The sequence below is a fragment of the Diadema setosum genome, chromosome 11, assembly GCF_964275005.1.
Source record: "Diadema setosum chromosome 11, eeDiaSeto1, whole genome shotgun sequence".
NCBI lineage: Eukaryota > Metazoa > Echinodermata > Echinoidea > Diadematoida > Diadematidae > Diadema > Diadema setosum.
Window position 1 is genome coordinate 17,293,497 of NC_092695.1, and position 141,231 is coordinate 17,434,727.

At 38.8% G+C, this 141,231-nt stretch overlaps 1 protein-coding gene across 1 annotated transcript; it reads left to right on the top strand.

The window, feature by feature from the left end:
• Positions 1 to 23,541: 23,541 nt before the first annotated feature.
• Positions 23,542 to 97,917, top strand: LOC140235525 (3'-5' exoribonuclease HELZ2-like). Its single transcript, XM_072315548.1, has 35 exons — positions 23,542 to 23,657; positions 26,335 to 26,419; positions 27,095 to 27,143; positions 31,403 to 31,630; positions 39,903 to 39,975; positions 40,655 to 40,800; positions 42,276 to 42,458; positions 44,704 to 44,984; positions 46,801 to 46,972; positions 47,896 to 48,714; positions 49,668 to 49,965; positions 52,491 to 52,785; positions 53,213 to 53,414; positions 55,136 to 55,276; positions 56,779 to 56,980; positions 58,604 to 58,766; positions 61,260 to 61,412; positions 62,122 to 62,464; positions 64,868 to 64,977; positions 66,276 to 66,509; positions 68,800 to 68,981; positions 69,611 to 69,867; positions 71,289 to 71,678; positions 76,550 to 76,625; positions 77,563 to 81,610; positions 82,976 to 83,079; positions 84,182 to 84,331; positions 86,244 to 86,378; positions 87,443 to 87,750; positions 88,212 to 88,408; positions 88,661 to 88,763; positions 90,751 to 90,978; positions 91,802 to 91,961; positions 93,468 to 93,635; positions 97,808 to 97,917. Exons 2-35 carry the CDS (start codon positions 26,358 to 26,360, stop codon positions 97,915 to 97,917), a joined length of 10,770 nt encoding a protein of 3,589 aa, XP_072171649.1. The 5' UTR covers positions 23,542 to 23,657; positions 26,335 to 26,357.
• Positions 97,918 to 141,231: the final 43,314 nt, after the last annotated feature.

Here is a 141,231-nt window from a genome sequence, read left to right on the forward strand (position 1 = left end):
GTCACTTACTTTGTGTACATCAAGATGAAGCTTAAGCTTTTCAGTGCCGATGAGTAAAAAAAAATGTGCACAAATTTCACACACACAGGGTTAATAGGTATGAAGCTATTCATCGGAATGTTTTATATTTCCCTCTTATTCTTTTGATAGTCTCTTTAACTTTGACCCCAACCAACAAAGTAGTAGAAATTGAAAGGGGATGACCAATGAAGAAATTATTACTGATTTAGTAAGATTCTTTGAATGTTTGAAACCGACTGACTTCGGATTGGAATAGAATGATTCATGACTCATTGAATGTTTTTTTTTTTATTTCTGTTTACAATAAGTAAGTCCTCCCTTTAAAATAGCATAACTTTTGAACGAATCGGTTTAGAGCAGAATGATTTTGCCAATGATATTTTGGCACTTATTGCATAACTTCTCTGTGAAAAAGAGAGTGATCCGTTGAGTCATGCATGAGTAGGTACACCTTGAATACAAAATGATAACTTTTCAAACGTCACAAGTCAATTTTTGGGTCCGTGAAACATTTTGTTTCTGGTCAATGTTTAATGTGCTGTTTTTGTGTTATCATCCATCCTTTGACCCCCTTATGCTAAGCTAACATTACATTGTCGCATTAATTGTTCCATCTTTACATTGTGCTCACTAAACTACGACACAACAACTCCCTCTTATGTTGACCCACATGTGCTGTAACATGCCGGTTACAATATCTGATGTCAATTCTCACCATATACTGAATGTATTATGCAGTTATATGAGTGTTGGACATAGCCATATTCCCCTACGATTGAGTTCACCTAACCGAAAAAAAAAAATGTGTGAGGGGATCAGAGGATGGAAAATAAAACAACAGCACTTAAGCATTGCACCTGAAACAGAATGTGCCACAGACCCCCCCCCCCCCAAAAAAAAGAAGATATACTTGTGTAACTTTTGAAAAGTGACCATTCTGTATCTAATATAATTATGCTTAATCATGCATGACTCTACAGCTTATTCTCATTTTCACACAGAGGTTAGTCAATAAATATAGAAATTTACAAAATTATTCTGCTCAAAACCTTTTAGCTAAAAAATTACGCCATTTTGATTACGCCGGAGTTGTTGTTGTGTTGTTGTTGTTGTTGTTGTTGTTGTTGTTGTTGTTGTTGTTGGGTTTTTTTTGTATTATCTTCCAAAATTTTGAAGGATTTCAGTAGAAATTGCCAAATGGCATGAGAGAAAGGAATAAAAAGTGTCATGAAAAAAAACAAAACCCACAGTACACTATAGATAACGGAAGAAGGCACCTGTTTTTCTCACACTTCCCGTCGCCCTTCACTCTTCCCCCTTTAATTGTGGTCTTTGTGCATTTTTTGGAACCATTTCGCTATAATTTCACACTTTACCATCATATTTCCTGGTTGACAGTCAAGATAACACCATATTCCTGGCTGGTTTAACAAAATAAACTGTTTACAATATAACTGGATATTGGAAAACCGCATAATGTCAGCGATCGTTGCATCTAATGACACGTCGCAGTTATGTGGTTAAATTTAGACTGGGGTATAAAGAGATAGCAATCTGGGGACAAGCTCAACAAGTGTACCTCCGAAGCAGTGCCGTAGATACGAAGTAGTGTCCCTGACAGGGACACTAGTACGAGGCTCTGGTACGAAGCAGAGCCTTCACGAAGTCTACAAAAGTGCCCTCCACGACAAAATTGCTAAAATGTTGCACGTAGAGTGGGTATCTCTTTGACCTGTAGATGGCGGTCTGGTGGTGACTCGAGTCTCGCTCCTTAATTTCGGTCGAGTCGCGGAGACTAATTTTGTCCTAAAGGCTGTATCTCACCAACGGAGATGTCTCCGCGACATCTCCAACTTATCAGTCGCAGCAGTCGCGGAGACGTCTTCAACATAAAAATGGCTTGCGGTCTCACCAAGGAGACGTCTCTGAGACGAGTTATGGCAGGTGTCAAAAAATTTCAAATATGATGGAGCCGTTGCAGGATTGCCTGACTTGATCTAGGCAGGATGTCAGCACGCAGATGGGTCATGTGGTTTCTAAAGTAGGTCAAACAGCGTCAAATAGAGTCGCGGAGACGTCTCCGCGACCTCTCACCAGTTTTTCTGGCCTCCAGCTGGTCTCGGCGACGTCTTTGAGACGTCTCTGAGACATCGCGGAGACATCGCGGAGACGTCTCACCAGTCGCGGACATAATTAGTCTCCGCGACGTCTCCGCAACTGATGGAAACGTCTCGGAGACGTCGCGGAGACGTCTCTGCAACTAGCAAATCTGGAGTCGCGAACTAGTCGCGAACTAGTTTCAAGCCCGGTGAGATACCCCCTCAAAAGTCTCAGAGACGTCTCCGCTACACTGCTGAGCCCCATGGCAACCTAACGAGAGAAACTCCCCGGGCTTGAAACTAGTTCGCGACTAGTTCGCGACTCCAGATATTTTACTAGTTGCGGAGACGTCTCCAAGACGTCTCCTGAAAATTACAGAGTCTCCGAGGAGTCTCCGAGAAATTTAAACATGTTTGATTTTTCGCGAAGTCTTCGCGAAGTCTCCGCGACGTCTCCGAGACGTCTCCATCAGTTGCGGAGACGTCGCGGAGACTAATTATGTCCGCGACTGCTGAGACGTCTCCGCGATGTCTCCGAGACATTGCTGAGACGTCTCCGCGATGTCTCCGAGACATCGCTGAGACCTTCTAGAGACCAGAAAAACTGGTGAGAGGTCGCGGAGATGTCTCCGCGACTCTATTTGACGCTGTTTGACCTACTTTAGAAACCACGTGACCCATCAGCATGCTGACATCCTGCCTAGATCAAGTCAGGTGATCCTGCAAAGGCTCTATCATAATCATTTGAAACTTTTTGACACCTGCCATTGCTCGTCTCAGAGACGTCTCCTCGGTGAGACCGCAAGCCATTTTTATGTTGGGGACGTCTCCGCGACTGATAAGCTGGAGACGTCGCGGAGACATCTCCGTTGATGAGATACGGCCTTATGGCTGTATCTCACCAACGGAGACGTCTCCGCGACGTCTCCAAATTATCAGTCGCAGCAGTCGCGGAGACGTCTCCAACATAAAAATGGCTTGCGGTCTCACCAAGGAGACGTCTCTGAGATGAGTTATGGCAGGTGACAAAAAATTTCAAATATGATGGAGCCGTTGCAGGATCACCTGACTTGATCTAGGCAGGATGTCAGCACGCAGATGGGTCATGTGGTTTCTAAAAAGTAGGTCAAACAGCGTCAAATAGAGTCTCCGCGACCTCTCACCAGTTTTTCTGGTCTCCAGCAGGTCTCGTCGACGTCTCGAAGACGTCTCTGAGACATCGCGGAGACGTCTCAGCAGTCGCGGATATAATTAGTCTCCGCGACGTCTCCGCAACTGATGGAGACGTCTCGGAGACTTCGCGAAAAATCAAACATGTTTAAATTTCTTGCGACTCCTCGGAGACTGTAATTTTCAGGAGACGTCTCGGAGACGTCGCGGAAACGTTTCTGCAACTAGCAAAATCTGGAGTCGCGAACTAGTCGCGAACCAGTTGCAAGCCCGATGAGATACACCCTTTAACATCGACAATGTGGAGACGTCGTCGCGGAGACGTCTCTGCGACTAAGAAGACGTCGCTGCAACTTCCAGGGCCACTAAACGTTGACTTAGTTAAAAGAGTTGGAGAAATGGGCACGGGGTATAAATCTGTTTGACGAATGGGGTATTTGTGAATATTTTTATTTTTTGCAAAATATATTTTCTAAAGCTGACGGAAATTTCTTATTATGTAACTAAACATGAATTGGCCAAAGATAATAATGCAAATCGCGGACTTGCAAAATATAATTCTCTAAAAATAACTCGTCAGTTTGAAAATGTTTAGTGGCATTACGTACTCTATAAAATTATACGAAGTGCCTTTTTCTGCAAAGGAAATATTTCATCCAAGTAAGTTAAATGTGTTTAAATGTGTGAATGAATGAATTAGAGAACAAATGAATGTGTGTATTTGCAGAAACTTTTATTACATATCTGCATTATTTTATTCTGATTTGACGCCATTGACATCATGTCATAGATTAAAAAGCCACCAACAGAAACAATTCTTTGCATAAAGCAAGGTGACAACCAACCAATCAGAATCGCGTCATACTGAAAACTTGAGTCTTATCACTTCTGTCACTGTGTGTTTCAACTTTTCCTGTTTGTAGAATCATACATGTGCCAATCTTCGACTTTGATAAAAATATCACATCTTTATCATCATCATCATTGTAATAATTTTTATCTCCTATAACATTTTTCTTATACTACAACGTACAGTTATCATTGTTATTAATACTATTTCATCATGATTGATACTATCATTGTTTTTTCTTTACTATTTTTTTTCATAGTCATCATATTCAGCATTATCAACGACAATCTTATTGATTCAATTGACACCAAGCTTATCATTGCAACAATATACGCCACAGCTATGATCGTCAATATTTATTTATTTATTTATTTATTTATTTATTTATTTATTTATTTATTTATTTATTTATTTATTCCGTTTTCTTTTAGAAGGGTAGCCCTTTCAGCTCACTCGGAACTCCTCTGCCAAGGGACCCTGCATCACATACAAAATACAATTTAAGTAAAAAACACAAACTTACAAACACGGTAACAAAGAGGAAACATAAACACAAGATTATATAAGTCCATATAGAGCGTACACGAGAAAGGGTTGTACACAAGCCAATGAAACAAAAAAAAAAAAAATACAATCAAGTCCGGGAGAGATAAAAAATAATAGTAAAGGAAAAACATCATACACACACACTTTAACCTTTACACCAGGACACCAGCAGCCACCCAAGCCCCGCACACACACGCACACACATACACACACACACACACACACACCTACACACAAACAAACACACCCATGCTTGCAAATGTTGTCTAAAGTCTTTCAATTAAACTACATGTACGCATTTTGCAATGCCGTTTGAATGAGTTAACAGAGGTAGCGTTTAGAATGAAATCAGGTAAGTTGTTCCAAATTTTAGATCCGTAATAATGAAAAGATTTCTTGTAATATTCAGTTCTAGGAAGATTAATATTGAGTGGACAGCTAATTGCATATCTAGTTTGAAAGAAGGGATTTCGTTATGTTATTAAAGAACATCGTAGTTACAATGAGCAATTGTGAAGATATCTATATTTTATAAACGTGAATTCATTCAATTCATCTATTTTCATTCTTCTTTTTTCCAACAAAACATAACACAGAATAAATCAAAAATTATATCATACACATATACATTCGATTTTGCAAAAGGATAAATGACACAGATAAACATATGCACCCATATTGGCAAAAATAATACAAAGTTATTTTTCAGTCGAGGAAAAAAAAGAATTGAGATGCCCGCTAAAAAGCAAGCTTGTATGTTGTGCACCACTCAATAATAATATGGAAAAATTATATAGCGTTTATGACGAAAATGTTTCTAAGTGCTTCACAATTAACGAAAGAAAACAAACATATAAATCGACTAGGAGTACAAATAATCCACTATTACATAATCATCGGTTATGTTCTCGAAATAAATGGGGTTTTAGTTTCTTCTTGAAAATGTCAATGGAGGTAGAAGCCTAAACATATGAGAAGGGAGGTTGTTCCAGAGAGGGGGGACAAACGGAAAAAGCGCGATCACCATAACGGTTGTTCTGACTTATATAGCGACACATATTCTTTCTATGACAGTGTCTAAACTAATATCCATTTCTGTCCACCACTCTTTGCAGTAACTTTTTTATTTCTTGCTTGCTTTCTTTCCAGAGAGGTTGTGTCCCGAGTGTTATGATCCTGACACTCGGTTAATCTTGAATAATTATTGGATGTCCGTCGCGCGACGCATGATGGCGCTCTTCCTCCAGTATAATTGCCTCTGATGGAGTGCTGCATATATTGAACTGTACATTCAAAGACATCAAAATATGAATAGTATTTCATGAAATTGCAAATAGAGTTTAAGCCAGCCCCAATTAATATAACTATTCCCGACCTCATGGGGAAAAATAAATGTCCATCATGAAGCGAGAAGAATACTATTCTCCTTGCTATTTCAAAAACCTACAGAAACTTGCCAGACACGCTGTACTGGGGTCATCCCACGAGACCGACAACCACGAGTCATATACCGTCCACGAGTTCGACATTGAAAACAAGTTCATGAGTCATACAGCCCAAGAGTTCGACATTGAAAACAGGTTCATGAGAGTCATGCAGCCCATGAATTCAACGCTAGGCATATAAAGCCCATGAGTTCGACACTAGGTATAAAAACAGCGCACGAGTTCGACAGATACACGTGGGCCTTTTTCTCTTTAGCGTCGCACTCATGGGCTTTATGACTCGTGGGTGTCGGTCTTGTGACGTGCAACCGCTGTACTGCCCTACTTTGGGAAGACGAAGCAAGGTGACAAAAGTGATATTTCTTGTAAAAGAGCAAAATGTGTCTGTCATTTTTATTGACGCCAATATATCATGATGTTTTGCCCGGCACATCTCTTAATAGGATGAGTGTCTATGCACAAAATTTGACTTTTTTTTTTTTTTTAAACTATAGAATATATGAAAACATCACGAGATTGGATGGTAATGTCACTCACTCTCATACAGTCCGGTATGATCACCTGCTTCCAATTGTCAAATTAGGAAAGTGTATACTATACTGAATAAATAGATTAATTATATTCAAATAAGTTATTTCTGAAATTCAAAAGAAAAATCAGTGGTGTTTAACAAGAGTAATCAGAAAAATCTCCTTCCTGATATCAGTATTGATAACTTTTAATTTGCAGGGAACTGATCATATCAAACCTTTTTATGTTTATATATTGATAATGACCTTTCACAGAAATCCTAAATTAGTCATTTATGTATATTGCTTGCAAGAAGCACTCGAGAGGGCTGGTGAGATCTCGTCTCAATAGCGTAACTTTGCGCCATATCTCTGTAGAGAGCTGAAGGCGCATACAATGTAGGATTACATACTATCATACCCCGATCACGGGATGCATTATCACTTCTTTTTACTTCTTGCCTTCACAGACCGGAGAAGTCACCTTTTAAAAGGCGTGACCCCAGTCCTAACCACATGCAGAAATCCCGGATCTCACCTTCCACGCCTTTCCGCACCCCAAAAGTCTTCCGCCTGGTTCTTCATACGACACAAACATCTTGCAACTTGATTGCAGCCAGGGAGATGATAAAACCCAAGATTACAGGAGCGCACACAGAGCACACCCGACGTGTGCTTCTACTAATCTATATATATAAAAGTCTCGAACTACTGCTGCTGCTGCTGCTGCTGCTGCTGCTGCTGCTGCTGCTCGCACTTGCTCGGTGCACTCAGGCGGAACGCCAAGGGCATTCATAGGTCATTGCATTGAAAAACTGCCTGCCACTAGGCAGGAGGGATGATGCGTGTACACTCGTGCGAATGTGCACTTAGTTGACTCAATACAGCACTAGTTTATGTCAATTTTAATGAAAAGAAATAATAAACTGTGAAGGTATAATGAACAAATATTATGTTTCTGCGTATTTTATTCATAAATCATCTTCATTTCAACCTATCTGTAATCACATTTTACCCACTTGCAAATCGACGTGTCCATAGTGTCCTCGAGCCCACAGAGATAGCGCTGGGACATTCCATTCAATGACGGGGTTTTTATTTTGCAACGTTATCAACTAACTCTCATGTAAGCAAGTTCTTGCTATATGGCTAATCTATTCTATAATGTATCATAATCTATCTATGCTTAGATAGCCTAATTCAATTTTGCAGAGACATAGGAAAAGATTTGTTTTACAATCGTGATACGTTCAACTACTCATTTACCCTGTGCTGCAATCCGCATGTCTGCTCCGCACGTGTTATCGCTATCGCTCAAACTTCGATCGCGATGGCTTGTGTGTAGGGGAAGCATGGGGCTGAAAAAACATGCAGCACGTGGCATGGTACAAACAAATCGGACGTAAGAAGTCGTACATTCAAGAGCTAAAACAGACAAATAGTGAAATCAATGTCCACTGAAAAGGTCTTGACACTGTAATGTATGTTCCAAAATCATGTCTGGCTTAGTTTTGAGAGGATTTTCGAGGTTTTCCTCGCTCGAGATCAGGAATGAGATAACTGAACTAGGTACTCATACAACGTGTACTGTAACATGTGCAATGTGACTGCTGCATGCATCGAGCGCGACAAGAACGCTAGGAATGCACCAGCTACGCGGTGTGCTGCAAATTCTTGGGGCGAAATTAGACTTCATTGTTCAGCCCGTCTAGTATTTACATTTTCATAATAATTCTAATTCTTCATAAAATCACGATTAAAATACTTGATAATTATATTCGTTATATATTTTAGAAGCGTAATATGAAATATTTGGGGGTTTTTTCAGTCCGAGAGAAAAAGACTTTTGAATAAAAAAGTAATAATAAACAAAAATTCTTAACTCAAGTCTAAAATCCATGCGCTTTCTTGCAGTTCCCCGCAGTTGCCCATGGATACGATGCATAAGTAATCAACTGTTTACAGAAGGCGTTTTCACATCAGCCCGATAAAAATCCAAGCTCGAGATATTTTTTTTTTTATTCCCCAAGTCAGAAAATAGCGCGCTATTTCGAAACATCGGGCTGATGTGAAAACGTACCTACCCTTAACTGCTCCTGTTAGATTGTAATTGAGAGCGATTGTGAATTTATCGGTGGTGTTTATAGTTTTATAACCCTAGCCAATAAAAAAAAAAGACAAATTCAAACATCAAATGGTGTGACAGTTTTAGTCAGAATTCCCTATCGATATCACTTGTTGCCACGATAGTTTTCAGATTTCACTTGCTTCATTATCGAAGCTGTTGGACGTTTGAAAGAACTGCTTCACAAGAAATCACCTTTGATTTATCATTTATTTTCACAAATAAGAATTTTTATCACTTACATATTTCTTTTATTAGTTTAATGTCATAATATTTCATGATGGTATGTGTTCTGTCTTTACATGGCAAGATGGGATTTTTTTTTCCATCCAGGGTCAAAGAAGAAAGTGACAGCAAGGAAACAAAAAGGATAGGGAGGAAATGAAGAGGACAGAATGAAATACCTGCTCAGCAGGCTCTTTTTTTTTATTGATTTAACACAATGGTGAACGCAGTACATCAGATTATAAGTACAATTCTAAATAATTTATTAGTCGAAAAATTAGCAAAGAAAACGGGATTTCATCAAGTTCTAAATGAAAACTAAATAAATTAGCATCGTCATTTAGATCTAATATTCACTACAGAATAGACCTAATGCAAGCTTATTGTCAAGCTTTTGGTTGAGTTTCTTTAGAGACACAAATTTTGGTAGCACTAAATCCGAGTGAACAAGCAAAATGAAAAAAAAAAAAAAGATAAAATGCAGGTCTCTAGACCATTCCTGTCTGTGCACGAGCGAGCATCAGCACCGTTTCAGTGTCTCTCTCGTCATCGGCCTAGGCTACTCGTGTCATGTCGTACTCGCCATCAACGTCATGCTCATGGTCACACGAAATAAATTGCATCATAAGGGTTCGTACATCAACATCACCAGAATCATGGACATTATCATCATCATCACTATCATCTCAACCACAGCAAATCCCTGAATATCACTCCCATCATCATCATACTCTTCACTCTCACAAAACACATCAGCAAACGAGACCTAGCTAGACATTAGTTATACACAAAAATGAAACGGAGGTGGAAAACAAGTAATGAATACACGAAGACTATCGACAGTGGTATTTTACCGTAGAAAAAAATACACAGAACATCTTGCACCGGAAAAAAAAATCGAGGTAAAAAACTACGATGAGGAAAACTAGGGTGAAAACCCGATGCCTGGAAGACGAACGATGAAAACACTTTAGGGTAAAAATGCTAACTCGAAAACAAACGAGTGGGTACCATACAAAGAACGATGTTCTCGCACACACGTAGATAATCTACTACATCGTGTTCAATCAAAAAACTCAACAAACACTCGAACAAAAACTCACCTCTAAATTGTTGCAAACGAGATAATCACTTAAAATAATGAACAAAACACTCTCAGAAGTACGATTGTACTCTGAGAATAAAAGATATAGAATGATACGAAAGTAAAAGAGAAAAAAAGAGGGAATGGACTGGAAACCTAGAGAAGTTACGCAACACTCACTAACGTAGATGGAATTCGACACACACAGCTAGGTAATCAGATATCCACGCACTCCTCTCTGAGGAGATCGATCGATATCACGATACCGCGCGTAAGAAATCACTGCAGTTGCTTGGGCAACAAAGATACATGCGCGCTGTAAACATGAATATTGATTACTTTCTCAGCAGGCTCGAACCCCTGGTAGGTGTTTTGGCCAATAAGAGACATTCTAAAATACATTTCTTTGCTTGTAATAATTTTTCTGAGTCCATGAAGGATCTCTGTGATTGGCTAAAGTTATTCTACAGCTCCTTGGCTAAGTCTGAGGCACAGAACTCTTACTGTGTAAGAGTTCTGTGTGTAAGAGTTCTGTGGTCTGAGGTTGTAGGACGCCCTCTTTTGGTCATAAATAATGCACCCCACGCTGGATGTTTCAGATTTTCGCGAAAAACTGTTCAGTTTTCACCACAATTTGCTTGGTTATGGTGGCCCTGCCAAGTTTCCAGCGTACTGAACACATTCCCGGTCATAAATTTTTGTTTAGTGTGATTAAAACAATTTTAAGCGGGGTGACGGTATTCGGGCCCCTGACGAGGTGCGGGCACCTCGCTATACTTGACAAGGGACGCCGAGGCGCGTAGCGCTGAGCCTAGCTGCCGAGGCGCGCGCGCAGCGCGCGCCGAGGCAGCTAGTTATATATATTCGTTGATTTCAACAACATCACGTACTTGGTCGGCTCCGTAGCTTTTCACAGCCTGATTCAAGTTCGTTATGGGGACGAGATACTGCGGGAATTCCCAAGGTCTATACTTCCATCTTCTTTGGCTCTGTTTACTCAGTAATGTGTTTACGTGCGTGTGTACGTGTGTGTGTGTGTGTGTGTGTGTGTGTGTGTGTGTGTGTGTGTGTGTGTGCGTGTGTGTGTGTGTGTGTGTGCTGAGTGCGTTGGTATGTGTGTATATATGTGTGTTTGTGTGTGCGTGTGTGTATATTTGAGTGTGTATCATCTTTTTCTTTGTTAGCATGCTATACAGCAGAAAACAGAGACTTTGGAGAATTAAACAAGTACACAATCTTAGGAAATCGATGTTCGTCGTTTCTTCAAGCTTTTCAATGTCACAAAAGAGGTGAAAGAAAAAATTATAATGAACTGAATTCTTATGCACATGTATATCTCAGCAAGCATGATATGCCTGCAGTCAAACATGTATTGAATGACTAATGGTCTGATTGATAAATGAATGGATAATAAAATAAGCAAAAATGAATACAATAAAATACACAAATTGGGGTGATGGGAAGTAATAATAATGAATGCGATAGAACGCCAATCGACTAATGTTTTATTGATTGTTCAGCTAATAGATTTCCTTCTCTAGTGATCAAACGTGAATGTTCGCCTGCATGGTGGCCTCACGACTAATAAACTAATAGTACACGTATGTGCTTGCACGAACATGAAGTGACATGCAATGTATATTACAGTAGATCAACCTAAAACAGTACATCTTTCAAATGTTATATTTCAGTGGAAAGTGAATAAGCCATCAAAAGCACGACAATGCACGACAATGCCATGAAACGGTATAGCTTTGATCATAGATATTCCATAACAAGCGGGAGCATCTGTTATGCAGAGGGAATAATGCATGGTTGTTGCTTCATAGCATAATCGAATAACCGATTTGCTCGCACATTCATTGTCCCATACACTGCAGACGAACGTGCATTAGGCGATATTTCATGGCCACATACGGTCTCCGTATATCGTTGAAGGCACAGCGTTCCCCACCTGTAAACTAGTCGCCGTAAACACACGTGTTAAACGTAAATCGTGTTTCATTATAAATAAACAACCTTGTTTCACTTAAGACTTGAAATTCACGGGGGGGGGGGGGGAGGTTCAGCTAAACCTACGCTCAGTGATCCTTGTGAAACTACTGATATGGCTTATTTTCTAGCAATTTTTCTGCGACTTATCTCAATACTTTTGGCTCGGGCTCGTCGATAAAGGGAGTTCACGGTTGCGATTTGCGCATGATTGTGCAAAATAAAGGTCAAATGAGAATGTTTGTGTATTTGCCATTGACTTTGAAACGAAAAGAATCCTCAGGCAAATGAGGATTTGGAATGTTAAGTTGTGTGTTTCACCTTGTTAGAACGCACAGGTGAAAGTGATTCATCAATAATGTTTAACAAAAGCTGCACACACATTTCATTGACATTGATTACAAAGGTGGCATATGCTTCAACAAAAAAATGCTCTGTCACAGGTCCTTTTCATGTTGTTTGAAAGTCTGTGGTGTAGGGGTCAAATGAGACATGCGCTAACCATGAACTCCCTTTTTGTATTGAACACTGTGAGCTCCTCCGATACCGTCATGTCAGAACTCTGCAACTCCAACTTTCTTGGCATTCCCTAACCGCACACGTCCAGCGACCCCGCTATGAAAAGCGCCCCGCGCCGGTGTCAGGGATTCCCCAGCATCACTGTCCGATTGCGCAATCAGCGTTTGCTTTGAGTAGTCTAAATTCTAAACTCTTTATTTTTTTCGTTCAAATGCACAACACGCCACATATATATATATATATATATATATATATATATATATATATATATGCCCTTCAAGCAGTGTAAATTCGCAATCTCTAGAATCTCTTCGGATGAACCAATTCTAGAGATTGTACCGCTCAACGTTTGCAGTGCGTGTTCCGCTGTAAAAATATTTGATATTTATATAAAGCAGTCTAGAATTTAGACTAGCATCCGCGTATAAATCGCCCGTGCACCGTTGATGGTACGGAGAAGTGTTGTCAGCGGCGGACAGTCGGAGACAAGCCATCGAAACTCTCGCCTCTCAGATTATTTTCCCGTTCGCGTGATTGCTAACTGTGATCAGCGTTTTCAAAATATCTGGCATATGTGAGTTGCTCACCAACATAGTTACCAATATAGAGGAGATTCCCTGCGAATCATGCCTAGTCGAGTGAGTATCATAATTACTGTATTCTGCCGCACATATAACACTCTCCTGCTTTCTTATGGTTTGATGGTGAGGTGGTTCTATGCATACCCTACACGCCAACATCATCATTGAACTTCTGCATCAGGCAAATTGTCATAATCCAACCGTGCATGCATCAGCTACAAACAGCAACTGCTCGATACATTTGGCCTATACATGTATATAGTTTATGATCTGTCTCTTCGTCTTGTTTGCATGGCGTTTCCTCTTATCATGTAGCAGCTTAAAGGACCTGCACAGTAGAAAATGTATGTTACATCTTTGTTTTACTCGATTATACTCTGATCATCACTTGTATGGTCAGAAGGGTATCTTTATACGTGCCATATCATAATAAATAGTATGTATTTTTCTGCTATTTTTTCAGATTACTTGGATCCACCAAAATAACAAAAAAAGGTATATGCAAGCAAGCAAGCAAACAAACAAACAAACAAAGATTCTGCCAATGACGTAATTTCTGTCAGTCACTGGATGAATCAAAGACATTTCAGTGCACCTTCACCTAAACTTAGAAGAATTCACATGCATGTTTCCGGCAAAATCTTGGATCCGAGTAAACTAAAAAATAATAATAAAATAACAAAAGGGGAAAAAAATAAACACGAGTCAACGTGCATACATTTCACAGGTCCTTTAAGAGCAACCTTGTCTTGAAATCTATCGATCTCACATGAATCTTTTACTGCTTTTCGTGTAGCGGGTACGGCGCAATAATTGTCCAGGGCAATAGATGTATGGCACCGTATTGGTGTGTGTGTGTGTGTGTGTGTGTGTGTACAGATAGATCAAGGCCCTATATCTAGGTAGGTAGATATGCAAGATTGTCCGAATGCGCATGCAGGTTGGGGAACACGGTCATATAGCATAAATTCAATACGACAAAATGTCAATGATAATAATCCGACATTATCATTATTATACACTGTACGCATATACTAGTAATAATGTTTGAATATAATATACATATTATACGTATACTTATGTGCAGTCTGTATGTATATAAAACATTTGACACATACTGTACTTTTGTATACTTTGTAACTTTGTATATGTATTTTGTATTGGTTTTGTGCCGGGCCTCTGTATATCAGGATTTTTTTTTTTTTTTTTTTTTTTTTTTTTTTTTACTTAAAGGGCTACCCTGTGAAAGTAGAAAGGAATAACTAAATAAATAACATTCACAAAGGTAGTTGACGAGAGGTTCATTTTTTGGTATTTTATTCCTCCTCCGAGTTTCACGCACATCATTACCGTGATTACAGGAGGTACTATCATTAAGCAATATTATTGTATGCCTGAATTATATGAAGACAAAAAAACAACAACAGATAAACACCGTGTTCAAATATTTTTAAGTAAGGCCATCATCAAATAGAGAAAAATAAAGTGTTTTCAATGATATAAATGCACTAATTGTATTATAAAAATACCTGAAGATGTCTAAATTGTCATATTGTCATATTTTTTCTCAGCTTTAATCTCAAATATCTTGATTTGATAAAAAGTTAATAGATATATTTGTTTTAGCATTTAAACTCCCAATGATACATATAATATGGCAGTAATTGATGTAGATGTAATTCAGATTTTCTTTATGAACTATAACTTTAAATCATGGATTGATATTTAACTTACATTTTGTATACAAATACCTTTGTGACTTCGGGCCAATCTATGTGCTTATGTGTCTGCGGGTATATGCTAATGTCGCTGCATGCGTGTGTGTGGCATCTGTGTGTTTTGTCCCTTGGACTTCGACTTGCTATGGAATATATAAGATAATCGCATAAACACGAATCTATACTTCCTTGTGACTCTTCTACCATTTATATCTTTCTCACCTCCATGTCATGAAAACCAAATGCGGAAACTTTGTTATATTAATGTATTGACAAGCTAATCATCTTGACATGACTGGTAGATTATGTTCCAGGACCTAAAGAATGTGGTTTCTATAATTTTATAGAGATGAAGAGGAGCGAAGTGATTACATATGAGGGGAGCGTATATCAAGGTCGAAGAGATTATATTTTTCTCACGGAGAACATAAATATCACCACAGCAAATAAACAAAGCGATTAAAGTTAATTGTTGATGACTGGCAGAGTGACAGGGGATGATGTATATATATATATATATATATATATATGTGTGTGTGTGTGTGTGTGTGTGTATATATATATATATCTCATTAAAATGATAAAAAATATACATATATATTATGTATGTATATATATATATATATACATATATATGTATATTTTTTATTATTAATTTTTAATGAGAAGGATTTAAAATGAGATCGTTAATCTCGAGACGAGACTTACTTATATACCCACGTATAGCTGCAGCTGTGTTTAATGCATGTAAAATAAATTATTATGATGCTTTAATTTATTAGAGTCCAAATGAAAACTCTGTGTTTTTGTGCTGTTGCAGGGAAGTGAGACATTTTCTGATAAGTGGTAGCATATAAGAATTAGCCAAATATAAATTTAGTTTTGGTGTTGCTTTTGAATTCGAAAAAAGGGAAATTCAAATTGTCACACTTGCATTAAAAATCCCACGAATAGGTTCGTAATTCCGAAAGTTCGTCAATTCCCATCTTCTCTTTTTTCCCCCTGATTATTAACGATCCCTGGGAATAACGAACCTTATTTCATTTTCGGTTTAACGAAACTTTGAACAGCAAACTTTATTTCATTTTCAGAACTATGAATCGGCATAACGAACTTTGGAAGTAATGCCACAAATGTTTGGGTTAACCAACCCTTTTTCATTTTCGGATTAACCTAGGTATACAGGATTTGTATAGTTTCGGAATAACGAACCTCTGGAATAGCGAACTTTATTTAATTTTCAGATTAAAAAACAACCTGTGGAATAAAGATAACCAATTATAATTACCATTACCAATGGATAGAGACTGACTTGCAATATGATCATTATAATGATGTAATGAGTGAATTAATCATAATCCTATCATCTTGAAAGTAACTTTAAGCTATATAAATAACGTACTTTAATGGTGTACTGTAGTTCCTATGAGAAACATAATGATAATTAGTATCGAAGACTTGGGAAAGTGACATCATCCGTCCATTCAACTTGCCGATATCACAGGTTTGTGGAACTGAATGAAAATCTAAAACCCCGAACTTTCGAATCTTTGTAGGATTTACTGTAAACACACTCTAACTTTATTTGGCTTCTCTTTTCGCTTTTTATGTAAATATCATAGTGTTTCTGATCGTTTAGTCAAGCTTAACTAAATTTGTCACCCTTTTTTACCATTATGTTCGCTTTCACTCATATCTGATCAGTTGCTTGTGTGTCTCTGGGTTCATGCAATATTTATCATGCCTTCCAGCTGCTATACAAACAGCAATCATCATGATAAAATAAAAATAAGGAAAGTCTTGTTTATTTTAGTTTTGAAACTCGAATATCCCCTGTGAGCTAAAGGAAAGACAATCAAACTATTTCACGTTTTATGTGTTTTTTTTTTATTTATCACAGCGCATTTCAGTACATAACTGACTGGAAGATCTTGATTCTCATGCTACACTCCTGGCGAAGACTATTAAAGCAGGATTGTGGCATGTTCATTCGTCTCATGTTTTAGTGATGGAATCTTTTTTTTCCCCCGACATTTTGTGACTATATTTTCTTTTCTTCTGTATGGCTGTTATTGGGCATAATAGCTCAGATGATATTACTGAACTGAAGCTGAACAACAGCCTCATGATTTTCTGATCTTTTGTTTATTCCTGGCTGCAAACAGTGGGAATCCCCACTACAAGGTGGAAACACGTCACGTCAGCTCATTGCTGTCAGCAGTAGCCATCAGATTTTACAGCGTTAAAGAGCCTTGAGTTCAAGGTTCAATTGAATCGCTCAGCTAAGAACGGAGTGGGGAATTTTGTAACATGATAACATAATATGATTGGCCATTGGTTGAATTTGTTTTCGTTCGTGAGTGAACCTATGTGTACAACGACTTGCACGGAAGAGCTGATAATCAATATGACATGTACGATTTTATGCCACATAACTGCAAAAATTAGCGTTTTTATTCATTTGTTTATTTATTTATTTATTCATTTATTTATCTATTTCTAATCTTTTGTCAGGGTAGCCCATTCACCAATAAATAGTGGTTTTCCATGGAGCCCTGAATAATATTGATAAACATAATTATGTACATGAAATAGCAAAACGTATATAAACCACAGAAGATAACATACATACCAGCATACTGTATACATTGCAAGGTAATATAAAAAATACATGCCATAGCAAGAGTTCACCAGAATGCCGAAATAACAATTAAAACGCTATTATTCAGGAATGATAACTTAGCCCAGAATAAATGTGGTGTGTTACTATACAAATAACAGCTTTGCTTAAACAATCTCTTAAATGAATATATGGAAGAAGCTGATCTAATTGAATAATCCACCCTATTCCATTCAAGTAGAGAAGGCCGCACTTGTGACAATCAGAGCGAAATCTTGGCACACGTAGACTTCCACTGTCTATTAGCCTTGTATGATGTTCATGTACATCACTAGGCTTAACTAAGTGCACCTTAAGGTCCGAAGGTTATAAGTAATGGACGCATTTATATATCATCATAACGCGACTGAACTCAAAACGTTTGTCTAGTGTCATCCATTTAAAGGCTTTTGAATAAATCAGCCGACGGTGTGTCAAATGTTTTGTCCAATATTATTCGTGCTGCCCTCCTTTGAATCTTTTCTAGCTTAATTGTATGGGATTGAAATCTGTTTGACCAAACAACAGAACAGTAATCAAATTGTGGTAACACTAGACTATTATAAAGTAATTTTAAGGATTGTTGGGGCAAGAAGGCCCTCGCTCTCTTTATCATGCAGACACTTTTCTGGGTACGTTTACATACATTTTCGATTTGTTTAGACCATTTTGGTAATTCTTCATCTATTAAAACACCTAAACATTTGGTGAACTGAACTCTTTTAATCAGAATATTATACCATCTAATGAAATACTGAATTTTTCAATTTTCCTGAGATTAGCACGGCAACCGATAAGCATGACAGAAGTTTTGTCAGTGTTAAGGACGAGACGATTTTCCTTAATCCACCCCATTACTTTGTTTAGTGCAACAGTTATCTGTTCTTCTAAAACTGCAGTGTCATATTTTAGCACTGACAGTGAGGGTCGTATCGTCAGCGTACATACTATTATCTATAACACCTTCTGTAGTACACTCGGGAGACTGTTGACATGAATTGAAAATAAAAGGGGACCAAGAATTGACCCTTGAGGTACACCTAATTTAATAGTTGAAGGGTGCATGGGACTTGCTTCCTTTGAATTGCGTCACTTGCTGTCTGTCACTTAAATAGGATTTGAACCAATCTACAGTCGTCTTGCTACACCCTATCAGGGGTGTATCCAGGATTTTTTCGGGGGGGGGGGTCGTAATCAAAATTTTGGACCTTTACCTTTGCGAGGGAGCGGAGCGACCGAGCGGGGGGAGGGTGTGGGAGTTTTTGAATTTTATATCTTAAAATGGGGCCATTTGGTGCATATACAAAAGTGACTTTTTCGGCATGGCAGTGCGGCTTAGAAATAAGGTATGGCATATTAAAACGGTTACATCTTGTTATTCCGAAGGTTCGTTATTCCGAAGGCTCTTCAGTCCGAAGATTCGTTATTCTGAAGGTTCGTTTTTCCGAATTTCATTTTCGGATTAACAAATCTTCGGAATAACGAACCTTCGGAATAACGCCACAAATGTTCGGATTAACGAACCCTTTTTCATTTTCGGATTAAGGAACCTCTAGGTATAGGGAATTTGTGTGTTTCGGATTAACGAACCTTCGGAATAACGAACCTTCGGAATATCGAACCTTCGGAATAACGAACAGCACCCATTAAAACTAAGTTACGAAATTTACGAGGTTTTTGAAAATTTGCTGGAACACCACCTGGTCACTTTTTTTCCAATTGTTTATTATAGGGTAAAAAGCCCTCGAAAAACAAAAATGTCTGTTACAAAAAGTGGACCTTTTGAAAATGGAGGGGGCGGTCGTACGACCCTCCCGACCCCCCCCCCCCCCTTGCATACACCCATTCCTATACACTTTAATTTGTAGGCCTACAGTGTCAAATGCCTTCCGAAGATCTATGAAGGCAACTCCAAAAATTTGATTATTATCTATATTCAAAGACCACTGATACACAAGTTTTGCAAGAGCAGTTGATGTGGAATGAAATGGTCTAAAACCAGATTGATTAGGGTGTAGTAAATCATTCGCATTCATGAATTCGCTCAGTTGTTGATGTACGGCCCTTTCGATAATTTTACTCACCTTTGGTAAGATTGAGATGGGGCGGTAGTTATTCAACGAAGAAATATCTCCTACCCGAGCCTTCTTCCATTCACGTGGAACAACTCCCGTAGACAGGGATTTGTTAATAATTTCGCAAAGAGATTCTGCAATAACATTCTTTGTCGTCTGTAAAAGTTTGCAGCTGATGTGATCTTCTCCGATTGCTTTATCTTTGCCAAGAAGTTCGATCTGTCTCAATACAAAATCTCTCGTTATCATACTTAAGTTAAATTGAGAATGAGATGGAACGAAACCTTTGTTCTCATCTAATATCATTTGAGAAGTATTCCTCTGCAGATCTTTTGTAATTTTAGTAGCATTAGATATGAAAAGATTGTTGAATGCTTCAGTAATACTTGCGTTGTCCGATACTTCTGCATCATCAACCTTTATGGTATTGGGAGAAATGGGTGATGATTTAGGCGTAAGTTCTCTCAAGCTCTTCCACATTTTCTTACTGTTGTTACGATTTTGTAAAATTTGGTCAGTGTTATACTGTTTTTTTCTTATTCTCATGAGATGAGTAACTTTGTTTTTTAGATATTTATAGGTATTCCAAAGATCATCACTATTGTTAGCTTTAGCAGCTTTGAGGACTTTATCACGTTCCGTCATGAGCTTAACAACCTCATCGGATATCCATGGACATGCATGTTTTCTTATCCGCTTTTTGCGCGAAGGTATGTGATTGTTGATATAACATTATTGAAAAGCGTCAACCACATATCCCACGCATTATCAACGTCGTCTATATCTTTTATGACCTGCCACGGAGCTCTTCTCAAATCACCATAAAATTCCTCCTCATTAAGATTTTTGAATGAGCGAAATTCTGCACATTCAGACTTTTGATGGATCTTTGCACTGAAGTTCCGAATAGCATATACCAAATAAGGATCACTATTATGCTATATAGTCTCAAATATTCCCCATTCACTGTAAAGTTCTTTGTCTGATACAAATATCAAGTCAATTAAAGTAGAAGCAGTATTTGTAACTCTTGTGGCAGTATCAATTAACTGACTTAGTCCGTACATATTTGTATACAACATAACTTTTTCGGTATTCACATCATAATGGTGTGGCATAAAATTACAATTGAAATCACCTTATAATATAATACAACTCATATGTTCCGAGAGAGCAGAGTCCAAATTCTTGTCTAATTCTTCAAAGAAATCAACGTGAGAATTCGGAGGTCTGTAAAATTCCCCTACAAGGATGGAAGGCTTATTTGGATAATGCAATTCAAACCAAAGACATTCTAAAGTATCGTAGATGGATTCAAGTCGTCTCTGAATCTTTTGGAAATATACAGCCACACCACCACGTGTCTTGTACGGTCTCTACGTAATAGGACATAATCATCGAAATGCAATTCAGAATCATCAATCATGGAATCACAAAATGTCTCATTCAAACCAATGACATCCAAATTAATGATGTATGTCTCAGAAGTAATCTAAGTTCATTTTAGAAATTAAACTACGAATATTCAAATGGGCAAATTTTAGACCCCTCTTTCTGAGCGGAGGAACTGAACCATTAATCAAATCATTAATTTTACTTTTGATTAGTTCAAGTGGTCGCTCCTGAAGAGTACTTTGTGCTTTGCCAGTGTTAACATTATCATTGCAATTCAAATTTTCGGTACCAACTTTCAAAGCACTGTTAGAAATTCGTTTCAGTTTCATAAAGTAAAATACAAAGTTTTCCTTTGTTCCTGGTTCCAATCTTAATGTTCTAAAAAAAAAAAAACCCAACAACAACAGCTTCACCTTCTTATACCGTACACATCTTACTCATACAAAACTTACTATAGCTCCCCGGAGGATCTATTCCAGGGAGGTGGTTCCCGCCTCCCTGATCACACGTGACACATGTTTACACGCATGTGACCAAAGAAAGCACCACTGAATCTAACGAATTTAGTCCCTCTTATAATGATTGCAAGAGTGTCTATAGCCTTCAAAATGATCGTGCAAGATGCACTCTGTAGATGCATGCCACGGATAACAACTATTCTTCCCAATAGGGTTTTTTTATTTATTTACTTATTTTTTTGTTAATTTATCTATATATTCATTCATGATTATCTATATATCTTAAAGACAGCTTGTACGTCCCCGCTTCATTTAGTAGGACTGTATAGGTGTATACGACCCAGTGATAGCGCTCGAGCTGGTCAATTTCATTTACAGATAATTATGAGCTTAAGCTGGGACCAATTCCAACATATGGCTTACATGAATCGTCATGCATACGATTCCGTACTTATTTCACCCCCGGTATCTCTCTCTCTCCCTTCAATGTCACCGGTCATTATCAATTGACAACAAAACCATTCAAATTATTGATGTTTAAGCAGGTCTAAATAGACTGTAAGACTGAAAGATTGGACTGTATTTATATCCCCATCCAGGATATACTCAAATTCCCAAAACGCACAGAAAAAAAAGAAGCTCTGTCCCCAATTCGGCTCTGTGTCAAAACGGTAACACAAAACAAGCCCTGGAAAGCAACATAGTATAATAGCTCCAGGACTACTTCTACAGACTATGGGGAATAAAAAAACATACAAGCGAACAAACAAACAAACAAGCCCCACAAACAAGGACCCAAGGAATGGCGGAAACATCTTTGTAAAGATGGCTCTGTCAAACAAAAATCGAGACTGCATCCGGCGAGTATGATTTCTTATTCAGTAGTGTTATCACGCATCTATGAAATTATGTACCGATAGTCGAATGTTAGATTGGACCAAATCAACTGAACGTTACCACGTCGGGTGATGCCAATGAAATTATACTATTTAAAACCCCCATGTTTGGAATACTGATTTTATCATTAATTTACAATCTTGAGTGAGCTTTATAATGAAAGCGGCTGGGTCGAGAATATCCATATTCTTCTGTTTGTCTGTTTGTCGAGAATATACAATGTATACTTCTGTTTGTGGCGTAAATATTCTAAAGAGAGTGGAAAACGCTTCTAAAACACAAAACAACAACAACAACCTCATAGTTCCTGGGGTTTCGCACTGTTTGTGTGTGTGTGCATACATTTAATGTAGTGCCTATGTGATCAAACAGCGTACTGAAGACCAGCTGCTATTGAATTTGTGACTCCCTGCTCAGACTGGTGATTGTTGTGTGAGTATCACTGAACGAAATTCATGTGAATAAAGAATACGAACGAGAAGAGTGTGTGCGTGGTGGTGTTGGTGGTGTGGGAAAGAAGGGGGGGGGGGGGGGGGAGAGAGAGAGAGAGGGAGAGAGGGAGAGAGAGGCGGAGTGGGGATTCCCCGGATCCCGTTTCCGCTTGATTGTGTTTGTGGGATTCCCCAACCTTGCTGCGAGCTGGTACATGTACTGCATGCGATACTTGTCTGTTCGTTGATCGGTAGCTCTCCATATCAGTGACTCTAGATCATAGGAGAAAACCCGAAGGAAACTCATCCTCCTCCAGCTCCACCATCTGCTTCTAACATGTACAGTAACCATTATCCTTTGCTCATGTTTCTTTCTTCTTTTTTTTCAACTCGGGCGCCTCCGAGCTCCGAGGCCTCATGTCATTCTAATGAGTCGTCTGCTCCGCTCACGGTTATCGTGTGTATGGCGATATGGGCTATCGATACGCATAATTTTATGCCAGTCGTAGTTCACAGCTCCTGGACGTGGACCCTCGTACATAAATCACCCCCGCACCGTCTCGCCGTAAAGGCTGTGACTGTTTACGTGCATGTGAGGCATACGCATGCATGCAGTATTCTGATGCAGTGCGCCTCGCCTTGCTATAGTATAGGGGCTTGTACCTAGAGCGCCGGCGGCCTTTGCACTAAATTGCAGTTTGGTGCAGTGGCAGTCTTCTTCTTCTTCTTCTTCTTCTGGTTCAGTCATGAAATCGTCTTGCAGAAAACAAACTTCCAACGCAATGACTCGTCATTTGAATACATTTCATTTGCATATTATCAAAGAAATCATGCATATCACGTCAGAACCAAGAAATGGTGAGATATTCGTGTAATCGTATATATAGTATTAGGTCTAGAACCACCTAGTAGACCTAGGTTATCAAGACCTGCAACTTGCAAGTGCAAATACAGGTCGCTCACTAACCCTGGGACGCTCCGTGTAAGGTTACTGCGTGTTGGGGCTGGTCGCAGTTAGTCGCTCACTAGCTTGCAGTTAGGAGACTGACTTGCCTGCCACCCGGCACCACCCTCGCCTAACGTTTAATAGGCCCTATTATAGTACATGTATTAACAAAACATACAGTTAGGCAATTTCTACGTAAATGCTAACTAACGTTAGTAAATTTAGTGTTAAGATGCTGCTACACTCGGTTTGATTATAGGATCTAACGTCTGAGTAACGACTAGAACGTTGTAACGACACATTAGAGTCTAACCCATGCTCATGCAGAGTCTAGCTGTTAAGTGTTAACATGTTAGATATCTTTAGATCTATGTAACGTTAGACTTCTGTTTTAGAGATTTGATTTTGGCATGCATGAGTAATATTAGACCATGGCATATGACCAAGCGTTGTGGGACCGGTGGACGCGTACGGTATTGTAAGTGCATCTGTAATGTAACGTTAAGTTTTCACGCGTGAACTTAAGTGTCGGGAAACACAACCCCCTAGAATATATCATAGAAATTAGAATCTAATCATTTTATTTTCTGTGACTGACGAAAAAACAAAACAAAAAAGCATCTGTTTGATTTGATTTAGGCCTAGATCTATTACGGTATCTACGTAACGTTAGACCTAACCGCTAGTTACGATTAAGACATCAATACAGCTAACAGTTAGGGTCAGTGTAGCTGAGACTCGACCATGGACCTATTGTATCTAGTACTAGTCTTACCGTTTAGACATGGACATTCATCACTCGGTAATTAGAAACTAATACGTGCACCCGTTTCTGTCAAAAGTGTCACAAAAGCATTTTGAACATGCTTTCCTGCTCTGATCCAGTGTTGCCCACTGACAGCCAGCCTAGGCCTTTAACGTTAGATACAAGAAGACAGTGCTTTGAGAAATCTAAAAACTACATGCGCAGAAGGGGCATCTCTAACGCTGACTCTCTTAAATCAAGAAAAATGCAATGTGCAGTTGTAGTGTACATCGCAAAATCACTGCTAAAGTAATTTCAAATTTCAAAGAAAGACCTCTGTTCATAGTCTATGTGTAGTAGGTCCATGGTATGATGTATTCATGGAGCTAATGTCTTTTTACATAGTGCCATGGTTTATATTGTGACAGGGCTGCCAACACTGGAAACTAGTAGAGAGTGAGACTCCCATAGGCCAATGCTATAATTTAGGAGTCAAAATGAGTGAGATCAATAGAAATGCATGCAAATGAAATAAAGTTTTAGAGTGAGAAAGGACCAAAATGTGTGAGTCTCACACTCAATGCGTGAGAGTTGGCAGCCCTGTTGTGATTCAGGGTTAGGTAAATTTGCAAGAACATGTAACGTTTGAGATGTATAACTGGTTAGGTCTCTACCAGGCCCTAGTCTAGATAACAAGCTGACCAGAATGGTGTGATGAGTGTATGAGAGAGTCATGGAACCTTGACATTTTTAGAATCAATATTTAACACTTGCAAAATGTAATAGCGTTATCGTGGTGCTTTGCCCAGAATTATGCTTTTACTTACACTCACATGCTTGCTAAAAGCGGTAAGTCAAGTGCTCTTTCATTATGCTAGAAAAATTATTTTTTGTGATATTTCCTCTAGAATATCTATATTGTCTTCATATTGTTTCTACACATGGCATCAGTCATAAAAACCTTTAGTATTCTCCTCATCCAGCGGTTACAACACCAGAACTTTGAAAATTCATAACTTTTGCATTGCTTGTCTGACTTTCCTCAAACTTTCACTGATGTGTCCTACTATTTCTGCTTTCACTCAGTCCACTTTTCTCTTTGGGTTTTTGTTTCCTTTAAAGCGCTTAATCTTACCAAGCCATGCTAACTGTGCAATGAATCTATGGGACAAAATTAAACATGCTCTATTTAGCACATTCTATTCATGAGTAATACTAACTGTCAAAGTGACTATCATCCTTTCAAAAGTTATTAGGGTTAAAAATAAAGTTTGTGTACAGGGTTTTAAAGAAATGAAGAGAGGCCTCTAAAATGTGCCTATCAATCACACTATTCTACCAAAAAATGTTCCAGAAAACTGCTAAAGCTCAATATCTGTTCATTTTATGATACCAAACTTTCGAATTATGTTGAAGAAGAATTTGCTCAAAGGTTTCAGGAAATAGGGAAAACTCAAGATTGAGAGGGTTTTATACCCTTTTCACATAATTTGAGTCCTCACATATAAAAATAGGCCTTGCAACTTTTTGTTGGTTTTTGTGATGCATGGTCACATATTTTTCTGCCAAAAAATTGTTGATGAAAGTTTGTTGTTGAAATTAATTTTGGTAAAACTAATGTAGTTTGCAATTGAAGTAAAATGTAGAACTCTAGTGCTGTTCAACTTGTAAACTAGTAGAAACCATGCTTGTATATTTTATAATGAAAGAACCAATGGAATTTTTGTTGTCACTCATTTTGATAATAATTCCTGTACATGCAATGTGTGTGTCACTTCTCTCTTCCTCTTTTTTTATTTGATTTGTTAACTATGATTTGCTCTCATACTGAATACTGACAATAGGTATAGGCTGAGGGATAGGAGGCATGGAGCAACAGCTACAGAGACATCACATACAACCCCGAATTGCAGAATTATTTGATGAAGTGTAAGTTCAAAGCTTGAATATTTCATGTTATGTGTAAATACCTTTTTCAAGACAATTTACAAGATCATTGCAGTGACAATCATGTTTATGAATGTAGGATGGCCAAACTTGTTTTCACTGCGATATTTTCCATCAGTTTTCAATTAGTGCAAGTAGGCCCTATGTACACGGTCATTGTTCCTCATAATTCCTCTCTGTGAATGTTGTGCCTTTGAGCTATGATCCCTTTTATTATTAAATTACAGAATCGGATGACAAAAGTGACTACTTCTGCATAAATTACATTTTATTTCATTCAGCACTGTCACTTTTTCCATTTTCTAGGAAACAGTATGAATGACTATATTGTATTGGCAGGTTCAGGCATTTTTTGTTTTGTTTTTTCAATTTGCTGTCTGCTATATGTGTGGAATATTAAACAATCAGAGTAGCTTTTGTACATTTTGTGCAATATGATTACCAAAATGAAAGTATGCAGATATTTGGTTATCCAAATGCATTTATGCCACTGATAATGTGTCAATGATCTATGAAATTCAAAGGACTGGACTGATTGTGGAAAACTTGTAACAGTAAATTCCTGTATAATAATAACAGACATTCATCAAATTACTGCATTGGTAACTTATGGATGCCAGTCCTGTGATACTGACATCCTCATATTTATTCTTTCAGTTCTGTGGTTGTCAGCAGGTGGAGGATTTATCATGACTTACAATCAGAGGTAATAGCTATATTTTATGATTTGTATGGCTTTTATGAATATCTTTGTGTTCTAATCAGTTGTGCATTTTAGTAAGGATGAAATAAGTGAAATGAATCTGTACTCACATTGCTTGTGGAGGAAAGAAAACAATCTACATTAGTGGAAACAGTTTGATTTTATAATGTATGTGTGTGTGTTTATATTTATATATACAGTATGTATGTATGTATGTATGTATGTATGTATGTATGTATGCACCTACTATATAGATGTGTATGCATGTGTTTGGGGGTCCTCCCCTGGAATTACAAGGGAGCCCAGAATCCCCAAATCAGATATTCTTTAAAAGTATTTTATTAAACCAAAAATGCTCCGAGTAAATATATTAGTGACTATGCATTCACGTTTGTTCATGGCACATCTATGTGTGGTCCCCTGGAGGCCAGGACCAAAGTGGGGGCCAGTTTTCACATTTTGATCTTCTTTTAGAAAACACATAGATTTCTACAAACTTGGCAGGTATTATTACCAGTGTGATGAAATACAAATAAACACAATTGCCCCCCCCCCCCAAGTTTGCTAAATTCTGATGAAAGGTAATAGTCTGCAAGAATGTGCAGGGTGAATTTGAGATACTCTGATGAACACTAGCCCCACCGTTTGTTTGTTTTTAATTAAGTGAGATCTGTCTGTTTTAATTAAGCACACTACTGTAAAATTATTCATTTCACTTTTTTACAGAATTTTTAATTCATGAAGATTATAGTTGCTGCAAGTTAAATTAAGCTATAAAATTCACAGTTAACCAAAAGCAATGAAATCCACTCCCCATATAGATTTTGTAGAAAGAGCAAACTTCATTCTGAGTGAGGAGGCTCTGTGATTGTGAAATTACATAATGTTTTCATAAAACTGATTTCAGTTGGAACCACATATGCAAATTTCATGAAGCAATGATGTCAGCTTTCATAGGTCTCCCACTATCCTGCACATTAATCTCTAATGAATTTCTTTTCTGCAATGAAATCAGGAAAAGTATCTGGTCACTTTGAACTTTTGTGATGATATGACAATTACTTTTAAGGGAGTAGTGGTTGCAGTTGCCAAATCATTTTTATGCCTCCGCCACGAAGTGGTGCCGGAGGCATTATGTTTTCGGGTTGTCCGTCCGTCCGTACGTACGTCCGTACGCTTTCGTTTACGCGATAACTTGAGTAATATTTACTGGAATTTTACCAAACTTGGTCCAAGTATGAAGTATGATGGGGCAACGATTTGATAAGATTTTGGGTGAAATCGGCTAAAGGTCAAAGGTCAAAGGTCAAGGTCAAATCATGAAATTGTATCCGTTTACGCGATAACTCAAGACTGTATGGAGCAAATTTCACCAAACTTTGTTGGAGGATGATGTATGATGGGACAATTACTTGATTAGTTTTTCAGGGAAATCGGACAGAGGTCAAAGGTCAAAGATCAAGGTCAAATCCTAAAATTTATCTGTTTATGTGATAACTCAAAACTGGATGAAGCAGCTTTCACCAAACTTGGTCCAAGGATGATGTATGATATGACAATTAGTTGAGTAGATTCTAGTGACATTGACAAAAGGTCAAAGGTCAAAAGGTCAAGGTCAAATGCTAAAAATGTTGCTATTTCCCCCATATCTATGCAATGCCCGCAGTTATTTTCTTGAAACTTAGTGTAGACATGTACTACTGCGTAAGGATTCTCCAGAGAGAGTTTCATGTCATAAGGTCAAAGGTCAAAAGGTCAAAGGTTAGGTGAAAATGTTGCAATATCACTTTTCTCGCAAATGGTTCAATGTATCTTCATGGAACATGGTACATATGCATGTGCTGACTGGCAGGGATTATCTAGGGAATTTAAGGGTCATGGGTCAATAGTCAGGGGTTCAAAGGTCAAGGTCAACTCCTCAAAATGTTACTACTGTATTTCCCTCATACATGTATACTAGCATATGCAATGATTGCATTATTAGTTTTAAAAGTGTTTAATATATGTACATGTATTACTTGATGGAGATTCTCTTGGAAATTTCCAGCCAGAAGGTCAAAGGTCAAAGGTTAAGGGTCAAAGGTCAGGTTTAAATGAAAAAAAAATATTTTGTACTGTAATTACACTCTTTCTTCATACCTTGAAAATTATACTCAATGCATAAACTTGTAATAAGGTCGGTCAGAAGTCAAGTAAAAATTTTCAATTCCCCAAATATGTGCACCTGCACTCTTTAATAGACAATTATAGCAAACCCAGTTCGTGGAAAGTGAACATTCAAGATATTTCTGACAAACCTGTTATTTCGATATTTTGCCAGTTATGTAAAACTGTCATCACACATTGTCAAGACATTGTACTATACACCTATTGGGAGAATCATGCATTATGGCGGAGGCATCAGTCGCCGTAGCGACATTTCTAGTTTAAAGATAATTTTGTGTATAAACTGAAGGTGATTGATTTCACTGCGTTATTTGATTGCACATTTGTTATGTGGTTGCAACAAATAAGGCAGTCTTGTGTATTCACCTTTCCACAACTTTCCTACTACTGTAAATGTTGACATTTTTGTGCATTTCACACAAGCAGAAACTAGTCTGAAAACATAAGCAAGCAAATATTTTTGCCTGCCATCTCTTCCAATAGCTAGTTGATGTCTTTAATTGCTCATCTTACCTGGCCACGCTTGAAATATTACTCTTGCGAAAATATCCAGTTTTACAGTACATGCCAGACTTTGATGAAATATTTACCATTCTGTTTGCTTGATTTTTCTCTGCTGCATACACCAATATAATCATTTTGTAACTTGGGTTTTTGTCGAGCCCACCGGAGGAGGTGAGGGGAGACTAAGGGATCGCCTGCGGCGTCTGTCCGTCCGTCGTCCGTCCGTCCGTCGTCTGGCCGTAACGCTACAAAAATTTCAATGACACTTTACTCTGGGCTTCAATTGCAATCAAACTTCGAGGGAAGATGGGTCATACAAAGTTTCACATTTTACCATAAATGAAGGTCACCTCAAGGTCAAAGCTCGCAGGCAGGGGTCAATGAACTTTATGGCCCAATGTTAAGTTTTTGTGGTGCGTTTCTATTATGGGTCATAACTTTTGATCCGTAGGTCCGTTTGTGACCAGACTTAGATGGTAGATGTCCCTTGGGGAGTGGATGATCACAAGCAGGTCAAAGGTCACAAGCAGGGGTCAACGATCTTTAAAAGCCCAATGTTAAGTTTTTATGGTGCGTTTCTATTATGGGTCATAACTTTTGATCCATAACTCCATTTGCGACTAAACTTGGATGGTAGATGTCCCTTGGGGAGTGGATGGTCACCACAAGGTCAATGGTCACAAGCATGGGTCAACAAACTTTTAGAGCCCAATGTTAAGTTTTTATGGCGCATTTCTATTATGGGTCATAACTTTTGATCCATAGGTCCGTTTGTGACCAAACTTGGATGGTAGATGTCCCTTGGGGAGTGGATGGTCACCACAAGGTCAAAGGTCACAGGCAGGGGTCAACAAACTTTGAGGGCCCAATTTTTTATGGCACATTTCCTTTTTGCCATAAATTTTTACCCTTTTATATCTCTTTTTATCTGTTATATCACTTTTTTACCTGTTAAATCCCATTGGCGTACGATTTCTGGTACGCGAATGGGCGAGACACATTATGGCACTTGCCTTGTATTTCACAGATGTTGCTCATCAACTGATGTTTGCAAAGTCAGCAACACAACAGAATAATGCCTTGTGTGACACAAATGCAGTGTATTTTTTTTTTTATACAAGGTTGAAAGCTGTTAATTCTTTTTGAAAAGGAATTTTAATGCTTATCAGGAATGTCTCATTCCATTCCTTTGGTTATAAGATGGCAGCTTTAACTCTTTGCTAAATAGTCTTACAAGTCCTGATTCATCAAATACTATGCTTGCATACTATATGGTAGATACAGTATAAAGTTAAAGACAGCTTCACCAGGGAGTCTCTCTTCCCATGTTGTGATTACTGTATATGAGGTCAGATTCTAATGAAGACTTTTGCTGTTTTCTCTCACAATATCAACATGAACAATTCATGGACTTCTCTCTTCATTTCAAATAGAAAAACTGCCAAAAAATGCATAATTTGTCAATTATGCAGTGTCAGTGTGAGAGAAATATGATGCATTAGCAGGTCTTTCGACGAAAGTCCAGACATAGCTCTTACATGTATTTATACAGTATACAGTACAGTCATTACCTCATCGCCTCTTTTTTTCAGAGATGGATCCTTGACTTCATAGCAACTTTGCAGGCAGAAGCAGAATATTTGCTGAAGGAAGGTGTGAAGCTGCAGGATGTAGCCATATTGCATACTGCAGCCAGGTTACTTGTTGATTGCCTGCAGCTGTATAACATATTACTGGAAGATGACTACTCTGGAGGACAGAGACATGAGAAGGGGCGAGAAAGAGCATATATCAGACATGCACATGCTTGTATACTTTTGGTAAGTTGTCTGTTGCCACAGTATTTATGATTTTTTTTTTTTTAGCTCACCTGAGCCAAAGGCTCAAGTGAGCTATTGCGATCGCCCTTCGTCCGGCGTGCGTCGTGCGTCGTCCGTCGTGCGTCGTGCGTAAACTTCTTACATTTTCATCTTCTTCTTGAAAACCCCAAGACCGATTTTCATCAAACTTGGCAGGTAGCATCCCTAGGGGGTTAGGAACTCAATTTGTTAAAATGGGCACCATGCCCCACCCAGGGGGCCCCCAAGGGGGCCCAAACCCCCCCCCCCCCCCCCGCCAAATTAAGGAATCTGTAAAAATCTTCTTCTCTAGAACCAGAAGTGATAGAGCTAAGTTAATGCTATGATTTAGTACATTGATGACTGTAGTTTCAAGTTTGTTCATGGCAAAATCAGGGGTGCCCCCCTTGGGACCCAGGGGAGGTGGGTGGGGAGGGGTTCTAATGGGGCCTAAATTGTACATTTTCATCTTCTTCTTGAGAACCCCATGACCCATTTTCACCAAACTTGGCAGGTAGCATCCCTAGGGGGTTAGGAACTCAATTTGTTAAAATGGGTACCATGCCCCACCCAGGGGGCCCCCAGGGGGCCCAAACGCCCCAAAATTACGGAATCTGTAAAAATCTTCTTCTCTAGAACCAGAAGTGATAGAGCTAAGTTAATACTATGAGTTTGTACATTGATGACTGTAGTTTCAAGTTTGTTCATGGCAGAATCAGGGGTGCCCCTCTTGGGACCCAGGGGAGGGGGTGAGGAGGGGTCCTAATGGGGCCTAAATTGTACATTTTTATCTTCTTCTTGAGAACCCCATGACCCATTTTCACCAAACTTGGCAGGTAGCATCCCTAGGGGGTTAGGATCCCAATTTCTTAAAATGGGCACCATACCCCACCCAGGGGGCCCCAGGGGGGCCCCAAACCCCAAAATGAAGGAATCTTTAAAAATCTTCTCTAGAATCAGAAGTTATAGAGGTAAGATAATACTATAAGTGAGTACATTAATGACTGTATTTTCAAGTTTGTTCATAGGAGATCAAGGAGTGCCCCTCTTGGGGGCAGGGGGGTTGGTTGGGAAGGTCCAAATGGGGACCTGAATTGTTCATTTTCATCTTCTTCCTGAAAACCTCATGATGTGTTTTCGTCAAACTTGGCAGGTAGCATCCCTAGGGGGTCAGGATCTCAATTTATAAAAATGCGCACCATGCCCCACCCAGAGGGCCCCAGGGGGCCCCAATCCCCCCAAATTAAGGAATCTTAACAAATTTGGGCCCTTATTGTACAGTTTCATCTTCTACTTGAGAATGCCTGGTCAAATTTTGGTAGAGCTGTGAATAATTTAGATTAGTGACTGCATGAAAGGTGAACTTGCGATACTCAGGTGAGCGCTAGACCCGCGGGTCTCTTGTTTCTGTTAGTAGTAGAAATGGGCCTTTTATAAAAAAAAAAAATTAGCCTGTGGCAGGGAAGAGGTTATTTGAAGAGCAACAGTCAGCACTTTGATGGATCCATCTCAACTTCTCTATACTAACCCTCATCTGATCCAACTCCTTTACGTGCCATGTAGAATCAAATGTGTGTGCCCAAGCATTTCCTTGTTAGCTCACCTGAGCCGAAGGCTCAAGTGAGCTATTGCGATCGCTCTTCACCTGGCGCCCACCGGGGGGGGGGGGGGGGGGGGGGGGGGGGGAGGGCGTAAACTCCCCCAAATTAAGGAATCTTTAAAAATCTTTGTCTCTAGAACTAGAAGTGATAGAGCTAAGTTAATATTATGAGTTAGTACATTGATGACTGTAGTTTCAGGTTTGTTCATGACGGAATCAGAGGTGCCCCCCTTGGGACCCAGGGGAGAAGGGTGGGGAGGGGCTGTAATGGGGCCTAAATTGTACATTTTCATCTTCTTCTTGAGAACCCCATGACAGATTTTCACTGGATGTTCTCTTCCTTGTGCTGTGCAGAAAAGCAGCTTTAGATTACGCCAAGACACAACCTATAAAAAATTGTACATTTTCATCTTTTTCTTGAAAACCCAGAAATGAATTTTCACCAAATGTAGCAGGTAGCAGCCCTAGGGGGATATTATTAGGTGATCCGAGTATCCTCTCGGATCACCTATTGTATCTGTACGGATTCTTTCTTCTTCTTCTTCTTCTTTATTTCTTTCTCCTCAAATCTTGTGCAGCGGTTAACTCAAAAAGTCCCCTACCTATCACTTTCAAACTTATACCATATATGTATCATGTCTTAAGGACGACAGATCTAGTGTATCAATGTGATCAGTTAACCGTGACGTCATTATGACGTCATTATCTGAAATCACGTTTACATCAATATCTCATTAATGGAACGGAATTTTTGAATGAAATTAAGATATCATATAGTTCAAGTCAAGGTCTATTGATATATTTCATAAAATTTAGTCACGTTCATAGTAAACGAGCGCGTATGCGCGCGTTGAAATTTAAACATGCTCTAATCAACCTCAAAATTGTTTTGCACACGTTTCAGGTCATTTACAGTTGAGTATTTCAAAAAAAATTGACGTACGCACGCGCGCATATACGCACGCACAGCTCAGTATGCGATAGAAATTTCCCGTTTTATCGCACGGATCGAATGTCTGAAATGTCAAGGAATATTTCTACCAAGTTTCATGTCAATCCGACTCAATATGACGTCATACGGGCCAATCAAAGTTGAAATTCCGCGCGCGCGTCAATGGCGATATACAGTGCAACTATGCCAAAAAAAACGCCAATTTTAAATCCGATTTTACTCGTCAGGATGGACGGTGACCCCCCATTTTCTTTACATATTTTGAAAGTTGATTAGTTGTACATGTCATTTCATGGGGTGGCAATGCTGGCAAAATGATTAAAAGATATCAAATTTCTTAATAAGGTAAAAAAAATAAATTTTCAAAATAACGTCATCAAATTTCAAGTTCACTCGAGCGTATCTCATTTTTCCTTTGTTGATTGTCACCCAGATTTCAGTATGTTGTAGCTTATTTAATGTTCTTTCAAACGTAAACTTACAAAAGTTTGATTGGATGTCGGCATCACCTCGTAAAAATTGATTGAGAGTAATCTTGTCAAATTTGACCAGTTTACGTGTTATCTCTATGGGAGTGCAGTTTTTCTGGAAATGAAAATTGACATGACTGTTCTTTTCGAGCACTAGCTCACTTATGCTTCGGTGAATTTCTCCCAGATTTTAATATGTTGTAGCTGAGAATTTGGGCTATCGTAACTGTGCCCTTTATTTTTTCGTATGTGTCGGGATCACGTCCAAAAACTTGGTTGAAATTAAAGCTTATCTTTGATGTATTTTCATATTCCTTTCTTTTTGCAACTTTCTTTGCAATAACTCAAGAAAAATAAGCCCTATCAGCCCTATATTTTGCACATAGTTCATGTCACGTACATTATTTCATAAAATAATAACTACTTGATCGGACACCATCTTGGGTATGTAAATTAGGGTCAAAGGTCATAAATGTTTTATCCTGTATCTTGGTGAATACATGTCCTATCTTTTCCATATTTTGCACACGTAAAAACTATGTTACAAGGATCATTTCACAAAATAATCACTTTTTGCTCAGATGCCATCTTGTCTGTGCAGATCGGGGTCAAAGGTCATATGTGCTTCTTTCTGTATCTTCGTTATGACGTGTTATCTCTATGGGAGGGAATTTTTCTAGATGTGAAAATTGACATGATTGTCTTTATCGAGCACTAGCTCACTTACCCTTCGATGAATTTCTCCCAGATTTCAATATGTTGTAGCTGAGACTTTGCGCTATTGTTACGTGCCCTTCGTTTTTTCATACGATGTCAGAATTATGTTAAAAATCTTGGTTGAAATTGAATCTTATCTTCGATGTATTCAGATATTTCTTTCTTTCTGCAACTTTCTTTGCAATAACTCAAGAAAAACACGCCCTATCACCCCCATATTTTGCACATGTGGAGTTCATGTCACGTACATTATTTCATGAAATAACTACTTGATTGGACAATATCTTGGGTATGTAAATAAGGGTCAAAGGTCATAAATGTTGCATTTTGTATCTTGGTGAATACCTGTCCTATCTTTGCCATATTTTGCACACGTATATAGACGATGTCGCAAGAATCATTTTACAAAATAACCACTTTTTCCTCAGATGCCATCTTGGGAGTGTAAAGGTGGGTCAAAGGTCATATGTATTCATTGCTGTATCTTCGTTATTCAGTGTATACAGAATTTGGTACCAAACATGGCAGATATGACCCCCTTTTCTAAATGAGAATCCAGACATCACACGGCCAATGTCTCTAAACACAGATGAAACTGGTATTGTCATGCCTATTGCGATCAGGACTTGAATCAATGATAAAAAAAATCGGATCACCTTAATTTGTCAGTGATGACAAATTACAATCTCTAGTTATTATTATTATTATTATTTATTCGGCTTTCATTCACAAATATCATAATACATATTTCAAAATCAAAACATATACACTGGAGTGTATGTTTTGGAGGTTTTTTTTTTTTTTGGGGGGGGGGCAGACTCTCCTTTGTCTCCCTTTATGGAGTAAACCCTTCTTTTGCTAAAAAATGTAAGAAGCTATAGAACCTGGCTAATGGTGAAAATCATTGACAAAACCAGAAATAAATGCAAACAGAAAAACTGACCAGAAATGAATATCATTTAGTAGTGGAAAATTGAGCAAAGAAAATGGGATTCCATCGGAATTCGAACCCGAGACCTCCGGATGCTAGCGCGGTGCTCTACCGACTGAGCTATAGAAAGCCCTAGTTCAGCGTTCGTCCTAGAAACCCTAAATTCTCAATGCTCGAATACTCAGAAGCTATAGCAGTGTGTTATTGTGTGTGACACACATGTACACACTTGAACCTGGCATAAACCCGAAGGATAATTCAACTTGGAGATAAATGCGAGAGATCATCAAAGTGATGCAGCATTTTGAGTATGTAACAAACACAAACAGAAAAACTGACCAAAAAAGTGAATATTATTTATCAGTGGAGAATTGAGCAAAGAAAATGGGATTCCGAGACCTCCACTGATAAAAACCAGAAATAATTACAATTGTGTAAGCAATTGATGTAAGTTTGGATTCAGCCAGGTAATGGTCAATAAAGGTACAAAATTAAATTATTGCATCTGGAATTACTGATCAGATGGGCTGATGAAGCATCCAGGATTGGCATGAAACTGTCCTCAGAATTTACAACAGTATGTCCAGATGCAATGATTTAAATTTGTATAAACAAGTACACTTTATTCAAGAAAGGTGACTGCTTGCTGAAATTACCCTCTTATTTCAGTGCCTTTTATATTTGAATTATAGGCAGTAGTGTCAATGTATCTATGGGTGCAGATGTATGTAGATGTCACACCAGCCTATCAGATGAAAAGGATTTCTTGAGTGCCCTCTTTATAGTTACATGTGCCTATATCTCAGCAATTTCCTGAATTCATGATTCTTGGATATTTCTGTCAGTGGTGAATTGTTAATTAATATTAGTATGATAGTCATATGTTTTGTCAATGTATTTTTCATATAATTTTGAAATGCTTGCAATTCAAATACCAGATAACTCCAGCCCCACCACAATTATTTATACTGTCAAAGCAACAGTTAACTTAGAGAGTGATAGGTTGGTTTAAATACTTATATTTTATATTCAAGTTAAATACGTACAGTTATGTTCGTACATCTATGCAAGTGTTACTTTTGACACTGGAGAGCTTGCCCAAGGACTGCCTGAATTAGGATGCAGATATAATTGACCTTGAGAGTTTCTGGTTAAAACTATGGGGAGAGGGGACTCCATTATAGTGCTGTTAGAGGCACCAGAGCCCTAAGATGGGAAAAAATGAGATGAGAAGTCATGTGGTGGATGTGATGTTGGAGGGATACTACAGTGACCTTTACAAAGCGTGAATGATCATGATGTAACAGTCAAAGATTATAGTGCACCACTGCAGTGCAGCTTGTTTATAATCTTTGGTCACAATTGCTACATCATTTAACAGGGTAGTATCCTACTTGGAAAAAGTGATGTCATATATTCCAAATAGTATGTACCGTAGGAGTATCGAATATGCCAACGTTTTGAAATAGTTGAAAATGCATGTAATCATGTGAAGCTCTTTCATGCAATCATGCATTATAGAATTGGTAGTGAGAATCCTGCAATCTCATTCGTCGAGAGCTATACGTTGATTTTTGTCGAGCCCACCGGAGGTGTGGGGAGGAGACTAAGGGATCGCCTGCGGCGTCTGTCGTCCGTCCGTCCGTCCGTCGTCCGTCCGTCTGTTCTTTGTCCGTCGTCTGTCCGTAACGCTACAAAAACTTGAATAACTCTCTACTGAGGATTTCAATTTCAATCAAACTTGGAGGGAAGAGTGATTATGCAAAGTTACACATTTTATTAAACATGAAGGGTGCCTCAAGGTCAAAGGTCACAGGCAGAGGTCAATGAACTTTATGGCCCCAATGTTAAGTTTTTATGGCGCGTTTTGATTATGGCTCATAACTTTTGATCCCTTTGTCCGTTTGTGAGCAAACTTGGATGGTAGATGTCCCTTGGGGAGTAAAAGGTCCTCACAAGGTCAAAGGTCACAGAAAGGGGTTAAAATTTTTAGGGCTCATTGTTAAGTTTTTATGGCGCGTTTCGATTATGGCTCATAACTTTTGATCCCTTTGTCTGTTTGTGACCAAACTTGGATGGTAGATGTCCCTTGGGGAGGTAAAGGTCATCACAAGGTCAAAGGTCACAGACAGGGGTCAACAAACTTTTAGGGCCCAATGTTAAAGGGCCCTTTGCATGTTCCCTCGCCATGTCTTTTGTTAGTCACAATGATATGACAGAAACATGCAAGTTATGCTGAGTCGAGGGGAAGGTGCATTCCAATGTCTTTTGTTAGACATTTCAGCACTTTAGCAATGATTGACAGATGATGTCATCTCAAGAATATGAATATTGATTGGTTTGGAAGGATTTTTTGTGGGCGTTCCCAAGTAATCTGAAGAAAAATAGAAGAAAAAATCATTAAAAATATATGGAATGTTTCTAGATATTCGTTTCAACGCAAAAGTGATGTTGAGGGTATTATAAATCAACACAGATCAACATGCATTTGGATTTCAGGGCCCCTTTAAGTTTTTAGGGCGCGTTTCGATTGTGGCTCATAACTTTTGATCCCTATGTCCGTTTGTGACCAAACTTGGACGGTAGATGTCCCTTGGGGAATTAAAGGTCATCACATGGTCAAAGGTCACAGAAAGGGGTTAACAAATTTTTAGGGCCCATTAAGTTTTTATGGCACGTTTTGATTATGGCTCATAACTTTTGATCCCTTTGTCCGTGTGTGAGCAAACTTGGATGGTAGATGTCCCTTGGGGAGTTGAAGGTCACCACAAGGTCAAAGGTCATAGGCGGGTCAACAAACTTCTGGGAGTTAGGAAAATATTAATTTCTTGTATGCGACTGGGCGAGACACAGTTTGGCACTTGCCTTGTTTTTTCCTGGCTGCATGCTGGGTCACAGTGGTAAACATGTTATAGCGCACCTTTAGCAAGAGTATGCGCACTTGTACACGTACGTGTAGCAAAGGTTCATGCATCAAGCAAGCGTTCGTGCACTCAGTACAAGTCGCCTTTTGGCTAAGAATCATGCATCTGGTAAATACTGGATACATGGTTTTGAAGTACTGGATGCATGATTTTCGGGCTCTTGTCTGTGGCAAGCCAAGTGGAAATGCATCCAGTAAATCTGCCATCGGGTAACATGATAGAAAAATTGACTTTGGCAAGAAAAATATCCCTAAATAAGGCATTCTATAACACAGATGACGCACTTGTCTTTTCTTGCGTCAGTCGGAATAGTGTGCATGCGGTAACTATGGAATTTAGCCTAAATGCACTCGGCTTCACTTCATGGGTTAAGCATTCCATAGTTACATTATGTGCACAATTCCGACTCAAGCACTTAGACATGTGCGTCATTTGTACACTAGCAGGATGAGTTTGGGATCCAAAGTGTATTGAAGAACTACCGGTAATGCTGCAAACTTGGTTCCAAGTAATGAAATTTTCGATAAGAATATGAGAATCAAACAAAAATTACCACATTTTCCTAAACGATTTAAAGGAAAAAATAAATCTGCTAACTTAATCACCTTAGTAAACCAGCCAATTGAAACTTTTAATCACTAATTTCTTTCACCCCTCTAGGCAAATGGACATACAGAAAGGCCAGATTGTTGCGTGCGTTTCCTTCAGATTGCCAAATGCAGTGTACAAAACGGTGAGTCATCCCTGTTGAAACCTACTACACAAGTGTTGTGCTCTGAGAAAATATGGGTACAAATACCAAATTCAAACATTTTGCATGTGTCATTAACTATCACATGATACAGTACATGTCATATTTACATGTAGGTCCTTGAATCAGTGTTGGGTGTGCATTCTGAGGTATTGTTCATTCAGTGTGGTGGCATACTCAGCTGCTGTTCTGAATGTGTGTTTGCAATCATAGCAGTTAGTCTGGTCAATGTTTTGGTATGATTGTACAAGTCACTCAAGCCAATAACTAGAACAAACCAAGGCTGAGATGCCTTCCAAGGAACTTGCTACAGAATGGAAGATGGTTGTTTTGTAGTGATGTACATCTATGCAGGCAGGTCCTTGTAAAGTGACTGTAGCACCAGTCATGTAAGATTACAGACTTGGGAGGAGGAAGAGAACATTGAGAGAACATGGGGAAGAGGAAGAGAGAGGGAAAAGAGGAAGAGGGTGAAGGAAAGGGAAGAAGAGATGAGGTTATGAAGAAGCAAAGAAGAGGGGCATGAGAAAAGGAAGGATCAGAATGCTATCCTCTAGCTGGAGAGAGATCAGTTTAAAGTGTGGAGTCTTTAGACTGGAAAAGTTAAGTTGTGTCGAGTCACTGTCAACATTTGCTTTGTTTTTGTTTTTTCTCTGTGCAGTGTCATGGGAATGTGACGAACGGCAGACTCTCACGTCTGTCATTGAATTTAAACGTGCACTCCTGAGTAAGCCTCCTTCCGAGAGGGTGGCAGCCAAACTGCGAGAATGTTACCATCAGCTTCTGAGACTGGCTCCAAGACAAATGGTACCATACGACTTCGTCATTGATACGAGAGACACATAGAAGAGTCTACAGTATACGCCATATATTTTACAAGTCAAAATTTTCGCAAATCGGGACTTCCTGACAACTTCGCGAGTGGTTAAATTTGCGATCATGGAGTCCTATACTGAACGGAGAAATGTATACGCGTACGTCACATTCATATCGGCATTTAAGTCAATATTTTCACGTGTTTTTAATTTCGCGAATAGCAGCTGACTAGCGAAATTCGCGAAAATAAAAACCTCACGAAATATTCGGCGTATACAGTATTTGACTCATCTACTCATGACATTTTTTTTTCCTTCTACCTCTTGGTTCAAAGTGGTTGGTTAGAACTGGCATCATACTTGAAGCTTTGTTATTAAGATGTTTTTGTCCCATTATTTAGGGGAATTTAGGATACCTGGGCCCCATTTCATAAAAGATGTTAGGATAGCAACTCTTGCTGGAATGGCAACTTTCAATGGCAACAGCCAATCAGGAAGCTGGATTCTTCTCGTTGCTATGACAGTTTCCATTCCAGCAAGAGTTGCTATCATATCACTTTTTTATGAAATGGGTTCCAGAAGTCAGGAGTTTTCATGTGAAAGTTTGTGGAAGAATGCAGGTAGCAACCATTCAGATGTAATTATGAGAACTAATGAACATTCATTTTGCTGTACTCATTCATTACTGAGAAGTTGTGACTTTATCAAATTCTGCTGGAATGTGACTTGGGCGTATGTGTTGAGTGTATCAAAAGAATGTTACCACAAGAGTGTTTTAACAGAAGGGTTGTCTAGGTAATGTCAGGGGACTGTTGGGTAACTACATGTACCCTGAGGTAGAATTTGGCAAAAGTTATCGCTACAATGTCCAAGCAACATTTTACAGGACTGTTTTAAAAGGCAAGGTAAAAAGAGATTGCCCGGATGTTGTTGCACTAACTCTGGTTTGAAACACTCTGTTAAACAGGGACTAAATTGCAATTTTCATACCTTAACTTGCCTATCTGATTGTTTGAATTGTCTCTGTCATAGAGTGAAAGTGAAGAAGTTCAAATATAATTTCGTTCCAAAAATTCACAGCATCAGCAGTCATTGTCACATTATCTCTGAATTAAACTGGTGTATGCATATCAAGTTTGCAACTGAAGTTGACTTATTATGTACATGTACTGGTAGTTGCTACAAACTCGGTGTAAGCATGTGTAATGACTGTAAGTTAACCATTTGTCTTATGTACAAGTCAATCATCAAGTAAGTTAATGACAAATTTTCATTCTCCCAGATGCATTGACTTTGGCAAGGTTTTTGTATACAACATAAAAGTGATGTACAATGGGCACCCTTTCAATTAAACGAACAGCAAAAGTAGATGGTCTGCAAATTTGTACTTTGTGATGAATGGAACAGGATTGTGTGTATGATGTTTGCTTTGCACTGTATATTGATTTTTGCTGGCCTCCCCTTCAGCAAGTTGTGCTTCAGTATTTCAACGTTTGGAGTGCCAGCCAGCTGAGGCAGGTGTTAGATGAGGAGCTGGAGCAAAATGCATCCATCATCCAATCCACCAGAAATGCCTCCACCAACTCTAATGACATTGACATGGATTGGATCGCCCAGGAACATATGAAGACAGGGACAAAACGGAAGCAGGTATTAGTTAATCTGTGGACTTGTGCTCTCTTCCACCCATCATACATTCTGATTAAAGATAGAAACATTTATCTTGTCCACATTGATGGATCTTTTTCATTTCCGTATGCAAATTTAATTCATTCTAGACTCTTTGCAGTCCAATAACGTACTTTAAGTCAGTTTGGAGCACTGTTGTATTGTGGATAAGTCTCTGGACTTTCAGTCAAGAGATTCCTAGTTCAAATCCTGCCACTTGTTTTTCTATACATTATTGGACAATACATTTAGGTATGATCTCCCTCTTCACTCAGATGTAAAAATGGGAGCCTAACAAGATTACAATTGTAGGGTGATAATGATTACAGGGCCCTCTGGAAGAGCTGCCTAAACACCAAATATGCTACCCTGGATAACTATCACTGTCTCGTCATATCATTCTATTCATGATATAGACACAAAACATGTAGAAGTTGAAGATCAATTGAAGGGAGAAGTGGAAAAGGAGAGAGGGAAAAGTAAAGAAAGCAAAGATATAAGTATTTGGAAGTTTCTGTGGTGTAGATAAAAAGAGTCATGTTAACCCGTTGAGGACGAATCCCGAGTATACTCGAGCAAGTGTCTATGGGAAATGCGTGTTATAGCCAAATCAAACCGTCCTCAACGGGTTAAGAATCATGATAGAGTGTGTGAATGACTCTAGCCTTGGTGAATACTAAGTAGGATATTGAAGTGGCAAGCTGTCATATGTGCACATATATATGCAGACAAGAGGCACGCACACACACACACACACACACACACACACACACACACACACACACACACTTACACTTACACACATGTGCACAGGTACCAGACATGGACAAAATTTGGTGTGCTGTACTGCAGCAACAGGTAATTTCCAGACCCAACTTTTCTTTTTGTTCAGAATTTGAATGATGGTGGTCTATCTATATATTTGCCTCTATTGTTGAACAATTTAAGCTTTATGATAACAAAAAGTTGCGAAGGTCTCTTTAAAAGGACATGAATTTGCTATAATGTATATCAGTAACATGCAATGAAAAAAATATTCCTGTTAAAAATGAATTTTGATATTGTCTGGTCTGTTGAAGCAATGTATGTTTAAAATAGAGCACCTTGCTTCATGTCACCTTCTGTTCTTTGTGTCTTTGTGTACTTTTGTGTATGTGGTAAATACATTTGTTGGTATATACACAGTCAGCTTCTGGTTCTCAAGGGGGAAACATTTGTTTGCATGTGTGTGCCTGCGTGTGTAGGCCTATGCATGCATCATGCATGCAAATGCCTTCAAGTATGTACAGTAGATCAGAGGTGATCAGAGGTGCCTTTGAACAGCCACCAAACTCTGGTGGACCATCTTTTCTTGCCCAGTGACCCAGCAACCCAAGTATGCATATTAACTTGCCCTTAGCGTTACTGTGCAAAGTTCCGTGGTCAGCACATCCGCTGATGTGCTCTCTTTTTGAATGGTCAAAGGTTATTAACCCTTTGAGGATGAGTCCCGAGTATACTCGGGCAAGCGTCTATGGGAAATGCGTGTTGTAGCAAAATCATACCCTCCTCAATAGGTTTAAAAAAAAAAGAAAGACATTATCATGCAGTGACTAGGGATGATGTATTCCTCTCAGTTCTTACTTTAACGTCATAATGTAAGGGATTGTTGCACTGTTTCAGTCTAGTTGGGTTGCTCATTTTGCTTTAAGGCTAAGTTTAATAAGGGATTAATTGTAATGCCTGCAAAGTCACGTGGCAAGTGACAGGCTAGTGTATGATAACAAAGAGTTTTTAAAGTATATATTTGTAGGATGCAGGGTTCCATGTTCTGATAAATACAGTGTATGTCAGCCTTTGTGTTAAATGATGGTTGTAAGAATTTTGTCAGAATATTTCAAATATACATGTAGGTCCTATAAGTCCTGAGGTGTGAATAATTAAGATGAGGAACATGCTGGATTAGTCCCTGTTTCTTATGAAAAGGAAGCTTACGTACATTGTAATTAACCGTGATGCAGATGCTGTAGAACTGTCACATGATGAATGAATGTATTCTATTGCCAATATTTGCATGTGTGTGTGAATGAGTTCATGTTTTTGCAAGTATGTTAATGTATGTAGTATGTTCATTTTCTTTCAAGGAGTTATTGGAGACAGACTGAATATTCAAACAAAGCAGCTTCATAGTGCAACTTTATATTGTCCATGTCTATACATTATGTATATGCATGTTATATCTTGTCAGAAGAAAAGCAAGCCAGGTCGCCGAGGATCATCATTCAGTCAAGCTGGGTCCACAGACACGGGCCAAAATGCCAGTGCGAGGAGAGACAGTGACCCATCCCTGTCTTTGACTTCCTCACCTTGTGATCAGAGGCAGCCAGGCAGTGCAGGACAGTCCTCTCAGGATTTGGGGCAGCCTCTGTCGCGAGTCTCCAGGAAATGGCTGGAGCAGAATCGATTCCGCCTCGCCTGCAAGACCTGCTATACCCTAAAGAGGAACCAAGATGGCGTCAATTGCTACAGGTGAGACGGCAGTTCAGCTCTGATCTCTGGCTCACAAACAGCTGATGAGCACTGGGAATCTGTGGACTGTCTCTTTTTCACAGAGAAACTGTTAGCATATATACGGGATGGAGATTTACTCTGTTTGTATGCCTCCGCCACGAAGTGGTGCCGGAGGCATTATGTTTTTGGGTTGTCCTTCCGTCCGTCCGTAATGAATTTTGTGGACAGCGTAACTAAAAAACCTTTTGAGGTATCCTAATGAAACTTGGCATGTATGTGTATTAGGGGGTGAAGTTGTGCCTATCAACTTTTGGGCGCACATGCTCAAGGTCAAAGGTCAAAAGGTCAAGGTCAAATGCATAAAATTCACTATTTCCACCATATCTATGCAATGCCTGAAGATATTTTCTTGAAACTTAGTGTATACATGTATTACCCAATTAAGATTCTCTGGTGAAAGTTTGGGGTCATGAGGTCAAAGGTCAAATGGTCAAGTAAAAATATTAAAATTTCACTTTTTTCTCTGTACCTTGGAAATTGTTCAAGGTATCCTCATGGAACATAGTGTATATACATGTACTGACTGGCAGTGATTATCTAGAGAATTTAGGGTTCATTGGGTCAAAGGTCAGGGGTCAAAGGTCAAGGGCAACACGTCAAAATGTTACTATTTCGCTCATATTTATTCAATGCCAGCAGGATTAATTTTTTTTTACACTTGGTCTATGCATGTATAACCCAATACAGACTCTCTTGGAAGTTTCTTTTTTTTTTTCTTTTTTTTTGCCTCAAAGGTCAAAAGGTCAAAGATCAAGTAAAAGTGCTGAACTATCTTTTTCCTCCATATCTCGGGAGTGGCTCAGGTTACGTGTATCTTGAAACTTACTACTACATATTTATGCATGTTCTGCCTGACAGTGATTATCTTATGAATTTTAGGGTCAAAGGCCAGATGAAAATGGTAACAATTTTTTACTATTCAATTCAGAAATTGCACTTTTTCTCCATGCCTTGAAAATTACTCAATGCATAAACTTATGAATGGGTCAAAGTCAAGTTAAAGTCCTAAAATTCCAAAATACATGCTCTCCTATTCATCCAATTAGACCTAGGTCAAGGAAGGTGAACATTCAACACATTTGTGACAACCTTGTTATTTTAATTATTTTGCCAATTTTGTGGAAATGTAATCACACATTGTCCACATGTACTATAGACCTATAAAGGGGAATCATGCATTATGGCGGAGGCATACCAGTCGCCATAGCGACATTTCTAGTTCTTTTTATTTCTTTCCAAAGCATCGATTAAGACCTTGTCTAATATTATGAGTGCAATTAGTGTAATCATTGCAGATGGTACATTACATCTGGGTATTTGTAACTGCTGTAAAAGGGGATCTGCTGACAGCAAAGAATAGACTGAAAAAAGCCTCAGAAGTTGCAAATCAATTGCAAAGTGAAAAATGCATTCAGTCATGTATTCAAAAAGGGGCTAGTTCATGGTTCTAAAACGAAACTTCTTTGAAGAGAAATTTGACATTGACGTACACATTGGAAAAGTATGACAGGGTCAAGTCAAGTGGAATATTACACCCGTTGTACATGGCACACTGATAGGTAAATGGTTGGATAAACTGCTCTGTTTTATATGTTAAAATGATAGTCTGTCATTAAGCACATTATTAGTACTGTATAGAAAGAGAAAAACTGAGGAAGAAGAGGAAGAGAATAAAAGGACAAAGAAGAATCCATTAAGGAAGGTGAGTAAGGAGAAGCAGCTACTAGTGCTTGGGATATTGTTTGATGCCATGTATCTTTTCATTGCTCCTCAGCCTGAATCTCAACCCAGCTCATGGACCCAAGTGTGGGAAAGACCTACTGCTCTGTCAGCTGGAGGAAAATGGTCCCTCAGCAGATTCCAGTCCTGTGTATGGACTTGTGCGCCCTCGCCCAAAGCGTGCAGAAGAATTGCTTTGTAACAAGTTCCCGAAGGGCAAATGCCAGGTAGAGCTATTTCACACTGGTCAATTGTTAAGGATGATAGTCGAAAATGATGTTTCTAATGATGTTAACTTTATGAATAGTTTGTGAGACACATTTATAGTACTGGTACTGTAAAAATAGTCTCTTTGCATGCAATTACTTTGTGTGAGAAGAGAGAAAAATAGTGCAGCAAAGATGTAAAATGACCAACAGTATCGAAAGAAGAAATACAGAGTCATTACCAAAGATATGGTTGCTGTCATATATTGGAATTGTGTTGAAAGGCATTGTGATGTGGTGTGACTTTCCGTACATGCTTTGTAACCAAGTGTCTGAAGTTTCATGCGAATATTTGATGAGTAGATTCTCTTGTTTTGAAGCAGAGATTGTTACATTTGATACCTTGTACATTAATATCTTAAGTTTCAGACATGTCATATTAGGAGATTTTCTTATCTTGAAGCAGGAATATAATTATTAGGATGCCTTTATACTTAACTATAGTCACTTAGAAAGAAACAGTTAAAAGTGAATGTTTCTAGTTGTAAAAGGTCTAGGTACAATTAACGCAAGTTGTTCCAGAATATTACTTGTGCAATACCGCCATGCTCTTCACTTTGAAACTATATCTTGTCCATATTCATCCCATTCTCAGTGTGGGAAGGTGATTAAATGCGTGATGTCTTTCAGAAAGTTTTGTTGATATTACTCCAGTTCCTCCCTACTTTTTTGGGTCCTGTCTCAGTTTGTGTGCTTCTGTGCACCTCTTCATGTTTCTGTAACTAATATCCTGTCAGTTATAAAATCAGAGATAACAAGTGAATTTCATGTATTGAGTACATGAGATACGCCTCTTTGAAATTTGTAGATCAGAATTACATGGAATATTTCAGGATGTTTGTGGCATCGTTGTAGCATATTTTTTCCTCTTTCTTACTTTCCAGGTAGAGGATTGCCGCTACAGTCATAGCAGGATTGAGCTAGATGTCTGGCGTGCTGAACACCAAGGAACTTTTGATCGAGCAGAGGTAATGGAATATCTCATGCACCACCCTTCCAGCATGGCGACAGCTTTCTCTTCAGGTGTCCTGTCTGGTACAGCCAAAGCCCAAGGAGGTATCAGACAGAATAAAACAAAAACAGGAGGGCAGCAAAAGCTAGACCCAGCAAAGATGGAGGCAGTCAGGGAGGTGCTAGAGAAAATTGGTGGGGAGATTCTAGTTCTTTGTGCAAAGTGTTACGACGATAGGCCTCGTAGAATCAGCCAGCCGACGGCTTCGAATCCACAAATCTGTGAATATAATAAAGACCACTCCATAGCTGCTGGGCAGTATTTGGTCCATTCCTGTGGTGGAGCGTACCTCAAGGTCAGGGAGTGTCCTTTCCGGCACCAGACCAAAAAAATCCCTCTCTGCTGGCACATTAACGAGACCTTTGGATGTCGGCTGGGTGACAAGTGCTCTTTTGCACACAGTCTGGCTGAGTCTGAGTTGTGGGCACTCCAGCTGTCCCATGGCATCAGAATGGAAGAATTGTGGCCCATCTGTTCTGAACTGAAGAATGGAGCTCATCACAATGAAGGCTCAGCGTTGGGACCTCTCGGCATCCAAGGAGCAAGTGCTAAGCCCCAAGGTTCATTGACAAGTGACAGGAAAAGCAGGAAGCAGCCCCAGATTGCATCTGCAACTCGAGCCACCTTGGCCCCATCCTGTGATGCTACGCAAAGCTTCCGGGAATACCCTCCATTTTCTCATACCATCAAGGTACGAAATATGCGGTAGAATTAGAAATTCAGGTGATCATGATTGGAGCAAAAACTCAATTGATGCAGCCAAGTGCAGTTTTAGTCATCCAAACAGTAGTATTATTTTGTGAAATAATCTGCAAAGCCCACTAACATTCTTAGCAGGTCTGAAATATGCTGTATAAAAAATAGCTTTTATTGTTATTATTCACTGATAATATTTCATCTGGAGTTTTCTTGACTAGTACAACTTCACAGACTGCAGTAGACAAAGTTATGATCTACCCAGGGCCCGAAATAAGATTTTTGAAGGTCAAGACCATTTTAAAAGGGCACTTCAGCTTGAGGCAAAGTGGCATTAGATACCCCAAAATTTCAAGGGGCATCAAGGCCATTTGAGAGGGCAATAAGGCCACTTTTAAAGGGCAGCTAAGTCTGGTCGAAAGGGCACCCAGGCCACTAAAAAAAAGAGAAAAGATGAATAGTAGTGCAATGTAAGGCACTTCGGTACCAGAAACTAGCGATACCGCTAGGTTATAGTTTCTGGTAAGTCTGAATAAATTCATTGGCCTTTAGATATGTGTGACATGATGGAGAAATAATGACCAAGAGAAAAGGGGCATGATGGCTGATAGAAAAAGGGCACACCTTTGACCACAGGGTACGACGGCCAAAAGGGCAGGTAAATTTATGACCTTGAGAATATAATTTTTCATGGGGGCATCACGGCCAACCAAAGAGATATCAACGGCGATGGCCATCAATAGCCGTCAATGAATTCGAGCCCTGGATGTTCCACATTTACTGTAGTATTTGCAATGTATGCATGCACTATCATTAAGCTATCAACGTATTGACAAATAAATATATAAATATTTAGTACCGGTAGCTTTATTTTTTATGCTGATTTGTAGATTCTAGATATTCCTTTGTTTGTGATGATGTTTGTTTCTTTCTCTTTCTGCCTCCAAGGTTGTGTGCGGATCGTGTTTTGATTCCAGTGACATTCAGATGCAAGATCCAAAGAAAAAATCCTACTGCTCAGGAAAAGAGAGACATGCATGGGGTCAGTACACTGTCAGAGTGGTTTGGGCCTCATCCCAGGGAAAATGGCTTCGTATCTTCCCTAGACCACTTCAGCTGAGACCAGAAATCAACCTTAAAATTTGCTGGCAGAACAAATCATGCAAGCGTGTGTTTGGCAAACAGTGTCTTTTCCCTCACTTCTGGGAAGAATTGGAGCTGTGGGATTACCAAAAGAAATACAAAGGTAACAGACTGCCTGTTGATTCCTGCATTTATACTGATGCGTGGTACAATTACTTAATGCTGTGAATATCAAGCTAAAACATAACTATACACAGCCCAGTCGCTGTAGGTAGCGACAGGGCTGTACAGTCGGGACCACCAACCACGAAGAGAGTTCAACGATCGCATGCGATCACTTTGAATTTTGATACTTTAGATCATTTTTTTGTCACCACAAACTCATCTAATAAAATCTTCAATAATGAGACGAAGTTTTTAGGCATTACTATAGATGACAAGTTGAACTGGAATCTGCATATTGCCAATGTTGTGACTTCTGTAGCACGCGGAGTTGGAATATTGTACAAACTCAGACCATACATATCAAGCTCTACGTTGTTCACCATTTATAATTCCCTTATTCTGCCTTATATTTCTTACTGCAATATCGTTTGGGCTTGTCAGAAGACTAAACTCAACTCACTGCTTCTCCTTCAGAAAAAAGCTGCACACCAGAATTGTCAATCTTGTATACCCTTAAATCACTTTGATGTAGAGTTTCCCTGTCCTTATTTCTTCCTCTCTTTTTTTTCTCTTTCTTTCTCTCTCCTCTCATTTCCCTATCTATGAATCAATTGAATGCGCATAATACATTTTTTGTATGATGTTTATGTACATAATATGTGTACGTTATCCATACTGGACGTCCCAGTCAAGCTTTACATAGCTTATGACGATTCACACAAAATGTATAATAACATGTCTCATGTACAAACTATGTACATATTTGTGAATAATGTATGTATATGCATTTTGTGAATAAATCAAATCAAAATCAAAATCTATGCTGTCAATATTTAAATTCACATTATGCAACTTACCGAAATTGATGATTATATCCAGCATGTCCAAACGGTACATCGTCTTTCACGCCAGGCCAATTTGAATACGTGATGTGAATGCCCTTTCAAAAGGTCACGCATAAGATCTCTCCGCAGCAGACGACGTTGGGCAGTACGCCATACGATATAGGTGCTGTAATACGTTCTCAACGCACACGCCGCGCTTGCTTTGGAGCACTTCCGGTCACGCATGCGTATAATTCGCATAGATGAAGGCGCCATTTTTAATTCTGCGACAATGAACCCCGACGGTCGGGAATTGCGCCAGAAATTGTCTTTTTTTTTTGTTCCACGGACTTATAGCGAGGGCTCTCTATGGACCCGGTGTGGCGAACAATGCTTCTGTAATACAAGCATGCATTTAACGTGAATAACGTATACTGTTTTTAGAAGAAACGTATAAATTTTCCTAAATTTTGTAGTTGTGTTGAGGTTCCCCACTTTGAAGCTGCATGCCTCGACTGTCGGACGCTGTATTTGCACAGCGTACTAAAAGCGTCTGGACGGGCTAGCTAAAACAGAAACAGAACAACAACTTGTGGAACTCCAAAACCACTGTACTGATTATATGAATACAAGTCCGTGTTTGTAGTTGTCTCATAGTGCCATACAAAAAGATTGTGTGTTGGAATTAGAGCTCACATTTTGGTATCCTACCTATTCCAGAAAATAAGGGAACCAGGACTGATAAACCGGCAGATGTTCAGCTGCTGCCATTTCAATAAATTTTCAGAGAGCTTTGTTGAGCTTGAATGAGAATAATAACAGGTTTATGCTGAAATGGCACAGTTGACTGTTAGTACTTGTTCACTCATTCGTCCGAAGCAGTTGCCCCATTTAGCAAAGGATTTTGCAAAGCCCACAAATGCATAAGTTGTGTCCAGAAACAGACATCAAAAACTCATTAAGGCATATTGAAGTAGGTGCAGATTATTATATCTCTGTAGTGATTACAGCACTAAATTTTGTAGCTGAGTTTGGAGGGGTTGATATACTCCTGTTGTTTGTCCACAAAAAATTCATTCAAAGGCTTGGTATTTGATATCATTCTTTCAGGATGTATGGCAGTGATTTCTGCAAACTAAGTTTCTATTCGTGTTATTAGGGTTTCAAAAATCAAATATATTTTTGTTGTTCATTTCTTGTAATGTGATGTGCACGGACGATTCTAGCCTATAATCTAGGCAGAGGATGCAACTATTGCCTTTGCTGTAACACTAAACATCTGATGCTGTGAGGCTATGAACAATGACAGCATCCACCACCTATATCCACTCTTCTTGCTTTAGTCATTGCTTTCTTATTATCGACTGTGAATCAACAGTTTTTTGTATGAAAACTGCCACCATTTCAAAATTGACAATTAGAAAACAGCAAGACAAGTGGAAATAGGCGGAGGATGCTTCGCACGCATCCACTGTTCGTAGTCTCGCTGCATCAAATGCATCACTTGGCAAAGACAATAGTCTCGCCACATCAGACCTTTAGCGTAACAACAAAGACGATTATTGATAGCTGCATCCACTTTCTAGATTATAGGCTAGGAAGATTTAAGATCAAATGAAACTTCGTTGATATATGGCAGCTTTGTGCATATTTTTTTCATGCCTTGCTATTACAAACTAAATCCCACTTGCTCCTTCAGTGAAATCAATTGAGCTGGTCATTGCCAAGCAACAACAATCTCGGACTGCATCGCCCCAGGTAGGGAGCATCCCTTCAACATCAACACCAACACCAACTCCAACACCAGACTCTACAGCAGCACCAGCATGCAAGTACCACTGCCCCTACTGCCGGTTCTCTACCTCAAATCAGATGCAGTATGAGGATCACCGCCAATCTCCTGGGCACAAGGCCAGGATTCTTTCAGACTCTGACCGCATCTGGAAATACCGCAGCCCACCCCATGCAGATGGTCGCTACAAGATGTGCAGGGAGTAAGTTGTTGCTATTTCCACTCATACATATATGTCAGAGAGTACTGGCCATTGAACTCCTTAAAAGTCACTTTGAAATTACTTGACCATATTGCTACATGTAATCAACATTAATATGAATATTTGTTAGCTGTTATCAGGGTGATGAAAATATAGCTGGTGTGAGAGTGAAGTACATACCTCTAAGTATTTTTGAGCATGAAGTACACTTCACCATGGACAGTATGTTCATATGTGGCCTTAAACAAATTCAACAGTATCAGAATGGGTATGTGGCGCAAGATATATTTTTGAGTTGTAAGTGAATGGTGACATACATATTGTAACTGTAGGACCAAATGAGGAAACAACTGAAGACAAATGATTATGAGGAAATTAACAGATCAAGACATGAGTACTATGTCATACAAATGCTATATCTTTCTAGAAATGAAATGGGTCAGTGTGAGTTCTCTGGAACAGATGGCGACAACAATGACTGCAAGTTTGCTCACAGTGTAGAGGAACTGGATGAATGGAGGGAACGCCATGACTATCTGATCATGAAACTTGACAAGGCTCGTGAGATGAAGCTCTTTTCTTGGCTGGATGACCTTGCACATGACGTCCAAGTAGATGAAGAGAATGCAGTAAGTCCAGGCACTTTATAATCTCAAAGTAATGAGCCTTTATTCATTTTCAGATAAATGTATCATCGGAATAACTAACCTTCTTTCATTTTCAGATTAACAAACCTTATTTCATTTTCGGACCAACGAACCAAATGAACCTTTGGAATAAGAAACTGTAATAGGAGTCACATGACTATTTAAAGATGGCTTCTTAAAGATGCCCATGAGAAGCCATGTTAGATTGTCAAAAGTCTTACATAACTTCTTTAGGGTAGTAGGTAAATGACTCGCACAACTATTGCTTTTGTTTCGTACAGTTTGATTTACATACAGGGGAAACTCGATATAACAAGATGGTCGGGACCGAGTCGTTTTCCTCGCTATAGCCGATATCTTGTTATATCAGTAGGCATAAAAGAATGCATAAAATAAAGACATTAATTTGCACATGTGAGACTACCCATCATCTTTCAATCAATACTGATAACTTGGTCATGTGTGTGAGGGAATTACTCACCTTTATGGGTGAGAAGATTTTTTTTGCTAATGAAATCCAATATCAAGAATGTTTTTCTTATCAGTAATTGTAGATGTTTGAATTTTTAAATTCATATAGCTTGCGATTGTGTCAAGATCGTCTGTGGATTGGTATATGGTTATGGTATGGGTGTGTGTTGTGTATGGAAAGCTTGAATAATGGTCTGCACAATGCTGTGTGTGTATGTGACACATTCTGTATGTACATTATGACTGCGTGTGTGTGAAGATGGGGAATTCCCTATGTAGAAAGCCAATCACAGCATCAGATTGCCTTACACCTCCTAAACATCATGATGATGTCATGTTAAACATACTGCCGTCCCACCACATTTTCTGCATGTATCAGTGCGCGCGCACACACACATACATGTACAACATGCGGTGCTAGCTGGAGTGCACTGAAGAAAATATGTGTGTACAAGACAGTTTTTGGCGCATCGATCGAGCTGTACAATCTCGGAACATGATAGCACAGGCGAAGTAAAGCTTTGCCCGAGGACATTTTGCTTTACCTCGCTATAACAGGTTTGATTGGCTATGTTTTTCTTTGTTTGGAAATCACAAAATTTATCTTGTTATAGCAGTTATTTCATTATAGCCAATCTCGCTACAAGAGTAGCATTTTACATAGACTTGTGTGGAAGGAAATTTGGAACCGGGAAAATTTCCTCGTAATAACTGATATCTCGTTTTAGCAGTGTTCATTATACAGAGTTCCCCCTGTATCTGCAAACATTCATCAGGGGGATTCATGTTAAACGTTATTGTGAAGTTGTCCACTGTTAATTTTCAAAACTCATATTGAGACTCTGCGAGATATGATGTGAATGATATTGAGGTTATTTTCCATCTTTTAGCACAGCTCCATCAATGGAAATTAAGGAAATTGAGATTGAAGTTAATTTGTGATAGAACAGTTTGTTTCAGTTGTCCGTATCAAGGGGATGTAATCAAGTATTATTTGGAAGAAATAAAAAAAGTGCAAATCATACCCTATGTGTTAGTCATCATCCTGGATTTATGATAAATCATGAGAATATTCTGCATCTGTAGAACTTTGTAAAGCATGACTTGCTTTTCTAAGCGTCGGGAGTTTTAATTTCATTGAGAACTCATACCATTACCAAACATATTTAAGATTGACTTGATTGTACAAACTAATACTCTGTGATACCTTTTAAATGCTCTTTGATAATCAGGTGACTGAGGATATGTATGGCATGGAGTTAGAAGTAAACAATGACTTCAGCCAGACATGTGTCATACCAGAAAAGGAGAACAGTCTGAAGACTCGGCACCAAAAAGAAATACAATGGGATATCATCCTTCATGCTCCTGAGGTGACGACAATGCCTGACTTATAATTTGCCTTTGTCCATTCAAACTTTCTTTTTATGCCTCCGCCAACGAAGTGGCCGGAGGCATTATGTTATCGGGTCGTCCGTCCATCCGTCCGTCCGTCCGTCCGTATGTTACTACGTACGTCCGTCCGTCCCGTTTTGTTTTTGTCGATATCTCAAGAACCGTGTGGTGGTTTTACATCAAACTTGGTATGAGGGTTTATCCTTGGGGGATAATACTTTGTGTGGATTTTAGGGTCACAGGGTCAAAGGTCAGAGGTCACAGGTTATTTTGTGAAAAAAAATTGAAATTTCATGTTTTTCTCCATATCTCGCAAATGGTTCAAGGTATCTTCATGGAACTTAGTATATATGCTTGTACCGATGGGCAGTGATTATCTAGGGAAGTTGGGGGTCAGGGGTCAGAGGTCAGGGGGTCAAAGGTCAAGGTCAACTCCTCAAAATATCACTACTTTCCTTATATTTATGCAATGCCTAAAGGTTTTTTTTTTTTTTTTTAACTTGATGTATACATGTATTACCCAATATATATTCTGTGGGAAGTTTCTTGCCAAAAGGTCAAAGGTCATGTGAAAGTGCTGTATTGCACTTTTTCCTCCATATCTCAAAAGTAACTCAGGTATCATCATGAAACGTACATATTTATGCATGTTCAACCTAACAGTGATTCTCTTTGGAACTTTGAGGTCAAAGGTCAAAGGCCAGGTTTCGATAATGCTATTTTCCCATTTGATACTGAAATTATATTTTTTCTCAATACCTTGAAACTAAATGCATAAACTTATAAAAGGGCCAAAAGTCAAGTAAAAATCATCAGTTCCCCAAATACCTGCACTCTGACATTTTAATCATTCATCCAGTTGAACCTAGTTCTAGGAAAGTGAACATTCAGCACATTTGTGTCAAACCGGTCGTTTTAATATTTTACAAATTGTGTGAAACTGTCATCACACATTCTCAAGACATTGTACTATAGACCTATTAGGAGAACCATGAATTATTGCGGAGGCATATCAGTCGCCATAGCGATATATCTAGTTTTCTCTTTTTTTGTGTGTAGATACAGCTGTAGAGTGGGCATATATCTCTTGGAGTGTCATAAAAATTGCTGTGTTCTTGCAGGTCAGGTGTGATATGATTATGTACTATATAATATGGTACAGTGGTTCGTATTATATGCTCTTTACATTTACTGCCCTTCCCTGTCTTGACAATGATTAACTATGTGAATTTGTCCTGCAGTGGCCTTGACTGATAATGAAAATGACAACCCACAAAATTTGATTCATGTGGCTTGGTGCAGAGAAATTGTGCATTGACCTCTCCTTTTGACAGCAGCTGCTCCTCTTATATCTCAGCCATTTATATATTTCCAACATCATTGTGCAGCATCTGTGTAAGCTATGAAAAAAAAGAATGAGCAAATGCGTGGAATCCTCATGGATGTTTATCTTTCATGATCATTTGATCACATTGAGCAGAAACGGCTGAAACGAGTTGGACTGCTGTACGACCAGCATCGTTCACAGTTCTTCCTCTCAGACCCAGAGTATGAGAACCAGCCACAGAGCTGTCCCGGCCGTCTACTGGAAAGCGAGACAGATTCCCAGGATTACCGACTGAAAGTGATCTTCTCATCATCACGCTGTGGCCTGTTTTGCCAGTGGCTTGTCTTTGACTTTGGTAAGTCTCATTGGTTTCTGCCAAAAATTTTCAATTCATGTTTTTTAATTACTATTCTCCTTTCGATTTAAAAATTCTTTTGTGAAGGGAAACTTTACTCCATGTTTAAGGTAACTAATAGATATGATAATAATTAAAACATTGCAAAGTTTTCAATCAGGAAAAGAATATATGTGACCACCCAGCTCAAAAAACAACAATTTGGCCAAAATAGATTTCAACTTTTCTACATAGTTTAAAAGAGTAAACTGTAGCTTTAATAAAATGATATACTTGTTTAAAGTGGACCATCCCACCCATTGAAAAAGTGTTGAATTAAGAGAGGGTGAAGAGGTGCACTTCATAGAAATGGGGGGGGGGGGGAGGATTCAAAGATAAAAGTAACTCAGACATGCTATATGGAAATATCAGTGAAAACATTTTCTGCATTTTACTGTGAAAGCATGAACATGTAAAAAAAAAAAAGTCCAGAAAAACTGCTCATTTCTTGATTTTGGTTTTATTCATGCTGCCAAATTTTGACAGTATGTAGAGGAAATATTACTCTCCCTGGCAAGACAAATTTAAACATTTGAGTTGGTCAACGTAAATGACTATTTTGGTCCTTTACAGGAAATCTGAATCTCTGACTTTTATGTGGGTTTTTAGCTGGGCAGTCACGTATGAAAGTTATAAATCTTAGTTTACGTTATTACATGCTTTCATAGAAAAGAGAAATTACTGGCAATGACATGTTCAAATTGAATGTGGCAATGATATTCATGGCCTAGAAATTTGCATTGTGTAGTTAATGAAACAAAAAGTTTGTCGGTTATTAATTAAGTCATGTAACCCCTACCCCTCAAAATGTATTAATTGATGAGTCGTTTTTACTGTTGAATAAATTGATGCAACGGATATGGTACTTTGTTCCTTTTAGAATCATACCAACTGAGCAAATTTGATAAGAGTAATGCTCTGGTCAATAGGAAACATTTGAAGCAATCACTTTAATCACATTGTGTAATTTCTGAATTTGCAGTTATTGCAAGTATTGGTATGTGAGGACAGATTTTGAGCTCCCAATTTCCATAATATTTGTCACTTTTTCTCCAGTTAAGTAAGGTAGACACATCAAGACTTGCTGTTTCTATGTGTGATTTAACTCTATTCATGAGAATCAATGAGAATATGAAGAGAAATTCCTTTGAAATTCATTGAAATAAATTATGTGTCTTCAAGAGAGTATAGTTGCAGAGAACTTTCAGTGTACAAAGAGCTAATAAATTATGACGTTCTCTAGGGAGACAAACTTGCACAGGTTTGTCTGTGTCAGATCATTATGTTATTGATGGATGGGGCTTTGTTGCTGACCTTTGAACTTAGCATGTGTTTGCAGACCCTGACAGATATATGTATGAAGTAGACAGAATTCTACTGCAGTGTCAAGGGATTTGATAGAATGGATGTTTACCTCTGAGTAAGAGAAATGCTCATTAAAATGCTGCATTGTAAAACATTAATCATTCCCATTGTAGCACCTCCAATATTGTGGAAGTCACAGTTGTAGGTATTCCATCCACTACCAGATGTAGATGGTGTTGTGCAAAATACTGACAGGCCTCTTTCCATGATTGTATACAGATGAGAGACCCTGCCTTGTTGTCAAGCTTTCTGTGAACATGGGAACTGAAACTGAGCTCAAGCAGCTAGAGTTTATTCACCAAGAAGTGGCAGTTAGTGAACTATGGAGTGAAACCAACTGCAACATCATTAGGAGTGCTCCCCCAGATTCCTGGACCAAGGGGTAAGGATGTATTTGGTTTCCACTCAAAGGGTGCCGGAGGCATTTTTGAGTCGTCTGTCCCAACTATTCATGTGCCCAAGATCCTAGATGTAGTTCTCACAATTTGAAGAAAATTCTGTGGTGTTTTTCTTTGGTTTGTTTGTTACCTCTGCGGGAGGAGGCTATGTTTTCGTTACCATTGGTTTGTTTGTTTGTTTGTTTCTTTGTTAGTTTGTTTATGTGCAAAATAACTCAAAAAGTGGTGAACGGATTCGGATGCAACTAGCAAGAAAGTTTTAGAATGATACAAGTAACAGATGATTAAAGTTTGGTAGTGATCCGAGAATTTTTGGGGAATTTAAAGAGGACTTTTGACATTTTGGCAGGTAGGGTCAATGAACTAGGGAGTTCAAGCTGCACGTATTTGAGGTTTGCATGCACGCACTAAAGTGCGTGCTCTAGTTTTTGCCAAGGTAATGCGCGCCGCACAGCTGAGGGTTTTTGACGTAACAAAAGGTTCCTACTGTATATTTGGAAATTGGGCGACTTTCGGCACACAATGCTATAAGTCCGTATGGGTGAAAATCACTGATATCTCTATGGAAAAACAAGACCAGTGGTGGAAATGAGCTGTATACTTGGCGGAGGTCTGTGCTTTCAGAGTGCTTCTCTAGTTTGTTTTGCTAGTGGGACCAAGTATGAATTGTATGTTACATAAATTGTAGATGCAGTCGAGTAGATTTTGGATACAACTGTCAAAGATGCAAGGTCATTAAACTTGGGCTATCCAGCCATCAACTTAATAACATGATGTGATGTGGTACACATAGGAAGGATAAAAACAGTAGACATTTGTATGCTTTGAGTGGAAGAGGTCAAAGTACAAAGTAAAAGGTTGCTATTTTGACTGAAAATTTCACTTTTACAACGGCATTGGTAACAATTATGTATGCAAATGGGATCAAGCGATTATGTCATCACTCTCCATGTTTCACATTAACATGCACAGAAATCTTCACTAATTTCCTTTCTAATAATGAAATCAATGGGAAAAAATGACACATTGCATCAAATGATTGTAGAGTTGTAACTGTTCAAAGTACTAATGTCTTTTGTGGGGTAAGGTGTTGTACATTCTAAATTATCAACTCCAAAATGCTTTCCATATTTTTCGTTACAAAACTATTTTTAGATTGGTAAGGTGATGACACAATCCCTTTTCTAGGAAGCTCACCAGGGGGGCGTTTCATGAAGGAACTTGTCGGATAAAATATCTGACAAGTCAATTATATCCGACAAGTTTTGAGAAATTCTTTAGTGTGATTGGCTGATTTCTCTGAACTTGTCGGATATAATTGACTTGTCGGACATTTTATCCGACAAGTTCCTTCATGAAACGCCCCCCAGGAGGTCCGTTTTGTTATTAAAAGTTAAAGTCACATAAGAGACATTTTTGCTCATAAGATGCACTTGTGAGGGATGTCATGAAATGGATTTTACTTCCCTTTGAAAGTGTCTCGTAGCTTTGGCCATTCTGAGATTTAAAAGGATGTAGGTTGGTCAAGATGGGGGATTCAGACTTTAACTATTTGTGAGATAATGTTAGATGCCTCTTTTTTAGGAAATATTGCAAAGCATGCAATTCTTACAGGAATTCAAAGTTTATCTAATGATTTTGGTTTTGAAATGACTGAGGTATCAAAACTATACCATACCTTTGAGTAAAGACTTTTATTTGATGTCTTCATGAAATGGGCCCCTGATCCAAATGACTGAAAGGAGCTGTTATGATCACTCACTGTCTGGTGTCTGTTGCATGTCATACGTCATGCGTCATCCCTTGTGTGCTGTGCGTAATCTTTATCATTTTTTGTTTAATACACTGGTCTCTGGCTGTTGACCAAACTTGCCATTTTGTATAAATGTTAGTGGTTCCCCCAGGGGACCCATAATTCAGAGCCCAAATTACAGGTACTGCAAAATAATTGATTTTCTCATTTGTAACAGTTTTAGCTTCCTTTCGAGATCAGAGAGTTGAATATGGGCTAAATTTGGAATGAATCATCTGTGGATTGAAGGGGAGGGAATCATAATTATTTTACACAAGTGATGGCAATGCCCAAGATCAAAGAGGGGGCCCCTAGAGTGAGGCCCAAATGGCCCAGCGAGCTACATGTAGTAAGCATTTTTATATCTTCTTTTTAAAAGCTGTGTCTGGACTTTAGTAAACATCAAAGCAGGAGGAAATTAAACTTGGTATGAATTAATGTTGGTGTCCCCTTTTGGCATGTGCAGGGTACAATTACCCAAAATTGGGATGGTATTGCCAAAGGGTATTGTATTCGATGTCAAAACAGGCAATGAATAGGCATATTTTGCATGTAAATACAATGAAAGATAGGCCAAAAGAGCAGTTTTTAGTCTCATGTACATTTTACAACAGGAATATACAACTCGTACCTAAATATACCCTTAAGCATGTGCATACGCTCACATAAGCTTGTGTTCCGCCAGGTTGATGGAGAAGTATCCCAGCCCAGCAGCATCAGAGCTACAGTCACGAGATGGTGACCTGGATGTGCTTCGCCTAAACAGAGAAAACTACAAGGTTTTCATGCACAGGATGCTAGAGCTAGAAGAAAGAGAATGCATGGATAGTCTCTCAAGGCAAGTATGGAATGCTCACATCTCTCGATGCGGATGATTGTTAAGCCTCTGCCACAAAGTTTCATCAGAGACATGCATGTATGTTTTCTGGCTGTCCATTCGTCCGTAATTGACTTTGTGGTCCACATAACTTAAGAACCATTTGAGGTGTCCAAATGGAACTTGGCATGCATGTGTGTGAGTGGATGAAGCTGTACTTATCACCTTATGGACGCACATGCTTGACCTCAAAGGTCTAGGTTAAGGGTGAAATTTTTGACTTTCACAATATCCTCTATATCTCGGCAATGTTTGAAACCAATTTTTTTTTTCATGAAACTTTGTGCATATTTGTGTTAAACCATATAAAGAATCTGTGTGGAAAGTTTTGGGCACAAGGTCAAAGATCAATTGAAAATGTTAAATTCCTCTTTTTATCTTGTTTCAATTATTTTATTTTCTGACAATGATTCACTGAGAAGTTTTGGGTCTTGAGGTCAAAGGTCAGGGTAAAGTGCTACAGTTACATTTACAATGTACATTACCAGTTGCCATAGAGATATTTCTAGTTACTCATGTTATCAGCTGGCCAATTCCAAAATGTGAAGAGAATGGGGGTGGAGATGAAAGATGTTCTCTGTGTGATAAGTGAGGAAGAAACTAGATCTGCCATTTACCTTATGCTACATATTAAGGTCTTACCTGTCATTGGAAATTGTTCTTGGTACAGATACAAAGCGGTGACAGATATGGAGATTATGCAAACAGTACAGCTTTCCAGGAACACCCTCTTCGCCCAGGGAGGGGAACTCTATGGAACTATTAAAGTCAGCCAGCCTCTGTTCAATGACTCACAGCCCTCACGAATCTTCCAGAGCTATGTTGAAGCCGTCCTTCTGAAGTGCAACAGTCAGGGTGCGTCCAGAGAGGAAGAACTGACCACAGTTTATGAGGCCCCTATCCTATCAAAGGAAGGCTCATCCAACTCAGTCACTGTCAGTCTTAGCCCACGCCTTGTACAGGACTGGAGACTAAAGGCGTTGCTGAAGGGGAAGCCACCAGCGAAAGTGCAGGTATGTGCCTACAATATGCGCAAGGAATGGCGTGAAAAATTTGAGATGCCCAGAGTGGTGTCTGACTATTCGTAAGAATGAGCTGTTGCAGCTTAAAAGTGACAGAGCCAACATGGTAAACAAATAACCACAAGTGATCAGACTGACATGGCATTTACTCAGTGGAATGGATATTTCATTTTTATGAAAACAGAAATGAAAACATCTCAGTGGTTTACTTAGAGCTAGTGTGCACTTGATTAATTTGATATATATGATTCTAAACAACATGCCATCCCGAGACATGGTTAGATGGAACATTTCAAGAGGACTCCAAGCTGCTTGATATTAATTGTAGTATTTTTTATCATTCTCAAAACAAATTATTGCTCACATTTGCTGTAGGATTTGATGATCTGCTGCAGTCATTCTTTGTCCATTATCTGTTGTTGATCATCCATAAACATTTTTGTCCCCGCCGAACGAGTTCGAGCAGGGGACTATGAAACGGGCTCCGTACGTGTGTGTGTCCGTCCGTCCGTGTGTCCGTCCGTCCGTGTGTCCGTCCGTGTGTCCGTCCGTGTGTCCGTGTGTGCATCCGTGTGTGATCAAAATCTTCAATTTGCTACTTCTCTGTCATTTATGAGCCAATTTTGATTCTGTTTGCTTTATATGATAGCACTTCATGGGTCCTTTGTTAAATACAGTATACGGACTGTCCTGACAAAATAAGATTAGTATGCATGTACCGGTAGGCCTATTTGGTGGTTAAGGGATCAAAGTGTATTTGAATGAATATGATTTTGTGAATCAATGTATTATATCCTTAAAACAAATGAAGTTTGTCCAGTGTTTATTGGTTACCGTAATGGTGTATATAGGCAGTTATACAGCATTTGTGCTTTTTATGTGTTGACTTGTCGGTTATTGGGCTAGGATAGAGCCATAATTTTAGGAGAATGCTAGAAATGCTTTGTGTGTATTGTAAAAACTGTTCTATTTGGCAGGTGAATTCTAGCATTAGCACCTTGCAAAATAAGTTGGATTGAGATGAATTAATGTATTTGTGGTAAAATGACATTAAATTGGGGGGAACTTGAAGTAATTCACACTTTGTGAGGAATATAGTGTTAGATTTTGCTGTTAGTTAGAATTTTTATTATGTGTGAGCCAGTGCAGGAAGCTGGGGATTGCAGTTGAAGTGCAGGTATTGTTGTTAGTGTTAATTGAGCTGCACTTTGTTTGGGTTTTATTTTGGTGGTCAATTGAGTTGGGACTATGGAAGGATTACCTGTGGTAGATAACAGGGAAGGGTGTATAGTTCTTGTGCCTTCTCTGTATCCACAGCTAAGGAACTTACTGGGTAATAGCACTATAAAATGTTTTGTTAGGGAATTAAGTTGGCCACCTCAGATGAGTTTTTAATTGAATCTGTGTTTAACTTGGGAAATTGTGTTCCTTTGTCCTTAGTTGTTGAGGTTGGCTTTTTGAGTATGGGAGCTGGAGGGGTTGGATTTTAGATCTCGCCGAGGACAGACCTGTACAGTATGTAGGGGAGAGAACGGTCTGAAAATGATGATGAGCTGCTGCTCATCATCAGTCAGTCCGAGTGTATCGTCTTCAAAGTTTAAAATGTCTTGTGATCTGGTGAATATGTAACTGTGGTTACGTAAATAAAGCTGCTTAGGCCAGCTTGGAACTATACATCAAAAGTTGAAATCTCCCTATGTTTGAGTATATGTGTGGCAATGTTGGTGATGACAGTCATAATGGGACTGTGAGAAGAAAAAGCCCACAGGAGTGCAATTGGGTAATGCCCTCCCCGCGCGTATCGCTACAAAACAAAACAAAAAAACCCTTCAGGATGAGATTTAGCCCTTCTTGAAAGGCTTCACCCTTCCAAGTCGCAGTGTACAAACTTAGAATTTGATAACTTTTACATGTGTCCATTGTTCAAGCCCACAAGCAAGGAGCCAAAGTGATGCACCAAAGATCCACAACAATGGTAAATTGCAAGACAAAAGAAAGAAATCTATTCCAGGTCAAGTAGTCACTGTAGTGATTTTGTGTGCAGAGACTTGTACAGGAAAAATATATGAGATGCTTGTGGCGGTTCAGGGATGGCCCCACTTTATCTTTCTGAGGAAATATCATTCTGTTCATCCTACTTTCCTCACTGTGCAGTCTGACCATATTTAGAAAGAATCTTTAGGGTAAGGGGTAGGGAATTCAGGGACGTTTGATGGTACAGTTCATGGTCAAAAGGGGACTGTGGGGCAGAGCTACTGAGGGTCATAACATTAAAGATGTGATCACCCTCTCTGTTACCAGTATCACAGATACACAGCATTGTGCCTAGATACCCGTGTAGTAGGAATGGCTGCCCAGTCATCTGTCTCTATTCCTTCTGATATCTGCTTACAGGTCACTATACAGTTCTCAGTCAACAGACACTGGTTCTTGACCTGTCATTATGCAGTGGATAACTTGAGATGTGTGGACACAGTCCTACCACCTCCAAACCAACCTGCAAGGTAACCATAAGTCCTGCATTACTCCCAAAATCCTTCGTGCAACATTTTTAGTAGTTGTGCTGTCAAGACCATTTAGCTAGATTATCTTAGCTGGTGATTGTACCTTTAGATTCATTCACTTTTCATCACTGTGGGATACATCCTGGCATTTCTTAGCCATTGTATTCTGTTTAATAGTGAACACATTGAGCCAGATCTGTGTTCAAGAAAGTAGCAAACACAGATTTACAATGTGTTTCTGTTTGAAATCATACTTCGTCTCGAGAATGGGAGAAAAAAAATGTGAGACAGCTTTGTGTTTGACACAGTCACAGAGTTGCTCTACCAAATCCTGTCATTTTGACCATGTTTATGCATGTCTACATTTTTACAATGGTGTAGTACGGGAAAAGAGGATAGAAACATATGTGGTTTGTTGTTCACGTGTGAAATTATGCACTATTGAGGCAGTAACAGTTATGCCAGTATTTCGTGAGTTGAAAAAAATATTTGGTTTTGGTTTTGGCAAGGATGGAAGGAAAGGGGAAATGTTTGAGAGGCATTTGCTCACTGACAGTACTGATGACATGTGGCATTATTATATAAATGATGACTGGCGGGGGAGGGAACATACCGAATGTTCCAACCGAAAGGTTTGAATTGCTATTGAGGGACTTCTAGCCTCCCGAAATAGCATTTCAAACTCTGAGGGTGGAACGTTTGGTACATGTTCCCGACAACAAAAGTCATCATCTGTTATATTATATGGGTTATTCAAATCACACTTTCGTACGCATTACAATAACAGGTCATCCGCTTCGATTGTGTGAAAAATATGATCGTTCAATAGTTTGGTATTGTTTGTCATTTGTTACATGAAAATGTTTCCCCTCGGGAGAACATACCAAAATGTTCTGCCCATGGGCGAACATAGCCAGTGTGCCTCCATCATGTGACTGTGTTTAGCCAATTACCAACTGATATTTGACTAACCCATTTAATATCAATTCATGTTTCTGATTGTTTGCAGTTATGATTCTTATCACAGAAAATGACTTCCCAAAACTACTAGCTGCACAAATATTCATTTAGAAATCCTCATCATGAGCAATGATTACAGAAACAAGTGTGGAGGTGGGTCAGACTGAAAGTTGCTCTTATCTAATTGATGAGGAAAAAGCACAGCGTACTGAAGGTGTTTTCCGCATCACTACTGGAAATCAACTGATCATTGCTCATATTGATTGATAGTGTATTTTATCATGTTTTTGTTTATTTGTTGTTTTTTGTGGGGATACCTTTCCCACTTCATTGAGCAGGTTTGTGGAGCTCGAAGAGGAGATGTGCGAAGAGATGTTGAACGAGAGGCAGAAGAAGGCTGTCCGCTTCATTTGCACAGCGGGAACCGCACAGACCCCAGGGCTCCACCACGGTCCGACCATGATCTTAGGACCATTTGGGACAGGGAAGACCCACACCTTGGCCCTGGCAGTTCAGAGAACTGTGGACCAGTGCCCCCATGCCAGGATCTTGATCTGCACTCGCTCAAACAGGTGAGTCCTTTAATTTCAATAGGTGTATTGTTGGTTGTTGGAGAACTGAAGGCAAACCAACTATCTCCCCTCATCCCCCCCCCCCCAAAAAAAAAAGAGGGGGGGGGGAGATGTAATTTTGCACATCAAGATTTCCCCACATGAGCAAGTACAACAGTAGCACTCTACTGTCACAATGAAATTTCACATTTTGGTTTTGTACAGGGGATATTGTTGTCCCCGCCGAACGAGTTCGAGCAGGGGACTATGAAACGGGCTCCGTACGTGTGTGTGTCCGTCCGTCTGTCTATCTGTCTGTCTGTGCGTCCGTGCGTGATTAAAATGTTCAATTTGCTGCAATGTACTTCTCTGTCTTTTATGAGCCAATTTTGATTCTGTTTGCTTTATATGATAGCACTACATGGGAGCTTTGAAGCTTCTACACAGAATTTCAGTTGTGACCTTTGACCTTAACCTTTGACCTATATGGTACATTTTGCTTCAAAATGCTACTCCTTCGCCATTTCTAACCCGATTTTGATTCCGTTTGCTTTATGTGATGGCACTAGGTGAGGGCTTCAAAACTTCTACACAGAATTTTGACCTTTGACTTCTTTGACATTTGACCTTGATTTTTGACCTATATTGTACATTGGCTACAAAATGCTACTCCTTCGCCATTTTTGACCCGATTTTGATTCCGTTTGCTTTATGTGATGGCACTAGGTGAGGGCTTCAAAACTTCTACACAGAATTTTGACCTTTGACCTTGATTTTTGACCTATATTGTACATTTTGCCACAAAATGCTACTCCTTCGCCATTTCTAACCCGATTTCGATTCTAATTGCTTTATGTGATGGCACTCAGTGAGGGCTTCAAAACTACTACACAGAATTTTGACCTTTGTCTTCTTTGACCTTTGACCTTGATTTTTTACCTGTATTGTACATTTTGCTACAAAATGCTACTCCTTCGCCATTTCTAACCCAATTTCACTTCCATTTGCTTTATGTGATGGCACTTGGTGAGGGCCTCAAAACTTCTACACAGAATTTTGACCTTTGACTTCTTTGACCTTTGACCTTGATTTTTGACCTATATTGTACATTGGCTACAAAATGCTACTCCTTCACCATTTCTAACCCGATTTCGATTCCGTTTTCTTTATGTGATGGCACTAGGTGAGGGCTTCAAAACTTCTACACAGAATTTTGACCTTTGACTTCTTTGACCTTTGACCTTGATTTTTGACCTATATTGTACATTATAGCTACAAAATGCTACTCCTTCGCCATTTCTAACCCGATTTCAATTCCGTTTGCTTTATGTGATGGCACTAGGTGAGGGCTTCAGAACTTCTGCACAGAATTTTGACCTTTGACTTCTTTGACCTTTGACCTTGATTTTTTACCTACATTGTACATTTTGCTACTAAATGCTACTTCCGGCGGGGACATATATTACGCACTGCGTAATTTCTACTTTTCCTTGTTCATGTTTGTAGCTTCATTGAGATAAAATCAATTTGGGTTGTAATTAGTTAGAAAGGGGATCAGATCTGACATCCTGTAATTCCCAAAAGAATGTAAAAGTGACTTTGGAGAGGACAGGTACTTGTTGAAATATTTTTGTTTATTCCTAGAGGATTTGAATCTTGTATCAATTTTCATTTTCTGTTTTTCACTCATTACAGTTTTATTTTGTTGTGATATTCCCAAAATTGTTGATTAATGATACAGAGTTTTTGATCCATGTAGAGTGCACTGAATAGTGTTCTTTTTATGGTTAATTATGCAATATGAGATTAAAACTTGAAAGTACAGAGTAGTTTCATTGGCATTTATCACTCTTTATGTATTTGACTCACAGGAAGCTATTTTTGAAGTTTTAGATATCAGTTTTACATTTGTCAAGCAGTCACACTATTAAAACTACAAGAAACTGTAAGCAAAATGACACCATTGCACCATGAGTTCCTAAAAATGTATATAGGAAAAATAGTTGAATGTTGCTAAGTTTGTTGAGACAAGAGTGACACATTTGTTTATGGCAAAACTATGAATGGATAAACTTACAAGTTACATGATCTTTCATTCTGTAATTCTGTAATTGTTGTATTTCAGTAGAGATATGATGTTCCAATCACTTTGATTACTGCATTAACATTTGACGTGCCATACATATTAAATGCATATCGGCAGAGCTGTTTTATAGCCTCATGAAAGAAGTTTGATTCTTCAAATTCATGAAATTCTTCTGTGTGGTTGTTAGATACATGTTTAACAATGTCATTATTTGCGTGCTCACAGTGCTGCTGACTGGTACATCTCGACCTACCTGGACAGCTTCTGTCAAAAGCGAGGGGATGCTGTACAGATGTTGCGAATCTATGCAGCTGAACGCAGAATTGCCTCTGTACCAGAAGTGGTCAGGAAATACTGCCCTGTGGATGCTGAAGGCTTTCATGTCCCGAAAGAGGAAGAGCTTCTCGGTAGGTTAGGGTGTAGTTATTGATTGATAGATGCACTGTAAATAAGCATGGGTTCATTTTAATAGTGCTTGAAATGATGATGCTCTGTGTTCACATACCCTTCAGTAAATGACTCCACACAAATAGGAAATGGTAAGAAAGGGCCTTTAAAATGAGGCAGTCTTGCAAAATTGTTGTGTTGTTTTTGCAATGCCTACTGTTTGCCTGGGTATTATGGGGAAAGGAATAGAATTGTATTGAAACAGGTATGGAAATATTTTATATTGATATGAATACCTTACAGTCATTGTGCTTATTTCTGTAAAATGTCTGCAATTCAGCCTGCGGGCTGCAATGGATATAAATCAATAAAATGCCCTTTCAATTCAGTTCAATTCAAATACATATTTTGACCTCAAAGAAGAGGAAGCCTTCATCACTGCAAATGCTCAGGTGTTATCTTTTGAACGGTGATCACCTGTCAAGAGGAGTCGTTGCCTTGTAACGTTGCAAAGTTTGGCTACATAGCAAATCTGAGTTCATGATGTACAGCTTGTACGTGATGTTAACATTGAGCCATAGAAAGCATTGTGATCTTTGAAAATTTCTTGTGCAAAGTGCATACATTTTCTACATGTTTATGTCCATAGAATGGATGCATGGCAGCAAAGATGATGCGCAGACAGGACCACCAAACACCAAAAGAAAACCACCAAACATTGTCCTGGCCACACTCACCATGGCAATGCACCTGGCCAAGACACCTACCCTCCTTGGTTACTTCACCCACATTGTGATTGATGAAGCGGGTCAAGTCTTGGAACCTGAAGCAATCATCCCACTTAGCCTGGCAACAGAGACAACGTGTGTGGTCCTCGCTGGTGATCCCAAGCAAACAAATCCAATGGTGAGTACCACAGAACAGCATGACTATTCTCTTTCATTCATAAGTCAAATTTATGCATATTTTTATGCCTTGATCTGCTCCAAAGAGTGCTGGAAGCATTATGTTTTTCAGGTTGCGGGGGGGGGGGGGGGGGGGGGGGCTATTGTACTATTGCCAGCAGCCATTGAAGCCAATTGCTTGTGAGGAGCCTTGCTAGCCATCTGCTTGGTGGAGGCTATGCATGTTTGGTGATGAATTAAAAGTTTATTTAATGCGGAGTTTGGCCGAGAATGAAGCTTCCAGACTGTTATCATAAGCCTTTGAGATGACTACTTTCCCCCTTTCTTCACAGCTACCTTTGCCTTGGCCTTATCTAGGAATTAGGAATGTTTACAATGGTAATTTGGTTTTGTAGAAAGAGTAGAAATGATTGGGCAATACAGCTAGTGCTGAAAGGTCAAAGTCATTATGCTTTGCCATAATCTGCCATTTCCTGTCATTACTACAGCAGTTTGAGTGTCCAGTCATTACAAAAGGTAAGTTGATGGACAGTATAGGGATGAATCTACACTGATTTGCATGAACAAGACAGTAGTGATAGGTGAATGGTTAAGGTCAAAGGTCAATGTACCTGGTTTTAAAATGTCATTCTTGACGAATATGTCAACTTATGATATTATCTGGCAAGAAGGGGAAAGATTAAGTCAACGATTAATTGCTAGGAATAACAAGGGTGAGAGGTCAAGGTAAGTCCTCAGTCAGTGATCATCTATGATTGAGATAAATCAGAAATGTTACACTGACCACACAAACAATAATTTGTCGCCTGGCTGGTAGAAGTGCCCTCACACAAAATTTCATTCCAAAATCAAATTTTGATAAGTCTTGAAAGCTCTGTAATGTTAAAGATACAATCAAAATTTGGTTCTTGTGTGTGTGATTTTTCAGTACACAAACCTTACGGCCTTCTGCCCGGCAGAAGAGTGCATGAGTAAGGTTGAGTACATACATTGTAAACCTTGTACAAGCAAGTCCAACTTGTCAGCGTGCATGAGATCATAATGGACAGTGACAAGTCAGACTTCTATTGCAATGTTGCAGCAATGTGACCCTAGGTGCCATGCAGGGTTCCTGAAGTTCCAGCAAAATATGTCCATGCTTATCAAGACTGTTTGTAGTTCCACTGGATGTTCAAAACTCTTTGAATTGCAGTTATTTGTGTTGGTACATAAGATTATGTAGGTGCCAAGTTAAAGTTTATTTACGAGCCTTTTTGTTTATGAATATTTGGAGTGAGATGTTTCTGAAGTGAAGTTTATGTTTGGTTCCAGTGGTCTGGACGTAGAAAGAAGGGGACTCATAAGTCTTGCTTGTTAGTCTGTCTGTTTATTCAGTAATTTCACTTTTCACAATGATTCTCGTCAATTCTATTTGAATGTAAGGTGCACTCATTCCATGCACTGGATGCCAAGTTTGACATGTCTCTGCTGCAACGCCTCTACAAGTTTGACAAGCAGAACAAATGCCAGGCAAGTTGCCTCCTCCACGACAACTATCGCAGCTGCCAGGCCATCTTGGACTTCCTGAAGGTCCACTATGGTATGACGCTGAAGTCTCGGTGTCAGGAGGGGGAAGAACACCCCAACCTCTACCCACTCAACTTTGTGGCAGTGAAGGGAGTTGACACACTGGTCGAGTCATCCTACATAAACCTGGAGGAAGCGCGAGAGATCGTGGAGAAAGTGGCATCACTCATGCAGTTCTGGCCAGAAGACCAGTGGGGAAAGCCAAAGCAGAGTGAAATAGTGGTCTTGTCCCCGTACTTCCCTCAGGTGAGTTCTACTGGATTTCAGACATCTGGACATCGTGCATTACCTCTCCTGTTAGTGTCAGTAGGTAAACATGAAGTAGAATTAAGATTAAATGTTAAGTTAAGCCAAATTTCTGTGTATTGTACATACACATAGTGACCTGTAATTTGCCTCCCACTCAAGTACATTGGCCATTCACTTTTTGCCAGAAGTATACTTAACGAAAGGAGTTTAAACTCCCCCTTCCCTCAAAGAAAAAAACAGGAGGGGGAGGGCAGTGATGTATGCAAAAAGTGAGTTAGCAGAGATGAAAGAAAACAAGCATCACACTGCATACATTATGGCATTAACATTTATGCCACTGGAAGTTATTGAAATTTGAGTTTCACATGTTTGCATAAAAGAGTGATAGAAATAGTAAATTGGCAGTCAACTGTTCAATAATCTGATGTCAGAAATCATTGTTTTTTTGTCTCTCTCTCTCTTTTAATACGTAGGGAGGTTATTTTTTTTTTCAGTGTTAGTTTGATTGTTTGTTTGTCTGTGTGCAAAATAAGTTTTGAATGGATTTGAATAGAAGTTGAAAATGACACATGGAACAGATTATTAAATTTTGGTAGTAATTCAGAAATTTGTATGAATTTTTGAGTGATTTTTAATCCTTTGGCAAATAGGAACTTAGGAGTTTAAGCTGTGCTTATTTGAGGTTTGCTAATGCGCACTAAATGCACATGCTCTGCTTGAGGCACTGCACAGCATGCAGGAAGCTGATGAGGTACAGTACTCTCCGCGTAATTGGGTACTGGTGGTATCGCTTAAACGGGTACTTCGTTTAATTGGGTAGTAATGTCAGAATCACTTCCAATGAACATTATGATTACCTGATAATCGGGTCGCCTCTCCGCATAAATGGTAGACATTTTTCTTCTAATCTAATTTTTACCAACATTTTATCGCAGACATATCACTTTAAGAAATCATGAATGTCAAATTTTCCATGGCTAATCACATTCTCTGCTTAATTTGCAAAGAAGACCAATCATCTGGGGAGTGATTAAACATGAAAACATCTGTACATGTACCGACTTGCCACATGTAAACGAACATTACACATGTAGCTGGCACTAAAACAATTGCATAGACAGAAAGGAGTTGAACACACTCGCACTCCTCCCTTGCTCCGCAACAAAATTCACCATATGAGAAGTTTGCAATGAAAATCAAGCCAAGCACCATCTCCATAATTTACTTTTCCCCAGTCACTTCTCGAATAGTAACCTGACGTTCTACGTGACTAATGCACACAAAGAGACATGGTCATTTCAGAAAACACATGGGTATTACCCCGGAGTCTATAGTCAAACTACAAAGTTTTCTTAATACATATTTGTCCATGAAAAAGATTGTAAATTATTGCCCGTGACTGAGCAAGTGTAAAGTACGTATAGTGTGCCGTGCAAGCACGCATGTTAAGCATACTGTGTAGGTGTTTGGTACAGTGTACAATGCATGTACATGCACATTGTGTGTCAAATGTGAAAGAGACGTGTTCTTCTGTTAATCGGGTACTCCGCTTAGTCGGGTAAGAAACGCTCTGCCCGAGCCTACCCGATTATGCGGAGAGTACTGTACTAGATAATCACAAGGCTTCTTTATCACTAGTAGCATTCACTGCAACCATAGAAATGTCATGATTTGGATTGCGATCATTATCCCTGCTGCTTTTTATGTGTGAATGCGGCTATAGGGAAAATGGGCAATTTGCAGCCTCTTTTTGTCGAGCCCACAGGAGGTGCGGGGAGACTAAGGGATCGCCTGCGGCGTCTGTCCGTCCGTCGTCCATCTGTTGTCCGTCCGTCCGTCCGGCTGCCGTCCGTCGCCTGTCCGTAACGCTACAAAAACTTCAATAACTCTTTACTCTGGGCTTCAATTGCTATCAAACTTCGAGGGAAGAGTGGTCATACAAAGTTTCACATTTTACCATATTTGAAGGTCACCTCAAGGTCAAAGCTCAAAGGCAGGGGTCAATGAATTTTAGGGCCCAATGTTAAGTTTTTATGGCGCGTTTCTATTATGGGTCATAACTTTTGATCCATAGGTTTGTTTGTTACTAAACTTGGATGGTAGATGTCCCTTGGGGAGTGGATGGTCACCACAAGGTCAAAGGTCACAGGCAGGGGTCAACGAACTTTTAGAGCCCAATGTTAAGTTTTTATGGCGCGTTTCTATTATGGGTCATAACTTTTGATCCATAACTCCATTTGTGACCAAACTTGGATGGTAGATGTCCCTTGGGGAGTGGATGATCACCACAAGGTCAAAGGTCCTAGGCAGGGGTCAACAAACTTTTAGAGCCCAATGTTAAGTTTTTATGGCGCGTTTCTATTATGGGTCATAACTTTTGATCCATAGGTCCGTTTGTTACCAAACTTGGATGGTAGATGACCCATGGGGAGTGGATGATCACCACAAGGTCAAAGGTCACAGGCAGGGGTCAACGAACTTTTAGAGCCTAATGTTAAGTTTTTACGACGCATTTTTATTATGGGTCATAACTTTTGATCCATAACTCCATTTGTGACTAAACGTGGATGGTAGATGTCCCTTGGGGAGTGGATGGTCACCACATGCAAGGTCAATGGTCACAAGCATTGGTCAACGAACTTTTAGAGCCCAATGTAAAGTTTTTATGGCGCGTTTCTATTATGGGTCTCAACTTTTGATCCATAGGTCCGTTTGTTACCAAACTTGGATGGTAGATGTCTCTTTGGGAGTGGATAGTAACAACAAGGTCAAAGGTCACAGGCAGGGGTCAACAAACTTTAAGGGCTCAATGTTTAAGTTTTTTTGGCACGTTTCTTTTTTGCCGTAAATTTTTACTCTTTTATGTCTCTTTTTATCTGTTATATCTCTTTTTATGCCTCCGCCACAAAGTGGTGCCGGAGGCATTATGTTTTCTGGTTGTCCGTCCGTCCGTCCATCCGTCCTTCCGTCTGTCCGTAATGAATTTTGTGGACAGGGTAACTATCAAAACCTTTTGAGGTATCCTAATGAAACTTGGCATGTATGTGTATTAGGGGGTGAAGTTGTGCCTATCAACTTTTGGGTGCACATGCTCAAGGTCAAAGGTCAAAAGGTCAAGGTCAAATACATAAAATTTCACTATTTCCACTATATCTATGCAATGCCTGAAGATATTTTCTTGAAACTTAGTGTATACATGTATTACCCAATTAAGATTCTCTGGTGAAAGTTTGGGTCATGAGGTCAAAGGTCAAAGGTCAAAAGGTCAAGTAAAAGTATTAAAACTTCACCTTTTTTCTCTGTACCTTGGAAATTGTTCAAGTTATCTTCATGGAACATAGTATATATACATGTACTGACTGGCAGTGATTATCTAGAAAATTTGAGGTTCATGGGGTCGAAGGTCAGGGGTCAAAGGTCAAGGGAAACACTTCAAAATTTTACTATTTCTGTCATGTTTATGCAATGCTGGCAGGATTATTTTTTTTTTACACTTGGTGTATGCATGCATAACCTAATAGAGATTCTTTGGAAAAGTTTTTTTTTTCTTTAAATTTATTTTTGCCTCAAAGGTCAAAAGGTCAAAGATCAAGTGAAAGTGCTGAAATAAGCTTTTCCGTCATATCTCGGAAGTGGCTCAAGTTATCTTGAAACGTACTACATATTTATGCATGTTCTGCCTGACAGTGATTGTTTTATGAATTCTAGGGTCAAAGGCCAGATGAAAATGGTAACAATTTACTATTCAATGCAGAAATTGCACTTTTTCTCCGTACTTTGAAAATAACTCAATGCATAAACATATGAATGGGTCAAAGTCAAGTTAAAGTCCTTAACTCCCAAATACATGCTCTCCTATTCATCCAATTAAACCTACTGTAGGTCAAGGAAGGTGAACATTTAACACATTTGTGACAAACTTGTCGTTTTAATATTTTGCCAATTTTGTGAAAATGTAATCACACATTGTCCACATGTACTATCTTGACCTATTAGGAGAATCATGCATTATGGCGGAGGCATACCAGTCGCCATAGCGACATTTCTAGTTTTATGTTATATCCCATTCGCGTACAATTTCTTGTACACGAATGGGTGAGACACATTATGGCACTTGGCTTGTTATGGGTAGAAATAAGCTGCTTGGTGGAGGTCTGCACTCTCAGAGGGCTTTTCTAGTTTTTTTAGCTTACCTGAGATGAATGCCTGAAGTGGGCTATTGCAATGAGACATCTATTATGCCTTATTAAACATTTTTCCAATTTTACCTTGTTGAAACCAGATGGCTGGATTTTTACCAAACTTGGAAGGAAATATCAATTGAGAGGGGGGGGGGGGGGAGAAGAGGGAAATATAGTGCCCCCTAGAATCCACTGGAGTGAGACCCAAATACCTTTAATTATAGCTAATTTTCTTTATATCATTCGAACAAGCAGGTATCATCAGTGGGGGAGAGGATTGCTGTTTGTGCAAATGATGGTTCCCCCATGAAAGGGGCCCCAAATACCCGAGAGCAGAAGGATGCTGCCCAAGAGGCCTGTAGAAATCTCTAAATCTCAAGATTTTTTAATAAGTTTGCTTCACTTAGAGTGCCATGAGGGTAAAACAAGGGAGAGCTGCTAGTTTATTATGTTAATATGCAGGTCCATAGGAGACTTTTTAAAAAGGCGATGAAAATATCGCATCATCTAATTTGACCATGTCATTGTAACCCCTATCAATATTCATGAAAATGTGCGAGACTTTGAAATTCTAAAGCTCGCTTTTTGTGTCTGATTCCAGTAAAACTTCTCTGAGCTTTTAGTTGTGTTAATAGAGGTATTTTAGAGTATTGTGAAAGTTGTTTTGTAACTCCTTTTTACCACTAGGTGCAATTGATAAGATCTGAGATGAAAAAGCGTGGTCTACATGCAGTGACAGTGGAGACAGTGCAGAATGTGCAAGGTATGGTAATGTCATTGGTAGCTCATCTCAAGTCAAAAGAGACTACACTCTAAGAGGAGATTCATGCCCCAAATCAACCGAAAATAACCAAACATGGAGACCCTTTTGAATGTCAATAAATTTTGGCAGTGGTATTCAGTGATTACTTCAACAAATAATGTTCTTAGTATCAAATATAAATGTATCTCAAATGCTTTTCATTAAATTTGTTGCTAATGTGTTTGCTAATTCTCTATCGGTTTGTCAAGTATTGTATGATTATGTACAGTATCTATCCTTGAAGATGGTTGCAGTATATTTGGAGACAATGGATACAATTCCTACATGAAAAGATAGTAGTGAGAGGTTATAAATCACCATCAAAGGTAACATCACTGTATCTGTGAATGCCATTTCCCAGCTATAATTTTAGCACTGAATGACCAGTCATTATGTTATATGCATGTGTACTGGTAAAGATAGGAATTATAAGAATTATTTAACAATTGGGATGAAATGACAGATGTGAAATGTCAGTGACCTAAGATCGGTAAACTTTGGTGACAAATGTCATCCCAGCCATAACTTTGGCCAATTATTTCCAGTAATTATTGTTGGAATGATGAAATGAATGATTTGGGTGAAATGATGGGGTAAAGGTCAAGAGTGAAGGTCAAAAGTTTCTGACCTTGGCTCAAAATGTATTTTTCCCGCCCAAAAAAAGTCGGCTAGGATTGTGCGATGGGAAAGTGACATGGTAAGATGCATAGAAGTAAATAAAAAAAAAATCATATTAAGGAGAGAATATTGATGATGTATGCAGGTGGTTCTGAGTGGAAGAGGGAGTGTAACTTAGATCTGTTGTTTCTGTGTAAGCAGTTTCATGGCCTATGATATGGTGTGGATGCAACTGATCTATTTCTTGGAAATTGTTTATTCCCTCTCTTTTCCCCCATAGGAAAACAGTATCGTGCGGTGTTTATCAGTACGGTTCGCACAAGATCCACTCTGAACAATATTGACATCACTGCCATACGCCAGGGTGGTAGGGGACCTGTGAGAAACAGATACTGGTATGGTTTTCTCTCTGACCGAGGACTCTTGAACACAGCTTTCACACGTGCCAAGTCCCTGATTGTTGTAATTGGAGATCCAGTGGCACTGTGTTCAGTCGGAGAGTGCCAAAAAACATGGACGAGGTACATCAAGACATGTGAGGACAAGGAAGGCCTTTTGCCAAATGACCTCACCTTTGCAGAAATCACAAGGCAGATTGATGCAGCTAAACACTTACTGAATCCAAAGGCACGTCCCTTTAATCCTCGGTCCAAGACTTACAAATCTAGTCAGCATGGTGTTTCACAGAACAAAGGAGCTGCTGCAATATCTGTGACTCGTGCTGTTGCAATTCCTGGTTGTCGCCAAGGAAGTAAGGACACTGGCACACTGCGTGATAAACCGGATGAGGACGCTGAAGAGCTGAGGGGACAGGAATGGCTTCAAGATCTGAGAGAGCAGATGCTAGAAGATGAGAGAGCTGAGCAAAGGAGAAGCAGACCATATGAACTGGAATCCATAGATGATCTTGATGATACTGGCCTCCAAGAGCGTGAGAGAATGCCAGACGTGCCACAGACATCACTGCAGGAACCATGCCCTGCACATGCACAAGAAACCCCAGTGGCAGCTGGTGACCGAGGCAGGGAGTATCATTTGAACAATCTACGTATGGTTGAGAGGCATGGACATGTTGCTCTTCTGCGAAGAAATCAAAGCAGACAAGCTCCCAGGACAAGGTGTGAAGATGCTTACGCATCTGACGATGAGAATGACACTATTCAACATGATGATTTACATGAGGGATCTGTAGAGCAACTTTTAGAATTGACAGTCAAAAACCCTGAGAAATACAAAGTCTGTACCTTCATCCATGAGGTAACTGGGCGTATGATTGCCATTCCACATGACAGACAATCTGGGGATGTCATTTCTATCACCAGTAGGAGGCGACGGGGCCAGGCTTTAAACACAGACAAAGTAGTAGTGGAGGTCATGGAGGATATTGAGGATGAGGAATATGACGATGAAGCCAACGTTGAAGAAGACAAGATGATCTATGGAAAAGTGACAGGTATTGTTGAACGCAACGGGGACCTTAAAGGTCGGAAATTGGTGTGCTACTTGGATCCTCACAATGTCAATATCATGGTGCCAGTTGATCGCTCATGTCCAAAACTGTTCGTAGTTGGGAAACCAAATCCTAGAAATGGACAGTGCAGTGAGGCAAAAGTAACAGTCTACATGGCTGTAACAGAAGATGCAAGAGAAGAAAAGGACTTTACATTTTCACATGAAGTGAGAGTTGCTTACTATGAAAGAGCTCAGAAACTCTTTGTTGTTCAGTACTTGCATTGGGCCAAACGTACCCCGTATCCCTTTGGAATTGTCACTGAGGAGTTGTTACCTGGAGATACACAGCGTAGAGGCCTGCACATCTTGAAACTTGTACATGGAATTAGAGAGGAATATACACAAGTTCACAGAAAATATCCAGAAGACTGGACCATTCCAAAAGAAGAGCTTATGTCTAGACAAGATCTGCGTGCCCAAAAAGTCTTCACCATCGATCCTCCTGACTCTATAGATTTGGATGATGCTATCAGTATAATCCAGCTTCCTGGAAATAGATACCAAGTTGACATACACATTGCTGACGTGACGTACTTCATCACCAAGGATAGTGCCCTTGATAAGGAAGCATACGAGCGTGGCACAACCTTCTACCATCCTTTTCCCGTGAACTGTTTCCACATGCTGCCCACAGAGCTGAGCACAAGGCTCTGCAGCTTGCTCCCAGGTAAAGATAGGTTGGCATTTACAGTCCGACTTGTTCTGGACCAGGATGGGCAAATAGTTGCAGTTCCACTGTTCTTTAGATCTGTGATTAAATCAATCCAGAGACTGACCTATGAAGAGACCGAGACAATCATTCAGGGAAGCAGTCATCAAGGTTGTGAAGTGGAAGCACAGATAAAATGCCTACATAGGCTCGCTCAATGTTGTCGAAGCCACCGTCTTGAGGATGGCTGGAGAATATACCAATGTTACGATGATGGAGGTGGAGCAGTGTGCCATCCTCATGCCTGCAGCTTGGTTGAGGAATTCATGCTGTTGGCAAATGAAAGTGTTGCGAAGAAAATTCTTGAAAACTTTCCTGAGTGTACTCCTCTCAGAAGACAGCTAGCACCATCTCAGGGGCAGGTAGAGGCATGGAAGGGCCGTTTTCATAAAGCAATAGCCAACAGTGTCCTTCTCTCAATGCATGCTGATCGCAGTGAAGTTGACACTGATATTGAATGTCAGGATAATCCAATGGCTGTTGCTGTCGAAGTGTGGAGAGAAGTGCATCGACTTATGCAAGAGACTGAAGGCCCAATGGACATGGAGACCATTATAAATCTGGTACTGCAAGACAGCAACCATCCACACCATGCACTTGCATTGTCTTATTACCACCGCATCATGGAGTCTGCTGAGTACATTGACACAACCAGTCAACAAGGGACTGATAAGAGATCACACTACTCCCTGAAGCGAAAAGCATACTGCCATTTTACATCACCAATTCGACGTTACATGGATATAGTGGTGCACAGAATGCTTGCTGCTGCAATAGAAGGTAGCCAAAGCCCATACTCGCCAAGAGAAATGGCAGACATCACACACCACTGCAATAGTCAGAATGCCAGATCCAAGCGATTCAACAAGGAGACTTTGTCACTTAAGCTGGCTCTGAAGCTCAAAGAAGCTCCTCTGCAGACAAGTTCCTTCATAGAGGGCTTTAATGAGATGTCAATGATGATGTACTTGCCATATCGCAGCTATGTACTGAGCGGACATAGGGCTGTTGCTTTCAGCCATCTGAAACCTGCAGAGAAGCCAGAAGTAGAGTCTGAGGGTGTGAAACTGAAGTGGAAGACAAGGATGTATGATACCACTAGGAGAAGGATTGCAGTATCTCCAGCAAAGATAGAGTATTCTTCTCCTGTCTTCAGTATCCCTGCAGAAATTTGGCAAGCTATCATCCAGGCTATCAAGGAAGGAAATAATGACGGTATTGTTACTGCTATTCAGACTGCAGATGCCAATGGACGACATGATGCCAATCCCTTTAGCAGCAGTACCCAAGAAGATAGATCAGACACACAGGTCCTTGAGATGGTATCTTTTGAGAGGACGTATAAGGCAGGTGATGTTTGTAAGCTCCAGATGAACTCCAAGGTGCTCAAAGGTTTGCTGGTACCTCAGATTCAGCTCTTCCACATAAGCCCAAAGGTTGGTTTCTGTACTGAGCATCGTTCTTCACCTGTTACCTGCTTTGCCAGAATAGCTCGGGAGATTCCAGGCAGGGAGAAGTCCATCACAAGCTATCGAAACAAGTGGCAAGAGATGCTGTCTATGGTGACTGCCAACAGCTCCATTGGCAATGATGACACAGTCATCCTTCAGAATGTACCAATCAAATGGAAAGAAAACCAGGGCAAAATATCTGGCTATTTTGAGTTATCTGAGGACTTCCTTGAGAAGCATAGCATCCGCATTTTCGTCAAACACGGTGTGTTGAATAATGAATATCACTACCTGTGTGTCTGCATTGACCGCAAAGTCAGGATGAAATCCCAGCTTGCAATCAGTCGGTACGACAAGAACAAGGGTAGCATTGGCCCCTTCAACAGAGATGCATGGAGCAAACAAACAATTGTTGCCCACTGCTGCTTGGAGAAGACAGATCCTGCGCGAGTGAATGAGATTTGCAGAATTAAGGAGGTTAAGTTGAGGCGTAACAGGGAACAACATAACATTGCCGAGGAAGAAGATGTTCCATTGAGGCTTCCTGTAGAATTTGTCATCCACCAGTCATCAGCACCTTTTCCTGAGGATCTCCTTGATGACAAAAGACACTTGGCCAGCTCTGTGGAAATGATTCTGAAACCTGAGCCAGACAGGTGAGAAGCTACCCTGAGCTCTGTCCATGTAATACTGTCTGTGCATTTTTCTGGTATTCTCTGCATATTTGAATGGCATTATTGTAGGCTTTTGCATTTGTGGATTGTGATGCAATGGTAGAAAAATCTTATGGTGCACACCTGCAATATCATGTCATTGTTGTGTATCAATTGTGTTCCAAAAATCATACACATGACGACAGTATTTAACTCAACCACTTAGGGACTAAGAGATTAAAGTTGCATTCTTTCATTCATCCCCATCCATCTGCCATCTTTTGATCATAGATGCACGCAAAGAACCTTCATGTAATGTTTGCTTTCTGACATCATATTGTATGGTTAAAGGTCATAAAAGTCATGGATTAAATTTTGGTTGAAAGACTCCTCTGTGACAAGAATGTTCACAACCTTTACTCCCAGACAGAGTCAGAATTTGAGGTCAAGAGTGCACTTTTGCAAACTTCATGGTATGGTGCCTTAGAGTTATATGCTCAGGCAATGCTTAACAGTCACGGACATGTTAAAAGTTACCTTCAAGACTGTTTTATTTGTCTTGGTCATAACTCTCCGCTGCAGCAACCAGTTACAACCTAAGTGAGAGCTGACAAATTGATCAACACAAGGGAAAAACTGTTGTGTGGATCACAATGATAATAATGATAATAAGGTCTTATTCATCCAGGGTAGCCTCTTCAGTGTTGCCAATGCTCTACCAGAGTTCCTGCCATTATTATTACCCTAATGTTGCCAGATACCCATACACCTGGGTGAGAGGGACATGATAGGTAAAAACATCTTTTCCTAGGACGTAAGCATATTGGGTGGGAACCAAACTCTGGTCCTCTGATGTAGAGGTGGGAGTTGTATCCACTATGATCAATACAACAAACAGGCTGGCACACTTTGAATAAAGTTGTATGTCCTTTTAGACATTGCATATTCCTTTGATCTTTCATCAACTACAAAGTCTCAATTCTATATAGCCACTGTACTAAAGATATAACAAGCAAATAGGAAGCATCAGTGTTGAATAATGTACATGTACAAGTCCATGGTGTTATTTACTGTTTGAGAACAATGAGCCATCTAGATCCAGAACAAACTGAGAAAGGAATTGTGCCATGGTGGACCACTTCGCAATGTGGTCTACATTATGCCAGAGCAAACCACACTATGCCACAAAATGGGAATGAAATGAATGCATCTGTGCCAGTGTCGCATGGAGTTCATAAACTATTTACTTTGGTTTAATGGTGTGGCTCTGGCAAGGTATCCTTGGGCACAGTTCACTTTATTATTTTCTATTTTATTACTGTGAGAACCATTCACATATTTTCTATTTTTTCTTTGCTCTTTCCATAGACGTCTGGAACAAGCGATAGTTGCCCTGTCCAAAGCACCACAATTAGTCAAAGACATCGCATTACAGAGACCTCATAAGCCTGCCATACATGGCATCGACAGAAGTGAGTTTTGAGTATTCCTTTTATATGTTGAAAATTCAGTTTGCCTTATCTTAAAAGTATTACAGCATGAATGATCGTGCTACTTTTGAAAGTTCAGAACTTTTCAGAGTGGTAATGGTGGTGAGAGATAGAGATATAGTATCAAAGTCATGTGTGTCATGAAATAAGACTAGTCAGCAAGCTCAGCAGTTTACAATTGATTTTAGAATTATAAAGAAAATAGTTTGCAAGTCTTTCGTCATGATAACCATTATGCTACTATGTACATATACACCATGTTCCCAGGGAATACGGCAGGCCAGTTTGCCTGAAAAGTAGTTCGCCATTGATAGATGAGATGTTCTCTTATTTTTTTTTCTCTCTGTATTCTAGTCTTGTTCATTCCAGTTCTCACTCTGGTGAACATGTGGATGTAGCTATCAAATGTTGTTCTTACAGCGTCTGGTCTGGCTATACTACACAGTATTTTCCATCGCGTCCCAGTACGGACCACCCAAGTTTTATTTAAGCCCTGTGACGTGCTGTCACATTTTGTTAAGTTCACCCCATTTTGGTGCGGCCTATGAAGCTTCTCTTTAGCAGTGGGACTGTGCAGTGGCAAATCTGTTGACAGTTTGAAAATTTGACACAGCATCCCCGGCAATTATGGCCTGTCACGTTTACCCATCCCGTCCCCCTGCATTGTCTCACATCCATCCCGGTTTGTTCACTGTGGTTTGAAACGTGACTGCCTTGACCTCCGGGAACTTGGTGTAAACGCAGCACTAGCCTGTGCATTGGGTTATAAGCACATATACCTGGTTGTATGGCTAGACCCTTGGATAGCAAGGATTGGATGCCTATGTATACATGAGATCTTGGCTGTATTTAGGTGGGTGAACATTAGGGAGTGTGCATGCACAAGTCACACGTGCATGGATCTGATTTTCAGTAACTGATTACGCATTGCAACTGTTTGGGGAAAAAGACATACTGACTTTACAGATTTTTTATTATAATTATTATTATTTTAAGGCAGTGCATTGCACTTCATCAATTCTGATCAGTAAGATAACAGTTTGACATGCTTATCTTGATGCTCTGATCTGTTTTAATCTTAAAGCCACCACAACAGCAAGGCTTCTAGACCTGGCCAAAGGCATACAGAACCTTCGGGTACCAGATACAAGCCTGAAGCCATTGAATCAATCTCAGCAGGAGGCAGTGAAAGAAGCCTTGCGAAGCACCTTCTCTGTCATTCAAGGACCACCAGGTAAGTGGCATAAAGGACTTCTGCAAGTCTGATTGTTCATTGACACTGGAGTGTGCCACAAAACTTTTGCTTAACTCAGCATTTGCCTGGAAAAAAAATGTGACCCGTGACAACGGTTTCAGGCAAAAGTCGGGCATTTTGAAAATTCATTTTTTCACTGAATCACATTGCCCATTTCCTAAGCTTTGCATTGATATAAAACACTTGTATTCTTCGGCACCATAAGTGGGCATAGAAAGCGAAATAAAATGCACTTTTTAAGTTGTTAGCCAGACAAAATTGCGAGAAAACGGGCTTTGAAGATTCACCTCTTACTCAAAGACAATATCCGAGCGGCGATGCGAGGTGAGAATCACCCATCCGTACGATGGTGCCAATCGATGTGAAGCTCCGCCTCTAGCAACCACATCGCCTTCTGATTGGCTCACTGAGAGAGTCAAATTTCCTGGGCACCCTTCCTCGGAGCTCAGCGTATGGAGCCGAAAAACAATGCGGTTCGCTCGGGTTCGTTTTACCAGTACGTCTTTCAAGATGGCAGATACGATAATTGCACGTATGGTGTACATGTGTATGGTGCACGCATTACGCAATGGCATCCACACGCTATGATCTGGTGCATGTAACAGGAGCGGGTGGCGAATCCACACATTTACAAATCGCGTTTTCATTGTTGTTGATTTGACTTTATCATTGGCGACCCTTTTGAAGGCAGAAAAATGCCAGAGCTGGCAAGGGTCACGCTTCCTTTTTGATTTGTTTTTACAAGCCGTGCATATGTTGCCTTGATCGGTGGTGTTGATTATATTAAAACAAACAAACAAACACGTACGACTCGTTAGTTTGGTGCGATCTTGATGTGTAGTATTTCAATATAACAGGTTACATGTGACCTCTCCTTTCCTCTCATCATCCTTCCCTTGAGTCAGTCTGCTGTCATAATTTTTACTACATGTACAAGTAGACTTTTTTTTTTCTTTTTACACGATTATGTCGTGCTACATGATTTTTTGTTTCACTTCCGTTGTCGAACATTGCGGTAGAATAGTTTGGGTAGAAAGCCAAACGAAGAGCACGCACTACAGAACGAGCGTATAAACCACTATAGCAAGAACAATGGAGCATGTACATTGTAATCATGCACGCATGGACAAAGCATTCCCAAAACGCTGCAACTGGTGTCTCCGAAAGCCGAATTATGTAAATGTGTGCGACGCACCAGCCAATCGCATGTGAGACCCTGCGCCGTAGCAACGCTGGGGATATTGGCGCGGCGTTCGAAAGAAGCTCGAAACTGACGAGTGCGATTCAACATGGGGTGCTTAAAATTCCATTTTCGATAGGAAAGACGTAGTTTTATGCTATGAAATTTAGTGTAGATGTAGAAAACATATCAAAGATTCGATTTCTGCAAAAAACCCAAATCGACAAAAATTATGGTAAAAATCTTTGTGCCCCGCCTAGGAGGGACTTTGCTCTTGCGACTTTTGCCTGAAACCGTTGTCGCGGGTCACAAATGCCTTTGTAGCAGTGATAATTATGTATAAATCCTCATAGGAAGATGTTAGATTTGCTCCATGACTGTAGATATTGTATGTTTCACATGTGGCATCTCTGATACGAGCTTTCTTAAAGTGAAGTGGCCAACATATCATACGGCATCATTTTTTTTTTTTTTTGTTTACTTCCAACTGACTGTCATATTACACCAGAACATTAAAACTGTTTTTAATTGTACATAAACTGTCCCTCTACCCCTGTTCTCAGTGATCTGATAGTTTTCCATCACTTGTCTTCAACTGGACATATCTTGCTCATAGGTTGCCCTCAGATTTTAAACCACAAGTCATCCACCCTTTAATTAAAGCACTCATTGTAAATCCTGTCACCGTAAAGTAATGCTGTGTCTTCACAGGGACTGGCAAAACAGTGACTGGGGCCTACCTTGCATACTTCTTCTCCTGCATTAACTCACAGCTGCAGACAGGTGACAAACGACCTCAAGTGCTCTACTGTGGACCCTCAAACAAGTCTGTGGATGTTGTGGCTAGTACGTCCATATTTGTTTTCATCTGTATTTCTGAGTCTGTCAATCTCACTTTATGCAGTTGTTCAGCGATTCGAAGCTGATATATCACTCTGATATGATTTACTCATCATTAGATGTATTGAATGTTTCCAAAGTTCCTGTGTGTGTGGTTTGATATAACATCAAGCAAATGACATTCATTACAATATTTCTGGTACTTTGAATGAAAAAAAAGAAGAAAGACCTTAAAGACCAAATAATTTTTATCCCCCCCCCCCCCATTTGCAGACAGTCACACTTGCGTTGTGGGGTGGGTTGCAAAATGCTTATACCGGTACCTATCTAATATGTGACTAGCTGTTTGACATTACCACTGCAGAATCTGTCCATAGAGGGTATAATGTTTTCAATCTATTACTAAAATGCAAGTGAATGCAAATATGTGATCACCCATCTCAAAACCCACAAAAAGTAAACCAAAACGAATTTCCACTAAATTCTAAGTTCTAAATTGATATTAAATTTGATAATTTGAACACATTCAAAAGGTGATTAGAATAATAGAGGGTTAAGAGATGCAATTTGATAGAAAAGGGAGAAAAGAGGATTTTGTAAAATGAGACTAGAATCACTTGAGCTTACTGTGCAGAGATAGTGTGTCTGTGAAAATCTCAGAGAAAGCGGCGCCTAACGAAAGACAATATTGTTCAGAAAAACTGGTATTATCTTGCTTTTGGTTTTGTTTCAAGCCATCAAATTTTGACAAGAAATAGAGGAGAGATGACTCTCCCAGGTAAGACAAACTATAAAACTCTTAGTCCGTCAAGCCAAATGACATATTGTTTTGAGCTGGGCGGTCACATACAGTGTATGTGTAAAACAAGCATAACCCTCATGATCCAACTTTTACAAAGTCAGCCTGACTTTATTAATATTTGCTAAAATGCTTAGAATTCTATAATTTATTCTTACTCACTTCAAAGATATCTTGGACAGGCTATGTTATGTCTAGTCTACAAATATAATACTTGTAGATTCACCCTGCATCATGACTGACATTGTCCATGTGATAACAATCATAACAGGATACTTGAAGACATTCCAGACTGTCTCAATCGTTCGTGTCTACGGTGAGATCATCGAGCGCAAGGCATTCCCAATTCCTGGGGCACCTGGCTATGTTGCAAAGAGGTCCAAGAATGAGGCCGACATGCCCCCAGATCTGGCAGACATTGCTCTACACTACAAAATTCGAGAGGAAGGAAAGCCCTACGCTGCACAGATCCTCTCATTTGAGCGAAAACTCGCCGACTTGCTGAAGAGCGTCAAAGACACGTCCCAGGTTTACAAAGACACCGTCAAGGGTTACAAAGCCACTCTGTCTGCAGCAATGGTAACACCACAATTCATGTCTCTCTGGTCCATTCTCTTTAGCCCCTAAAGTCATGTGTGTTGGATGATGTTGAACTTAGTATTAATAGAAGCTAATAGGTTAAAAACAATCAAGTGTAGGTATGAAGAAGATATGAGACTGTTACTTCAGGCTGATACATGTACATACATCAAACCAAACTATTGAAGATTAATAAAAATAGTTATGGGCCTGGCATTTGCATGCAAGAAACAACGGGTTCATTGCTATTTGTAACCAAGTGGTAGCTCCTATATTATCAAGATTTGATTAGTGTAGCTCTCCTAACTATAAAGACAGATCTTTGGTATGGGTGTAAGGTTGTTGTTTTTTTAATCTGAACATGAAATATTGCTGACGGGCTGGACAAAGACCTTCTTTTAGACAGGATTTACAAGGTAAGTACCGCCATTCAAGTGTGGAACCTTTTTTTTAATCCCCAGAGGGAAGAGCTTCAGCAGCATGACATTGTGCTATGTACGTGTAATGTGTCTGGGGGGTTCCGCATTCGAACCTTCACCTTGGCCATGCAGGTCATCGTCGATGAAGCAGGGATGTGCAGTGAGCCCGAAACGATGATCCCACTTGTCTTCAACAAGCCGAAACAGGTGGTGCTGATCGGTGATCACAAGCAGCTGAGGTATGAGCCTTGAGGGGCACTTGACTCAAAACCATTCCCAGGCCCAGTCCTTGACACAATTACTTTCCAGTCAGCAAGATTCTTTTCATTTGTCTCTGCGTAGCAACAAATTTGATTACAAGTAATTCACAGAAGTGCATCTGTAATTGTTTCAGTTATTAGTCAAATTTACAAAGGAAATCAATTGTTCCTGAATGGCATTCCTAATTGTATTCCTAATTGGCTGTATGTGACTTTGATGTGTGAATCCAGGTCCATCATCACAGAGCCCAATGCAAAGGCTCTTGGAATGGATGTCTCTCTCTTGGAGAAATACAAGGACAAGGCTAAGATGTTGACCATCCAGTACAGAATGGTATGGCTTTTTTTTTTTTTTTTAATCACATCAGGGTCTTACCCCTTTGATACAGATTATCATCAGTGATGTTGATGATTGTGACGTAATGATAACAAGGATGATGACTATGATGACGATAGAGGTGATGATGATGATGCTGATGGTGCTGATGATGATGGTGATGTTACTGATTGTGAAGTTTCTACTTCTCGTGGCGATAGTTACAGTGATGATCATGGCGATCATGTTAATAATTATTATAAAATGGGTTCAAGAATGTAGCCAATAGGAAGTGCTGAAATGAGACACACCTCCTTCCTTTACTTCAGTACAATTGCACTGCCTGTAATCCTATGGTAGATTGCCGATCGTCTGTGCGCGCGGCAGCTCCTTTGATGAATTGCATGCATACGCGCTGTCAATCCTGTAAACAACTGCTAGTTCGGGCTGCCGGCCGGCCGGCCTGTCTTCCCTTGTGCATAGCATGTGTGGCGTACGTACGTATACTCTAGCGTACACTTTGTACAGTACAGTAGACCAAGCGTTATGGGACCGGACGCGTACATGTAGTCACTTTGAAGAGCAAATCCAACGATTTAGCAGGTTAATTCTCACGCCGTTTTCAGAGTATGTTGTCTAGTAGGCCTATATGAGGAGTCTATATCAAGTCTTTAAGGTAAAGGGTGCATATTCTATGTAAAATAAGTAAGTTTTCATGCGGGAACTTAACCGGAAACCCAACCCCCCATTATACTTATACTGTATGTGCGGGACTTCCGCGAGTGCGACGTGCGTAAATGTTTGGGACGAACATCTTCGGACGTCTTGACCCACAAAGGTACATGAAAAACGCTGAAAAATGATGTTAGTTTTCGAAGTTTCGACCCATTTTATAAAACAAATGATGCACAGGATTATTTTGTGGCGTTAGTGGAGGCGTAGCTCACTCTCGGGTATTTACAATGTAGTGCAACATGCACTCGGCTTCGCCTCGTGCATGTTTCACAATTGTAAATACCCTCGAGTGCACCACGCCTACACTAACACACTCTATCCTGTGCATCATTTGTATATTATTATTATTATTATTATTACTATTATTTATAGTGCGCTTTTCCCACAAGGCCCAAAGCGCTTACAATCAATTCAAAACATATACAACAGTATGTAAAATAATGGATAAATGTTACAGCTACGAACTAGTTGCTACTGAAAAGATGTGTTTTCAAGGCTTTTTTGAACACACTGACTGATGGAGACTGTCTAACGGTAAGTGGTAAATTGTTCCAGTGCTTTGAAGCAGACACAGTAAATGTCCTATCACCGGCTAAGGTGCGAGTAACAGAGTATGTGAGACGAAGCGGATCACTAGATGACCTCAAATTTCTAGTAGGTGTATATAAAGTCAAACAGGCGTCTAATAATACTTATGATGGGTAGTGATGGTGATGATATGATGGATAGTGATGGTGATGATATGATGGGTAGTGATGGTGATGATTATTACAGTGTACTCCCGTTATAACAAACATGGTTATAACCAAATTCTAGTTACAACGAAGTAAAAATTCAGGCCGCAACGTTATTCGCTCTGACTCGGTGCTTTTTTATTGTTTATTTGTTCGGTTGTAACAAAATTTTGAAATAATGAAAGGAAACTGCAGGTCCGAGGACTAGGCTTCGTTAGAGTCCACTGTATTATTGATTACAAGCTCCCTGCAGTTGATGACCACGTCTGGGCAACATTAAGCAGGGACTGTTTTTATGGGGGACGATTCCCTGATGTTTTTGCTGCAACTCTAGTTTGAAAGGCTTCTGTTAAAACAGAGAATTAGACCATTATTTGTAGTATGAATACAACCATTCAGCAAGCTCCAGCTGGCAAGTTGTAGATGAATAACAACATAAAGAAGTGTGCTCATCTGTAATATTCTATTTCTACTTTTGTATCTGAATGCATTACTCTGTGACCCAGTGCCATGTGGTTTATTATGTACATTTTCAGCACCGGATGATCTGTGAATTTCCATCATCGGCATTCTACGACAACAAGCTACAGACGGATAGGTCAGTGACTGAACGTTCCAGAGACCCCCTATGGAGAATTTGGCCAAATAGAGGGGACACACCCCGTGTCTTCTGCCATGTCAGTGGCCGAGAGGAAACCCTATCGGTGAAGTCAGACGAGGGAAGTGAGATGTCCAAAGGCAATCCCATGGAGATTAAACATGTTGTGAGTATTTGAAATGATAAACTGATTGAATGTTTTGTCATAAATGATGAAAAGATTGATACAATAAGTTCAAAAGTTTTTAACGTCAGCAGTTTCAAATCACCCTTTTACATCGTACCTTTCACATGTGTTCAATTCAGAATTTAGAGATATTATTTTACGTACCCTATTACACATATCTTTTCAGGCAAAAGCCTGGGTTCGGCCTCTGATAGTACTTTTGTGGCTCCTTTTTGTAGCTATTATCTCTCTGTGGATAGATTCAGGCCTTCCCATACAATCTTAATGGCATCCCAGCATAAAACCTAACAGGCTCCAAAACACTTCTTGGCAATTCTGCTACCAAAACACAGTACAGGATTTCCTCTAGGTGCAGAATGCGTCGTGTTGTTCAGAGTACATGATTGTGCTCCCCAGCATTAGTAACAAACCCTGTCTTTGTTTTCTACCAAATACATCATTTGTGATCAGCTCTTCTGATCCAGATAAGTGAGTTTGTGAACAATTTTGAATGGAAGCATTCTTTTATATTTTGATGTGTGCTCAAGGATTGGATAAAGTCAAATTCACATTTTGCTGAAATATCCCAACAAACTTCACAAGGTTTAACAGTGTATGTTAAATTCTTTGGTACAATGAAGGCTGTATTCAGTAATGATGATATATGTAATTCACATTTTCTTTACTATTTGGAGGTGAAAGTGGAAGTAAAGCATCATCATATTCTCCTTTACTTAAGTCTCAAATTTGTCTGAAAAAGAAAAAAAAAAGCTGTTTTATTTGTGAATGGAGCAATTTTTATCTATGTGTTCTGAATCTATAGCGGAGGATTGTTCGCGAGATGGTTCGCCGTGGTGCCAAAGCGGAAAATATTGTGGTCCTATCACAGTATCGGCTCCAGTGCGCTCACTTGACGGATGAACTCAAAACCATGGGAGCACCTTTCAGTAACATCAGGGTCAGCACTGTCGTGAAGAGTCAAGGTTAGTTATCTCATCAAATTAAGCAAAGTCTGAAGAAAATGTGTTTTGTATGATACTAAGATTAGAGTTTTATGAGTAGATATATAATTGGTGTTGTATTATATTTGTATTACATAATATAGATAGGGCCTCATCCACACCAAGCTCTGCTTATGACGGTCCCCTGTATTGATTTCTCCTTTGTCCATGAATACAGTATTTCTTAATACGTTGTTTTGATTCATATGTCATAACAAATAGATGTTGTTATGAAATTGTTAAACTCTCCTTCTTTTATTTTTGCATACTTCGCATACTCTGTATCACTTTGTTTTCATTTGTCATTGTATTTGGAGAAAGAAAATGCAGAAATAAACCAAACCAAACCAAACCAAAAAAAAAAAGTTTAGAAACTGAAAGAGGATGTTGTACTTATAGAGCAAAATAAAATGTGCGTAAAGAAAATAAACCACTACTTTTGCCACCACTACTTTTGGAACTAGTAGTTAAGTAGAAATGTGGTCACAGGTTCATGTGTAGATGCAGATTTTGACGCCATAACCAGTGACAGCATGCACTGATTTATTGCAGTTTATACGACCTGATGAGTGTGATGACTGTGTGTCTATCATCAGTGGGGAATCCTTTTCCATTAATGCAACTCACTTTTTAGAAACAAATAATTAAGGTTGTGTTTAATGATCATAAACACCTCCCAGGATGAACTGAGTTCATTGTGTACAGTATGTAAGTGTTATACCTAGGGAGGGGACTGACTGGTTTACAAACATACTGTACCAAAAAGAAAAAAAAAAATAGTGCTTGCCTTTTTCTCAGAGATTGTTCCACACAACTTTACTAACTTGCCTAAAGTTTGCCCAGCATTGCAACAACGAATGTATGCAAAGTAATGTAGATAATGAATATGAAAATGCACTGTATGAGGAGTATGTAAGGAGTACAGAATAGCTTGTTAGGTTCTCAGAAGGAAAAATGTAAATAAATCTATTTGCATTAGTAAACTAAGTCAGCAGAAATATCAATACGCATGTAAGTGTTTATCCAGGTTTCTACCTATTGAGTCTATATAATCCTAATCATAGTTGGCTATGACAAGAAAACTCAAATTTTTTAGACACATGGGCACGAATCCTTAAAAACGACTTGCGTCTGTGGTTGAAAAACATATCCCAGGACTTACGGGAAAGGGGAACCAATGTGTATGTTGTACAGTAGTATTAAACTTAAATAAGTATGAGAAGATATATCCTTATAGGAGTGGAATTATTCTTCCAGTGTAACTTCCAAGCACTGTCACAGAAACTGATGTGTGATATCATGCCTGAACACATTTTGTTTCAAAAGTCCCAGTGAAGCTGAAGAAGAATTTCATCTACCTTTGTACATGAAGATGAAGTTCCAAGTTTTAAACAGTCAACTATTTTGGCACGAGATTGCGAGGAGCTACTGTACCTGCAGTGTTTTGGAAATTTGTATTTGGTGCATTTTTTTTCTTCTGCTGGACAGGGAGCGAATGGGACTATGTGATCCTGTCCACAGTCCGCTCTATGCCACGCATTGAGATTGAGCAGTGGCCCAGCAAGGGATGGCAGCGCAAGCACCTGGGCTTCATCAATGATGAGAACCAGATGAATGTTGCTCTCACTCGAGCTAAAAGAGGCCTCATCATTGTAGGTAAGTTTGCACTGAAGGCAAAATTTTCCCTCTGTTGTCTGTGTGTCTGCTCTCCTTTCGTCTGGCATTTGAAACACAAAGCTTTAGGTCTCTTTCCCCAGAGGGTGCTGGAGTCATTATGCCTTAATGTCTGCTGCGTATGTGTTCATATGTCCCACACTTTGCTAACATGACTTCAGCATCAGCATTGACAGTTTTTCTTGATACTTGGCTCAGGTATGCTGCATGAGTTGTATTAGAATACACTGATTGAATTTTGGATAATATCCCTCAGGGCCACTGAACTTTGGTTTCAAAAACACACAAAAAAAAAACACATGCTTTTGAGAAATTAATTGCGCTAGTTGTGAATAATGGAATATATAATTTGGCAGGAAGGACATACATGTGCATATATATAAATTAAACAATTATTTTTTATGACAAGTCACTGCACTTTGGCCAAAATTGTCATTTTTCCAGCCGTAAAGCCCAGCTCACACCTTTGCGGTTTTAGCTGCGTAAAACTGTGTCAGCCGAATGCAGCCTTAAAGCAGCCTAACGCAGCACTCCGTGGCAAAATATTTTGTAGCAGTCACATTGTTGCGTTGCTTTTCACCTCGCTCCAGCTTGCTTTTGCTCGTAACAGTACAATTCAATACGAAGATTGCTCGCCCCGTTGCGCGTGTACCTCGTTCGCCACTTGTTCGTTGCTTGCTAGCATCTTGCACTAGCTCACTAGCAGCTCGCATTAACTTGTTTCTCCTCGTTTCACTGCTCATCCACACAACTGTTGCTCGTTTCGGCTCGATCCGCTGCGTATCAGTTCGCCCTGCTGCGTATAAGCTCGTAGAGAGTTGCACTGGTATATAAATTTTTGACATTTTACAGTTACGGAGGGAACAAAGGACTTTTTGGTTCAAATTCTTCCAAAAGCACCAAATTTGGTACACATGTTGCCAAAACCATATACACGTATACTATTTCAATTTTTGATGGGTGCCAAGAAGGGTGCCCTCCGGCCATATTGGCCAAATCCAATATGGCCATCATCTAAAATTCAAAAGTCACTTGCATTGTTTAAAAAAGGTAAACATTTCACAATCATTTTCAAAATCTGTATTATAGGTTTTCTGGGTCAATGAAATCGATTCTGATGTTGTTTTCATGGTCTGAAGTAAACTTTTCCCTATAGGGTCACCCTAAATGTCACTTTGGGTCAAGACATTATTTTCATTACAGGTTATTTCAAATTGGCTTGCCTGTGGTCACTATAGCAGGAATGACAAACTTGCTAATTACCTGCAGTTGTTGAGGACTGAACAGAGCATATTACTGTGTTAAAAAAAAAATTACTTTTCAGCGATATACATTGTGTGGTAATACAATTCGAGAAAAAAACAGATTTTCCACAAAACCTACAATAACAGCGGGAAACACAGTTTGAGGTGTTTTTAAAATCTGATATGTTTGGATCTGATGTTGCTGAAAGAACACAATCATTACAAAAACTTCATGACTTCATAAGCAATTTGTGTTTCTTATGTCAACTAAATGAATTTTAATTAAATCTACCGGTAACTAGATTTTGTTTTCGCAAATATATACACAGTCATAACGAGCTAAAGCAAGCAGCATCAAACAGGAACGAGGAGCAACAAGGTAAGGCGAGGATGAACGAGAGAGAGCGAGCTGCGGACGAGCTAGATTCGCATTGTAGCGAGCTACATCGGCAATGGTCCTTGCTAATGCGAGCAGAGTACCAGGAACAGCGTGTGGTAATGCGAACTAAAGCGAGGCTATGCGAGGTGAAGCGAGCAGGTTTTGCAACCGTACGCAGTGAAACGCAATTCGAAGTAAAGCTGCGTTGGCCTCCGTTAATCAGCTCGTTGTCGCTCGTACCTTGCTCGTCCTTGCTCGCATTTGCTGGTTGCCCCTCGTCTTAGCTCGTATGGATTTTGATCTTGCGTTCAGTTGCGGATGTTTGAAAAAATTTCAAACTAGCGAGCTAGAACGCAAAGCCTCTGCGTTAGTCTGCGTATTGACCTCGTATTAGCTCGTTTCATTGCATAGTGCTGTGTTGGGCTGCGTTAGACTGCGTTCTGGCAATACACAGATGAACGCAAGCTCGAAACGCAAAGGTGTGAGCATAGGCTTAAGTTCAGCTAGTAAAGTTCAGTGGTAGTTTATAATGAAATGACTTGGTGAAAGGACAAGGTCAAAGTTTGCCTATCTTTAGCTGATGGGTGTCATTTTCTGTCTCTGTAAATTTTGCTAGGAAAGTCCAATAAGGATGATATATTCATTTTGATAATTTTTTTTTTTCTGTCTAGATAGTTACATCATGAAAACTCTGGTGCACTTGTTCTTCCAAAGTTTGATACAAAGTGGGGGAGAGAAATTTTTCTCATAATTAGCCTTCTTTGTGGAATACTTTCCCTTGAAAAAATTTGAACTGCACTAGCAAAATTATCTGAGAAATGATCTGTTCAATTTTGAATATAGTTTGTTGCTTTTTTGTCCCCGCCGAACGAGTTCGAGCAGGGGACTATGAAACGGGCTCCGTACGTGTGTGTGTCCATGTGTCCGTCCGTCTGTGCGTCCGTCCGTCCGTCCGTCCGTCTGTGCGTCCGTGTGTGATCAAAATGTTCAATTTGCTACTTCTCTGTCATTTATGAGCCAATTTTGATTCTGTTTGCTTTATATGATAGCACTACATGGGAGCTTTGAAACTTCTACACGGAATTTCAGTTGTGACCTTTGACCTTGACCTTTGACCTATATTGTACATTTTGCTTCAAAAAATGCTACTCCTTCGCCATTTCTAACCCTATTTCGATTCCGTTTGCTTTATGTAATGGCACTAAGTGAGGGCTTCAAAACTTCTACACAGAAGTTTGACCTTTGACCTTGATTTTTTTACCTATATAGTACATTGGCTACAAAATGCTACTCCTTCGCCATTTCTAACCCAATTTCGATTCCGTTTGCTTTATGTGATGGCACTAGGTGAGGGCTTCAAAACTTCTACACAGAATTTTGACCTTTGACTTCTTTGACATTTGACCTTGATTTTTGACCTGCATTGTACATTTTGCTACAAAATGCTACTCCTTTGCCATTTCTAACCCAATTTCACTTCCGTTTGCTTTATGTGATGGCACTAGGTGAGGGCTTCAAAACTTCTACACAGAATTTTGACTCTTGACTTCTTTGACCTTTGACCTTGATTTTTGACCTTTATTGTACATTGGCTACAAAATGCTACTCCTTTGCCATTTCTAACCCGATTTCGATTCCGTTTTCTTTATGTGATGGCACTAGGTGAGGGCTTCAAAACTTCTACACAGAATTTTGACCTTTGACTTCTTTGACCTTTGACCTTGATTTTTTTACCTATATTGTACATTGGCTACAAAATGCTACTCCTTCGCCATTTCTAACCCGATTTTGATTCCGTTTGCTTTTTGTGATGGCATTAGGTGAGGGCTTCAAAACTTCTACACAGAATTTTGACCTTTGACTTCTTTGACCTTTGACCTTGATTTTTTACCGATATTGTACATTTTGCTACTAAATGCTACTTCCGGCGGGGACATATTTTACGCACCGCGTAATTTCTACTTTTCCTTGTTCTATCATGCTATCATTCATATTAGTATTATTTTATGGGTTGAAACAGTATGCGAAAGAACAACAACACATATTTGTGAAATTACATGAAAAGGTGGAGACATCCAAGTCAACTGCATGATGCAGTTGATTGTTCTAGTTTCTATGTTAGTCCAAATGCTTAGCAAGTGTCCATGATGTGCAGTAAATATGAAGGTGTAGGTTGTTCAGCCACTAACAGACCCCATGTTGCCTCATGCAGCATCTGAAATTTCACTCTGATCCTTTGATACATTAGATTGCACCAGGCTTCTGTTTTGTTAGTGCTGCTGTTCTGGGTTTTTGGTGTTTTAAGTGTTTTGTTTGTTAGTTTGTTTGTTTTTCACACTTGAATATTTCTGTCCTGAAAATGATAATCTGGCATAGAGTCTTGATCACAGCAGAGTGTTATGTGTTTTGATTAACTCGTAAATTATATGCTTTTGTTTTAGTTCATGAGCTGTTATGAATTATATTTTGTAGTCATAAATTATTATGCTTGTCTTGACATTGGTGCCTCAATGGGATTGTCTCATCACCAGGTAACATGCATCTCCTCCAGACGCACGAACAGTGGAGGAAAATGATCAACAAGTACAGGAATACAGGCTGTTTGAAAGAGGCTCGCGAGTTCTTGCCAGAGCATTCCTAGGTATCACCCCGCAAGGTGGAAAGCCAAGGGCTATAGCAGCTTGCACCCCAAGCTGCCTGACAGCACAGATGAACCACAGGGCAGACTGCCTTTTTCTGCGTTGAGCTCAGACAACCTATAATTCATACCTTTCTTTTTTTCTTTTTTTTTTTAACCTATATCAAGAAAGCAACGTTTTTTCCTGGATTTTGTTCATTCATTTGTCTGTTAGAAATATTACTATAAAGTCAAGAGAAAATCTTTATACAGGTTTCAGGATAGGTCCATTGTGGTATTGTAGGAGCAGGTAATTTAGCTTTTGGTGTTGATTGGGATCATGATCTGGATCCAGGATATTTTTGAGGAATACGTTTACAGTTTTTAGCATGACTTGCTGACCTTTGAATGGGTTTGCACTCTCCTAGTGCTTCTATTTTCTTTGTCAGTGTGTGTGAACATGCTTTGTAATTACAATGGATGATATACCCATATGGTGTCACAGGTGTGATAGTCATTTATGGTTGTATGGATTAGTTTCTTACAGTAAGTTGCATGTGATTTTTGTTTTAATTTTGATTTAAGGATAATTTATAAAGCAGACATTCAATTTTATTGTCTCGCCCACCGGAGGTAAAGGCGAGACTAAGGGATCCAAATGGTGTCCGTCCGTCGTCCGTCCGTCGTCTGTCACCCGTCACAAATGTTAAAGTTTACCTGCAAGACTCTCTTATGATGCATAACTTGGCAACTGTTACAGCAATGGCAGCCACACTTGGGTGATAGAAGCACTAGGGGTATCTTCATGTTATGGTGTTGTCGGAGGTCATGTAATGATGTCAAAGGTCATTTGAGGTCATATATTAAAGAGTATGTGCAAGACTCTCTTTTCTATGTTAAAGTTAACCTGCAAGACTCTCTGTTGACAAATAATTTCACATAAGTTGCTTGGATTACAACCTAACTTGGGTCATAGATGCACGGGGGGTACCTTCATGTTATGGTGCCGTTGGAGGTCATAGGACAAGGTCAAAGGTCATTTGAGGTCATACGTTAAAGTTTACTTGCAAGACTCTCTTATCACACGTAACTCGACACATGTTGCTACAATGGCAATCAAACTTGGGTGATGGATGCACTGGGGGTACCTTCATGTAATGGTGCCGTAAGAGGTCACATGATAAGGTCAAAGGTCATTTGAGGTCGTACGTTTAAGTTTACTTGCAAGACTCTCTTATCACACATAACTCAGCACATGTTGCTACAATGGCAATCAAACTTGGGTGATGGTAGAAGAGAAGGTTACCACAAGGTCAAAGGTCACAGACAGGGGTCAACGAACTTTTAGGGCCCAATGTTAAGTTTTTAGGGCGCATTTCATTTATGGCTCATAACTTTTGATCCCTTTGTCCGTTTGTGACCAAACTTGGATGGAAGATGTCCCTTGGGGAGGTGAAGGTCGTCACAAGGTCAAAGGTCACAGACAGGGGTCAATAAACTTTTAGGGCCCAATGTTATGTTTTTAGGGCGCGTTTTGATTGTGGCTCATAACTTTTGATCCCTATGTCCGTTTGTGACCAAACTTGGACGGTAGATGTCCCTTGGGGAGTTAAAGGTCATCACAAGGTCAAAGGTCATAAGCAGGTCAATTAACTTCTGGGAGTTATAAAAAATATTAATTCCTGGTACGCGAATGGGCGAGACACAATTTGGCACTTGCCTTGTTTCCTTTGTTGCAAAGATGGATATCTTGAAGCACTATTTAAGGGTAATTAGGACTTATAGGAAGAATACGTGAATGAATTGTGTACCGCGTTTTGAACAACAGTGTTTTAGAAAAATCTCAACCCTTGATGTATAATACAGCTATGATTAGAATACTTGAAATCTTATATTGCCAGTGTACTCTTTATACAACATGTGTTTGATATGTTTCCAAATAGACATTAAGAAAAATATGATGTGAAAAGTTCAGATATATGTTGAGCTGCAGGCAGCAAAATAGGACAAATCTCATCTGTGAATATTTGTAGAAAATCTGAAAACACTTGGGGATATTTCATGTTTGCTTATGTAGATTATATTTTGATATTGTCATTGATGAGACCATGATTGCTCTTCTCTTGCTCTGTGAAAAAAAAAATGCTGTATTTATGGATAAAAGCGTTCATGCTGTGAATTTTGTTTCCTAGAGTATGTATATTCAGTAGCTTTGACGAGACGAAAGATTTGTATTACTATTATAAAAAAATGTACTGAAAGAAATTTCCCGGGTACTAGCATAATGTTGTGTACGTAGCACTTTTTACAGTGTGACTTGCCTGTAAATAGCGTACCTTTGTGTGCTGTCTGTGCATAAGATTTAATATATCACTTCAGTCTATGCTTTGTTCAAATAATGATAAAGAAAGCCAGTTATATGAGACTATGTTTTAATTACAATGTATCTTGGAGAAAGGAAAGCTGTATGTTTGACATAATTTTGAGTAAGTTTAAGAGGTCTTTGCACACTGCATGCATAACAGATTATGTAAACCAATTGCACATCTGTCATTAGCAAAATGCTCTTTGATATAACCAGATTTTAATTTTATATACTAAAGTATTTACAGTGGATGTACAAGTGTGTGATAAATGTGAATGTGCAATCACATTCACTGTTTCTAACCAACGAGAGATGCAGGGACATTTGAGCTCAATCAAATGTATGCCTTCTCAGAAATCCAACATTTGAAAAGAATTCTATAACAGTCAAGTACAGAAAGTGCCCATCCAGCTGTGCCTTTCTGAAGAGAGCTGTATGTCAGAATCTTATTACATGTGAAAAATTAGTGTAAACCTCTTCAAACCTCAGCTTTGTCTGTAGAAAGCAGGTTTTTCCGAGAATGACATACCTGTTTGTGTTTGATAACAAATTTCTATTTGGCTTGCCCAAGAAGAGATTGAAATATTTTTCAAACTCCTCTTCCTTATTTGTTCTTCAATTTTGCTGATATCACGTATATTTCCTTGAAGAAGTAGATAAGTTTGAGAGTTTGTGTAGATTTTCCATGCATTCACTCAGCAAATGTACTTTTGAAATAATTGAATTCACAGAGATGACATCTTTTCTTTCTCTCTGTCTTAGGAATTTCGGTACATAAGTGCCCCCCCCCCCCCCTCCAAAAAAAAATGCAACAACAAAAAAATCTTATTATTGCAGTGTAGTTTATATTATGTGACAAGTTATTCAAGAATGTAAATTCTTTGCTTCCTGTATAACCTTCATATACATGTAGTCAGAAATTCATTTGACAAGGTGTATTCTTTGGAAAAGTAAATGCTCATTACAATAATGCAACTTCTAGTACTATCATATTTCTACTTGAGTATGTGAGCTTTAATTCTGATAGATATAAGGTATTGATAATTTATACCTCTGCCCTCCTGGGTGCTGGCATATACAGGATTTATAAGAATGTGGCAGTGTAGCACTTTTATTTTACATCCATTACATAAGTAAGAAAATTGTGTACTAAAATAGTTATATATGTAGTCATAAGTACATGTACAGTATGTAATTAAACTGAAGCACTTTGTCATGATACTGACATCATTCAAGTTGTAGTCCATGGGCCAGGCCAGATATTGGTACCACCAGAGGTGTCAAAACCTTTTTGGTGTCATTTTGTTTGTCGGGCATAGATATGCTGATCAAGCTATGATAGCATTTCCAAATGAGTAGCTTAATCATAATAAATGAATTTTTAACCATTTTAGTCTCGTTGTTAAATCCCTATACTTCTGAATCGAAACTAACCGCAATACAAATAAGAGCACTGTCCTCTGTATGTTCACAGGTGTTCTGTTGTAAACGCTGTGCGCTTAGTCTTTCTTGAAGGCAGCGAAGGGAATATCCAAAGGTTATGATGTCCACAGCGCTTAGTCTTTATTCAAGATGGCGAAGGGAATATCCAAAGCTTATGATACAGTGTATATCCCTTTATCTAAAAACAACCTTAAAAAAAGCAATTCCTCGTGAATTTTACCGTATTTTTCAATTATTTATCATTTTTCGGTGAAAATGCTACGGTGAAAACACTAATACTACGCCAATGTCGCTTTATTTCCATCCAGCAATGAGAGATAATGCAAAAACAATGTACCGGTACACTACAATACATTATGATAAATAATATTGTAAATGAACAGAGTGATTTTTGTTTAAAACTGATGTATTTGTTGAGAGGGTAGTATAAAACAGTATAGATAATCCCTTTTATTAGGAACTTTAGATATGATAGCGGTACATTGTTCTAAATAAAGACTAAGCGCACCGCGTGACAGCTGTGGACATCATAACCCTTTGGATATTTCCTTCGCTGCCTTGAATAAAGACCAAGAGCACCGCGTTTACAACAGAACACCTGTGTACATACAGAAGACAGTGCTCTTCTTTGTATAGCGGTTAGTTTCGATTTAGAAGTATAGGGATATAAAAACGAGGCCAAATTGGTTAAAAATTCATTTATTATGATTAAGCTACTCATTTGGAAATGCTATCATAGCTTGATAAGCATATCTATGCCCGACAAACAAAATGACACCAAAATGGTTTTGCCACCTCAGGTGGTACCAATAACCCATTTTTCAGGTCTTAGCCCATGGACTATTGTAACAGTTACAGTATCCTGTTTTAACACACTTTATATGATAATTAGTACAAGATGCCAGATGTTTCCGTGGCATTCAACATTGTCTGCTTAACATGACAAGAGTATGCATTTAGATTATTTGCATTCACATCAAGTCAGTCAAACAAGTAGAATAATTTTCCTCCCCTGGCAACCAGCAGCATGCATCTGGAATCACCACAATTTTTATATCATGTAATACAATTTTCTGTTTGTATTTTATGTCAGCTTGTATTGTATATTGAATTGCCAAATAAATAATACTAATACTAATACTAATGCTAATAACGATAATAGTAATTACTTGTAATAATCATTTTGAGTTTTACAAAGAGTTTGCAACAAGTTTGATGTGATGTTGTGGTTTGTACACTTGAATGATAGTAGAATTTGTAGAATGTTATTTTGTATAATTAACTCTTTCAACCCCCTCTCGGGTATGAGAGTACAAGCAGACATGGAATATATTAGATAATAGTATAACAGACTTGTGAATACAATTCTTGTACATATAATGACACAAAGTTATCACGAAATATAGTTTTATAACAAGAATAATTAGTACAAGGGTCCAAATTGTGTATGTTATAGTGTGTCATGTACACAAATTTTGATACTTCTGTACATTTACATTGAATGATCATGTACTAGTGTTATAAAATTTCATTCTATTGTGTAACAGTTGTCATAGGATTTATTGCTGGTACATTGGCATCACTGAACAGCTACCTAAGGCTTGGTGATTGACCGGAATACACTGACGCAAGTTTAACTTCCATGATTTGACTACTGCTGTGTCTTTTGAATAACATCATTCAGACGTTAGACAATCTGAACTCCTTGTGTAAGGTAGCCACAGTTGATCTAGTTAAAAACCACTGAAACATTGTATACCAGTCAAGTTCATGAATGAAATACTGTTCATCATTGAGCATTCACCATTGAAATACAATTAAACAATGTTGACTATTGACTGTACCAGTGACACCCCATATGTCTACAATTGGATTTTTTTGTGTGCAAGTGTAACCATAGTAACCAACACTGGCTAACCATTTTGATATCTCCTAGAAACTGCACATCTCCACATGGAATGTGACACAAACACAATCACTGATCAAAACATGTTGTCAAGGGAAACTGACACCAAAACTATTTCCTCATTTCCATATTTTGGATTGGTAAACACACACAAACAGACACATAATGCATGCACAGCGCACAATGGAGCATTTACTTTGATAAAGCCCACATAAGTCATCCAGTGATAGGCCAGAAAGCAAGTATGAAAGGGTGGATCGAACACATTGACGCCAGTGCATACTTGTGGGCCACTTTACACTGCTTTGAAGGCAGAATCTACTTAAGTAGATGTGTTGCTTTTTGAGAGGGTAATATGATAAGAGAAGCAAAGTTCTAAGTGGTATGGCCATTGCAAGTATGTTACATCACAGCAATATTATTTTAAATCATGATAAACAATATTTAATACGACAAAATCCAGCTTTCCAATTCAATTCAAATCAAACTTTATTTTCCCTTTATTTTCAACAGAATGTACAATAAACAACCTTGTGGCGAGCCACAATTAAAAATTCACATGTCAGAGTTATGATTCTTAAAAAAACCCCACAACAACATTGTTTACGATCAGTTAGATAACCCCTAAATCACTCCAAGGCCTTCCCCGCCTATACCGTATAGTGGGACAACATATTAAGTAATGTATCATGGTTTATATAGTGTCAAAGGCCTTGGAGAAGTCCAGGAAGATACCAATAAAAATGAGAGTGATTATCTAAAGCGTGTGCTACTTTATCAACCAAATTTGATAGAGCATGACAGATGCTGTGCTTTTCTTGGAGTCTGTAAGAACACAATACATCTTTAAAAAATTCATCGTTCTTTTGTACAGTGTATATAATTCTTCTCTAAGATTTTTGACAAACAAGATAATAAAGAAATAGCCCTATAATTAGTAACATCTAAATTATCTCCATTCTTAAATACATGTATAGGCATAATTTTAGCTATTTTCATTTGTTCCGGAAACAGACTACTTAACATTGACAAATTGAAAATATGCACCAAAGGGTCCACATAAAAAATATAACACCTTTTAAAGTCATCACTTTATCACTTTATCAAACGAGATACAATACACATGTATCAATAACCTCATACCTAGTGGTACACACTAAGAAAAAAAGGTTCAATAAGGGAGCTAGAAGGGTTCGAATTCGCGAAAATGGGTGCAAACTACACGATTTGAGAAAATGGTGGAACTTTGCTTCTTATATGGTTCATTTTGGGTTCGATCTTGCCACGGTCATTGACGGTGCAATATTACGCCCCAAACTAGTCTCAAAACAAAGGCCAACCTATGGTGTTGCTCGGCACTAAACTGCAATATTACATATCCTTGTGCTGATATTATGAACATATATTTTTTGATATCAGGAAAATTAAGTTTCTTTCATATTCTATAATCATTCATCGAGAGTATATTTTCAAATTAAGTTGAGTTCATGATGAAAGGGGTCTACTAAAAAAACAAACGTAGAATACCTGATTGCTTGTCTGGTATTGACCAATCACATTGTACACATAACCTAGGAGGTTTAACAGATGAAGTTCCAACTGGATGTAATTATTCAAATAGTCGTCAGATTTCTATTGCTGTACAAAACAATTCCACAGGTGCATTTGTACCTTCGCTGATCGGGATTCGATGCCGCCGTCTCGCTGAGCAATCTGAAGATTCATTTTGGACGTTTACATAATTTTGGCTATATTTTTTGCTTCAAATGAAATCCTATACTTTAAGATAAAAACATATAAAACAAAAGTCAATTCTGAACAGAAATATTATTGTGCAAAAGTGTTAATCAGAGCTGTTTCATGTGAAAGTGTTTAAACTGTACCCTGGATAGCCGGTTTATTTTATCACTTTTCCTCATGATTCTGACAAAGCAAACTGATATGAATCTTCAAATAGAATTCTTTATCAATAGAAACATCAGATTACTGCCCAGGCATGCCTGCTAGAATAATGTTCGTTTTATTTCATTTTTTGGGAGCAATTTCTCTTCGTGTATCCCCGTGTCTTTACCATTCACCTAACCTATCTCTTATTGGTTGGGATGTCGAAACGCAATTACCATTACAAAGACATATCTTCCTGTTTGTGGTTCATTCTTGCTAAGGTGCAATATTGATCCCATAGCAAGTCTCAAAGAAAGACCCATATGGTGTTGATCGACACTTGAATACAATATTGCATACCGTCGTGGTGCTACTATGTACATGTTTTTTTTTAAGACATCATAAAACTTGATGTTCTCTTATAATTTCATAATCATTCATCGGAGCATTTTTAAATGAAGTTGAGTCTTTGATGAAAGGGTCTGCGAACAAGCTAACGAAGAATACTTAACTGCTCGTCTGGTATTGACCAATCGAAATGGAATATGTCACAGCATTCCCTGCATGCTTACTGTGCGATGATAGAGTCAAACCCTACTACACGCTAAAGATTTTCGTTGCGACTCGATCTCGGGACAGAACAAAAAAAGTCAATATTTTTTCAAGGCCCTCAAATCTGGAATTCCATCCACTCTGATGTGAAATGTAAGAAAACGGTACAAAGTTTTAAGAAAGTTTTCAAACGTATTTAACTTGAAAGGTTTTCTGGAAGTTACCAATATCATTTTACGAATTTATAAGAGACTAGCAAGATAGGGTGTGTTTGTGAAAATGACATCTTGTGTATTGCTAATATGCGCTGGTCCATGTTTTTGTCTGTGTATGCATGTGTGTGTATGTGTGAGTGTGTGTGTGTGTGTGTGTGTGTGTGTGTGTGTGCCAATGTTTTTCTCTGTATATACAATGTATTTACTTTTCCGGGATTAGTTTTAAATAAGGCCAATTGCCTTCTCACTCACCCCTTCACTTGATATTTTTTGCTGTTTGTTTGCTTTGTTTGTTTGTTTGTCACATTGTTATTTTATTCGTAACATTGTCACATTTTATGTATGCATATTTTACTAAGTGAAAGTAAAGGAAATGATAAACTAAAATCATTTAGAGAGCAAACTCGCGGATATGTAAGGGTGCAAACTACACGATTTATTTGTAAGGGTTGATTTTTCCCCCTTTTTTCATGGATTCATGCACGGTAAAGCCTAAGGGTAAAATGCATGCACATGAAAAATGTAAGCACATGTTTCCGTGTGCTTGCAAACACCACATTTTAGAATGAATAAAGACTAGCTGTGATAGTGGAATTTCTCATGAATAAATAATAAAGCATTCAAACCCTGGCCATTGTTCAACACCATTGTCAGGGTGTTAACCACATACTCCCATACACACCCATTGACCCCTGTGCAAAGTGAAAATTTTGTACAGAGGGTTGGAAATAGAGCAAAATCTGTAACCTAACTGTGAAATTGATCATGGATTTCATGAAACTGATTTGTGTTTTAAACCACCTCCAACGAAATTGTACACTATACAACTATCTCCCATATCAATGATAGTGTTATCTGATATATAGTTACCGAATTATTACGAATATGGATGTTTCCTAGAGTGTCAATTCACGGACCCAGTAGTTTGGTCACCTGGTGTGGGCATGTTCATTCTTTTCTTGAACATGATTTATGAATTCAATGAGTTGTTGAGTCGTGCAAAGTTATGTGCACATACGTTGACTCCCAGATGGCTCATTGTACAGCTCGTTCATGCGTGTTTGAGCTGAGCATCTAGCGCAAATTCCATTTCCACAGCAGATCAGCTCTTCTGAGGCTTTTCGTAGCGGCTTACTGCAACTCCGACTTCAAAATTATTTTGTCCACTTCATAATATCAAGACCCCGCAGATTCCTACTACGTGGAAAATGGTGAGTTAAAACATCATCGTAAAGCATGATTTGAAATATCCACAATGTTCTCGACCAAGGCCCTACTCTCGATATTACCCTTCATCAAATTTCTTGTATCTGTTATGTTTTTGGTTGTATAGCCATGTCATAAGCTTGCAGGCAGTAATATAAAAATGTTCATTTTAGAGTTCTGTTAAAACTGGCTAGTTTTATGCTTGCTGTTTTCTGTTCTATTTTGTTTTGTTTCGTAACCATTCTGTGGAATTAGACCAGCTTTAGCGATAAAATGTCTTGCTAAAGACGTCATGGCATTCCGATTTCAGATTTCAGATTCATTTATTGTTCATTTTAATAGGAAATTCTTTTTGTTGGTACATGGGCGTGCACATAGGAATATCTACATACATGCATAAACTCACATATATTCATGTACATGTACACATTATAAATGATGCAATTTTCACTACATACACAATTATACAAGCATAATTTATACTCACAATACAGTGAACACATACATAATCACAAATTTCAAGTAATTCTTTATATTTACCGATCAACAACAAAACAAAATAGTTAAGAAAACGTGGAATCGGATATTCCTAAGGAAGTGTATCCTTAACATAACCTTTACGCCACCTCCCCCCACCCCCACACACACACATCCCCAAGGATAATACATCGCGTCGTGCCATACCACATTTGATTAATAACGAATAAAAGGAACGGAAGTTGATTAATAATTGTTGATAAACTTATGGATAAATAGACCAGTGTACTAACTAAACTCATAATGGCAAACATTGCACGCTTATCTTTATGCTGGGATAATTTTCCGTAGTCAGGTAGTGTTAGTGGTGGACTTAAGTTCACCCTGTATGCAGAAGGCAGTGCATAAGAATTGAACTATACATTAAGCTGCCATGGAGAGAGTTATGTAGTCACATTTACATAAGTTAGCTCTTCTGCAAAAGTATTATACACGCATGAACAGTGGCCTTGAACTCATGACACTTGATTTTCCTTTTCAGGTATTCAAGCAAGATACAATATGATGAAGTTGCGCGCATTCTCCTGTGCACGTAAACTTATATGCAATTCTGAAGGACAGAGTGATTCCTCAACAGAATATGTAAGTTTCATTAATGGATTAATCCGTAATACATGTATATGTATTTTCAGGTTATTGATTCATCTAGATTTTCAGCATGTGATATCCGTGAAGTATATTATATTAAAGCTTATTATTACACACGAACGCAGTTCTATCAGTTACTATAACGTAGCCACCGTTTAGTGGGTTGCGGAAAATTTGATAAGACTATAGTGCAATTTTTGATACCATCTATAATCGAGAGATATGTTACTCAAGTGGACCACTGCGATCATTCATTATTGCCTTTTCCGTTCTACGTCTTCTCAGTTTTTTTTTTCGGACTTTTTCCTGAAAACTCCATGATGGATTGTAACTCATACAGGCAGCATCTCTACCCCGCAAGAATCTTCATTTTTTTTCTTTTTTTATTGATTTATTGATTTATTTGTTATTTATTTTATTTTATTTTATTTTATTTTATTTATTTATTTATTTATTTATTTATTTATTTATTATTATTATTATTTTTTTTTTTGGGGGGGGTAATCTTCTTTTCTGTAACCAGTATTATCAAAGTAAATCAAATCAATGTTATGAATAAGTAGAGGGGGCTATATTTTCACTTTTTGTGTGTGTGGTAGCAGGATTAGAGGTGTCAACCATAATGGGCATCATTACACCCATTGCCATGGCCAGCACCCGGACCATCATCTGTGGCAAGCTCAGCAACGGCTGAATGGCTGAGGTCTATAAGTCTTACTCCTTTCCTAACTGTGTAAAATATACAGCAAAATGATGTTGAATTGGCATGTAATTTGATGTTGTCTTACTTTGTTATTTTATGTTATGAAGACTTTGAGTTCGTCAGGAAATTGTGGGAATATTTGAATATGCCCTGTGTCATAAATGTATGCAGGCCTACATAAAAGGTGTGTATTTTCATCTCAGTCCAAATTCGCCACATTTTTCTTTTCAACATGACTTTACTCAGGCTATTCCACATCTATTCTTTTTTTTAGCTCTAACTTAATGATGTCGGCATGCTGTCTCCTAATTCCCCGTCTGCCTGGAGAGGACATGCTGTAGCCTATGTCTGTGACAAAGTAAGTGCTGCACTTTTATTTTTTTATGGGAGACGGGAATTCCATCTGCTTTGTGACTAGAAATATAAGAGGAATATTTCTTTGCAACATTTTCATGTTTTACTTATATGACAAAGAGCTGAAATAAATCTATCCGACCGGATTTGTTTAGAAACCAATATCAAAGCTTAAAGGGATGGTATAGTATTGGTGGAGGTGAGGATTTGGGCTTTTAATTTTTTGTGATATACCAAGAACCTACTTATGAAATAATAGAGAGTATGCCATTCTAAGAGGAATTCTAAAGATTATTTGATGAAAATTGGTTTTGAAATGGATGAGCCATCCAAAAACAAAATAAAACGCAGCGATCGTGATAAAAAGTGAGTCCTATATTATATTATTATTGCTCTGTTTTGGATATTGCAGCTATTTCAAAACCATTTCTCATTATTTCAGCAAAAGACGTTAGAAACCTGAAGTAGATCTATGCAATCAATTTAATTTTCCATTTTCTGGTCAATGGTCATAGTTGTAACCTGTTAGTTTATGTAAGCAACACAACTGCGTAGTGTAAACGACCTATTTCCTTCGAAATTTTATTCAGTCATTATCTATTCATGCCAAAATCTCTTTCAGAACCTGACAGGACTAAATCCCACAATCTTCACTGTGAATGCTGCGCACTATAAGTGACATCACTATTTGGCTGGATGGTTGTGAAATCTGCCCGAATTCCTGTATACAATCGTGTCTTCCTTCGCTACAATGTTTCCGGCCTTCTGTGCTCTGTGGCTTTCAGTATCTCAGACAAGGCAGAAACACCCGATGCATACTTCAGCAGTACATTGCAAGCCTTGATCTGAACAGGCAACTATCACGAAGAAAAACCTACGACATTTCATTAACAATATTGTTCAATAATTGTCTTGATATAGTTTACCAGCCTAAAGTTTTCATGGTGTATACTTTTACAAGGAATTGTCACCAGAGAAATGATGTTGTTCAGCTTGTCCCTCCGTTCGTACATCAGTCTGTTATCGATTATGGCAACGTTGTATCACGAAGGGAAATGAAACGAAAAGTACAAGTGGACAAGTTAATGCAGGGAGATTACTTTAGCAGTTGAACACATCGTCACAAATTGAGGAATATCGGAAAATCCGTTGAAGAGCTATATATACACATATATTTAGAGTTTCAGTGCCGCCATTACGAGCTACATCTTTGACGTCAACCATGGAAAATTATATAAAGAAATGTAAAGAAAATAGGCATAGTTTCACGTTTCTAGCATTACAAAAGGAGCACTTGATTTCCTTCATCCAGAAGGGGGGGGGGGGGGTAATATTACCCTTAACATTATGGCAACGACAAATAAGTGGAGGCAATTTGTACTTTTCATTTAGAATCAGATTTTATGGAATTCCCTTGATATTTTCTTCATATACGTTTCCATACATGAAAGTGACACTGAAACTTTAAAAAATGCATAACTTCCACTGGATCATACGATTTTCCATGTTCACTTATGTGTTCTTATGATATTGCTCCAATCCACGGGTACATTTGGGTTTCATTCCCCTTTAAGTACTGTTTGAGGTATCCAAATGAAACTTTGCATATGTATGTACGATTGGACGAAGTTACTTCTACCACCTTGTGGGTGCCAGCGTTCAAGGTCAAATATTGTAGGTCATTGTCACATTCTACAATGTCATTTCGTGCTCTTTCTTTGTATCCCACCTTGTTAGCACTGTCGACATAGTATTGTGGTGTTCTTTTAATAACTTTCCACACTTTTGAGCTATATGACCACCAAATTCACTCTTCATATCATCTAAAGATGGCTGTCAAGTGTTGATATTGGTGAAGTCCGACTCCGTCAACAGTCAAAAAGTCAATGAGCTTACATTTGAAAATCAGTGTAATCACAAATTCGATATGTGGGCAAGACATCACTTCGCTTTTACCTTGTTAGATGGTGAATATTTGTGAAGCTTCCGTTTCTAATTCATACAGCATCAGCATACCTTATGTTTGAGAAAAGAAGATTAGATACTTTGGCAACAGCGTGTAAAATTCGCAAAATTTTATTTTGTGCCTTTTTTGCTGAACAAACGTCGTAGGAGGACTACAACCTGCCAGGCAGTATGGCGGAACAATTGCTCTATTATTAGCGTCATAGAATAAATGACAATGATGTAGTTCTGAAGCATGCTATTCATTAGATACCTTTGCAATGGCTCCATGTATACTTTTAATCGAACTAGGTATATAATCATCAATGTCTTCGTACTTGAATAACGACAGAATGATTTCGGTGAGGAAAGTTTTCTGTCACGTCATTTGGGAATAAGGGAACGTGTCAATATTATGATATTTGTTCCATAGTTATTTCTGAAGTGGTTAAATGTATTTTCCTTTCAAAAAATCATTTTATATATACCTACGTTGCATCCAGATGCCTACTCGTTGAAAAATATGGGCAATGTATTCAAAGGTCAAAGATCATACACTAATGGGCCTAGGGTATACAACATTTCACTAGTTGTTGTTGTTTTGTTTTGTTTTGTTTTGTGGTTTTTTTTTTTTGGGGGGGGGACACGGTTCAAAGTGTCCTGAAACCTTGTATAATGCATGCATTTAGTCATGTATGATGCCAAACTGTTACCGCTCATACAAATGCAGCCGTTTCAAGGAAATAACATAAGATTATTCTTATACTCCATGATTTGGTAATGCTTAAGTGGTTCATAAGAGTCCAGTGAAACTGTGTACAGAACAAAAAGTGGATATGACAATGGTATACGATATCCGCAATTTACTCTTTGACGGGGTCTATCATCCGATTAATATGTATAAGCACGGTAGTCCCCTTTTCGGAAACTACAAGTTAGATAAGCTGCAATCATTTTGCACGCGACCATGGCGTTATAGCCAACGGTGATCTGCAAATCCCTGTGTGCCTACAGAGGATTGGAAAACGTAACAACTTTCTATGTATAGAACAACGAAACAGAAACTGGTGCATGTATTATTCTCAGTCACTTTGTTAGTCATTATGATGATTTGCTCATTGCAGTTCCGGAATCTCAGCTCGAGGGACTCGAATTGATCCCAAATCAGTCGGAATGCGTGTATCACCCAAAACAAAATCTGAATACATAACCATCACTGCGATTCTGCCTAGTCTCCATTGGTAGCCCATAAGGGCTGGTATCAAGTTCGATTTTCATATTATAATTATACCTTGTATTTAGATGTTTTTATCGAAATGCCCGTATACCTGTATATGGTATGCGTATGTCAGTTAAGTATCTAAACCATAATAAATTGTAGTCGTAATCTAAGTGCCAAGAATCTCATGATTTGAATAAGTGTGAACACCAAGACATGTCGTGATAAGGACTTTAAGACAATTGGCATCGTCATTATAAAACAAACTCCTAATTGTAAGACATGTTTTAAATTTTAGATAAATTCATGTCTATGCTGGAAACATATCTTTTTGATGATTCATGATGACGTCACTGTAATACATGAATATTGTACGCATGGAAATATGTAGGCCTATTCTTTTAAATGCATACAAACAACTTGTTAAATCCTCTTACATTTTTTTTTTAAAGATATGGTGCATACTTTAGAAATGTACGTAGCATGCTCTTGTTTTTTGAGGCTTTGTGTACTGGTAAAAAGCATATCTTATTCTTATAGATTATGTGAATAAGTACGTATTCAAATGCGTTTGGAATAAAACGTATCCAGACAAATGTATATCATATTTTTACCTCTTCCTTCATGCAGATGTATGCTCTTGCCTGGAGGGTTTGTTTGATAGATAGTGATAGTGCTCACCTCATTGGAAAGGTAATTGAGTAAATATTTGGTTTTAGTATGTCATTCAAAAACAACTATAAGTTAACTTCTACATTAACATTTCAAAACTCACAAAATTCCACACACACATTTCATGATTCACAGGATCCAAATTACACCAATCTTATTTACTTTGCAGAGTGCAACAACAGCATAAGTTTGATATACTGAGCAAGCAGGCTTGCATTAGTTCGCACTATTCAAGGTTTAAAGTAGTTAAGTAACCAAATTGTACCTTGTTATGTGATGCTAAGTATATTTACCTTATAGGTATAATGTTGCAAATATGTGGTGTTTATGTCATCCATAACTGCTGCAAATTGCTTCTTTAAAGGAGCCAATCAGTGTCACTGCCTGTTCCTCTAGGGACGCAATATTGCCCAGTAATCTCAAGGTGCACTTGAGGTTATACTAGGCAACATTGCGCCTCTAAAGGCGTAGACAGTGACACTGACTGGCTCCTTTAAAGACGCAATTTTGCTGCCGTCATGGATCAAATAAGCACCACATAGGTGCAACATTATACCTATATATATGGCACAAAATCGCACCCTCAAGAGAGGCTACAATCTTGGAACTTAGGGTGCTTCTTTGCACCCTCACGAAAGGTGTAAAGTTGCACCAAAAGTAGAGGCAAGAGAGGGTGCAAAGTTGCGCCGAAAATTAAAGGGAGAAAGATCGCACCCTCAAGAAAGGTGCATCTCAGCACCAATTAGTGTGGGTGGAAAGATGCACCCTCAAGAAAAGGGTGCAACTTAGCACCACTTATTGTGGGTGGAAATATGCACCGAAGGGAACCACTTCGCACCCTCAATAAAGGGTGCAATGTTGCACCTTCTTTGGCGGTGCAAAGGGGCACCCACAGGTTGCAAGGTTATACCCTTGCGCAAGGTACCACTTTTGCACCCATTTCTCGAGGGTGCAAGATAACACCCATAGGGAGCCACCAGTGTGACATCACTTTGCACCCTTAAAAGGTGCAAGAATGAATCATTTTTTCTTAGTGTGTAGGAGTAAAAAACATAAAATGTGTATTACATTGGTTTTAAAAAACAACTGTTTATCAGTACAGTTGTATTGGGAATATCTTGAGCGATGTTTTCTCCACTTGTAAAATATGAATAAAAAATATTTGCAATATCTACAGAATTATCAATAGTCTCATGATATCTTATTTTTGAAATACCAGATATTTCACTACTTGTTTTAATATATTCCACATATTTTTTTTTACATCATATTTGTACCTCTGTAATTGCTTAATAAGTTCTGATAATATTTCGTTCTTTTTCATTATGTAATACTTTAGTGAGAGTATTTTTATACAAATAAGATATTTCATTCGCGCTTGCTCAGTTCTTTTCATGAAGAGCTATTATAGGTTACCTTTCAATTTTTTGTTTCTATTTTTCCGAGTGTGGGCTCAAATACTGGCTCACGCGTTGTTAACCCTAAGTGACTAAATGCCTCCATTGGATTCTCTTGCAAATGGGTTCTGAGGCATATCGTTTTTATATAGTTGGTTCCCTTCCATTTTTTATGCTTCTTGGCACCTTTACGTTGTCTTCAAGAAATGATGCATATAGGTTCCTATATCAGTGCCCGTCAAATGACAATTTGCACAGCTGCCGTCAACTACACTGTACATTCATTGATATTTGATATTTGATATTTTATTATCTCTGTCGACCCCCTTCAGGGGTATGAGAGTACAACACAATATGTTCAAAAGTATAATACAAGGGCTATATACATGTACATAGTTACAATACACAGAATATAATACTGTAATAAAAACTGGCAAGTACAAATAGAATACTGTAGGCTATAAACTACTGAGCGTACAAAATGATGGCTACAGATCTAAAATATTACGTGGTTTGGTTTGTCTACCACTACGAGTAACTACGCTTTTAAAATACACGTTATATACAGGATCAGGACTAAGCCTGTTTGCCTTTGGAATCAATTCAAAATGCTGGGTTATAATTTTTATGAAACGCACAAGATTCTTTAAATGCTCAAAATTGATAGCTGTTAAATATACTTTCCATATGCAATGTACTGGGGTTGCCTTTGGACAATTGACTACCTAAAAGTTTCTGCCTTTCTTCCATAAAAAAAGGGCAAACAAAAATGTAGTGAAATTCATCCCCTCTAACTTTTAAATCACAACATGGGCATTCAATATCACTGTCCTCTACATTTGTTTTAAGCCTCCCATTATTGATTGGTAAACGATGTGATCTACACCTGAAACTACATAGCAAAATTGCATCCCGTCTGCTAAGTGTTAACAAATAATTTTCGAACAATACATTGTATATCTGTCTTGAAAATTCGATAATTATTACAAACACTATTAGACCATATATTTGACATAATATCCTGCTTAGCAATATCAGTTAATCTAAGCTTGAGAGCGTTAATGATCCAGGTATTACTGAGCCCTTCCCATTGTTGCTGCCACACATGTCCTAGACCAGCATTATTTAAAATAGGCTTACTTTCTATGTATGATAGCCATTTTGACAACATGGGTGTGTTGTTGCGATTTTCAATTGACCTTAAAATATTATGTAGTCTGAATGTATTTACAATGACTTCCCTTTACTATCTTTAACCAAAAACCTATCATTCTACACTTAATGTGAACTTCAATATAATTATGTACGGCCTGTCTCACCATAAACCATACAATCAGGTGTACATTTATTTACCTTAAGGATGGATCTTAAGAATTTCCGATGAAAAATTTCAATTTGACTCAAATTTTCAAAGCCCCATACCTCACATCCATACAGAAGTACTTGAAGAACTAAATGGTCAAATAACTCACATTGAATATCTAGCGGTAAACTTAGCCTTTTTGCTTTAAATGATAGCGAGAAAAGGGCTTTCCTAGCTTGGATCACCTGCTTAAAAATTGCCTTGTTGAGACTCCCATTGTAATTAAGCTTCACTCCTAGATATACAAAATCATGGACAACATCAACGGTATCATTTTCATACTTAAAAATGGGGTAATTGCGAACCCTTCCCCTAGAAAATATCATTATCTTTGTTTTACTTGTATTAACACACAATTTCCATTCCTTGCAGTATGATGACAGGGCATGTAAGGCTGACTGAAGTTCTTCTGAACTCTGCCAATATGAGAGTGTCATCTGCATTGCACAATGAGTCATGCTTTCATTTTCTCACTCTACTATTGTTTTCGTCCACTCGCTGACCATATCCACTAGTGGTCACTCTACAACGTAACACAAGCACAATTTTACGACCGCTCTGGCCCTCTGTATTGCGAGCACTCATTATCATCTGTCTGAACATTCCTCGCGAATAACGTAACTTCACCTCCGGTCACCATGGCAACGCGAGATGGACATACTTTCCAACTAATCTCCTTTCTTCGCTCCACTTCTCGAAGAAGTTTCGCACGCATGTTACAACTCGTCATTCACAAAAATCAACTTTTCACGCACACCACACTTCTTGACCAGCTTTCGACGTGAGAGCACGGAAACGTCAAGTTGCAAACTCACCAAACTTCATCATCAAACATCGGACTCGCGAACTTCTCTCTCTCTCTCGCTATCTCTCTCTCTCTTATATCTATCTTCCTTTTCATCTCTGGTTCCGCTGTCTCTTGGAGCATTCGACATTGTGCTATTTCATTGCATGTATCACTGACGAGAAATAATATGACAAAGTATTGTAGTATATTCCATGTAACACATGTATATCTGAAACGTGGGGCAACTTACAGAAAAGCAGATGCGTGTGGCGGTAGGCCCATAGAAATATAATCTGTACACACACACACACACACAAATTATACAAATTTCATTATGACGACATAAATTCCACATTGTCATTATAAAAAATGAAAAAGAAAGAATTTTGTATATATAAAGAAAGGATAATGAAAAGGCAAACACATCAAACAGAAGGGAACAACCCCATGTCCGGTGAACCCGCTCACATTCTCACTCACTCAAATACTCAAATCACAAAATTACAGTGCTGATACTGCCAGGGAAGCATTAGTTACGGGTGTGTAGGAAGGTAAAAAAGAAAACAACCAACAACAAAAACCAAAACACTTACATCCTACAGACTGCCGAACAGAATAATAAGAAAAAATTCAATAAAATTACAATACTACGCTTACATTCCTTACATATTTAACTCCTCCCAATTCAATAAATGTAACCCTATTTTACAAGTTTTAGTCGCTAATTTCTTTTCCTGTAAAATTTCATTCGTTGAAGGAAGCACTCTTTTTGATCTGGAAAAATATATATTTTATAATTAATGGAATTACACATTTTGATTCTATGGGAGTTTCCTTGAATCCCCATAAAAATTAAATTTCAGCCACTGATATCTATTTCCCTCAAATCTAATCTTTTTATGTATTATTTCTTGCCAAGTTCTTTGAACTTGTTCACAAAACAGAAATATATGCGGATACGTCTCGTCTTCTTTTTTACAAATTTACAAATCCAAATCTATAAAGGTGCTCTTTGATGTACAAGGCACCATGTAGTAACTTATATTGAAATTCTTTGTACTTACGACAAATTAGTGTACGTCTTATTCTCAAAAATATTTCCTTAATTTCTTCCCTACCAAAATTATATTGATTACACCCATCTCGTATTTGTAAATTATAATCTTCCTGAAATTGGCTCATAAAATAATCGTATATTTTATTAGAATTTGAATTAGACAATGTGCCTAGTATACTTGATTCCCATTTTTTTTAATCTAATACCAAAATTATGGACATCAACCTGCATATGGTGTCTCCTTTTCCAATCATTCGGAATAACATTAGATATATCATTATTTTTCAATAATCCTTTACTTTCAGTACCTAAATTCCTAAAATAAAAACGTGATTTCATATTTATTCCATCCACTATATCATCTACTTGAGCAACCCCCTTCTTTAATAAATCCTCATCAAATATCATTCTATTTTATTTCTGATACAAATATGTCTATCATTATGGAGGTATGTGCAAAGCAAAACCAATTCAAACCCTTTTTAAGCGTTTTGAAGAAACCAGACGGAGGTATAGCAGTAAACGATGCAGAAAAAGCAGAGACACTGAACAACTTTTTTTGCCTCTGTTTTTACACATGAAGGCTTATCAAATGTTCCAGTTCTGGATCCCAGGATTCATGATGTACAGTTGGATACAGTCATTTTTTACAGATCAACTTGTGAAAGAAGCCATATTGAAACTGGACCAAACAAAATTCCCCGGTCCAGATAATGTGCAGAATCGTATTTTGAAAGAAATGGTAGATTGCGTTTCGAAACCGCTTGCAGATTTATTTGCTATGTCAATGTCAAAAGGTGAACTTCCAAAGGCATGGAAGAATGCTAATGTTTCTCCAATTTACAAGCAAGGAGATAAGAAGAAACCAAATAATTATCGGCCGGTGAGTTTGACTAGTAATATTTGCAAGTTAATGGAAACCACTGTCAGAGACATAATTGTACAACATAATGGACTCAAATCTGTTATTTACAGAGGAGCAATACGGTTTTAGGAAAAGAAGAAGTTGTGGTGCACAGTTATTATCTGTGTCAGAAACATGGACAAAAGTATGAGATAATGGTGGAAATGTTGATTTCTAGATTACAGTAAGGCGTTTGACAGTGTACCTCATGAACGACTGATAGAAGCGTACGGGGTCACTGGAAATCTTTTGAAGTGGATTAAGTCTATTTTAAGTGAAAGATCACAACGAGTGGTGGTCAATGGTGTTTCATATTCACAAACTGCGGTTTCTAGTGGAGTCCCACAAGGTAGCGTTCTGGGCCCGATTCTGTTTCTGTTGAACGTAAACGACCTTCCTGATGTGTTATTAAGTGGCAGATGTGAAGTTAAGCTTTTTGCAGATGATACCAAGTTGTATTCACAGATATACGACAATGATGATGCACTGAATCTGCAAGCTGATCTAACCAGAGTGATGGAATGGTCAAAAAAGTGGCAGCTTCCTTTTAACCAGGAAAAGTATAAAGTTATTCATTATGGAAGGAATAACCCATGTGTCAGTTATACAATAGGTGATACAAACCCGCCCATCCCAGTACTTTTATGTAAAAGATCTTGGAGTAAATTATGACAAGAAGTTAGATTTTACTCATCATGTGGACACAATCTGTACTGCAGCGAATCGTAAGATTGGAATTATTAACCGTACATTTTCTGCTTTCAATAGGCGTTTTCACATCAGCCCGATGTTTCGAAATAGCGCGCCATTTTCTGACTTGGGAAATTTTCCCGATAGCGAAATAGCGCGCTATTTGATAATGTGAACACATATTAACGCGCTAGTTGTATCGCTCTGATCGAGAAAATTTCTCGAGTCCAACTCGGGAAATTTCTGAAATAGCGGGATAGTAGCGCGCTATTTGATAATGTGAAAACGACTCGAGAAATTAGCACGATGAATCTCATCATGCCTAGCGTGTGTGACCCGATCGACCGAGGCAAACTAAACACAAATCATGAGGAATTTTTGAGAGGGCACACACATTACTGATGCTGTTCGCACATACTCAGCTGTTGAATTAGCTATTTCAAAATTTTTAACTATCCGGGCTACCCCCTCTTCGGGCTGATGTGAATAAGAAATAAAATAGCGCTCTAATTCGCAATCGCAGAAAATATTTCGAGCTTGGGTTTTTATCGGGCTGATGTGAAAACGCCTATAGAGAAAGGATTTATTCAACTGTACAAGTCTATTGTTAGACCGACATTAGAATATTGTTCTTCAGTGTGGCATCCACATTGGAAGAAGAATGTTGTAAAAGTAGAGAATGTACGGCGTCGAGCTACCAGACTGATACGTCCACTCAGACTCTGAGTTATGAAGCAAGACTTAAACACTTGAAATTGCCTTCATTGGCATACAGACGGCATAGAGCTGATATGATACAGATTTTTTTTAAGATTGTGAATAGGATTGATGATATGAGATCTTCAGAGTTTTTTTAGTTCTCATCTGGAGGAAGGACGCGTGGTCATAAATTCAAGATATTGAAGAAACATGTAAAATCTAAAGTGAGACAGTGGTCTTTTTCTCAAAGAGTAATTAGCGAGTGGAATAAGTTGCCACCATTAGTTGACTGCCCATCTGTAAACAGTTTCAAGTCTCACCTAGAGAGGTTCTGGAGTCAAGACAAGAACAAATACAAACCCGAAGGGATATATATGTATATTTTTTGTGTGTCCAAGTAATACAATTTCTGCACAGCATTTCTGCAGTTTCATCCCTCCGAACACGCATGCACACACACACGCGCGCGCGCACACACACACGCACACACACACACACACACAGCACAACAAGCATGCGGCGTGCACAAACCATTATTAAACAAAAGAGAAAAATGAAAGGGATAGAAAGGAGAAAGAAAAGAGAACAAATTTTACTGCCGCTGAAGACAGCGAACAAATTTCCTTGAAAACATCGTGCCAGTGATTATAATAATGAATATGAACATTTGCGTTGTTCGCATTTAAAGTCATGTGTTCTTCGTGTACGCAACTGGCCGTAGTTCAGCAGTGGTAAATAGGACATTCGCACGTAGGTATGTCGTGACAAGTATAATACGCACAAACTGCCCAAGAATCATTTTCGCAGGGGTCATCCAAGTTCGACACCATAACGAGTCATACGGTCCATAACTGAGCTAGACATTGAAAAAAAAAAAAAGTTCATAGGTCATACACTCACGAGTCATACAGCCCCAAGTAAACAAACCAATGAGCTAGACACCATGCAAATAAGCAGGCCTATGAGCTCGACACTATAAGGTAAAAAAGGGCCACTAGCTCGTGACGCAACGTACCTAAAGCAAAGTTGTGTAATGTGTGGTTCGAGGACTTTTTTGTTTTGTTTTTTGTTTTGTTTTTTGCCTAGTGTCGAGCTCGCATGGGCTTTATTTGCCTATAATGTGTCTAGCTCATGAACCGTATAGCTCGTGGACCTAATATTATTGTTCACTTTAGTGCCTACATGTAGCTCGCTGCCGAAGATGACTCGTGAACTGTATAGGACCTATAACTCGTGGGCTGTGTGACTGGTGGGCAGTATGTCATGTGGGCTGTATGACTCGTTACATACGACTCGTGGGTGTCGAGCTCGCGACGTGCATCATGTTTGTGCCTCCACTAGCTGTATTCGGAGAAAAACTTCTCAGAATGTTGGACTTTCTTGCTTATGAAGTATCGAGTTCATGGGCCTTATTTGTCTATTAGTGTCGAGGTTAATAATGGGCTTTATTTGCCTAGAATCACGCTCATGGACAGTATAGTTTGTGGGCCTTGTTCACTTTGGTGCCTAGCTCGCTGGCTCTATGACTTGTGAGCTGTAAAACTCGTGGGCAGTATGTTACGTGGGCTGTATGACTCGTTGCCTAATGACTCATGGGTGTCGAGCAATGTGTATCCATTTTCGCCTCCATTGTCGGAACACATTCGGGGAAAAACTTCTCCGAATGTTGGACTTTGCCATTTTGTTTTTTTTTTTCGACAATGGCGTTCTTCGCAACTCATTCGCTCGCTCTTTAAGAGTGAAGGTTTGCTTTCAAAACGCATCAGAACAGAATTAATCTGTTCTTCGTATCATTGGACATACATCATAGCGTCCATTTTACTGTGCGATTTTTCGCAGGTGAATTTATGGGAAGAAAATAGTGATGATATGTATGGATGTTTAGAAGGATGTTAATTCTTATTATATAGTTACATTACAATCTATAACTTGTTCTCTCCCCTAATCCATCATGGTTCTTACCACAAAAAAAAAAATAAATAAATAAAAAAAAAATCTTCTCTTCCTCCCATCTCTAGATAATCAAACCTGTCAAGGAACCTAAGAAATACATAATGTCTTCAAATCATTTTTCTTTCCCAATAGACCGCGATTTACTGATGACTTTTTAATTCATGGATGTATTTCCTGGTAAGGAGCCAATCATTTCACCCGTTTCTAATAAACATATTTCAGTACTTTGAATCCAGTGTAAATTAGCTTTTGCCACGTCGCGTCAGGCAAACTTCGGGCAAGCTTTCTTACTGTCAAGAGCAACAAAGTGTCATAAATAGATAGGCGTGAAATTTCAACGTGCAGTGGCGTGAAACCGGTTTAAGACACTTAATTAACTTCTGCTCTCAGTAGTGTATGCAGTAAAGTGCTTATGTGACATGTATGTGTATGTTTGTCTGTGTGTGTTTGTGAAAGTGTCTGTGTGCGTGCGTGTGTGTGTGTGTGTATTTGGGTATGCTTAAATATGTGTAGGCGCAGGGAAATCTGTCATTTCTGTATTTCCGCTTCTCTTTCTTTGTCATTCTCGTCTTTGTCAAGGTCTGTTTAACATGCAAACCAAAATGAACTTGTCAGTAGGTGTCTCATTCACATTTTTTAAAATAATGTATGGTATAATTATATACACTGTATATATATATATATATATATATATATATATTTCCAATCCACCCGTTCAGGCATGTGTCCATGGATCATTTACTATTGTTAAAGGTATGATTTTGTCTGCTGGTGCCCGAATGTTTATAATTTGAGAAGAAAAAAATGAACACAAGTATAGACCATGATATTTGTACGTGCTATTAATGTTCTTTTACTTGGTTTGTACCAAACCGGCATAATTATTATCATTTTCAAGATTGTGCTTGCCTGTTGTGTGACTTTTTATCCATTTTTGTTGTTGTCTATTTGTAGCATTCTTGTGGAAAATACCATTCATTTTCAAGGCATCCATTTTAAATGCCTTTATTCGTCATTATGATATAATTTGCGACGCGCTTGTTCTCTATTGTGCTGATGCACACCATTGCTCATCGATTCTTCTCGACAGAGAAAATTTACAGGAATCTTTAACTCATCCAAAATCAATATATCTATCACAAGAAGTTTTATGAGCATCAACAACTCTCTTCAGATGGGTTTTGTATCTATTGATTGCGACTGTATGTTGCAGAATATATCCATCGAATAACATGGAAATCACGAATAACAATGTGCTTAACAACAAAATAGGTATTTCATGATGTTACACCTGTTCCGACGCAAAACAAGAATAAAACAAACAAACACACACACACAAACACACACACACACACACACACACACACACAAATTTCTTTTGCGACTTGATCACAACTAACCACCCTTCTCCGTAACTTTTCACATCGGCCTGTCTGCAAACAAGGTAGAGGAAGAGATGTCGGGGAATTCCCAGTAATTTACTTCCTTCCTGTGTTTGTCGGCGCAGTTTATTTGTGTCTGTCTCCGTATGTGTGTGTGTATGCGTGGGTGTTTCAAGGAAATCTTCAGTGACTGCGTATTTAGAGTGTGTATAACACTTGATAGCATCGTTTCCAACACTGTGGGCAAAACGTTGTACTAAAAACCACAAAATATTAAAAAGATTTCGCTGACTTGTCGTATAAGCAAACTATGCTATAATGTATATCTGTATAATTCGGTGTAATTATGTTTGTTTGATTTCTCTACAGTCCATCTGTATGAGATTATTTTATAGTGCAGGACCCCTTAGTTTGGTTTGGTTTGGTTTATTTCTGCATGTTCTTTCTCCAAATACAATAACAAATGAAAACAAAGTGATACAGAGTATTATATGCAAAAAAAAGAGGAAAGTATAACATACAAATCAATATAAGAAATTTCAATTTCATAACAACATCAGTCTGTAATAACAAATGAATCAAAGCAACATGTTGAGGCATATAGGCTAGTGTATATATGAACAAAAGAGCATCCAGGGGACCGTCATCATAAGCAGAGTCCGAAGTGGATGAGGCCCTAATACTATATATTCGAATATATTACAACACCAATAAACCTACACATTAAACTCTTAATCTTAACGTTATATACCAAACACATTTTGCCAAAGAAAACAAACAAAATAGATCAGGTTTTTGTCTGAAAGTGCTGCCCCACAGAAACAGACATAAATGTATCAATAAACTGATGCCACTGGTGGCCACATATCCTTGATGACGTATAACCACACAATCCTATGTCATTCTAACCCAGGGAAAAATGCCAAAATGAGGTTTCATAAGAAGTCACGGAGAAAAACGGCAAAAAGGTCTATTATTAGTCAATAGTGAAAATGTGACCGGCGACAACGGTTTCAGGTAAAAGTCGGGAATTTTGAAAATTCATTTCAATTTCATTTTTCATTTCAAAATCTTCGTACCCCGCCTAGGAAGGAATTAGCTCTTGCGACTTTTGCCTGAAACCGTTGTCGCGGGTCACAAATATAAACTGAGGTTTGCTTAAGATATAACAATTCAAATTTTGGTGCATTGTAACTCTACCAATACCTCTCGTATTATCTAAAGCATGATAGGATGTTGTTTAGTTTATATTTCAGATACTTTGTTTGAAGATGACCTTTAATAGTAACAATATTATGTTTTTACCTCCTGCATCTAAAGTTTAAATACTCTCTCCTTTTTCTTTCTTCCTTTCTTTTTTTTTTTCTTTGGAGAGAGAATCTCAGACAAGATATGTATTACTGGAGAGCATGCATGGCTACAAGTGTACCAAAATCATAATATTGATTTCCGGTGAATCTAACAAGCGAATTTTGCGAATGGTCTGAAATACACAATAATAAATACATAGTTCAATAATTGGATTTGATTAGTAGATACAGATAGGCTACATAATCAGTTGATAAAAGAAATAATGACATGGTTATGTTGTATTATAAACCCATGTTGTAAAAACAGTTATTAGCATATTTGATAAGCAATAATAATGTTGGGTACAACTGCCACCCCCCCCCCATATCGGACGTTTGCGCAAGAGTGTTGATAGGCCTACGCTCTCTGCTATAGATACACGTACCAATTGGGATACAATAATGTATATGCTTTGAAGAAATATGTTGACGCATATTGATAGCATAATAATTATGATTGTCACTGTTTCATCTTTGTCTCGTATGATTTTGATTGTGAACTTTTTCCATAATGATCCACCCACATTACACTTTACCTTATAGGTCGTTAGCTAATCTTGCTAATAACTGCAATTCCCAATCATTCATATATATATATATATATATTAATCACTGTTCGGATAGTCGTCATTGTTTTTGTACTTTAATTACATGTATTCTTTTGCTTGTTTGTTCCTCCCCGAAAAGAATATCAGCAACAACAACAACAACAATGTTGATCGTTTCATGACGTCGCCCGAAATCATGGCCGGACAATTCCGTTGTTGTCATGTGCGCGATTTTGTTTTAACCTCTTCTTAGCAACCGTTTACATGAAACATCTGATCTAAACAAGTATACCATCACTGTTCGCGTTTACCTAACTTCAACGAAATGTTGGTTCGCTCCTTGTTAAATATTTCTGCTAAAAAAGAAATAAAATGTGAAGGCGTGGTTAAAGCAATAATCATTATAAGCAATGTTAAGTGTCGTTAGATGTACAAATGTGAACAATAGTTTTATTATAAAATCGTTTCCATAAAATAAACCGTCTACTACTGAGACAATCAGTGTATCCCCTTATATTTTTGGCTTTATTTCGAATTTTTCATATGACATAGGATGTTTTGTCATGCACTGAACTATACATATGCACCAAAATATAGCTCGAACTTTTTTTTTAAATCACTTCTCCCAATGGTGATAAGTGGCTTTAATAAGTGAACGTTACAGGCTCTATAGCATGCATGGCAATATTTTAGGCCCCATTGTATCTGCGATGTGAGATGTTATGAATAGTATCATAACCACAAAAAAAAACCCACAACAAAACAAAACATTAATCATGACGTGGGTAGTGACGACATAGAATTGTTACCTCACGTCGGAGCGTATCGTGTAGGTACACTGCAACCCTTCGTCGGGTCCCCGTTGTCATCTGACTGATTGCGCAATCAGCGTTCGGTTCTGATTATATTGGCAGTGAGCTGACATCAGAAGTGCAGAGATGTGTTCGTCGGCGATATATGAACATGGCAGGACCTGTATGAAACGATCGCCTGTAAGGTTCTTTCCCCGTTCGCTTACTATCGATGATCAGCGTTTTCAGACTTTCAAACTTCAGTGAATTTGCTCATCAACACTGCTACTGAGATAATTTTCTTCAAATCATGGCTATTCGATAATCGAGTAAGTATATTGTGATCACACTATTGCATTCTAAATCGCATGTCTGATTTCGGTTCCTGACAAGGTGGCATTCTCATATCAGATCACGAATATTAAATCGATTGATCCTTTCAACCAACTAACAAAACAAAACAGAATAGAAAAAAAAAGCAGGGTAAATTTAACGCTGATCTGTCGCATCAGGCAATATTACTGGTACTCATAATCATGCTTCAGCTTATAGTGACCAGTCACGGAAACTTGAACTTTCTATGATACAGTGAAGATGCACATAATGCTGAGATTAGCACTTGGGCTATATACTTATATTCGTATACTCTTCCAAGCTGCTTAATAGAAATTCTCGAAATTAGCTGTCTTGCTATCTATTGTAAAAGAGACAAAGGTGAAATAGATATGCCCTAATGACTCTTTAAAGTATTATGAAAACAGAATAAACATTTAAATGATTCTTTTGCACTCCTATTTATCACTATATAAAGCTCCTGTAATAGCAATTTAAAAGTTGAAATAGATAATTATGACACTTTTATCACGAAAACCGGACACACCATGGTGCGCGCGTGTGTAAATATAGGCCTATATATCAATCAATCAATCAATCAACTTTACATTTTATTTATATGTAATGTATGTATATATATATATATATATATATATATATATATATAAAAGGACATAGCATTTATATTGTGCAAGCTATACTATTATGATTGCGCATTACAAACTAAATAATCACGACATACATATTCACCCATAAGAATGCATTGTTCAAAAGATGGGTTGTTAACCTGGTCTTAAACTCATTAGCTGTAGCTATACTTGCCTTTCAAACAAGGGAGATTATTCCATAATTTCGGTGCAGCATACACGAACGCCCTGTCACCAAGAGTAGCTTTTGATTTCCCTAATGGAGATTTCAATAGTGTTTGATTCTGTGAACTTCGGAGATGGTTACTTTGAAAAAAAATGATGATTTTAACTCCACAAGTTCCTGTACATGCACACTGGTGCTGTACCATGAATAGCTCTGATGTACCATCAACAGAATTTTTAATTTTGTATACTTCTTTGCATTACAGGCAACCAATATAACGCACGCAGAGAAAAACGAGGGGAGTTTCAAACTAATCCAGCAAATGCATGCATATATATATATATATATATATATATATATATAGGGCCTATATATTATATAGCACATTATATACACACGTACGTGTACTGCTACGTAGGACTAATATTACAGGCAGAACGATCGCACAAAAACAATAAACTAATTTTCAGGCGGTTTGTTAATATAGGTTTTCCCGGCAATTTCGCACTTTTGTCAGTCATTAATTTTGATAGAAGATTCATTCAATTGAGCAAAACCCCTCTTTTTCGCACAGTCTGTCTTTCAAAATTGCAGCTTTTGCGTTTTTTATTAAGCATTTCGATAGATGAAATTTGCACACGAGGTTTTAGAATTCGTAAAAAGGGCATTCAAATTCTCTGGTACCCCATGATCATTCAAATTCGCCACCACTCGCCGAAAAGGTTATTTGAGTCATTCAATTTCGCGAATGGGCAGTCAAACATTTTCATTCAAATTAACGTCATGATATTTCTTTTTAAATAGAGGTGAGAACATTTAAACGTGATTTTCTATGTGATCTTTTGTTTCATCCACACACTGTTAAGCAGTGAAAGTATCATATTTTTTATCCTAACTCGAGTTTGTTGTTCTGTCATTATAGGCCTACATGTACCAATACTAAACAGATTAACTTCATCTTCTTACAGAAAAATAAAACTGTTGCCCAAATCTGTAAAATGAATACGAAAATATGAAATGTAATGATGCTTACAATGCAATATGTTGAAAAAATAAAGAAAGGACCAAAGCATAAATGTGTGTGCTAAACTGACTGCAAAAGACGTTAAATAAGATGCCCAAAAATGAATTCGCAGCATAATTTATAAGCGTGATCACGTGACCACGCCATTCTAAATTGAATGAACGAATAACGAAATGGTGCTTGTTTTACGAATTTCAATTGAAAAGAGTTAGTTAGAATGAGGTTAAAGGTAATTTGAATGCTCCAGAATGAAGAGATCATTTCTCCAGGCGTTTATATCTCCACAAAATGTAACAGGTTAGCAGGTTATAGTGGACTAACCAACGAGTCGCTTCAGAGCCAGAAGTGGCCTTACTCCCTGAGCAAATAGTTGGAGGTACTCGATCTGCCTGTTTCGTATAAATTGTAAATGTAACTATATAGGTTCCTTCAACCATTCTTGAATATTCTGTAATCATCTTCAACTTCTCTATAGACACTTGTAAGGCCCAGACCCTTCCACATATTATCCTGACCCATTGTCTATAAAGTGCATGTCATCATAAAAAAAACTAGAAATGTCGCTATGGCGACTGATGCCTCCGCCATAATGCATGATTCTCCCAGTAGGCGTATAGTACAATGTCTTCACAATGTGTGATCCATGACAGTTTCACATAACTGGCAAAATATCGAAATGACAGGTTTGTCAGAAATGTCTTGAACTGGGTTTGCTATAATTTTCTAAGAGTGCAGGTACACATATTTGGGGAATTTTGGGGAAGTTTATGCATTGAGTAATTTCTAACGTATGAAGAAAGAGTGTGGATGATGGCATAATATAGATTTTTTGTTTTGTTTTGTTTTGTTTTGTTTGTTTGTTTGTTTTTTTTTTGGGGGGGGGTATGGAAACCTGGCCTTTGGCCCTTAACCTTTGACCTTTGACCTTCTGGCTGGAAATTTCCCGGAGAATCTCCATTAGGTAGTGCATGTATTAAGTTTTGAAACTAATAATGCAAGCATTGCATACTAGTATATTAGGGAAATAGTAATATTTTGAGGAGTTGACCTTGACCTTTGACCCCTGACTATTGACCCATGACCCCTAGATTCCCTAGATAATCCCTGCCAGACAGTACATGCGTATGTACCAAGTTCCACGAAGATACATTGAACCATTTGCGAGAAAAGTGATATTGCAACATTTTCACCTAACCTTTGACCTTTTGACCTTTGACCTCATGACATGAAACTCTCTCTGGAGAATCTTTACGCAGTAGTACATGTCCACACCCAGTTTCAAGAAAATACCTTCGGGCATTGCATAGATATGGGGGAAATTGCAACATTTGTAGCATTTGACACTAAAATCTACTCAACTAATTATTGTCCCATCATACATCATCGTTGGACCAAGTTTGGTGAAAGCTGCTTCATCCAGTTTTGAGTTATAACGTAAACAGATAAATGTTAGGATTTGACCTTGATCTTTGACCTTTGACCTCTGTCCAATTTCACTGAAAAACTAATCAAGTAATTGTCCCATCATACATCATCAAGTATGATGTACCAAGTTCCATGAAGATACATTGAACCATTAAACTTTGCGAGAAAAGTAATATTGCAACATTTTCACCTAACCTTTGACCTTTTGACCTTTGACCTTATGACATGAAACTCTCTCTGGAGAATCTTTACGCAGTAGTACATGTCCACACCCAGTTTCAAAAAAATACCTTCGGGCATTGCATAGATATGGGGGAAATTGCAACATTTGTAGCATTTGTCACTAAAATCTACTCAACTAATACTATTGTCCCATCATACATCATCGTTGGACCAAGTTTGGTGAAAGTTGCTTCATCCAGTTTTGAGTTATCACGTGAACAGATAAATGTTAGGATTTGACCTTGATCTTTGACCTTTGACCTCTGTCCGATTTCACTGAAAAACTTATCAAGTAATTGTCCCATCATACATCATCCTCCAACAAAGTTTGGTGAAATTTGCTCCATCCAGTCTTGAGTTATCGCGTAAACGGATACAATTTCATGATTTGACCTTGACCTTTGACCTTTGACCTTTAACCGAATTCAACCAAAATCTAATTAATTAATTGCCCCATCATACTTAATACTTGGACCAAGTTTGGTAAAATTCCAGTAAATATTACTCAAGTTATCGCGTAAACGAAAGCGGACGGACGGACGTACGGACGGACGGACAACCCGAAAACATAATGCCTCCGGCACCACTTCGTGGCGGAGGCATAAAAAGCTAACGGAGAATGCCTGGCCACACACATAAAATATACAAAACATGCAACTGTACAGTGTATGAATTTACTCGCAGGGTGTATTCATATACACGCACATGATACTGCAAGGAAGTGTTATATACAAGTATGAAACACATGATTATTTCCGAAGGGAATTCCCACTCAGAGTGTTGTATACTTTAACATACCTTTACTTCTCTTGTACCGTACTGTCTTTGGGAATTCCATCCCTAAATTATAGACATGAGCGTGCAGATTATCGATTCAAGTCTTCAAGATTTTTTGCGTGATATGGAAGATTTTGATCCAGCTATTCTCTTTGTTATCCGTGATCATCTATACACGCGGTTATAATAAGTTTAAGCTGTATAAAGGAAGGTGTCGCACTATAGGAAGTTAAACTCTTTCAGCCAGAAAGCAGTGAATTCTTGGAATGTGTATCCTTACGCGAAAGCTGTAGAGGCGACATCAGTTAACGCTTTCACGTCTAAGCTGTTCACTCATTGTAGAGCGCTATGTATACCCATACTGTATTGTATTGTATTTGTAAGCTCAATGATCACCGAGAACAGAAGCGTATAATCCTGATTGCATAACAACTCATGGGCACATTACATTGAACTCCTCAGGCTCAGGACTGGATCTGTTAAATGGCCCTCTATACAAGTCTTTGAGTTACTGCATGGACGTCATCATTAAACGTAATTTGGGTAAATGTAAAATATTTACCAGAATCATCTAAATAATTATTGTATACAGCCAGTTCGCACTGAGTAGAACGTTCAGGGCCCCATTTCATTAAAAAAAATTATATGTTATAGCAACTCTTGCTGTAATGGCAATTGTCACCAGGGGCGGATCCAGGAATTCCGTAAAGAGGGGGCGTGTTTACAAAATTAAAGGGGGGGGGGTGCGCACGCACCCCTCCCCCCATTTTTTTCTTTTTATTTCTTTTGTTTCAACAAAAAATAAAGGGGGGGGGGCGTGCGCCGGTTGCGGTCCTCCCTGGATCCGCCCCTGGTCACGGTATCGACAAGAATTCAGCTCCATGAGTGGCTGTTCCCATGGAAAGTTGCCGGTATAGGCCTTCTTCCAGCAAGAGTTGCTAACCTAACATCTTTTATTAAAATGGCATACTGGACTGTATATTACCTCTTTCCTTTCGCATACATGTGACGGCAGCTTTAACAAAGAAAAACTTCTCCACTTATCTTGGTCAATCCAATATGTAGGCCTACTTACATACACTGTAATAGATTATGCACACAATTAAGAAACCGTATCTGATAAATGTACATTTATTATTTGCTAATTGTAATTGCTCGCATAATCCTTCAAAGTATATAAATCGTAAACGCTTCTTTGTCATCTGACCGTAGGCCCTGTATACGTAAGCTGTGACACAAATCTTAACATTGCTGACAGCAGCTATATCCGATATTGCTGGTTACCATGGCAACCATAAACTGACAACCATAATAGTAAGTACCCCCATGTTTTCAAGGAAGCTAGCAAAGTCGATGGTGCACGTAGGATGCAGTGCACGCAGTGTCCTGCGAAAAGAAGGCCAAATGAATGCTTTCCAGTACTTAAAACAATATCATGTTGCACCATAATACGAGTGAGAAAGACTTAACATCCGCGAGACTCGGGGCAAACACCAAGGAGCCGCACTAGCTAGGCCTAGCCCCATATTAGATTTTTTGTTGTTGTATTTTTTTTTTTGGGGGGGGGGGGGGAGGGGGTGAAACCAACCCCATTCTCCGGACCCTTTTTCAGGACTGTTAGAAGATATCCCCTTTTAGAGGTATTTCGGGGGAAATACAAAAAGAGCTCCTTAATTTCAATGATTTTCGGGATTTTTCCCCCGAACTGAGCCCTACATCATACCCTTTTTTCCCGAAAAATCGGGAAAGGGCATGCGATACTATACGCTTGATCATCGTATTTTTTTTTTTTGGGGGGGGGGGGGGGCGGAGGAGGTCCTCCTGGCTCCCCAGGAGTCCTCCTACCGTTAGTGTAAACTATCACTCTTTGTGTAATACATTTTTAGTACCCCCATCCACAGATATTTGCTCCCATCGGTCAGTTGCAGAAGCAAAGTTTATCGCTTCTGACCACTCACCGAAGTGTATTGAATCGCACTTCGATGGATTCGAGTTGTAATGGTCGAGTATCAGGTCAGTGTTGTGAACGCGAGGGGGGGGGGGTAAATGTATTTTAATGTCTTTTTAGCTATGTTTCAATCAGATTCAACTACGTTTTCAAATGTTAAAGGTGCACTCTCTTCAAGCTGTGCTTACTGAGTTGTCACCTCCAGTTTATCATTACTGAATTGTTACTGTTTTTACACGAATTGATCTGGAAATAAATGTTCTATTGAATTGAATTGAATTGAATTGTAATCCGATGAGGGAATACTAGTACTTTATCGATAAGGATCGCGCGACATTTTAGACACTCGCCTGATAAATAGTCGACCAACCAAGTCAGATTCAACAGACTGCGATCCGATACACTTCGGTGGATAGCCCGAAGCAACAAACTTTGCTTCCGATGAGTGAGCGATGGGAACAACCATCAGTTCGCGGATTGCTCGAACCAAAAAACAAACAAACAAACAAACTAGAAATGTTGCTATGGCGAACGGTATGCCTCCGCCATAATGCATGGTTCTGGTCTAAAGTACAATGTCTTGACAATGTGTGATGAGTTTCACATTGACAAAATATTAAAATGACAATTGGTGTCACAAAATGTGTTGAATGATTACTTCCCTTGAACTAGGTTTGTGATGATGAACGGCTATATTGTTTAAAAGAGTGCGGGTATTTTGGGATTTTGGGATTTTTACTTGACTTTTAACCCTTTCATAAGTTTAAGGAAGAAGTGATATTTAGCCCTTTCTCTTGACCTTTGACCTTCCGGCAAAAACTTCCAAGGGAACCTCTATAGGGTAATACATGCATACACTAAGTTTCCAGAAAAATCCTGAGGGTATTGCATATAGATAAGAGGGAAATAGTGAAATTTTGAGGAGTTGACCTTGAATTTTGACCCCATGACCTTTTAACCCATGACCCCTTAATTACCTAGATGATCACTACCAGTCAGTAAACGAATATGTACTAAGTTCCATGAAGATACATTGAACCATTATTTTGTAAGATATGGAGAAGTGAAATTTTAACATTTTCATTGGACCTTTGACTTTTGACCTCACTGCCCAAAACTCTCTCTCTGGAGAATCTGTGGTTGGTAGTTCACGTGTGCACTAAGTTTAAAGGGAAAAAAAAAAACCTTCAGGCATTGCATGTAATTATATGGGGGAGATAGTGAAATTTTGAGCATTTGACCGTGACATTTTGATCTTTAGCTTGTGCAAGCGCGACGGAACACTTCTGTTTTTTTTTTTTTTTTTTTTTTTGGGGGGGGGAAGGCAAAACCTCGACGGGACACATTATTGTGGCGGTGTGAGATCCTCGGAGAATGTGTGTGTGTGTGTGGGGGGGGAGGGGGGGCTACCCCCTCCCACGGTAGGGTGTTTTTGTAAAAAAAAAAAAAAAAAAAAAACCAGAGTACAAAAGTGGCGTTTATAGAACATAGAAGAGAACATTTCTTCGGGATTAAGCAAAGTGGGGAAAATCAGTTCGAATTAAGGAATACGATTATAACAAACAGGGGTACAATAATGTGACGGTGCAAATCCTTGGCGAGGGAGCGAAGCGACGGACGGGGGAGGGTGGGGACTTTTTTAAAAACAGAGTACAAAATTGGCGTTAAGGAGAGCATTTAAAAGCAAATCTCTAGGGGATTAAACATAATCAGTGCGAATTAAGGACTATGATTATACAGGGGTACATCATGTGACGATGTGAGATCCTCGTCGAGGGAGCGAAGCGACCGATCGGGAGAGGGTGTGGGAGGGGTATGCCCCCTTCCACGGTAGGGTCTTTTTGTAAAAACAGAGTACAAAAGTGACGTTTATAGAACAATTAAGAGCAAAATTTTTTGGGAAAAAAATCAGAGCAATTTTCTTGGGGAAAAAATCAGTGCGAATTAAGGAATATGATTATAACATATACAGGGGTATAATAGTGACGGCGTGAAATCCTTGGCGAGGGAGCGAAGCGACGGACGGGGGAGGATGTGGGAGGGACTTTTTGTAAAAGCAGAGTACATAAGTCGCGTTTACAGAGCATTTAAAAGCAAATTTCTAGAGAATTAAACATAGTAAAAAAAATCACTGCGAAGGACTATGATTACGACATACGGGGGCATATTTGACGGAGTGAGATCCTTGGCGAGGGTGAGGGAGGGGGATATAGCCCCTCCCACGGTAAGGACCTTTTTGTGCCAACAGAATCTTATGAGTCGCGTTTATAGAACTTTTTTTAAAATCAGATTTCTAGGGAATGAAAAAAATCACTGCGAAGGACTATGATCATATTCAACTTATGAAAGCTATTCACTTTACTATAGGGCCTAATTAAGTACGGGCAGAGCGAGCGAGCCACTTTCACTTTGCCATTCGTCACAAATGTAGTTAAAGTTTAAACGTGATCGCATGGTTCGAGCAATGAACATTATTCTTTATACCTATTGCTAGAAAGCATAGAAGAAAAGGGAAAAATGAAAGGTTTACCGAAGATATGTTTTAGGGGCACACTGGAGGACGCGATGCTACCATCTAGATTTACTCATAAGTAATAACAGTGCATGCATAGATATAATAATGTATATTATTAGTGTTTTCGCCTCGTGGGGCGAAAATTTCAGGATATGAAATTGACAACTTTTGGACAAGAAAAGTACCTGTTTTGTTCATTTTGATCATTTTGATCTTTAAATAAATAATCAATTATTTGTTACAGGAGGTACTGGGGGGGGGGGGGGGGGGGGGCAAAAACCCGTCCCCAGCTTCCGGCGCCCTTGAGGATGTGCGCCGACAGTTAAAAGTTGACAGGCACAACTTCTCTCACAGCTCACTCATACTTTATTATCATGATTATGTATAGGTCCTTCATGCCAAGTTTCATGAGGATACCTCAAACGGTTTTTTTTTTAGTTACGCTGTCAACAATAATACGGACGGAAGGACAGACGGTCGGACGGACAACCCGAAAACATATACTAGTACTAGTAGATGCCTGCGGCGACACTTCGTAGCGGAGGCATAAAAAGAACAACAACAAAGTACTAAGAAGTACTAGTATCGTACGTACGTACATGTACGTACGCGTATTGTCGTCTGCTGGAGCATAATCGTGCTCGTTTGATGGAGTGGTGGAGCGGCAGCGCAGCTAGTATCAATACACCCTGAATAAAATTTTGATTGGGTACGAAAGCAGGGCTACATAGCAGACCGGCCGGCCCGCTGCCACGAGCGCCCGCGCACTGCAGCTGAGCGTTTGCAATCAGAGGTTTCCTCCGGAATTAATCTATTCTTTGATTCTTGATGCTGATGACCTCATGATCCGACCCGCGGCCGCGGTCGATCGTCGTCAAAAATGGTAAAATTGTTCAGCTGCGTTTCCATCATCATGGCTCGTCACTTCAATAATTTGCAAATGGCCTCGCAAATTACCGAAACAATCACGGCCTTCAGGTCAGAACCAAGAAATGGTGAGCAACACTGTAACTAACTTGACTGAAATCAAGGAATTCGGTCTGTATACTCTGCAAGTAAACCGTGGCGTTTAATCAAATGTCGGGGATGTTCCGCAGAGACTACGCACACTTCTGGCTTCACGGATCCCCTCCTAACTGTTAACCCTATCCATGCATACGGGAACCTGGTGGCCTGTGTATTTAGTCTATGACTATGGGGATTTCAGAATTCAGTATCGAACGGGTTAATAAGACTATTACAGAGCGATCTAAAAACGTAACAAAAAAAAAGAAGAAGTAATAATAATAATAGAAAAGAAGATAAAAGACTCCTCCAGACAGACAGATCTTTCTGTCTGCACTGTAACCCGGTCATAGTTGTAACACGATTGGTCTAATTGTTAGAATGTTCTAACTGTTAGTAAATTTACCTGTTAAATGTAACGTTAGTGTGTAAGTTAGTAGGAATGGTGGATATAGGCCTAACTCAGTTCGGGAAACCCACTCACAAGGGGGGCCCCTCCTTATAAGTAACCCGTCCCCCTTATAAGTAACCCCGTCCCCCTTATAAGTAACCCCCGGGGCACCCCTTATAAGGAGTCTCCACGCTTTTTTGCAATGCAACGCGAAAATGAAAGGACTGCGGCAATTCGCTTGATTATGTCCATAAAGCTTCACAAGTTTCCTAGTTACTCACGAAATTTGAGCAAAATCGGTTTGAGGCATCATATCTAAAATCATGGATTTAAACGCGATGTCAAACGACCCATGCGAATGCTGAAATGCGAGCGATTACTGGAGTGAGTGTCGCCAGGCGCGGCGGCGCGGCAATGCTTGAGTGCAGACGTGGCGACTGAGTACGGAGACTTTCGTTCATTCAGGTGGCTTTAAATGAAGGAAAAATAACAAAAGTAACGAAATAGTCAACCGCCTACCTTTGCAATTGGTATGCATATATACAAAAGGATACGTTCCCATAGGGTTGTCTAGTTGAAGTCGTCCCTAAACAAAAATTTTAAGTTGAAACTTGCAAGTTTCGCCGATGAAGATTGAAATTTCCAACAGCTCCCGCATTCAGCAAGTTGTTCAGCGCGAGAGCGCGTGCGCGCTGAACAACTTGCTGTTGGAAATTTCAAGCTTCATCGGCGAAACTTGCAAGTTTCAACTTAAAATTTTTGTTTAGGGACGACTTCAACTGGACAACCCTATGGGAACGTATCCTTTTGTATATATGCATACCAATTGCAAAGGTAGGTGGTTGACTATTTCGTTACTTATGTTATTTTTCCTTCATTTAAAGCCACCTGAATGAACGAAAGTCTCCGTACTCAGTCGCCACGTCTGCACTCAAGCATTGCCGCGCCGCCGCGCCTGGCGACACTCACGCCAGTAATCGCTCGCATTTCAGCATTCGCATGGGTCGTTTGACATCGCATTTAAATCCATGATTTTAGATATGATGCCTCAAACCGATTTTGCTCAAATTTCGTGAGTAACTAGGAAACTTGTGAAGCTTTATGGACATAATCAAGCGAATTGCCGCAGTCCTTTCATTTTCGCGTTGCATTGCAAAAAAGCGTGGAGACTCCTTATAAGGGGTGCCCCGGGGGTTACTTATAAGGGGGACGGGGTTACTTATAAGGGGGACGGGTTACTTATAAGGAGGGGCCCCCCTTGTGAGTGGGTTTCCCGAACTGAACTGTAGCCTATATGTCTAGGCCTATAACACCTAAACAATTAGTTAACCGTTACAGTGTGTACGATGACACCCAGTTTGAAGACTTGAACGTTCATAGAGGGCAATTCAGAGCCAAAAGATTCAATCCTGAGCCTGCAAGAGGAGATCTAACGTTAGAACTTATGTGATGTAACGTTAGAATATCCATGGGATGGGTTAGTTTATGGGTCAGTGCTTAGCTACATCAAATCAACCAATTTCAAATTATTTATTTGTAACCCAACCCCTTTCAATTAATTTTCTTTATGTAACGTTAGGCTAAACTTGCAATTTTCTAAACTTGCCAATCATTTTAAACTGATGTCTCACATTGTTGAGATGTAAACTGTTAGTACGTGTTACACCCGTTTGAAGAACAATGTGATATTGCGAAGTCATTCCAGTGATCATAGCAACATTTTTATTTTGTCTCACGCATCTGCGTAGCAGGAAGTGAAACAAAAGTCCTGTAGGCCCTAGGCATCACTATTCCGTTACAATTGTCATCATCATCATCATCAGACATCGCCCATGCCACAGATCCACTCTCTCTGGTGTACTCTCAATAACTTTCCACAGCTTTGAACCGTGACAGTTACTCGAATCACGCCCCAGGTACATAAAAAAAAACTGCTGGTCAAGTTTGAATGGGTGCAGTTCGTTAGTCCAAAGGGTCGTTATTCCCAAGGTTCATTAATCCGAAACACACAAATTCCTTATACCTAGAGGTTCATTAATCCGAAAATGAAAAAGCTTGGTTCGTTAATTTGAACATTTGTGGCGTTATTCCAAAGGTTCGTTATTCCGAAGGTTCGTTAATCCGAAAATGAGATAGGTTTCGCTTTTCCGAAGGCTTGTTTATCCGAAAATGAAAAAGGGTTAGCTATTGCTATTCCGAAGGTTCGTTGATCCGAAATGATATAGGGTCCATAACAAACCTTCGGAATAACAAGCTTTGTTTCATTTTCGGATTAACAGACCTTCGGAATAACGAACATCATTTCATTTTCGGATTAATGAACCTTCGGACTACACCTAACAAACCTCATCACATTTTCGGATTAATGAACCTTCAGAATAACTAATCTTCGGAATAACGAACCTTCAGAATGACATACCTTTGGAATATTAAATGAGCTGTAACCGTTCAAATGTGGGTGAAATCTGACAAGGTACAAGGTCAATAAACTTTCCTTGATAATCACTGTACTCGTATGATGGTGTGCTCTCAATAACTTTCCACAGCTTTGAGCTATGACCATGAAACTCATGCCTAAGGTACATCACCTACGGATGCCAGTCAAGTTTGAATATTGGTGAAGTCTGACATGGTTAAAGGTCAAAGCAGGGTGGTGGTAGACGTTATAATGATTTTCCAAGCACTGTATTTAAAACCTTTGCACAGCTTAGAGCTGTGACCATCAATTTCACACCACAGGTACATCTCCTAAAGATGCCATTTGGTGAAAGTTGAGAAAGTTAAAAAATAAAGGACAAGTTTACCCTAATGCTAGGATGATCTTGAATGCAGCAATATTAGTAAAACACATTGGTGGAAGTATGAGGAAAGTTGGACTATATCCATTCAAAAGTTCTGAATTTTTAAAATTTCAGCGCGGCCATCGCTGGATGAATAGAATTTTACACTTTGTGATGTCACACGCATAGAATGATATAAAGGAAATATAAGAATAAAATCCGACATATTTCAACTTTTCCAGCATAATAAAAGGGCTCTTGACTTATCTCTTTCAGAAGGCAAAGGGAAATAATATTACCTTTAACATGTCAGTAACAAGTTGAGGGAATGTATACTTTTCATAAGAAATGCAATTTTGTGGAATTCTCTTTTATTTTACTAACACAATTAGTTAACCAGAATTAGGGTCTCAGCATGAAAGTTGTGTTTCAATGGTGAAAAATAGTGAGGAATGGAGGCATGCTGGTATGATATTCATGTATACTTGACAAAATGATCTCCTGCACGAAATGCAAAATAACTGTAACCGTAGATGCGCTAATGTCTGTTTTCAAAATAGTGTACACTCATTTAATTTTGCTGTCTTTATTTTTTTCCCATGCATGCTTTGCATTCAATACTCTTTTCCCCCTCTCCCCTGATGTCTTTCTCCCTTCTAATTTCTCGTTATTCATTTGATATAGTGTATTTCACCTTTTCTTGTTTTTTTTTCACATTAACAATAGGTGTGGGCTGAAAGACTACAATCATGGAGCAGCATGCGAACATTTCAGAGGAAAATGCTAGACATTTCAGAGTGGCACGAGGTTTTAATGAAGTGTAAGTACAAATGTAAAGTAATACATGTAGTTCATGCATTGTGTATACCTATTGCAAAGTGATTTACAAGATCATGGCAGCAACATTCATGCATATTTTGCGGGATACACTGTAACCAAACCAGATTGTCCTGCATCATTTTCTTCTGAAGCATTAGATTGTGGATCCTAATTTACGTGAAAGTTGTACTAGTGATTAATCACTTTTCAAGTGATATCACAACTCAAGACAGCAAAAGTCACTTCTGTCTGAATATACATACCTCATTCAGATGTATTTTAATTTTTACAGCCATGACTATTGCATTGGTATGTAATGGCAAGATTTTCCCTAAAAGCAAAGGAATGTACTTAAATTTTGAATTCAACATAGCAGGATTTTTCTTTTTGTATTTGAGGCAATGTGATCATTGTAATGAGTGTACCAGTATGCAAAGCATTTATTTCGTAACATTTTTTCTCTTGAGTCTCTACCGTTTGTAATGTATCACATGTAGCAAAGTTAGCAGACACAATTTTAACTCACTTGATATAGTGCAAAAAATAATAATCCTTGGAAGATTTATACTTTTACAGTGTCATACAATATGTACTCATCAAATCAGTGCGTTTGATACATGCAAATGCTACCGGTAATTCTATCGTAGTGACACTTTCATATTTGTCCTTGCAGTTCCTCAGTCGTCGAAGAATGGAAGACTCGTCATGATTCTCAATCAGAGGTAGATATCTGTAATATGTTGTTCTGAATGAATTTCTGTATTGTGGGCATACTTCG

Bases quoted from the DNA above. Each gene is read 5' to 3' on its own strand.
- LOC140235525 (XM_072315548.1), top strand. From the start codon at position 26,358: ATGGAGCAACAGCTACAGAGACATCACATACAACCCCGAATTGCAGAA. The intron at 52,786-53,212 runs GTAAGTTGTTGC...ATATCTTTCTAG, and splicing joins CGCTACAAGATGTGCAGGGA to AAATGAAATGGGTCAGTGTG. The intron at 58,767-61,259 runs GTAAGGATGTAT...GTGTTCCGCCAG, and splicing joins CCAGATTCCTGGACCAAGGG to GTTGATGGAGAAGTATCCCA.